This window comes from Macaca fascicularis, chromosome 7, assembly GCF_037993035.2.
Source record: "Macaca fascicularis isolate 582-1 chromosome 7, T2T-MFA8v1.1".
Classification (NCBI taxonomy): Eukaryota; Metazoa; Chordata; class Mammalia; order Primates; family Cercopithecidae; genus Macaca; species Macaca fascicularis.
The window spans coordinates 55,916,808-56,060,075 of record NC_088381.1 but is presented as its reverse complement, the minus strand read 5'-3'; the positions used below and the strand labels follow the sequence as shown (position 1 = coordinate 56,060,075).

The 143,268-nt window shown below is 45.9% G+C and overlaps 3 protein-coding genes and 2 pseudogenes across 12 annotated transcripts; 4 read left to right on the top strand and 1 right to left on the bottom strand.

Annotated features, from left to right (window-relative positions):
* The first annotated feature begins 34,164 nt into the window (after positions 1-34,164).
* LOC102127671 (large ribosomal subunit protein eL18 pseudogene) lies at positions 34,165-34,769 on the top strand (annotated as a pseudogene).
* Positions 34,770-53,361: 18,592 nt separating this feature from the next.
* CHRNB4 (cholinergic receptor nicotinic beta 4 subunit) lies at positions 53,362-70,281 on the top strand. Its single transcript, XM_005560216.5, has 6 exons — positions 53,362-53,561; positions 58,778-58,926; positions 62,962-63,006; positions 63,109-63,218; positions 64,358-65,318; positions 69,029-70,281. Exons 1-6 carry the CDS (start codon positions 53,507-53,509, stop codon positions 69,185-69,187), a joined length of 1,479 nt encoding a protein of 492 aa, XP_005560273.2. The 5' UTR covers positions 53,362-53,506; the 3' UTR covers positions 69,188-70,281.
* On the top strand, positions 56,034-57,218 carry LOC141407347 (uncharacterized; annotated as a pseudogene).
* Positions 70,282-73,560: 3,279 nt separating the features above from the next.
* CHRNA3 (cholinergic receptor nicotinic alpha 3 subunit) lies at positions 73,561-101,130 on the top strand. 2 transcript variants are annotated; one of them, XM_005560213.4, is made up of 6 exons: positions 73,561-73,796; positions 75,622-75,761; positions 75,876-75,920; positions 77,387-77,496; positions 86,597-87,608; positions 99,699-101,130. In XM_005560213.4, exons 1-6 carry the CDS (start codon positions 73,739-73,741, stop codon positions 99,825-99,827), a joined length of 1,494 nt encoding a protein of 497 aa, XP_005560270.2. In that variant the 5' UTR covers positions 73,561-73,738; the 3' UTR covers positions 99,828-101,130. The 2 variants fall into 2 exon arrangements, with proteins under 2 accessions (XP_005560270.2, XP_073852594.1); XM_073996493.1 differs by having other exon boundaries at positions 77,238-77,496.
* A 35-nt stretch (positions 101,131-101,165) lies between these two features.
* Positions 101,166-130,699, bottom strand: CHRNA5 (cholinergic receptor nicotinic alpha 5 subunit). Of its 9 annotated transcripts, none has more exons than XM_073996494.1 (6): positions 130,271-130,576; positions 114,286-114,443; positions 110,196-110,240; positions 108,349-108,458; positions 106,127-106,958; positions 101,166-103,370 (listed from the first exon to the last, which is right to left on the bottom strand). In XM_073996494.1, the coding sequence occupies exons 1-6, from the start codon at positions 130,374-130,376 to the stop codon at positions 103,209-103,211; spliced, it is 1,413 nt and encodes a 470-aa protein (XP_073852595.1). In that variant the 5' UTR covers positions 130,377-130,576; the 3' UTR covers positions 101,166-103,208. The 9 variants fall into 9 exon arrangements, 7 of the variants coding, with proteins under 7 accessions (XP_073852595.1, XP_073852596.1, XP_045251816.2 ...); XM_073996495.1 differs by having other exon boundaries at positions 114,292-114,443; XM_045395881.3 differs by having other exon boundaries at positions 106,665-106,958; positions 114,292-114,443.
* Positions 130,700-143,268: the final 12,569 nt, after the last annotated feature.

The following is a 143,268-nucleotide window of genomic DNA, read 5'->3' as shown; positions in this document are numbered from 1 at the left end:
GGGCCTAAAAGTGGTACATCCCATCTGACTTTTTCCAAGGAGAGTTTGATTTCCTTCCCCAGCACTGAACTTGTTTCTGCTTGACATAGTGACAAAATTGTGTGTGTTTTACCTGGGGCTGGAGATCAGTCAGCATCAAGAGCAGCAATTTAAGAAGAAAAGGCTGGCAAAGGGAATGTAGCCCTGAACTATCCAAAGGCCAAGATACTTTTTTGTGGCCTTCAAGGCCCCTGGTGTCTGGCTAAAAGGGAGAGCACAAAGATGCGTGGCTGAAGGTCCGGGCTCCCATCCCATCTCTGCTATCAAGCTACTACGTGCAAACACTCACCCTCTCTGAACCTCAGTTTCCTCATCTGTAAATTGTGGAGAATATCACCACCCTCCCTAGGCTTATGGGAGGTTCAAATCAAGTTCAGCTCTGCATAGATATTTGACACAGATTTGCAGTCTTCCTCAACTGCCCCCTGCAAGCTCTCAGTTCCTTATCTGCTGGGGCTGGAGGTAAAAGGACCAACCAGGAGGCAGCTGAGGCTTTCCACAGAAGTGCCCCTGGGTAGCAGAATCAGAGTCTAACCAAAAAAGGATCCTCAGTGATAAAGGAGAATGACAGAAAGGAGGGGAGACAAAGGAAGGGAGGTGGGCTTGGGGGTGGGGTGCAAAAGCTGTTCATTCATCTTATTTGAACCTACCATGTGGCAAGCACCATGCTGGGTCCTGGGAACTCAGATGAACAAGACTCTCATTCATTCATTCAGTCATTCATTCATTGAACATACAGTTATTAAGGGACTTGTATGAAGCTGCCAGGTTCTGGCACAGAGAGAGGGTCAGGAAATGAGCAATTGAAATGCAGGCTGGTAAGTAGCCTAAGAGAGGATGTAGAGATCGGGGCAAAGGGCATTGCAGACGGAGGGAGGCCTCCTATTCTGTGGCTGCAAGGAATTTCCCAAGGCTGGAAGGGACAGTATGTGTTGTGGTTAGAGGGGAGGCTGGAAAGGCCAAGAAAGACCCTGAATGCTACCAAGAGTTTGGACCACATGTACATAGAAAGCCACTGAGCACCTTCCCAAAGGGAAATGCCAGACTCAGATTTTAATTTGGCTACAGTGTGGCCTAGTGGAATGAAACTGGGGGATGAAGCAACGAGGAGGGGAAGAAGGAAGAGATGAGACTCTGGAGATGGTTAAGAGGACTGGGTGACTGGCCTTTAGAGGGTAGGGAGAGGGGACAGGCAGCCATGCAGCCTGTATTCACTGAATGGGAGCAGAGCAGAGTGTTGGGGAACTTGCTAACCACACAGGTTCCTAAGCCCACCCGAGGTGCACTGAATCAGAATCTCTGGAGAGGGACCCAGCAATGTACATACTGTAGCTCAGTGTTCCTGGTCTTGGCGGTTGTGTAGAGAATCCCTAAGACCAGCCATGGGCTCAATGATATGTTATAAGGACTCAAAGGACTTAGAAAAGCTATTATACCCTTCGTCATGGTTCATTACAGGGAAAAGATACAGATTAGAATCAGCAAAGGGAAAAGGGACAAAGTCTAGGAGAAACCAGGCACCAGTTTCCAGTTATCCTTTCCAGTGGAGTTGCACAGACAGTGGTTAATTCTCCCAGCAATGATGTGTGACAGCACATGCTAAGTGTTGTCTACCAGGGAAACCCACCCAGGCAAGGCTTAGAGTTCAGGGTTTTTCTTGGGGGTCAGTCACGCAGGCATGCAGCTCCTGGGTGATGGACCCCAGCTACTCAGGCTTCGGTCCCTAGAGAAGTCATATTGACACACCAAGGCTCAAAGTCTCAGGCATACAAAAACATTATTAGAAGGCAGGATATTCAGCCAGGCGCAGTGGCTCACGCCTGTAATCCCAACACTTTGGGAGGCCGAGGCGGGCGGATCAACTGAGGTCAGGAGTTTGAGACTAGCCTGGGCAACATGGCAAAACCCCATCTCTACTAAAAATAAAAAAAAATTAGCCAGGCCTGGTGGCGGGTGCCTGTAATCCCAGCTACTCGGGAGCCTGAGACAGGAGAATTGCTTGAACCCAGGAGGTGGAGGTTGCAGTGAGCCGAGATGGCGCCATTGCACTCCAGCCTGGGCAACAGAGTGGGACTCTGCCTCAAAAAACAAAAAAAAAGGCAGAATATTCTAAGGTTATCTCCCCAGAGTGGTCAAGGGCCAGTCCTTTTTTTGGAATGTGCAGGGTTGGAGTGACCCAAGGCTGCTGAGCAAACTAACCCTTTACTGTCCAGTGGTCTATATTAGAATGGCCTGGGGAGCTTGCTTTCAGAATGCTCTATGGCCAGGCTGCACCCAGACCAATCACTCAGAGTCTCTGGAGGGTCTATCCAAGGTCAAGACCCACTGCCATAGATAGTAATTGGTACCAAAGGAGGGAGTGAGCTCATTCCACAGGGAATAAGGAGAGAGTGGTCACAGGTAGAAAAGATGGCCAAGAGCAGTGGACTAAGGATCAGCAAAGGTTGCAGACTGTGGGAAGGATGGCACACAGAGAAGGAGTGGCCAGAGAAAGGGCAGGGAACCAGGGTCCCCAGAGTCTGGACAGCAAAGAGAGAGAAGAGAGTAGGCCTTCAAGTCACATAGTGACCTGGTGCCTTAGTCAGCTCGGGCTACTATAACAAATTACTAGGTGGCTTAGACAGTCATTTATTTTTCATAGTTCTAGAGGCCGGGAAGTCGGAGATCAGGCTGCCAGCATGGTTTGGGTTCGGTGAGGACTCTTTCCTTGGTTTCTCCTATGGAACCTCCTTGCTATATCCTCACATGGCAAAGAGAGGGAGAGAAGACCTGCTTGCTCATGTTTCTTCCTATAAGGGCATTAATTTCATCATGCAGGATACAAACATTCAGTGCATAGCACCTGGGAAGGCTCAGTTAGGTCCAAGGTGGGGACAGGGTGCCAGGAGGAGCAAAAATTTCTGTGAATCTGGCACTCTCTTCCCCCTCCCACTCCCCTTCCTCCTCATCCTCCTCCTCCTTCTGATTCCCTCCCTCTTTCTCCTCTGCAGCTCTCCACTCCCTTCCTAGACTTTCTTCATAGAGCCAGAAGGGGGTGTCTGAATTGGCCTGGACTGCTCAGCCTGTATGGTTCTGGGAGTGGGGTGGGGTGGATGGAGTGACCTCAACAGGCACCCCCAGCTCTGCTTTCCTGTGGTTGTGACTGGATCTCCAGGAGGGACTTCGACTTTTCCAGGTCTTAGCACTGAACATGCTTTGGTGCTTCTCCACAGGGGAGAAAATTCAAAATAAAGACAAAACCATAAACCATACAACACAACTTTTATATGGATGTTAAAATAAAATGGTTTTTTTTTTTTTTTTCTTAAAGTTTCCAACGGCAAAAGTCTGAGTATTTGGAAGCTGAACCTCCTTTGCCCTCTTTTGGAGGATGTACTGGTTTTGTAGTCATCCGAAACCTGCCTTTGTTTACTTATGTACTGGGTCACCCAGCCCTGTGGACCTTTGAGTCTCAAGCCCACGCACACCAGGGCAAAGGCCTTTGGAGCCCTAGTATTCTTCCTGGGGTGGGGAACACACTGACTCCTCTGCATTATCCCCCTCACCCCTACCCTAATGGTTCTGCAGGGGAGAAGGGCTTTAATGCATTATTTAGGGATCTTCAGGGCCAGCTCTCTGCTGATTCCCAACATGTGACTCACCATGAGCTGAGCTCAGCTGAGCTCTGGGGAGACCCAGGTAAATAGAAGCCATCCCCGGCCTGGACTGGGAGCAGGGGGAGGGGGCAGGACTGTGATCAGCATCAGTCTTGCCAGGCAGAGGCCCAGAAGCTTGGGGGGAATTCTAGGGATGCCTTGCCCTGAGGCTCTAGGATCATCCAAGATGGGTGTCCAGGAAGAGGGGAACGTGAGCTACTGAAGCCATAGCAGAGACCTAGGCCATGGCACATGATAATATGTGGGATTCCTGGGGCAGGGCCTGTGCCTGGCTTGTGGCAAGAGCTCAAAAACTAATGGTGGGATCAAATTCCCACGAGCAGAGCCCATCCAGGGTCACCAAAGAGCCTCCTGCCACCCTGGCCTGTCTCACTGGGGTTCTGTCTTGCTGAGTAGCCCTCTCCCAGCCTGGTCCTTCCTGGCCTCAGGCCACATACCACTTCCAGGAAGCCCTGGTTTTCCACTGCAGTGTGGCCTCCTCTGCTCTGAGTGTGGATCTGGTATGAGCTTGGTATTGGAAGTCACTTGGCTGGATTCAGACCTAGGTCCCAGTACAGCAAAGCCACTCATTAACCATGTGGTCTCAGGCAAGTGACTTAACCCCTCTGAGCCTTAATTTCCTCATCCATAAATGAAAACTAATACTAGTCTCTATTATCAGAGCTCGCAGAGTGAAGTGCAGAGCACAGTGTCTGGCATATGAGAAGCACTAAGCATGTGTTAACGGGATGAACAAATGAGGAAATGAAGGAAGTGGGGCCTGCCCAGGGATTGACCTAGGGAAGCATCTTCTGGCTTCCTCCCCATAAGGATCTCGTCAAACCCTCCCCATCACTCAGAAGGCCTCAGGGGCCAGCAGGTGACGAGGGGAGGAGAGAGTGACAGTGGGGAACACCTCCAGACCTGGGAGGGTCCTGTGGGGGCCCTTCCTGTCACCAGGAGATGAGGGAGAAAAGGATTAAAGGTAGGAGCTTTCCCAGGACTAATCAAGTCATTACAGGATTGGATTGCAGGCGCTCAGTTTACATGATAAATCTCCTTTTGGAAGGGGTGAAAATAATATTGGTTTTGAGAAACGATTTAGCTTCCATGACATGACTGCAAAGGGCAGAAATAAATGTGAATGCCTAATCCAAATTCAGTCCTCTCCAAAAAGTATCCAACTCTCTGAAAGTTGGTCTTGAAGGAAGCTTTTCCCCCACTCCCACCCAGACCCTTCCCCTAAAAGGTGAGGCATCCAATCATCTGGCAGGGGAAACAGCTTCAATTCTGCCCAGCCCTGGTTGTTCTTAATTAAAAAACAATCTGTTTTTGTTTTTAACTCTTTGTTCTGTGATCTTTGTTACCTCATCTCTTTTCAAAGCTGATTTTGTTTTGTTTTGTTTTGTTGAGACACTCTGTCTCCCAGGCTGGAGTGCAGTGGTGTGATCTCAGCTCACCGCAACTTCTGCCTCCCAGGATCAAGCAATCCTTCCACCTCAGCCTCATGCCACGCCATCATGCCTGGCTAATTTTTGTATTTTTTATTGTAGAGATGGGGTCTCGCCATGTTGCCCAGGTTGGTCCAAAACTCCTGGGCTCAAGCAATCCTCCTGCCTCGGCCTCCCAAAGTACTGGGATTACAGGCATGAGCCACCTTGGCTGGCAAAAGCTGTGATCTTAATGCATCAGAGAGGAACATCAAGAAAGCAGAAGCTTGCTTGGCTTGCTAGATCTTGGGAGGTTTTATTCCCATGCTAGGTCTTGGGCCTCTCTCACCTGGAGCTACAGCAGACATTTCAGCCACTTCTCACAATACTGATTTCAGCTCTCCTCTCTCCCACGACATGAAAACCAGGAGCTTTATTAGAAAGCCTTAGCCTGACATTGTGACCTTTACATTGAGGTAAATAACTAGATAGAAAAAAGGTCTATCTAGTCCAAAATGTCAGAGAGGCTGGGTGCGGTGGCTCATGCCTGTAATCCCAGCACTTTGGGAGGCTGAGGCAGGCAGATCACCTGAGGTCAAGAGTTTGAGACCAGCCTGGCCAACATGATAAAACCCTGTCTCTACTAAAAATACAAAAATTAGCCAAGTGTGGTGGCAGGTGCCTGTAGTCCCAGCTACTTAGGAAGCTGAGGCACAAGAATCACTTGACTCCGAGAGCTGGAGATTGCAGTGAGCTGAGATTGCACCACTGCACTCCAGCCTGGGTGACACAGCAAGAGTTAAGTCTCAAAAAAGAAAAGAAAAGAAAAGAAAAGAAAAGAAAAGAAAAGAAAAGAAAAAAGTCAAAGAGAAACCCTGGGTTACAGGAAGGGTTGTCCTCCAGTGAGTATGGCCTTAGGCTTTCAGCTCCTGTAAGAATGAGTTGTTCCTTGCTTTTTTTCTCCATCTCTCATTGGCCCAGATGTGGGGGAGGGAGGAGTTAGACCAGGGTAGGATCCAAGCACTCCTGAACCTCTGAGCCAAATATGGTTCTCCAGATAGCACAATTTCCCTAAAAAATGCAGTCCAACATGGAGTGCGTGAGAAACATGCTTCACCTTCTACTACATTGGCTTTAAAAACTCATCTTAAAAACATGACAAGAGGCCAGGCACAGTGGCTCACGGCTGTAATCCCAGCACTTTGGGAGGCCGAGGTGGGCAGATCACCTGCGGTCAGGAGTTCCAGACCAGCCTGGCCAACATGGTGAAACCCCATCTCTACTAAAGATAAAAAATTAGCTGGGAGTGGTGGCATGCACCTGTAGTCCCAGCTACTCAGGAGGCTGAGGCAGGAGAATCACTTGAACTCGGGAGGCGGAGGTTGCAGTGAGCTGAGATCGCGCCACTGCACCCCAGCCTGGGCGACAGAGTGAGACTCCGTCTCAAAAACAAACAACAAAAAAATGAAAAGAACATTCACTGTAGAACTGTTCATAACTGAAAAAGATTTAAAAAAAACCTAAATATCTATTTATAATGACCAGATAAATAAATCATGATACATTCATGCAGTGGGATTATATGCAGTTGTTGAAAGAGTGAGATAGCTCTAGATATAATGATATGAAACAATCTACAAGACATATTATTAAGAATACTTAATGTGTGAGCCACCAGGCACCTGCAATCGCAGCACTTTGGGAAGCTCAGACAGAAAGATGGCTTGAGCTCAGGAGTTTGAAACCAGCCTGGGCAACAGTGAGACCACATCTCTACAAAAACAAAAAAAATAGTCGGGTGTGATGGCATATGCTTGTGTTCTCAGCTACTTGGGAGGCTGAGGTGGGAGGACTGCTTGAGTAGGTGAGGTAGAGGCTGCAGTGAGATATTACCGTGTCACTACACTCCAGCCTTGGTGACAGAGCAAGACCCTGTCTCAAGAAAGAAAAAGGTTATCAGAAAGATGCAGGAACAATATGCCATGTGTAGTAATACTTGTGTGAAAATAAATTTAAAAATACTATTGAAACCTAGATGCTGAGTGTGCATAAAATCCTCTCAGAAAAGATACCCAAGAATGCAGTAACACTGGTTGTCTCTGGGGAGGGGAGCTGGGGCCTGCAGGGGGAAGGGACAGGAGAGAGATTCACTCTTCACTCTAGGTCCTTTGCATCTTTTGAATTTTGTACTCTATGCATGTACTATCTATTCAAAAACAAACACAGACGGTCCCCAGTTTATGATGTTGTATTTTTATTTTTTTATTATAATTTTTTGAGACGCAGTTTTGCTCTTGTTGCTCAGACTGGAGTAAATGGCACAATCTTGGCTCAAAGCAATCTCTGCCTCCCAGGTTCAAGTGATTCTCCTGTCTCAGCCTCCCAAGTAGCTGGGATTACAGGCATGTGCCACCACCCATGGCTAATTTTTTGTATTTAGTAGAGACGGGGTTTCGCCACATTGGTCAGGCTAGTCTTGAACTCCTGACCTCAGGTGACCCACCTGCCTTGGCCTCCCAAAGTGCTGGGATTACAGGCATGAGCCAACGTGCCTGGCCCCACAATGGTTTGAATTCATATTTTTTGACTTTACAATGGTGCAAAAGTGATACACATTCAACAGGAACTGTACTTCAAGTACCCATATAACCATTCTGATTTTCACTTTCAGTATTCAATAAATTACATGACATAGTCAACATTTGATTATAAAATAGGCTTTGTGTTAGATGATATTGCCCAGCTGTAGGCTAATGTAAGTGTTCTGAGCATGTTTAACATGGGCTGGGCTAAGCCATGATGTTCAGTAAGTTGGGTGTATTAATTGCATTTGTGACTTACAATATTTTTCATTTACAGTGGGTTTATTGGATGTAACTCCATTGTAAATGGAGGAACATCTGAGAGTACACACAATGGGACATTATTCTGCCTTAAAAAGGAATAAAATTCTGATACATCTTACAACATGGATGAACCTGGAAAACATGCTAAATGGAATAAGAGACAAAAAGACAAATCTGTATGATTTCACTTATATGCGGTACCTAAAATAGGCAAATTCATAGAGACAAAAAGTAGAATAGTGACTATTAGGGCCTGGGAGAGAGGGAATGGGGAGTTACTGTTGAATGGGTACAGTGTTTCTGTCTGGGATGATGAAAAAGTTCTGGAAATGGATAATGGTGATGGTTGTACAGCATTGTGAATGCACTTAATGGCAATGAACTGTACATTTAAAAGTGGTTAAATGGTATGTTTTACATTACAGATATTTTACCTCAATAAAAACCAAATATATAATATAGTCTATTTTAAAATAAATGTTTTACAATTTCAGTGTCTAACAACCACTTAATGAAAATCCACCACCTCCAGTGGGAGTGTGTGACGTCTAAGAGCCTGAGCTTTGGAATCAAACTGAACTGAGTTGGACTCATGCCTCCACCATAACTAGTTTTGTCACCTTCTAAATTAACCTTCTAGAGTAGAGGTCAGTAAACTCTTCTTAAAAAGGGTTAGACACTGAATATTTTAGGTTATGCAGGCCATATATGGTTTCTGCTGCAAGCAACTACTCAGTGTAAAAGCAGCAACCATAGACAACACATGAATGAATGAACGAGGCTGTGTTCCAGTAACAACGGGCAGTGGCTGGATTTGGCCCACAGGCTACGGTTAGTCAATCTCTGCTCTCAGTTCCCACATTTGTAAGATAGGGACAATAATATAACTACCTCATAGGGCTCTTGTGGGAATAAATGGGGCAATGTGTCAAATTCTTTGCTAAATGCTTTATGTGTAAAAAGTAAGCCAATAAATGTTTATTTTTGTTGATGTGGTTGTTGAGGTAGATGCAGAGAATGCAGAAGAAGGAAGCCACATTTATGGAGCACCTACTGTAAACACAGTAGGGCCAACTCAATGTGACAGGATTTCATTTGTTATTTTTATTAGTTACTTAATCAAAACATCTCATGTTGGCAAGGAGCTTTGTGCTTTGGGTCCATTAGCTCGTTTCATCTTCCTGATTACTCTCTGGGGTAAATGTTCTGAATCAGGAAGCCAGACCTCCGAGGTCACCCTGCTAGGGAAAGCAGAGACAAGGTTTGAAACCTCAGCCATCTTATTCCAAAGACTGGGTTCTCAACCAAGGGTGGTACTGCCCACTTCTACTCCACCCTGTTCCCTCCATCCTGGGAGATTTGGAAATGTCTGGGGCTCTTTTTTTTTTTTTTTTTTTTTTTTTGTGGGGAGGAGGGTTTTATAAGAATGAGGAGGCACTGCTGGAGTTTAGCGGCCAGGGTCCAGGAACGCTAAATGCAGACTCGTTGAAATGTCTGTAAAGCAAAAAATTATCCAGTCCCAAATGGACTCCCAAATATCAGTGGTGCTCCACATCATGCTGCCCAGATGTGACTCCATTACCACCCTGCTTTGACCAGCTCACAGTCCTATGGGGAGACAGTGCACTGGAGCACAGATTCTTCCTGTTCCCTTTAAACCTGCATGAAAGGCAGTGCAGTGTAATAGGAAGGGCACTGAATTGTCAGAGACTAAAACCACCGACTTGACCATTGAACAGCTGGGCAAAGTAGGGCAACTGGCTTGACCTCTCTGGGCTTCAGTATCCTTAGAGTGAAAAGAGGATCCTGACACATGCCTGTCCCCTAGGGATGTAACTAGGTTCAGATGGAGCAGCAGAGTGAAGGTGCATACCTCTGTACAAAGACCTGGAGTGTTATTAAGTAAATTGTAAAGCAATTGTCAACACAGGAAAGCTCTTCCCCTTTAAATCTCGAGTATGGCTTCCAAAGGCTGCGTGGAGGTTTTATCTAACAGCCCAGGTGCAGACGACTGCCACCAGCTGCCCCTCCTGCCCCCAAAATTGAGATTTAGCTTTGATTGCTTCTCCAGCAAAAGGAGCCCGGGTGAAAAATGAGCTCAGGAGAGAGCGAATGTGCTTCCTGTTGGCCATGCCTCCTCAGGGTCATAAAGAAGCCATCCATTTCCAGCCAGAGACTAAGCCGGAAAAAGGCCGGAACAGCCTGATGGGGCCACTTATGGGTCAGGCCCCACAAGCCGTTTTTCCCCCAGGACAGGAGGGAAAGGGTTAATAGCTCCTTTGGTCAAAATGCTAAGTTGGAATCAATCTACATAAATGTCAAGCCTGTTCTGTACGCAAAAAATAAGGTGCATCATAGCAGGAAGTCTGTCTGCAGAACAAGGTACAAATATCTTTTCTATAAGGCTCTGATTTCTCTTTTTCTACTCAGAGTCCAGATGACAGTTGGGTCCCCTGCCTCTTCAGATCTAGCTAATTGTGGTCCTGCCTCTGCAATTCCACACCTCCTGAAGGCTTCCCCAAACTCTCTGCAAGGGCCTGGGGACTGGCATCATGCCTCACATGGACTGTGCCCCTGCATGCCCTTGTCAACCCAGCAATGAAACTTGATCCATTCTCTAGTTTCAAAAATAAAAACAGGAAAAACAATCCCAGGAGGATTGAGAAGAGAGACAGAGAGAGAGAGAGAGAATCTGATGAAGTTTCCCATGCCAACACAGTAAGCAACTTTGTATTGCAGCAAACAGGTGTCGGAGTCGAACTTCTAGAACCCAAATCCTTTACTTATGTAATGGGGCGACCTCAGAAAGTCACTTCACCACCGGGTTTGATATTTTCATTTGTAAAATGAGGTTGTCAATCTCTACATTAAAAAGCTGTTGTGAGGACTCAGTTAAATTTGTCATGTAAATGGCAGGCACATAATACATGCCCATTTCAGTTAGAGCTCTTGGCTACAGATTGATTTATTTAAATCACTTCCTTTTATTTAAAAGGAACATGTAGGCTGGCCAAACTGTAGAGTCTGGCAACCTGCCATGTGTAGGCAGAATTGGATCAGGACTCTTCTCTCTTCTAATTGTTTCCTTTTCTGTCCTCCAGGCTTCCTCATCGTCATAAAATGACTGCAGCTGTGCCAGGTATCACCTCTACCTTCTGCAGCATCTAGAAGAAGAAAGCTGTTTTTCCTTTGCCATGGGACAAAAGTCCTGGATTTTTCTCTGATCAGAACACTTAAGGTCAAGTTCCCACTTTGGAAGCCATCATTGAGGCTGGGGGCATACCATTCCATGATTGGCTTGGCATAGGTGATAAAGGGGTGGGATTACACTCTGTACCCTGAGGTACCCCAAAGGCCAGGCTCCTCCATGTACAATCCTGTCTTCACATCTGTGTCCCCAAAGCCTGACACAACATTTGACACACAAGAAGACGCTCAGTAAGAGCTTATCGGATGAATGATGCTCATCGAATGAGGATTATAAAAATCTAAGGAGAGAATAAGTGTGTGTGTGGTTAGAACATCTCATCATTCTCTCAATCAGTTGCTTAGTTAGTGGTAATTTCCCAGATATTCTTTTCAATGAAATCCCAGGTTGCAAATGTTGACCTTTGCCCTTTCTCAGACAGCAGCTTGCTTCTCCTGGTAACACCCAGGAAAGCCTAAATACATCCCCTTGCCAGGCCTCGTGAGCTGTCTGAAAGCTGCTGCTGCTGCCCCTGCTGCCTCTGCACAGCTCACTCAAGCCAGGAAGCATAAGTCAAAAATCCAATTCCATTTTTAATTACTGAGTCCAATAAGGGAGATTAAATTTATCTTTTTTTTTTTTTGAGATGGAGTTTCGCTCTTGTCACCCAGGCTGGAGTGCAATTGCTCAATCTCAGCTCACTGCAACCTCCACCTTCCAGGTTCAAGTGATTCTCCTGCCTCAGCCTCTCGAGTAGCTGGGATTACAGGTGCCTGCCACTACGCCTGGCTAATTTTTTGTATTTTTAGTAGAGACGGGGTTTCACCGTGTTGACCAGGCTGGCCTCAAACTCCTGAGCTCAGGTGATCCACCTGCCTCGGCCTCCCAAAGTGCTGGGATTACAGGTGTGAGCCACCGTGCTGGGCCTTTTTTTTTTTTTTTAATCAGAGTATGTGGGGAGGCAATCCCCAGGTAGCCATCCTGAGGGATGTTCTCTGCAGCTGACCTGGAGATCTCGACAAGGTGAAGCTACAAAATCTGGGGTAGTTGGCCAGGTGCAGTGGCTCCTGCCTGTAATCCTAGCACTTTGGGAGGCCAGGGCAGGCAGATCACTTGAGGCCAGGAGTTTGAGACTAGCCTGGCCAACATGGCAAAACCCTGTCTCTACTAAAAATACAAAACTTAGCTGGATGTGGTGGCACATGCCTGCAATTCCAGCCACTTGGGAGGTAGAGGCACGGGAATCCCTTGAACCTGGAAGGCGGAGGTCGCAGAGAGCCGAGATCCCACCACTGCACTCCAGCCTGGGCAACAGTGAGACTGTCTCCAAAAAAACCCGAAGTCTAGGGGGAGCAGAGCCATGGTGCCCATGAAGAGGGACACAGACCCCTGGGGTGTGGCAGAGGAGGTGGAACAGCTGAGCCCCACACTTCAGAGAACCCCTGTCCTGGGCCCACTGGAGCACACAGCATGGGAGGTGAGGGAGGCAATGAAGCCGGGTCACACAGCATTCAGCCGGGTCTGCCCAGAACCTCCACGGCCAACACCCAGGTATGGGATGCCCACTCAACAGTGCTGCAATCTTGGGGAGGATAGGGAACTGCAAGCAAATAACTCTAACAGATCCCTGGGATTCAGTCCCACACAGTTGCTGGTAATGGCCTGGATGGCCTCCTCCAATTCACCACATCCAAACACAAACTCATCACCCGGCTCACGCCTGCTGCTCCCCTAATCCTGACTCCAATCTCTGTAACAGCCCCTTCAGCCCCCAAGACTTCCTATCAAGCTGCTGCGCATCGTCCTAGACCCCCCACCCCCACCTGCATGGCCATTACTTATCAAGACCTGTTGAATCCATCATCACAACACCCATGGCCTCTCTTGACTCCCAGCCCTTCCCATACCCTCTCGCCTGAATTGGCCTTTCTGGCTCCAGTCTTGCCCCTCCAGTCTGTGCTTCCAATACACAGGTCATATCCTGCTATTCACTTCCTCAAAAATTTTCAGGGCTCCCCATGGCCTACAAAATAAAGCCTATGTTTTCATGGAACACCCAAGACCCACCACTTGTCATTCTATTGTCATTTCCAATGCATAAGGAGCCTTGTCCTCAGAACCAGGGGATGCTTTCCTGTCTCAGAGCCTTTGCTTGTGCCCCTCTGGACACGGGGCCTGCCTTCTCCCTTTCTCTTCCTTCTGAAGTCTTTCTTATTTTCCACACTCCTGTTTCAATGCCTCCTCCTGCAGGCACCTCCCTGGGTGTGTGGGGTCAGGGGTGAGTGACTGTTTTCTCCTTCCTGCCACTGCCCCTACGCTGGGGTCTCTATTTCAGCATGCTTTTCATTTGGCCCAGGGCAGTGAGGACAGTGGCCTGCTAGCTGTATTCAGCATTTATATTGTATCAAGCATGGCCAGGTTAATTTCCACCCATGATCTCATTGAATCCACACTTTTAGGAGAGGTGGTTTATCCTGTTTCACAGACAGGAATCTAAGGCTCAGAAAGCAGAAGTGATTTGCCCAAGCAAGTGACAGAGCAGGTTCCACTCTGCATATTCTCTATGGAGTCTGGGGAAGTTCCTCCTCCACCTCCCTGAACAAGGCAGCCCCGGGGTGGGAGAACCCTCGGGAAACCCATCTGTACTCTGCTTTATTTAAATGGCTCTTGAGTTCCAAAGGGGGCTGGCGGAACACACTCCTGTGATCACTAATTCACATTTGTGCTCCCTCCCCGGCCCCTGACTTCCCAAGGCCTATGATGAATCAGGGCCCCAGGCCCAGGACTGAGCAGGTCTGCATAATTTCCTGAATGTCACCAAACCCATCTGTCACTCCCTGAGCTTCCCAAATGCCATCCCAGGTGCACCCAGGGAGGCCCTGAGCCATATGGCCAGGGAGCCCCTCTGTGAAATCCCATTAGTGCTCTCAGCTAATTGGCTTTAAAGCATGCAAAGTAATTAGGAAGGAGACCATACATGTGTTCTTATGAAGGAATGGGAAGTACACCATCAGACAGCCTCTGAGAGCTCCCTCATCTTTCGCTCCCCTCTGTGAACTCATCTGTTCCTAAATGTCTTCCCTCTCTCCCGTGGCCTCGCTGCTGTGGTGGGGCAGGAGGATGGCTCAAAGAAACATTTATATTCAGACATATAGGTCACTAGGATGGAAGCAAGTTTTGAGATATTAACAGGTTTTCTCCTCCCTGCCTTCCCCCTCATTCTAGCCAGCGGCAGCTCTAAACTTCACTGCTGCGGGGGAGGATGTGGTAGAATGGAGAGAGGAAGGGAGGGAGGCAGGAGGCAGGGGGACCCCTGACCCTCTTGCATAGCATTTCCTGCTACCCCCAGCAATAGTGTGGTGTGTCTGGGGTGATCCTGGGCCTGCCACAGAACAGAAACGATGGAGAGAAAAATGGACGTCTCAGTGGCAACCAAGGTGGAAGGATGACAGAGGACAGGTATCTCTCTCCACACCAAGCCCCCTGACCTCACATAGGACCAGAGCGCTAAGGCATACCTGACTGCCCAGGAAAGGGAGCTTGACTTCAGAAACACAAGTGTTGCATTTAAGATCAAGAAATTTAAGATCAAATTTCTTGTGCACTGCATTCTGGACTGGGATTCAAGGTGCCATTGAGGGCGCACCTCCCAGTGCTGGGGTTTTATGTTCAGCACTTTGCATCCATTCTCTTTGACCTCCCAGCAGCGCACTGAAGAAGACACTACTGCCCTCATTTCACAGATGGGTCAGAGGCCACAGGAAGGCCATGAGGAAGGAGGAGCAGGTCTGAGCTTGATACCCACTTCCTCTCACTCTGAGGGTGATGTTGAGCAGCGCCCCAAGAGGCAGGGGCCAGAGCTGGAGGCGTAGACACAGTCACAGACCCTCCCGGGGCTGCTGTGCCATTGTTGGAACCTCCTCTTTGGAGGAACTTTGTGTACCAACTACTTCTACCCTGTAGCACTTTCCCTGGCTGGAATCCTGCAATTGTCACAGTGGTCCAAGATCCAGGAAGACAGGGCAGGAGCATCATGCCCGCTTTCCAGCAGGTGCAAGGGGAGGCTGGGGGCTGATGCACAAGTCCAGCCAGCAGAGAGCCCATGGGAGGGTGAGGGGCGGGAGGAGTGCGTGGAGAACCTCTGTTGACTGCTCACTGCCTTAGCTGGCAGGTCAGGACCCAATTGCAATTCCAGGTTACAATTAGAGAAGTATTTTGGATTTTAGATTTTTTTTTTTTTTTCAGATTTTGAAATTCGAAAATCTGAAATCCAAAATGCTCCAATGAGCATTTCCTTTGAACCTGGCCTTTGAGCATCATGTCGGCACTCAAACAGTTTGGGATTTTGAACCATTTCCAATTTTGGATTTTCAGATTAGGGATGCTGCATTATCTTCTGAACGAGGCCACTCATTCAAGAAACCCCAGAGCTTGGGGAGATGGAGCTGCAGGCCAAAGAGGTGATTTCTGAGGTGCCTCCCACTGTGGAAGGGCCTCCAAAGTGGTTTCAGGCAACCCACAATATAGGAAACCCAATATTTAGCTCATGGAACATGAATAAAACCTGCTGAAGATGTCCGATTCAAATGGAGCCAAGCCAATGCATTATTTAAAAAAAAAAAAAAAGAGAGAGAGACCAATCTCTCTGCAAAAGCACCGAACTGTACCATAAATCGTCAGTGGTAGTTTTCTGGGGATATAAAGAAGGGGTTTTCACAATACATCGCACGATACACTATCTCCCAAATCTCCAAACATTTCTCTCCACAAGCCCTGTCCTTTAGTTATCTAAATCCCTCCCTCTCTTCTCTTGCTGTCTCCAAAACTCAGAACTGTGCTCTGACTTTCTGCATCCTGCCCTCCCTTCTTGGCCCCTCTGGAAAGCCCCCCACTTCCCCAGGGCATCCCCTCCTCCCCTCCTGGGGTTCCCCCATCTTTCCTCAAGTGGACCAGTTTGGCCCCTCTTAGTTTCTTTAACTCTGCATCTCAACCTTTCTCCCTTCACTATGCAATAATGTCCAGGAGGCCAAGAGTCTACAAACAAGGGATCCTCCCTTTTCAGAAGGGAGAAGAGAGGTGACTACAAATATTTGGTTATAATTTTTTTCCCTGCCACACCTGTTTCCATGGGCAGTGCCGAGCCCCTGTCCTGGCAGATCTCAGAATCCAGGCTCTCATGAGCCGGGGAAAGTAGGGCCCAGGGAGCCTCTGGGTTGAGGACCTTGCATCCCACTCTGCAGCCACCCTGCCTTGACCTCTGACCTCTGCCCCTTCCCGGTCCCCCAGGCCTGCCCTGCCCTGTCCTGCCTCAGCCTGCCCAGGAAGGCCACTGCTTGAGGCCTCCAGGAGGCTCACCCCAGAGCAGGCATTATGACGGGGACTGGCACATCCCACCTGCAGACTCTGCCTGCGGCTTTGGACCAGCCAGGAAGCTAATGTGGACAGGGCTGCCCCGAGCCCAGTGGTGGGTAAGGCAGGCCAAGTCTGAGCCCTCACCAGTGTTCCCCCTATCCCCAGGCCTGGCTTCCTCCTGGCACCCAGTCACCCAGGTCCCACCCACCCTGTGCTCTGCCAGGTCAATGGACTTCTGCTATGGCACTGGAGGGTCAAAGGTACAGAGGGCCCTGGAATTTATTAGCCGAGTCCACCTCCCATGCCTCAGGATGGGGATTGTTAAGGCCTAAAGACAATCAGGGACCCTCATCCATAAGAGATCACATAACTTTGGACAGAATGAGCTAGAACCCTGGTCTCTGAACCTCTAGGCTAGTGTTTTCCCCATAGTATATAGGGATTACATCATTCCTAGCTGGGCTTATTGGTTCATGCCTGTAATCCAAACACTTTCAGAGGCTGAGGTGGGAGGATTGCTTGAGACCAGGAGCTTGAGACCAGCCTGGTAGCAATTTCAGACCCTGTCTCTATAAAAAATAAAAAAAATAGCCAGGCATGGTGATGTGCATCTGTAGTCCCAGCTACTTGGGAGGCTGAGGCAGGAGGATTGTTTGAGCCCAGGACTTCAAGGCTGCAGTAAGCTGTGATTGAGCCACTGCACTCCAGCCTGGGTGACAGAGCAAGACCCTGTCTCTAAAACAATAATTTCTAAACTATGGAGGTGGGTGGAGGGTGGGTATTGTTGAAATTAATGAAATTGAAAGTGTAGATTATGGGTTCTCCTATGGTTATTTGCATTGTAAGTGGAACACAAATATCCAAACATCTCCTTGACACAGAGGCAAATCCACAGAGACAGAAAGCAGATTAGTGGCAACCAGCGCCTAGGGGAAGGGGCAGAATTGGAAGTGACTGCTTCATGGGTACGGGATTCCTTCTAGAGTGATGAAAAGGTTCTGCAGTGATTAGTGATGATAGTTACACAGCACTGTGAGTGTACTTAATGCCGCCGAATCATACACTTGAAAATGGTTGAAGCGGTGTTTTGTTTCATGTATTTCCCCACAATTAAAAGAGAAATCTCCTTGACTCAAATCCATAAGACCTGTATTGAGGAAAGGTCTCACCACTGGGAGTTTGTTTTGCTTCTTCCCTTCTCTCTTCTGTCCCTCTCTCAGCAGACCCTCGCTGAGAGCATTCCCAGTCTAAGAGGGGAGCGACACACAGTGGAGAGAGTGACTGAGACTCCACTCAAGGACACCATACTGAGAAACAAGACAGAACCAAACGATAAAAGGAGTTGTTCCTGCCAACACATCTAGGAATGGGGGGAGGTAGCAAAGATCAAGCCACAGGGGAAGGGATCTGTGACAGACACATGACTCCACTGGACACCACCGAATGCTTGGGTGGTTCCTGAGTGCACATTTTAAAATTAATTTTATATTTTTTTTAGATGGAGTCTGTGGACCAGGCTGGAGTGCAATGGCACAATCTCCGCTCACTGCAACCTGTACCTCCTGGTTCAAGCGATTCTCCTTTCTTAGCCTCCAGAGTAGCTGGGATTACAGGTGCCCACCACCACACCCGGCTAATTTTTGTATTTTTCATAGAGATGGGGTTTGCCCATGTTGGCCAGGCTGGTCTCAAACTCCTGACCTTGGGTGATCTGCCCACTTCGGTCTCCCAAAGTGCTGGGATTACAGGCCACTGGGCCAGACCCTAAATCCACTTATTTTTAGATTCCACATGTGAGTGAGATCAAGTGCTATTTGCCTGTCTGTGCCTGGCTTTTTCCACTTAACATGGTATCCTCCAGGTTCATCCGTGTTGTTCCAAATGACAGGATTTTATTCTTCTTATGGCTGAATAGTACTCCATTGCATATAAGAAATGATACATGCATGAGGGGATGGTTGTGCTACCTCTCTGAGTTGATCATTATGGCACATATCTGTACTGACACATCAAATTGTACCCATAAATATGTACAATTACAATGTGCCCATTTCTAAAAAGCTGGCTCACTGTGGAGACCAAAAAAGCCTTTCTCAGCTCCAAGGGAGATCACAGACTGTGAAGCAGGCTGGGGGCTCCAGGGCCTGGGCCTCTTGCACTCACCACTGTACCTCCCAGCCACAACCCTCCCTGTCTTTAATGTCAGGCATTGCCCCTCCCCTCCCTGAAAGCCCTACTTCAAGCCTGCCTCCTCCTTCCTCACCCAAACCACTCGCTATATTTTCACACCTTATTAGAAAATTACTTAGGCCGTGAAGATCTGCATACATTTACCTGCTTTCTGTAAAGGTTTTCCTATCAGGCAGTTTCCCACAGGGTTGGAATCTCAACACATTGAAATAGTAAGTTATTTCTTCCTTAATCCTCTCACTGAACTCCCACAGGGCCTAGCACCGTGTTCTGCACACAGTGAGTCCATCGTCCGGCAGACGCTGGTTCTTCTCCTGGTGTTGCACTCGGAGCACTTGCCCCACAGTGCCGAGCTGGCAGCGCTCACTGGGGTGGGAGGGAGTTGATGCCCACTCTCCTTGGAGTGCTCTTGCAAGTGTGTGTTAGATCTGTGGTCTGAGACATGTCAGGAGCCCAGAATGGTTTCCCAAGGGGAAGAAATAAAAGTCCCCACAAGAGAACAGAGCTTGCCCATCCACTGAGGAACAGTGCTCCGGGGTCCTTTTCTGACCCTGCTCAGTTGCAAACTTCTCCTTGCCCATCCCTCCTGTTTCTCTTCCTCCACCTCCTCCTTCCATAAGGGCCTGAGCACTGTGCTGGGCCCCTGCCTCTTGTGTTTGACTTTCCCCCTTGCATGGAGTGCTCAAGGAAGCCATCAAGTTGAACATCTTCCCACAGGGCGCAATCTAAATGGGCACCTAGGGCTGTCAGCCACAGACTGCTGCATGAATGTGCCCACCCCAACCCTTCAACTCACACATAGAGCAGCCTTATCCCAAGCATGTGCTTTGTAAACACACACTTCTCAGGGGCAGACAGGGAATCTGGGCTCCCACATCAGCTTAGCTGCTGATCAAGGTATGACCTTAGTCTCTCCCCTCTCTGGGCCTCGGTATTCCCAGCTGTATGATGAGACCACTGGACTCCAATGCACTTGGCTTTCCTTTTAGTGTCAGTGTTCACCAAGTTGTCCTTGGTGTCCCTCAAGCAGCTGCTCCTTCCTCCCCCAGCCCCACCCATACACACACCTCATGGTTAGAGTGGGAATGAGGAGGTGTGGGTGGGTAGCCCCCTCAGAAACTGCTGGCCCTGCTGGTGTCACCACCGAGAGCCCCTGGACACAAAGCCCTGCAAGGACCCCCTTAGCCTTGCCTGGTGACACACAGGGGCCTGTTGCCCAGACACATGCTTCCTCATGGTGCCCCTCGGCTGACCACAGGGAAGCTTTGGAACTATCCCACAGAAAAGACTTCATTAGAGCTCACTCTCCTCAAGTCCATTTGGGGAGAGGGGGCCGTAGAGTGAGAGGGCTCATTTTCTGGTTGCATTAGCCATTAGCTCTGGAGGTCTGGGCCCTGAAGTCCTGGGCAGCACAGGGAGAGGCAGGTGGGCATCTACTTCACCCCAGAGGCTGCTCCTGGCCTTGCCAGGCCTGACCTCAGAGGAGTTGATCACATGGGGGTGTTTTCTCCCCGAGACTCACGGAGACACGCCAAACGCCAGGAAGGGGGGTAGGTGAGGCCTACAGAGGGGAAGGAACTTGCTGAGGCCTCCACTGTGAAGGGGGCACCTCCAGTGCTTGCATCAGAAGGTCCTCAGGCCTGAGCCCCCTGTAGCACCAACACAGGGCAGTGTTGAACCACTACCCCCCTATCCCACCTCCATAAGGTGGGGCTAATGGGTCAACCGGCCTGGTCCAGGGATGCTTCTAGCCAGCAACATTTCGCTCTGAAGGTGGCTTTCCTGCAGCTGCTGTAACAAATTAAAACAAAATGGTTGGCTTAAAATCCCAGAAATTTGCTCACAGTTCTAGAGGCCAGAAGTCTGACATCAAGGTGCTGGCAGGGCCACGTTCCCTTGGAATGTGCTATGGCAGAGTCCCTCCTTGCCTCTTCCAGCTCCTGGAGGACCCAGACATTCTTTAACTCATGGCTGCATCACTCCAGCCTCTGCCTCTGTCTTCCCATGGTCTTTTTTGTGCCTTTCCTTTTCTGTCTCCTACAAGGACACTTACTGGATTTAGGCCCTGCTCAGATGGTCTCATCTTGAAATCCTTTATTCTACCTACAAAGACCCTGTTGCCCAATAACGCCACATTCACAGGGTATGGGGGTTAAGAAATGGACATATCTTTTTGGGAGGCCACTGTTCAACTCATAACATATACCATTGGATTGCCCCGCTCCCCCAAATTGCCAGCCAGACTCTGCCGTTTGTTCATGCTTTGTGGTAACAATAACAGCAACAACAATACTAACAGATAACATATATGTAGTGCTTACTAAGTGCCAGGCACCATGATAAGCCCTTAACATATTAACTCATTTAATTGTCACCGCAACCCTGTGAAGTGGTGACTGTTCTCCCTAAACTACAGTCGAGGAGACGAGGGTCATAGAGGAACGTATTGTTGGTAATAGATGAATACAGAACTCGACTCTTGGGATCCCAGAGTTCAGAGTGGACAGAGACCAAAGTAAGATACAGAGCTCTTGTCACTGGAGTTGAAGAGGGTGAGGAGCTGAGGAAGGTGATGGAGGAACTCTGGCCAGCACCACTCTGCCCCTTCCAGCTGTGTTACCCTAAGCCAGGGTCTGGCTGTCTCTGAGCCTCTGTCAGGTGAGGTCTGGGGTGGACTCTTCTTGGCGCAGGCCTGCGTTGATGACACTGGTTCTTAACTCTGGATGCATATCAGGATCCCCTGGCAGCTTTTCAAAATCCCAATGTCCAGGCCACTCCCCAGGCCAACTACAGCAGAGTCTCTCGGGGGTGGAATCCTGGCACATGGGTGGCTTTGACAGCTCCCAGGTGACTCCAATGTGTGGTCCAAGCCAAGAACCGCTGCTCAAGTCTGTCCATTCTCTCCCTGGCTCACCATGTCCAGTAGGGAAGCTGAGGCTCTGACTCCCAGTAGTTACTGGATAGCCAAGAGATGGGCCTGACTTGGCGCAGATGAGGGACACCTGGGGCTGCAGCACAGGTTGGGGTGGGACAGAAAATGGGAAACAAGTCCCTGGTGGGAGTGGGAGTGGCTGGCCAGCCTGCCAGAGCCCCCTGATGTGAGTTCAGTCTCTGGCAGGCCCAGTCCAAGAGAGAAAAGGCCTGAAGGAATGACGCATGGTGAGTTTTGGGTGTCAGAAAATGGGACACAGCAGGACACAGAAACTCCCACGGTGTGACTTCTGGGAAGAAGGACTGGACAGGAAATGATGGAGGATTCATGCCAATCAGAACGCAGGGACGCTGTGCTGGCCTGGCCCTGACCTTTCCATCGCAGCTCTGACAGCTGGGGTGGTCTAAGGCCCAGAAAGGGGCTAGTGTGAGGACTCTGTGAGGTTTGGGAAGATTTTTGGTGCAGACTTGGCTGGGGCCAACTGACCAGATAGCTCAGGCTGCTGGGGCTGCCCCAAATCTGGGATTCTGTGCCCTGGTTGGAGAAAGCAACCAGGAGAAGCAGAGAGAAAAACCCTCCTTCTCCTCTTTTCCAAGAATGAGAATGCGGCCTTCTCTGACCATTTGGGAACTGGGATTTTAAGACCAGGTTAGGAACTATTCTGGATTAAGGAAAAAAAAAAAAAAAAAAAAAAAAAAGCCCTGCCACCCCCACTTAGAACATTCATTTTGTAGTGAAACTTTGGCTTCAGTCTCTCTCTTCCTTTTTTTCTCTGCTCTCTAAGCCAACTGTATCTCTCTCTGTCTTGCTCTGTCTAGATGTGTCTCCCTCTCCCTGTTGTATCTTTTTCTGCCTCTCTCTGTGTATGTGACTCACTCTGCCTCTCTCTATCTCATGCTATCTTTATCTCCTACGATCTCTGTCAGATCCTGGGGTCCGGGTCCAGCCCATGCTGAAGTCCAAGGGGAGTGGGTGGATGAGCAGAAAGAACACTTTGGGGGCCACAGGCAGGTGACTATGGTTTATTCAGCAGCAGCTCTCTTACACAGCTTATTTAAATTGGTTTTCTCATCAACAGCTTACTCACACACTGGTCACCCTGTCTCGGCTGCTTGAGCTGGCTGCCCCCATGCACAGCTGCGCAGCCAGCTCTCCCTTGCCTTCAGAGTCAGCAACTTAACTCTTTCTCTCTCTGGGCACAAGCAAGCCAAGTTGTGTCCTGGCTCCTCCTGTCTATCTGCAAGACGGACAGCTTTGACTCTCTCTCTTTGGGTAACTGCACACCTGCCATGTCCAGCCATGTTGAGCCAAGCTGAGCCCCCAAAAGCCAAGCCCCATGCACAACATCAGCAAGACAGTTACACCTTTTACAGACAATAGTAACTTAGAGCCAAGTATGAACTTATGCAAACGGGTTATATAACACTTGTGCACCAAACTCACTGAGTCATGCCGGCCTGGATATCCACCTTGGCCTATTCCTAGACCAAAGCCCATCCATGTATCTTACAATCCCTTTCTTTGTTTCAGCCTTTCTCTCTCCCATTCTGAGTTTTCTGACTCCTTCTTCTTTTTTTTCTTTTTTCTTTTTAAGACTATGGCAGCCCATAGAAGTAAGAATGTTAGTCCTGGAGAGAGAATGAGACTTACCTAAATTCATTCCTAGAGCAAGCTGATACCTGTGTGAGGCCCACAGCCCTGGCCCCCAATCCCCAGGCTGGGCTTTTTCCCTAGCACTAAACTGCCACCTATCACTGGTTATCAGGATTGTTAGTGCACAGCTGGCCGAGGCCAGGTGCCGGGCACAGGACTCCCTGAGATGAGCCACAGGGTGGGCCCAGTGCCACATAAGATCTTGCCCTCCCAGCTGGAGTCACAGCTCTCCAGGCCCATAGCTCTGGCCTTCCAAGTCTTGTTTCTGGGAAACCAGATTGAATTAGCTGCTGGGCCCATCTGGTCAGCCCTTGGCCTAATACCGTCTGGCAGCTCATGCCTCAATGCCAACCCCAGCCCCATGGCCTCACGGCCAGAAATCCAATTTACCGAAGCTTAATTGAGCCCCGGACTCCCTGGAGCATTGGCCCTCAGGCCCTCCTGCTCAGCTAGCAGCAGATTTCCCGGTGATTAGGAAAGGAGGAAAAAACGGCAGGAGCCAAGTTAATTTCAATTACCCTCATTTTCTCCCTGGAGCAGCACACACCCCTTGCTAAGTGCGTCTTTATGTCAGCTGCAGTGGAAGCTGATGAGTATTAAATATTAGAGCTCTGGGTGCCCCAGACACCTTGCATTTTATCTGCTGACTCCAGAGAGCAGACTGTACCCCCCAACTGCTGGTCCTCAGCATTTAGTCCTATTTTACGGAGCCCAGAGAAGCAAGCTCAGATATAGTAAATGCCCATGTGGGAAAAGGGAGGAATATTTTAACAGTCTTTTCAGAAAATTGTGGATAATTTTCTTAAATACTACACCAAAACTCAACAAGTGGTACTTCTTAAAGGTTAATTGCAATGTGGATTTGGAAACCATATCAATGAAATTTCAGTACTTTGTGACTCTAAAATCCATTGATCTATCTTGCACTTCAGATGAATTTTTTACCTATGCATGATTTTATAACATCATGCATTGGTCATTTGGAAAATATTGGTTTTCTGAGTTACTCAGATCTTTCAGATGTTGATGCATTTTACCATATAGTATTTTTAAAAATCATATTATTATTACCACAATCTCATTAGAAAAGTCTGTAAGTGGCCGGGCACGGTGGCTCACGCCTGTAATCCCAGCACTTTGGGAGGCTGAGGCAGGCGGATCACAAGGTCAGGAGTTCGAGATCAGCCTGACCAACATGGTGAAACCCCATCTCTAGTAAAGATACAAAAATTAGACAAGCATGGTGGCAGGTGCTACTCGGGAGGCTGAGGCAGGAGAATCACTTGAACCCAAAAGACAGAGGTTGCAGTGAGCTGAGATTGTGCCACTGCACTCCAGCCTGGGCAACAAGAGCAAAACTCTGTCTCAAAAAAAAAAAAAAAGAAAGAAAGAAAGAAAGAAAAGAAAAGTCTGTAAGTATTGGGAAGATGTTAAGCTTGTGGTAACAAATACAAGTTTTCCAAAATTCTCATCTTCACTTGAAAGCTCAAATGTTATCATTGCCTATAAGTACTGTCAGTTTTCCTTGAAGTGGCAAGCTTACTTTGTTCATTTTCTAGACAACATCCATCTCTGAATAACTGGTTTGTCCACCATCCATTCAAGCAAAAATGGTGTTTCATGAAAAATGCAACTAGTTCAACTTGCAACTCAAAGACTGCACAAATGTTTTTCATCTAGACATTTATATTTTGCTATAAAACAGAAGTGCTTTATGTCTACCTCTCATTTGTTCACACAAATGATTTAAAAGATGTGAACCCAGAGGTTGAGATTTAACAAAATTAATACATATATATTTGCTTTATCCAGGGCAGTCAGGAATGAAATGCCAAGTTCCACTTGCTGTAAGTGTGTGATGGTGAAGAAAACTATGACCACCAGAATAGTTTGGTGCCACTGCCTTGATGTGGGTTACGGCACTGGCAGTTTTACTCCCCATTGCTTTTGCATGATCAATGCAAAAGGCTAACATCATAATCTATTACGAAAATAACTTTGACCTTGTAGATCCTCTAAAAAGACTTTGGGGACCTCCAGAATTTCACGGGCCACACTTTGAAAACCACTGCCCTAAAGCAGGGATCATCCAACCCCAGGATACATAAAAGTCACCTGGAAGGCTGATTAATATGCCGATTCTTAGGCCCTAGCCCCAGAATTCTGAATCTGTAGTTCTGGGATGGGATCTATGATTCTGCATTTCTAACAAGCTTGCAGGTGATGCTGATGGTGCAGGCCCAGCAAACAAATTTTTTGTTTTGCATTTACATTTTTTATTTTTTGTAGAGAGGGGGTTTCACCATGTTGCCTAGGCTGGTCTTGAACTCCTGGGCTCAAGTGATCCATCCACCTCAATCTCTCAAAGTGCCAGGATTATAGGCCTGAGCCTCTGTGCCTGGCTGGGAACCAAATTTTGAGTAGAAAGATCCTAAAGTACACAACATTTCTTAAAATATTTTCATAGAATGTTAGCAAATTTAAAAACATTTGGGAAGAACTGGATTATCAAAATTATACAAGCTGATTTACTGTGGGACTTCTCAGAGCCTTTAATATGCCAGTGTAAAATGGGACTCCCCAGGAGAGGCATTGGGTGCTCTGGGTTCCCAAACCTATTTGGTTTAGAATGCTTTTTCAGGGCTGGTAGCAGGGACTTATAAGTTAATGTTCCTCAGAGCATGCTTTCTGAGCCACTTCTGTAACAGTTTATGAATCAACTACCTAAGGGAACAGAGCAGACTATCCCCATCTCCTCCTCCTCCCCTCTCCCTCCCAGGCCAGCTCTGCTCCCCTTCATACCTCATCTACATCTCTGGGGAGGGGGAAGTGGGGACCACCCAATTTAACTGTAGGACTGCATTGTACCACACTTGGCACACTGAGTTTTGTTTCACTTTAAATTTATCAGTCTGTGGTAGACTTATTTCAAACATGGATCACCAAAATCAGGGGCACGCTGTTCAATATGCCTCTTGGTATCTTTTTCTTTTTTTTTAAGAGATGGAGTCTCACTCTGTTGCCCAGGCTGGAGTGCAGTGGCACAATCTCGGCTTACTGCAAGCTCCGCCTCTCGGGTTCACGCCATTCTCCTGGCTCAGCCTCCCAAGTAGCTGGGACTACAGGCGCCCGCCACCACGCCCAGCTAATTTTTTTATTTTTAGTAGAGATGGGGTTTCACCGTTAGCCAGGATGGTCTCAATCTCCTGACCTCATGATCCACCCGCCTGGGCCTCCCAAAGTGCTGGGATTACAGGCATGAGCCACCGCGCCTGGCCGCCTCTTGATATATTTTTTAGGTCCTTTTCTTCTTTTTTTTTTTTTTTTTTTTGAGATGGAGTCTTGCTCTGTCACCCAGACTACAGTGCAGGGGCACAATCTCGGCTCACTGCAACCTCCACTTCCTGGGTTCAGGTGATTCTCCTGCCTCAGCCTCGCAAATAGCTGGGACTACAGGCACCCACTGCCATGCCTGGCTAATTTTTGTATTTTTAGTAGAGATGGGGTTTCACCATGTTGGCCAGGCTGGTCTCGAACTCCTGTGATCCACCCATCTTGGCCTCCCAGAGTGCCGGGATTACAGGCATGAGCCACCATGCCCAGCCCGGTTCTTTTCTTCTTAAGCTTCTATACAAATGAGTTGTGTGCACCTTTCTATCAGGCATGTGTACACCTCCAGAGCTCACAGACAAGGTCACAAAAACCATTCTCTAAAAAAGACATGTAGTTGGAGGGTGAACTCAAAAGGAGCTTCAGGACTCATATTGCACAATTCACTTGGCTTCTAGGGCAGGGTCAGTTATGGGGAATCAGGGAGCCCCCTCTCATGGTGATATGACTCAATAGGCATCTGGATTGGGGACAAAAGCTAACCTGAGAGGGAGGCTGCTATGAAGGAATCCTGGTAACCAAAACAAGTAGAGGAGGGAGGGAGTAAGCCAAGAGGATGCAGAACTTAGCTCCTGCCTGGTGACAGGCACTGCTGCCTCCATGCTGAATAGCATGGGAGCAGCTTGTCCAGAGGGGCTTAGATTCCTGGTGTGCCCAGAAACGTGGATGTGGACTATGCAGACAGGAGCCACCAAACATGAGCTTGTTCTGCTCTGCCTCTCTTCAGGCCCTGGCCATTATTAGTGTGATAAGTGTGTCGGAGACTCTAAAGGATAGAAGAGGAACCTACACCAGACTGGACAATCACACAGGGCTGCCTGGAGGAGGCAATACTGGAGCTCCTGCAGGGAGGTGGGTGGTATGGAAATGGGAGTCCAGGAGAGTTACCCTGATGATTTCCCTCTACAGAGAAGGAAAAAACAAGAGTGGGGGCATAAGTAATCCTTCCCCCAGCAGATGGATTCAAGCCATCTAAGAACAGAAGGGGGAAAGAAGTGTTCCAGGCCAGGAGCCAGCATGAGCTAACACCAGGAAGCATCTAAGAGCACAGCTCACTGAGAAACTACAAAGAGGTGAGGCTAGAGATACAGGCAGAATCCAGCTCACAAAAGGCCTTGAATGTCATGGCAGATTTGATCCTGCTGACTCTAAAGGTCAACTGAGGAGTTCAAACAGGGATCTATGCTCAGATTCCTGCTTTTGGAAGGTCACCCTGGCTGTGGCAGCATGTGCTGGGGATGAAGGGGCTGAAGGTGGCACAGCCACAATGATCCCAGGCAGGAAAATGAGGCTGAGTTAGGGCAGCAGCTGTGGGAATGAATGGGATTCAAGATGGTGACTGAGAAGGCACATTTATATCCCCTCCTTCCCTTCAACTGATGGACCAGTGTTTTACACAGGCTAAGCCACGACAAACATGACAGGTTGAATGCGGTGGCTCACACCTGTAATCCCAGCACTTTGGGAGGCCTAGGTGAGCAAATCACCTGAGGTCAGGAGTTTGAGACCAGCCTGACCAACATGGCGAAACTCCATCTCTACTAAAAATACAAGAATTAGCTGGGCATGGTGGTGTGCACCTGTAATCCCATCTACTCTGGAGGCTGAGATAGGAGAATTGCTTGAACCTGGGAGGCAGAGGTTACAGTGAGCAGAGATTGCACCACTGCACTCCAGCCTGGGTGACACAGCGAGACTCTGCCTCAAAAAAAAAAAAAAGAAAGAAAGAAAGAAACAAAGAGGATGGAAGGATGTCGTTAGTCATTAGCAGACAAGTGATTTCATCTGGAAGATGAAAAGAAGTTAGAGACCTGTGGGGTAAATTAGAGGGGCTGGAGCACAGCAGGGCTGAGCTATCTGCCTGTGAGAACCTGAGGGAGCCTCTAGGCTCCAGTGCAGGTATCACAGAGAGCAAAGTAAAAATGGGGCTAGAACAGGCAGAATAAATGAAGATCCAGGTGTGGACAGTTAATGCCCCTTCCCCCAAGTCATGAGTTCAACCAAGCACTTACCACAAGGTAAAAAATCAGACTCAGCTGGACGCGTCAGCTCACGCCTGTAATCCCAGCACTTTGGGAGGCCGAGGTGGGTGGATCACAAGGTCAGGAGATCGAGACCATCCTGGCTAACATGGTGAAACCCCGTTGCTACTAAAAACACAAAAAATTAGCCCGGCGCGGTGGCGGGCACCTGTAGTCCCAGCTACTCAGGAGGCTGAGGCAGGAGAATGGCGTAAGTAAACCCAGGAGGCAGAGCTTGCAGTGAGCTGAGATCACGCCACTGCACTCCAGCCTGGGTGACACAGCGAGATTTCCTCTCAAAAAATAAATAAATAAATAAATAAATAAGAACTGTGTACACTGCCTGGTGAGATAGGTGCTGCTAGTATAGGGGTCGGCACCCTTGAGGAAGCCCTCCTTACTATGGCATTTAGGGGTCCATAAGTGTAATGACTGGTTCCCACTCTAAGCTCTGCCCACATGCACATAATCCCCTTTGGCCTGTGCACAAAATTCCTTTAGATATGGAAGGACACCAGGTAGCCCCATATATTTTAGAAAAGCTTCCAAAGTGAAGGAAAAAGAGCCAAAGAAGTCCTTAGAGAACCTTCAGAGAATAAAATATTAAAAAGAAATAAAGAAAATGTGTATTCTCAGGGAAGCTCAAGGAAATACAACTTAAAAAACACACACACAGGATGTTAAGAAAAAAAGGAACAATTAGAGAAACAATTATCTTTTCAAAGATTGTGGCAAATACATAATATAAAATTCACCATTTTAACGATTTTTAAATGTACAATTCAGTGGCTGTATTAGTCTGTTTTCACACTGCTATAAAGATACTACCCGAGACTAGGTAATTTGCAAAGGAAAGAGGTTTAATTGACTTACAGTTCCACATGGCTGGGGAGGCCTCAAGAAACTTACAATCGTGGCAGAAGGCGAAGGGGAAGCCAGAACCTTCTTCACATGACGGCAGGAGACAGTATGCATCAGTGCAGGAAAAACTACCAGTTATAAAACCATCAGATCAGGTGAGAAGTCATTCACTATTACGAGAACAGTATGGGGAAAACTGCCCCCATACTCCAATCACTTCCCACCAGGTCTTTTCCTAAACACCTGGGTATTACAATTCAAGATAAGATTAGGTGGGGACACAAAGTCTAACCACATCAGTGGCATTAAGGATATTCACACTGTTCTAAAATTGTCATCAACAACCATCTCCACTCTTTTTATCTTGCAAAACTGAAACTCTGTGCCCATGAAGCAATAACTCCCCATCCTCAGCTGGCCCTGATCCTAGCAACCACCATTCTACTTTCTGTCTCCATGAATTTGACTGCTCTAAGTGTCTCATATAAGTGAAATCACACAATAATTGTCCTTTGTTACTGGCTTGCTTCACATGCATAATGTCTTCAAGTTTCACTAACGTAGCATGTGTCAGAATTACCTTCCTTTTTAAAGCTGAATAATAGTTCATTTGGTATGGATATACCAAATTTTGTTTATCCATTCATCTGTCTGTGGACACTTGAGTTGTTTCCACCTTTTGGCTATTGTGAATAATACTGCTGTGAACATGTGTGTGCAAACATAAAAGAAGTAATTTTTTGGCCGGCCACAGTGGCTCACACCTGTAATCCCAGCACTTTGGGAGACCGAGGCAAGCAGATCACCTGAGGTCAGGAGTTCGAGATCAGCCTGGCCAACATGGTGAAACTCTGTCTCTGCTAAAAATGCAAAAATTAGCCAGATGCAGTGGCGCATGCCTATAATCCCAGCTACATGGGAGGCTGAGGCACAAGAATCGCTTGGACCTGGGAGGTGGAGGTTGCAGTGAGCCAAGATCACGCCACTGCACTCCAGCCTGGGCAACAGAGTGAGACTCCATCTCAAAAAAGAAGTAACTTTTTACAATTGAAAATATGGTTAACAAAATAAAACTTGCTAGATGGCTTGGAAAATAAAATTGATGGAATGTCTGGAATGCAGACAAAACATCAAAAAGACAAAAAAATACAAGACGAGAAATAAAATACGTCAAGGACTTATTCAAGTTCAACATTCAACCAGTTGACACTCCAGAAAGAGAACAGAGACAACAAAGGGCAAGGGGTTACCGAAGAAATAATAAAAGAAAATTTCCTAGAGCCATGAGTTAACCGTGTTGAAGCCCAGCCATGTGTCATGCACCTTGTGGATACTGGAGCTACATACAACTGCCACACGTTCCTGCCACATGGTACTGAGAATCTTGGGAGAGAGAGACAGAAACCAAACAGTTGCATAAATTAATGTAAAATTGCAGCTAGAATGCCGAGTGCAAAGGAACCTATAAAAACTTAGGCCAAGGCAGAGTCCCCTAAGACAGGGACGTTCAAGCTCAGAAGCAACCAGGCAGGAGAGAATGGGAGGAGTTTTTGGCAAAGGGAACAGCATGTGTAAAGACTGTGTGGCCAGAGAGGGCATGATGAGTTCGAAGAGTTGAAAGAACAACTCCATGGCTGGAACTAAGAAGAGGCTTCCTAGGTGGTGAGCGGTGGAGGACGTGAGGGGTAGATCCAACCATGTCAGACTTTGAGGGCCCAAGAGTGATAAGAAGCCAAGTTTTAGAGACAAAAACAGGTCCCTAGGGAGATAGAAAATGCTTTCTATTCCTTCTGGACACCAAGAAGCAAAGCACAAGTTAAATCCTCAGCAGGTACTTACTTCTCTAGTGCTGGATGGGACTTCCTACTCCACTGCGAAGAGCTCAGTCTGGCCCTGTCCCGTGCAGCACAAGGGGGGCAAAGCTCCTGAGGCTAAATTATGGTGCTTTGGTTTTTAAAACTTGACTGAAGGACTTGGGTGACTGACGGGTGAGCAAGGGGAAAGTTGTCTGATTCATGGGTATACATTTAAACAGTTTCAATATTCCATGTTTGAGTGCGACTGTGATGCATATTGATGCATTCATTTTGCACATCTGATTATTTCTTTAGGATCTATTTCTAGAAATAAAATTTCTGGTACAAACAGATGGGGCATTTTTAGGGCTTTGGCCCTACAGAGCAGTTGTTCCAGTTTACAGCCCCAGCAGTGGATGAGTGTCTATTTACTCAAACTCTCCCCTGTCCAGCTGTCATTATTACTATATCTTTCTAATCTCTGCCAATTCAGCAGGAAAAAAGAGGTATCTTGTGGTTTTAGTCCTCCTTCTCCTCTTCCTCCTCTTCTTCCTCTTCCTCCTCCTCCTCCCTTTGTAAGACAGGGTCTCATTTGGTCACCCAGGCTGGAATGCAGTGTCTCAATCATAGCTCACTGAAGCCTGGACTCAGGCAATCTTTCTGCCTCAGTCTCTGGAGTAGCTGGAACTACAGGTGTGCACCACCATGACCAGCTAATTAAAAAAAAAAAAAAAAACTTACAGAGGGCTGGTTGTGGTGGTGGCTCATGCCTGTAATCCAAGCCCTTTGAAAGGCTGAGGCAGACAGCCTGCTTAAGTCCAGAACTTTAAGACCAGCATGAACAACATAGTGAATACACAAAACACAAAAATCAGCTGGTTGTGTGGTGGTGTGCACCTGTAGTCCCTGCTACTTGGGAGGCTGAGGCAGGAGGATCGTTTGAGCCTGGGAGGCAGAGGCTTCAGTGAGCCATGATCACAGCACTGGACTCCAGCCTGGGTGACAGAGTGAAACTGTCTCATTTTGTGGGTATGGGGTTTCACTTTGCCGCCCAAGCTGGTGTTGGACTGCTAGCTTCAAGCAATCCTCATACCTCGGTCTCCCAAAGTGCTGGGATTATAGGCGTGAGTCACTGCATTTGGCCACATTTCTTTTATTATTCTCATGGTTACAGTTGTTTCATATATTTACGGGTCATTTCTACTTTTTTGTTTTTTGAGATGGAGTATTGCTCTGTCACCCAGGCTGGAGTGCAGTGGCGTGATCTCAGCTCACTGCAACCTCCGCCTCCCAGGTTCAAGAGATTGTCCTGTGTCAGCCTCCCGAGTAGCTGGGACTACAGATGCCTGCCACCATGCCTAGCTAATTTTTGTATTTTTAGTAGAGATAGGTTTTCACCATGTTGGCCAGGCTGGCCTTGAACTCCTGACCTCAGGTGATCCACCCACTTCAGCCTCCCAAAGTGCTGGGATTACAGGCATGAACCACTGCGCTCAGCCATATCTACTTATTTTTAAACTATATATCCATGCCCTGTGCCCATTCCTATTGGGAATGTCTTTTTCCTATTGATTTGTACCGATATTAACTCCCTGTGTGATATACATTTAATTATCCCAATTTATCATTTGCTTATTAATTTTATGATATTTTTGTATCATAAACAAATCTTTTTGCAGTCACGTTTCCAATCTTTCCTTTATGGTTTCTGTTTCCATGTTAAACTTAGGATGGCCTCCCTCACATTGACATTACATAAATGTTTTCCTCTATTTCATTCTATTATTTGTTTGGTATCCTTGTTTACATTTAACTCTATCCCATTTGGAATTTATGTTAGCATGTGGTTTGAAGAAAGATCAAATCCTTAATTTTTTCAGCCATATTTATTTCCTCTCCATTTCGAAATGCCAAATGTGTCATTTTCTAAATATTTAAAGTATACTTGGGACTTCTGGGCTTTCTACTACATGACATTGGTGTATCTTTTATAACTGTTATAGCCCCCTACATTCTTTTTTTCTTTATTTACTTGATTTTTCTCTCCCATTTACCAGTGATTTTAAAATGAATTTATCAAGTTCACTACCACCCTCCCTCCAAACAATTCCTTTAGGACCTTGACTGGAATTTATAAATTAACTTTAAGATAACTTCCCTTGCAATGATAATTGTCCCATCTCTTGGCTTCAATGCCCCACATTAGAGCATGTTTACAATGAGCCAAGGTCAAATCGGTGCATCCAGCAGGTTCCTGTCCCTGCTGGGAAGCACAAGTTCCTCCCTGTCCCCTGCCCACCCTGCTGGCTCTGGCAGGCCTTGAAAGGCCCATTAGGAAGAGGCCACTCCTCCATCTTCATTAACACCTGTGCCCTGGGGACCAGACCAGAAGTTCTAGGAAGAGGAAAGTCCTCTCCTCACATACCATGCACTTCCCCCAACAATGCGGGGAGCAGCTGCAGATTCACCATGCCCTGCCCCCACCCCAACATAAGCACTTAAGAGTTGGAGTCACTGAGGCTTAAGGGAGAAGGAGCGACTTGCCTGCCACATCCTGGGGTCCTGACTGGGTGGGCTTCCCTGGGAGACCAAGAACACAGATGTTCTGATGTTCTTTATCATATTGATGGGGAAGGAGGGTGGGTGTTGAGGTTTACTAATGACAATTTACAGGAGTCAATTACAAGTGAGGATGAGCACAGCTGTCCCAACTGCAGCCTCCTGTTTCCCTCCTCTGCCTACCCCACCCCACTCCCACCTCCACGGCCCTCTATAAACTGTGGCAGATGGACCTTGGTAACAACACCACCCGGGGCTTGTTAGAAATTAGAAATGTGGCTTTCCGGACCTGGCCGAGCAGGAGGCGCCATCACGGGAGTTGACATCCGCCCCAACAAGGACCAACAAGGTTCCGTGCAAGGAGCCCAGGAGCCAGGATATCTACCTAAGGCTGTTGGTCAAGCTGTACAGGTTTCTGGCCAGACGAATCAACTCCATATTCAACCAGGCTGTACTGAAGAGGTTGTTTATGAGTCACACCAACCGGTCACTCTGTTGCCCAGATGATCCGGAAGATGAAGCTTCCTGGCCGGGAAAACAAAACGGCTGTGGTCGTGGGGGCCATAATGCATGATGCGCGGGTTCAGGAGGTAGTCAGACTGAAGGTGTGTGCGCTGCGCCTGACCAGCCGGGCCGCCGCTGCATCCTCACGGCAGGGCAGGGGGCAAGATCCTCACTTTTGACCAGCTGGCCCTGGACTCCCCCAAGGGCAGCGGCACCATCCTGCTCTCTGGTTCTCTCAAGAGCCAAGAGGTGTACCGGCATTTCGGTGGGGTTCCGGGAACCCCGCACAGCCACCCCAAACCTTACGTCCGCTCCAGGGCCGGAAGTTCGAGCGCACCAGAGGCCAACGGGCCAGCCGAGACCACAAAAACTAACCCTGGAGCCTACCCTCTTATTAAAAAGATTTTGGATGAAGAGAGAAAGAGAAAAGGAAAGAAAGAAAAGGAGGAAAGAAATGTGGACCCCACCCTTGTCCTGCTGAGTCAGAAACTGCGTTTCAATCAAATCCCCAGGCAATTGTGTGCGCGTGAAAGTTTCAGAAGCTAGGATCCCGAGATTCACCTGAGCTGGATGGAGCTCACAGCAACCGCTGAGATAATCACCCACCCTGGCCCGGCCTCTCTTGGGACAAGCCTGACCTCAGGAGTAGGGCCTGGGCAAAGCTGAAAAGTGAAAGAACCAAAGCTTCTCTCAGACACCAGGTGCATCAGAAACCAGCCTGTTTCCTGCATTGAGGGCTGTGTGGAGTGATGATCAAGCATGAGGTCAGTGTGACACACACTTGGGTTCCAGTTGTCGCACTGACCCTTACAGGGGTTGTGACATGGGGCCCTCTATGAGCCTCAGCCGACTTACCTGTCAAGTGGCAAGAACTATACCGCCTCACAGACCTGATGGGAAAACAGAGGTAAGTTTATCAAATGTCCAGGAGAGTGCCACATCGTAGTGGGTGTTTACTACAAAGGATAATATTGATGCAGGGCAGGTGAACCCCAGAATTGGGACTTAGCCCGGAGGGTTTTTGGCTTCTCTCAGGAAGGAATTTAAGGGTGAGCCAGTGGTGTTAGACAGCTGCAGTGTACTGCAACAGCAGAGTGACTGCTCCTTGTGGGACAGGGCTACCCCACAGGCAGTGTGCCAAGAATAGCAGTTCACAGGCAGTTTTGTAGTCATATTTATATCCACTTTTTTTTTTTTTGAGATGGAGTCTTGCTCTGTTGCCCAGGCTGAAGTGCAGCCTGGACTCACTGCAGCTTCTGCCTCCCAGGTTCAAGCAATTTTCTGCCTTAGCCTCCTGAGTAGCTGGGATTGCAGGTGCATGCCACCACGCCTGGCTAATTTTTTTATTTTTAGTGGAGACGGGGTTTCACCATGTTGGCCAGGCTGGTCTTGAACTCCTGGCCTCAAGTAATCCACCTGCCTCAGCCTCCCAAAGTGCTGAGATTACAGGCATGAGCCACCGCACCCACCATCATCTCTAGCTTGGACTCCTGTGAGCCTCCTCACTGGTTCCCTGCTCTCACATTGAACCCCTAGGCTCTTGTCTTCATCCAGCAGCTAAAACAAGCCAATTAAAGCAATCATGTCACATCACTCCCTGCTTAAAACTCTCCAGAAGAAACTCTAAACCCATTTCCTAATTTGAAGACCTTAAATGATGATTCCTACCTCACTACCTCTGTCTAACCATATTTTAGGCTGGTCTTCTCCTTGTTCACACTATATTAGCCTCACATGCTGAGCCCGTCCCTCTGTAACTTTGCCATCTCCTACTCTGTTTGCCTATAATCTCCCAGAGTAGGGTTGGTTCCTTCTGGTAATTCAGGTCTCAACTCAAATGTCACCTCCTCAGAGAGCTAGGGTACCCCTTCTCTGTCACCCTGCATCACATCACTCTGTTGTGTTTTCTCTAGAGTCCTCACCACCACAAGCAGTGGTTATCCTGTATGTTTATTTCTTTTTCTTTCTTTTTGAGACAGGGTCTTGCTCTGTTGCCCAGGCCGGAGTGCAGTGGCGTGACCTCAGCTCACCTCTGTCTCCCAGGCTCAAGTGATCCTCCCACCTCAGCCTTCTGAGTAGCTGGGACTACAGGCATGAACCATCATACCCGGCTAACTTTTGTTTGTTTGTTTGTTTTAGTAGAGATGGGGTTTAACCATGTTGCCCAGGCTGGTCTCAAACTCCTGGGCTGAAATGACCCACCTGCCTCAGGCTCCCAAAGTGCCGGGACTCCAGGCATGAGCCACCCGCACCTGGCCCTATTTCTTTACTTGGTCATTGTCTCCGCATCTCACACCCCCACCATCCATAGAATGAGGGATAATAAGGATTTTGTTTTGTCCACTACTGTATATCTAGGACTTAGAATGGTGACTGGGACATATTATGTGCTCAGTTAGCGTATGTGAATAAAGTAATAAAGATGCTTACTCTTCACCCTCCTTTCTGCTACCTTCCTGCTGAACTGTGTGCGGTGGCTGGCTATATACCACATCAGCCCAGGGCAGTGTTTATAATGGCGGTTTTCAGGCATCTCCTCTCCTTCAGATGCATGAATTAGAATTTCTGGGGGAGTGTCCTGGGAATTTTTATTTGGAGGCCACTGCTTTAGATAACCAAGAATTGGTTCAGGTCAGGGCCTAGCAGACAGCCTTTTTTTTCCTCCTCTTCAAAATATTGTGGCTGACTGTGCTTTCAAGAGGACATTGATAGCTTCATCCTGGTATGCAGGAAGCACTTAAGAACTATTAGTTGGAAAGAAGATGAAATGAAATCTGTACTTAGTTATTACAACTTTCTTTTTTCTCTTTTTCCCAAGATACCAAGGGCAAGTAATTACAACTTTCTTGATGCAGTAGAGGAATCACTGATCTGGGAACCGAGAGGACTGGGTTTGTCCCCCAGTTGTTGCTGCTTCCTAGGGAGGGCAGTCTCTGAGCCCCAAATTTCTTATCTGTAAAAAGGGACAAGTAGTACTTAGACAATGGAGTTGTTTCATTCGTTCATTTATTCATTCATTTATTCATTCAAACATTTAATATCTCTGCATACTAGGACTGAGCCAAGGCCCAGGTGATATAAAAATAAGAGGCTAGGCATGGTGGCTCACACCTGTAATCCCATCACTTGGGGAGGCCGAGGTGAGTGGATCACCTGAGGTCAGGAGTTCAAGACCAGCCTGGCCAACATGGTGAAACCCCATCTCTACTAAAAATACAAAAATTAGCCGGGCATGGTAGCAGGCACCTGTAATCTCAACTACTTGGGAGGCTGAGGCAGGAAAATCTCTTGAACCCAGGAGGCGGAGATTGCAGTGAGCCGAGATCACACCACTGCACCCAGTCTGGGCAACAGTGAGACTCCATCTCAAAAAAAAAAAAAAAAAAAAAAAAACAGTCATTGTGAGGAATGATGATATATGTGTCCCCAGAATCAAAAGTGCCCCACCCTCTCCCTGCCTGTAGCTGTGGTCTCAGTAAGGCCCCAGAGCAACACAGGAGAAAGGACCTGCTCTGATACAGAGTCCGATGGAACTTTATTTAAATCATGATGCCTCTAGCATTATGGGAACAGGCATGAGACATCCCAAGCCAGCTCAAAGGAGTTAACTTTCTTCAAAACTTATATAGAATAAATTCACTTTCTGTGCTACCAATCTTCATTCACTCATCCATACAACAAATATTTACTGGATATTCACTACCGTTCCTATTGGATGTTGTGCAGCTTGTGGAGGAGGTTGCCATTTGCAGTAAAGGAAACACTGGCTAAGAAACAGGTTTGAGGCTGGCCGCGGTGGCTCACACCTGTAATTCCAGCACTTTGGGAGGCCAAATCACTTGAAGTCAGGACTTTGAGACCAGCCTGACCAACATGGTCTCCACTAAAAATACAAAAATTAGCCAGTTGTGGGGGCATGTGCCTGTAATCCCAGCTACTCAGGAGGCTGAGGCAGGAGAATCACTTGAACCTGGGAGGTGTAGGTTACAGTGAGCCAAGGTCGTACCACTGCCTGGGTGACAGAAACTGTCTCAAAAAAAAAAAAGAAAAAAAAAATTGAGACAATATTGTGAGTTTCATTCTAGAGAAGCTGAGTTTAAGGGCCTATGAGAGATACATGCCTAGAACTTAGGGAAGATGCCTGGCCTCCAATGTACAGAAGATATTGTAAACTATGCATGCAGGTGTGCTAGGGAGAGAATGTAGAGTAACAGGGCCCAGGACCTTCGATCTTTTTCCACTGCAGGATCCCCCCAACTCTCACCACAGAACAACCCACACCCCATAATGGAAAGTGAGAGGTATAATTAAGGGAATCAGAAGAAGGGAGGTTGTTATGCCCTTCTCTGGAGTCTTATTAGTCATTTTGCTCTTCTACTTTCAGCCTTTTGATATCTTCTGCAGCATTTGCCAATGAGTGCTGCAGGAATTCTTCGTATATCTGGGTGCTCCCAACATCCCTGTTGTGAAAGGAAGGAGAGTCCATCATAAAAGTTTTTAGCAGCAAATTTTTTTTTCTTAGTGTTACTTTATTCTACAAGTGATTTTTATTTTTATTTGCACACATTTATGGGGCATGTGTGAAATTTTGTTACATGTATATAATGCATGGTGATTAAGTCGGTATTTAGGCTGTCCATCTCACGAGTGCAGTACATTTTTGTTTAACCCTAGTCACCCTACTATGCTATCAATCACTGAGTTTATTCCTTCTTTTTTTGTTTGCTTTTTTGTTTTGTTTTGAGACAGGCTTACTCTCTTGCCCAGGCTGGAGTGCAGTGGTGTGATCTCAGCTCACTGCAACCTCAGCTCACTGCAACCTCCACCTCCCAGGTTCAAGCAATTCTCCTGCCTCAGCCTCCCAAGTAGCTGGGACTACAGGTACCTGCCACCATGCCCAGATAATTTTGTATTTTTAGTAGAGATGGGGTTTCACCATGTTGGCCAGGCTGGTCTCGAACTGCTGACCTCAGGTGATCCGCCTGCCTCAGCCTCCCAAAGTGCTGGGATTACAGGTGTGAGTTATCACACCCAGCCTTGAATTTATTTCTTCTAATTGTATGTCGGAGCAAACAATTTGAAGGTGAAATTTTGAAAATCTCATTTAGAGTGGTACCAAAAATTTTATAAAATACCTAAAAATCTATCAAACCTCTACACTGAACACCATAAAACATTGTGAAATTGAAGAGGAACTAAATTAATGGAGAGATATGCCATGTTTTGGATTGGGAGATACAAAATTCCCCAATATAATTCTTTCCCAATTTATATACTCAATGTAATTCCAATCAAAATTTTCAGCAGGCATTGTCATTTTGTTTTTCTCAGAATTTGAACAGTTGGTTTTAAAATGCATATGGAAATGTAGAGGACCTAGAGTAACTAAAACAATTTTTTTAACAGGGTCTCACTCTGTTGCTCAAGCTGGAGTGCAGTAGCACCATCATGGCTCACTACAGCCTTGAAGTCCCCTGGATCAAGCGATCCTCCTACCTCAGCCTCCCAAGTAGCTGGGACCAACAGGTATGTGCCACCACACCCAGCTAATTTTTTTCTATTTTATATACATATATAATTATATGTGAGATATATGTAAATATATATATAGATATGTAATGTATATATACACTAAATTAGCCAGGTGTGGTGGTGTGCAGCTGCAGTCCCAGCTACTAGGATAGGCAGGCTGAGGTGGGAGGATCGCTTGAGCCTGGGGGATTGAGGCTGCTGTGAGCCATGATCACGCCACTGCACTCCAGTCTAGGTGACAGAGCAAGTCTCATTCTCAAAAAATATAAATGTATGTACTGTATAATTTTGTTCATACAAAATTCTAGAAACTGCAAACTAATCTATAGAGACAGCAGATCAGCAGTTGTCTGGGACAGGATTAGAGGGAGCGACGGATGACAAAGGGGCATGAGAAAACTTTGGGGGATTATGGAAATGTTTGCTGTCTGAATTTTGGCTTCATGAGTGAACACAAACATCAACACTAATCAAGTCGTACATCTTAAACATGTGCAGTTTATTGTACTGCAGTTATCCATCCATAAAGTTGGGGTAGGGGGAACTCTGAAAACCAGGTGAAATGAATCTATACCATTAGAAATTAGAATAGTGGCTCCGTTTGGGAGGGTGGGGACCTGGAGGAAGTACACGGGGTCTTTTGGGGTGCTTGTAATGTGTCTTGAGCTGGATGCTGGTTACACAGGTGTGTTCAGTTTGTGAAAATTCATTGAGTCGAACGTTTATTTGTGAACTTTTCTATACATATATTATATCTCAATTAAAAGTTTCTTTAGAAAAGCTCTTTCACCAGGCCTTAGATGAGTGCTGTAGTTACAGATAGTATCGGGATGATCTGGACTCCGGAATCTGCCTGTCTGGATTTCACATTGCCTATTTTTCACCATACGCGTAAGGAAGATGCTCTTAATCTCCCTGTTTAACAGATGAAAAACATGAGGCGTTAAAGAGTTTGCCCAGGGTTACACAACTAGGAAGCTGCAGATTGCAAGCCCAGGACACGTGATGCTATGACTCACCTCTGCAGTCTCTCCTAATCCAGGCTTTACCTGATACACTTAGCACAGTGCCCAGCAGATGGGAAAGCACTGAATGCATGTTCTTTGCTGTCATTGTTATTGTTTAAGGTGTCTCCACTGAAAATGCTTCCAACAAAGGAAACAGAAGGAAATCAGGCTCCATCAGGACAGACTTAAAAATCATCATCTGCCCTTAAGTGGAGCACCCAGCAATGTTACCTCAATTCCCTTTGAGTATTAGGCTTTCCCAGCAATGTGCCAAAACCCTGGTACAGAGCATTAGGCTTCTTGTCTCTGCTATAAGTTCATCGAGAGCAGGGATCCTGGCTTCATCCATCCCTGAAGCACATGGCCTGGCACAGATCTGGGTCTTTATGCTATGTGAACAAGTGAAAGGGGGAATTGGAATGGACAGGTTCTCAGGTCCCTTTTTGGCCCCTGAGGGTCTGGAGTCCTTGAAGCCATTGAGCTTCCTCTGCACAGCCTTTCATCCTAGAGCCCGTTGCAGCCCATGCCTTCTATGGGGCTGGAGATGGTAAGTGCTCTGGACAGCAGATGCTGAGATGTAGTAAAGAATGAAAGAGCATTCAGTAGGGACCAGTAATTACTGTGAAAGATAGGGGGAGGTAGCTGGATTGGGCAGGGGAGGACTTCAGACTGCCATGCAGATCTAACAAAGTTTCAGCCCCTGCAACAGGAGGACTTGGAGTTTGAGTTGAGCAAAAATGGCAGGCCCTAGGGCTCTCACTGTGCTCAGTAGTTTGTTTGGAGGCTACCCAGGAAAAGTGTGACCTTTACTCAAAAGCTGAGGTGGAGCCTGAAGATGCTAGCCACTGGAGGCAGGCAGCTAACTGCATTCTTGCAGCTGGGAGATTTGAACATCTCTGCAGTGGTCACAGTCACAAAAGGGAAGGAAAGCACCCAGCAGGTTTTCCGCCAGCACCGCCAACCTTTGCCTGGCTGTTAACAGACAGCTGGGGAGCCAGGTGAGGCAAGCTATGGAGAATCAAATATGGAGTAAGGAGGTCCTTCAATGAGGAGACCATAAAGATTGGAAGGAATCAGGGCCGGCTTTTCCAAGAGGAGTCCTGAAAGCCCAGATGCTTCTGATCAGCAGGAAGGAGGGAGGAGGTGATTCAGGACAAGGTAGAGTGAACCCTTTAGATTTAAAGCCAGCATTTGAAACAGCTTAATGTCCTGCATCCCTTAGAACTTTCAGATGGAAGTACACATCATTAGTTATGACTGATTGAGGAAGCAACAGGCAGGGTTACACTGTAAAAGGATCGTGCAACTATTAAGCACCTACTGAATTCCCATCTGTTATAAAGGAGACAGGAGGAAGGAGAAGGAAGGGGTGGTGTGCTATCTGCTGAGGCTTTCATGTTCATCATCCCATTTAAGCCTCAGACCAACCCTATGAGCAGGGTGACAATTATGACCCTCTTTTTACAGATGGAAAAACCAAGCCCCAAAATGTGAGATACCTTGCCCACCACAGCTGCTAAGTGACCAAATGGATTTGAAGCCAAGTCAATCCAACCATAAGTTTTTGTAATTTCTCCCCTTCCACCACTATCCCTAGTGCTGCCATCGTTTCTGAGCACTTGTTGAGTACCAAATCACTGTGCGACATGCTCTACCCACATTACCTTGTTGAAACATCAGGACAACCCTTATAGATGAGGAAAAGGAGAAAGTAGCTGGTCCAGGGTCATGGAGCTCCAAAATGGCAGAACCAGAATGGGTACCTTTGTCTGTTGACCTCACTACCTTCATTACCATCTACAAATGGAAAGTCATAGAGTCACCAGGCTGGAAGGGCCGTGGAGGAAACTCATTCCAATCTGCTGCATGATGAGAGGCTTCTCTGAGACTGAGCAAGGTTTCAGGCCAGCAGCAGGCACTGAGATACCACCAGCCCAGATGATGAGGCCTCAGATGGTGCTGGCCAGAGGGGTGGGAACCAGCTGTTCCTTGTCTCAAGGCCTTCAGGTTGAGTGACTACACTCCACAAGGCCTCACATCTGAGTCAGCCCTGACCCATATCTTCAGGCCGCACTGGCAGAGCCACCAATGCTAATGGCTCTGTGGCCTCAGCTGCTGTGTGCCCCAGACACAGAGGCACACAGGTGGAAAAGGAGAAGAGCAGAGAGCAGCCAGGCCTGGGAGACTATGGCCTCATGACCCAGCAGAAGCCAGCTACAGTCAGGAATCACTGCTCTACCTCCTGCTGCAGCTGTGGGCAAGTTACAAGTGAAGGACCTGTGGGCTTTGCTGCTTGGTAATCGTAGGTTCAAACTCCAGCTTCACCAGACTCCTTCCCTATCAGCTTTCTCACTGGAATATGGGGCAGTAGCTTCTTGTGAGGATAAAATGATGAAGTATCCAGCACCAAGTAGCTACCAGGCATATTGTGGCTTCCTCATCACCTGTCCTAAGAGATGAGGATCCAAGACCCTGCCCTGTCCCTGCAGCCCTTTTGGGCTAGTGTGGGGCAGATGTGACCCTTTTCAAAAACAAGTTCTGTTAAGGGCCTGAAGGAAGCAGGCCTCCCTCTGGAGCTACCAAAGAAAGGATGACGACCCAGGGTGGGGGCGTCCTGCTTCACTTGTGTTCCCAGTGCTCAGAGAGCGCTTGCTGCTTAAACCCTCCTTGATGGAAGTGTCAGGATTCAGTCAGGGAAGAAGCAGAACCATGTGAGTTATGGGCTAAGAGATTTATTGCACAATTAGACCTTACATGATTGTGGAGGGGCTGGGAAGTAGAGGTGTGGGGAGGGATCTGGAGAGTCAGAGAAGGGGTCCACCAAATGGTCAATCTGAGAAGCTGAAACATGTCCAGCTTCTGGTAGAACCACCAAGGGCAAGGCCCTGGAGAGGTCTCTGGGCAGCTGTGCCTTGCAGAGCTCCCACATCTGTGGGTCTGCACAAAGTGCCTGTGGTGGGCTTAGGGTCAGTGCAGGTCATATGGTCAGAATCAGGGAGAAGAGGTGGACTCAGGGCAGAGTGAGGATAAGCTGGTACCTGCCAGCACCACTACATCCATCACTACTGAAACCGAGGGGTAAATTTGATCAGGTCTGCCTGCCGTCCTGCTTGCTTTTGGCCGCTTGCTTTTTGTTTTGTTTTTGTTTTTTCCATGAACCCTGAGGCCATGGTCCACTGAAGGCTGCACCTCAACCTTCACTGGCTGCTTTATAGATCACAGTCATAGGTTGCCATGGTCATGGTTGCTTCAGCTGTTTTTCAGGAATTTGGGTCAGCTCTTGTCCAGTTCAAACCAGTTGAGACCAATGACCCTTCAACTGGACCTGTGCTAATGCCCAAGAAAAGGTCCATTTTGATGTCAGAGGGCCAAATACTCCACCTTCAGATCATGCTAATGCCATCATTTTCTGCACTTACGTCCTGTGAAATGCCGCAAAGCCTGACTACACTTGCACGAAATGAACCTATGACTTCATTTTTCCCCGCTGCCAATCACCTCTCTTCACATCTTAGACCATCACACTTCCCCAGCCCATAAGCAACCCTAAGCCTTATCTGCGGAGGTGGATTTGAGAGCTGTTCTCCCCCTTCTTGCTTGGTGGCCTTGTGCATAAATCAAGACCTGTGTCACAGTGATTGATTTGCTGTGCACAGGCAGAATGGACCTAGACCTGGCCAGTGACACCACTTACGGCCACCTTCAGACAGCAATGGCTGCCTCTTTCCTTCTGCCTTACAAATCACACAAAAATGCCCCTTTTGGCCAACTCTTCCTCTGGAAGGCTCCTCCTCAAGGGGCACCAGCACTGATGGGGAAGCCAGAGAAAGGCAGTTCAGGTTGGGGAGTGAAAAGCCAGGAATGTGAAGACCAACTTCTGCTTGGCCCTTACTCCCTTAATTAGAGAGGCTGGAGCCCAGGGCATCAGCCACAGGTCTCAGGACAAACCCTGGGCCCAGGAAAACAGAGCTGGACGAATCCTTGGACGCTATGAGATCTACCATCTCACTCCACAGATGGGGAAGTTGGGCTTTGACTCCTGCTGTCATTTGTGGCAGGTCCCAGGCTGCTAACTCTGTCTTCTCTGGCCAGCACCACTGCAGCCTGGGCCTCAGCTGGTGGAGCCAACTAGGCTCACTCACTGCCAAGGCAACTGTAAGAAGGGCATGCAACAGTCATGGGCAGAGCCCCGGGCCAGAACGTCAGTCTCTCTGGCCTGTGGACAATTGCTCAGCCTGCAGCTGGGGCCTGGCTAGACCAGACAAGGGGCCAGGTATACAGCAGGAAGGGCGCCTGCCCATGTCCACAGCCATCCTCCTCCTGGGCACACTCACCAAAAGGCATTCCTTTAAAAAAACAAAATTTATTAAATATTTCAAACATACATAAATCTATAGGAACCCATATAACAAACACTGGGAACCATTATCTGGGGTTGTTAGAATATACTCATATATAGTCATATTTGCTTCAGACCTTCTTTTCTCATTTTATGAACTAAAGCAAATTTATTTATGAAATAAAACCCCCAGAACCTCCCCCCACACTTATTTTTCTTCCCTTCCCAGAGGTAACCACTTTTCTGAACTTAGAGTTTATCACTCGTGTGAAATTTTATAGTTCTGCTACTTACGTGGGTATCTTTAAATATGTTTTTAAATGTTAGCTAATGTGTATATGTCCACGTATGTTATGTGTGATTTGTACATATTCAAAACTTTAACATTTTTTAAAGATTTATTTTTGTTAATACATGTGACTCTAGATCAAGGGTCAGCAAACTTTTTGTGTAAAATGCCAGATAGTAACGTATTTTAGGCTTTGCAGGCAACATATGTCTCCGTTGCAGTCTTTGCTTTGCATTCATTGTTGTGTTGTGTTGTTTTGTTTTTATAACGCTTTAATATTATAAAAACCATTCTTCTTAGCTCCAGATTTGGCAGATGGGCAGTAGTTTGCTGGCCCCTGCTCCAGATCGTATTGTATTGTGTGAGTATCCCGCTGTTCATTCCTCCATGTTCTTGTTGATGGACATCTAAGGGGTTTCCAATTTTCACTACACAAGGGTGACTATGAAAATTATCATATAAATGTGTGAGTCTCTCTGGTGTGCACACCAAGAAGTGGAAGGGCTAGGCATTGGACACAAGCATCTTTGACTTTACAATACATTATCAATTTCTCTCCAAACTGGCAGACCCAGTTTACATCACCAGCAGCAGTTGACAAGTGCTCCTGCTGTTCCACATCCTTAATGGCGCTTGCTGTTATAGGGCTTTCAAAATAATATGAACTGCCAGGAGTAGTGGCTCACACTTGTAATCCCAGCACTTTGGGAAGCTGAGGCAGGAGGACTACTTGAGCCCTCCAGTTTGAGACCAACCTGGGCAACATAGTGGGACCCGATCTCTATTAAAAAAAAAAAAAAAAATTAGTCAGGTGTAGTGGCATGGCTGTGGTCCCAGCTACCGGGCAGGCTGAGGTGGGAGAATCACTTGATCCCAGGAGGTTGATGCTGCAGTCATGAGTGATCATGCCACTGTATTCCAACCTGGGCAACAGAGTGAGACCCTGTCTCAAAATAACAATAAGAATATATTCTTTTTTTTCTTTCTTTTTTTTTTTTTTTTTTTTTTTTTTTTTTGAGATGGAGTCTCACTCTGTTGCCCAGGCTGGAGTGTAGTGGCATGATCTCAGCTCACTGCAACCTCCGCCTCCTGGGTTCAAGCAATTCTCCTGCCTCAGCCTCCTGAGTAGCTTGGATTACAGGCATCCACCACAACGCCTGGCTAATTTTTGTATTTTTAGTAGAGATGGGGTTTCACCATGTTGGCCAGTCTGGCCTCAAACTCCTGACCTTGTGATCCACCCATCTCAGCCTCCCAAGTAGCTGGGACTACAGGTGCCTGCCACCACGCCTAGCTAATTTTTCTTTTTTCTTTTTCTTTTTCTTTCTTTCTTTTTTTTTTTTTTTGTATTTTTAGTAGAGATGGGGTTTTACTGTGCTAGCCAGGATGGTCTCGATCTCCTGACCTTATGATCCACCCACCTCGGCCTCCCAAAGTGCTGGGATTACAGGTGTGAGCCACTGCACCTGGCCAAATCTCTTTTTCTATACATTTTCTAACCTGTTATTATTGATATATAGGAATGCTAGTATGTCGTGGTCATCTCTGTGTCCATTCCCCTCATTTCTATCCATATTAAACCTCTTCCTATGTTTGCAGGTCATTCAAGTTTTCTTTTCTATGAATTACATGTTCATATTGTTTGTCCACTTTTCTTTTGGTTGGTTGACTTTTAAAAATATTGATATTTATAGGAATTCCTTAAATATTCTAGATATATATCCTTTGTTGATTATGTGAATTGCAAATATCTTGTAATCTACGGTTTCTCTTTAAACTTCGCTTGTGGTATGTTTGGTTGAATCGAAGTTTAAATACTTTAGTGAAGTCAAGTCTATTACCATTTTTCTTTTGAGCTTATGCTTTTAATATTTTTTTTCTCCTGAGACAGTCCCACTTTGTTGCCCAGGCAGGAGTGCAGTGGCTCAATCACAACTCACTGCAGCCTCAAACTCCTGGGTTCCAGTAATCCTCCCGCCTCAGTCTCCTAAGTAGCCAGGACTACAGGCACGTACCAGCACACTCAGCTAATTTTTTATACATAGAGAGGAGACGGGGTCTTGTTATGTCACCCAGGCTGGTCTGGAACTCCTGGGCTCAAGCAATCCTCCTGCTTCAGCCTCCCAAAATGCTGGTATTACAGGTATGAACCACCATACCCAGCCACTTTTAGTATTTTGTTTAGGAAATTACTTTCTTCTTGTTGTGGATTGAATGTTTGTGTCCCCTCTAAATTTATATGTTGAAATCCTGGTCTCCAATATAATGGTGTTAAGAGGTGGGGCCTTTAAAAAGTAATTAGGTCAGGAGGGTGGAGCTGTCACGATGGGATCAGCACCTTTAAAAGAAGAGATGCAGGAGAGTTGCTTCCTGTCTGCCTTGCTCTCTGCCATGTGAGGATACAAGAAGATGACCCTCTGTGAACCAGGAGGTGGGCCCTCACCAAGAGCCAACCATGCTGGCACCCTGATCTTGGACATCTAGCCTCCAGAACTGGGAGAAATCAATGTTTGTTGATTTCTCAAACCCAGTCTATGGCATTTTGTTAGAGCAGCCCACACTAAGACACTACTCCAGTCATAATGATATCCCCCTATATTTGCTTCTAAATGCTTTCAAAGTTCGTTTTTCAAACTAGATCTTTAATGAACCTGGATTTTATTTTCGGTATGGTGTGAACTAGGGATCTAGTTGTATTTACTTTCCATATGGATAATCAATTGTGCCAACATCATTTTTAGAATATTCCATTCTTTCCCCAGTGATCTACAAGGCAACTTCTGTCTTATTTCAAGTTTCTACGTGTCATGGATCTTTTGCTGGGTTCCTGTTCTCTTCCAGTGGTCAATTTGTACATCCCCCTCAACAGCATTTAACTGTCCTGATTCCTATGACATTATTATATGTACACAAATCTTAAACCTTCCATTACCCACTGACCTCTATGTCATTCCTTTTTTTTTTTTTTTTTTTTTGGAGACAGTCTCACTCTGTCACCCAGGCTGGAGTGCAGTGGCGTGATCTTAGCTCACTGCAATCGCTACCTCCCAGGTTCAAATTATTCTCCTGCCCCAGCCTCCCAAGTAGCTGGGACTACAGGTACGTGCCACCATGCCCAGCTAATTTGTTTGTATTTTTAGTAGAGAAAGGGTTTTACCATGTTGGCCAGCATGGTGTTGATCTCTTGACCTCATTATCCGCCTGCCCTGGCCTCCCAAAGTGCTGGGATTACAGGCGTGAGCCACCACTCCCAGCCTATGTCATTCTTATTCTTTAAAAATGTATTCATTTGGGTTCTGCTTGAAGGAGAGCCTGAGTCAAGGATTTAGGTGCCAGCATGTTTTTAGAAGATGATTCCAGGAAGCAAGGTAAGAGGGTGAGAAGTGACATAGGGAAGGGAAGAAAGCCAATAGATGGTGCATGAATGAGCAGGTTGCCACAAAAGGTAACTGGGGTTCAATCTCACTGGGCCCTTCAGTTATTCCAACTGAGGGGTGGGGAAGCTGTGGTATTTATCCACCAACTCCCTTTCCTCATGGCTGTTTTAAAATGCACTCAAGATTTTCATCAGACATGGCAAGACACACAAATATGGAAATGACTGTTTTGAAAGAAAGAGTTTTTTATATTCACAGGTCCCTAGAAACAAGAGACAGGGCACACCAGGCAGGGATACATGGGGAAGCACCAGGGTTGGTGAATAAGTAAAGGGAGCTGGGGGGAAACATGGGCAAGAGCTTTATTTGTGGCATTCAAGAGAAAGGCAAGTCAAGCCAGGGTAAGCAGGCACAAGATTAGCTATTAATAGTTTAAATAATTTCACTTGACTCTGGGGCATAGGGCTGTCCCTAGTTGTCTGGTTCATGGCCCTGGGATGATGAGGGCAGATGGACAGTGACCCAGTGTAAGAGTCTGATGAAGGAGGTGGTTGGGGGTATGGGCTATGGATTAGCTGGTTTGCATATGGAAGGTGCATTTGCAGGTGAGTCCCTTACTGTCTTGGGGAATTGGCTAGCCCTGGGAGGAGCAGTCTCTCCAGAATCAGCAAGGCCTCAGCTGTCAAAACATCAGGAAATACAGGAAATGAAAAGGTACGATGAATACACTGAGGGTACTCTTAAAAGCATCAGCTCCCTGGGATGTATGCGGTTGGCAATGCCAAGGGGTATGGAGAGGGTACCAGCAGTGTATGGACACTGTTCTTGGCCCCTCAATTACTATATGAATTTTAGAATCAGTCTGTCAAGTTCCACAAAAAAATCTATTGGGATTTGGGAATTGCTTGAATTTACAGATTAATTGGTGAGAAGTAATATGTTTATAGCATTGAGTTCTCCCATTCATAATATATATGGTCTATATTTTAATTTAGTTCTTCCTGAGTAATTTTTGTATTTGTATTTGTAGTACTATAACAAAATACCTGAGATTGGGTAATTTACAGACAGCAGAAGTTTATTTTCTCAGTTCTGGAGGTTGGGGAGTCCAAGATCAAGGCACCAGCAGGTACTGTGACTAGTGAGGGCCTGGTCTCTGCTTCCAAGACGGTGCCTTGAATGCTGGCTTCTCTGGAGGGACAAATGCTATGTTCTCATGCAGCAGAAGGAACAGATAAACCTCCCACACAAGCCCTTTTATAAGACACTAATCTCATCCATGAGGACTTGCCATTATGACTTAATCACTCCTTAAAGGCCCTACCTCTTAATATTATCTTGGCAATTAAGTTTTAACAAATATGTTTGGGAGACACATTCAGACCATAGCAATACTCTTCATGAAAGGCCTTACATATATTTTGCTAGATATATTCTCAGGTTTTTGTTGCTATTGTGAATGGAATCTCTTTTCTTTTTTTTTTTCTTTTTTTTGGAGGGGACAGAGTTTTGCTCTGTCACCCAGGCTGGAGTGCAGTGGCGCGATCTGCAAGCTCCATCTCCTGGGTTCACACCATTCTCCTGCCTCAGCCTCCAGAGTAGCTGGGACTACAGGCGCCTGCCACCACGCCTGGCTAATTTTTTTTTTAATTTTTTTTTTGTATTTTTAGTAGAGATGGGGTTTCACCATGTTAACCAGGATGGTCTCGACCTCCTGACCTCATGATCCACCTGCCTCGGCCTCCCAAAGTGCTGAGATTACAGGCGTGAGCCACCGCGCCCGGCCTAGAATCTCTTTTTCTATTACATTTTCTAATTTGTTATTACTGATGTCTAGGAATGCTAATGGGTTTTTTTAAAGATGATCTTGAATTCAACAACCTTGCTTAACTCTCTTACTAGTCTTAATAATTTATCTGTATATTCTTTTGGATTTTCTGCATAGACAATCATACCTGTCTGCAAATACAGGTAGTTCTTTTTCTTTCCAATTTTAAAACTTTATTTCCTTCATTTCTATTATAGGTTGAATCACATACATTTCTGATGTTGGGCATCTCATAATCTTTTAAAAAATGGCATTTTCATATGTATTAACCTAACACGTTGCCTAGGACCGCCAGTGCCATGTTCAATAGAAACAGTGATAGAACACACCCTTGTCTACATCCTAACTTTGATGGAAATTGCTTCTAAAGTTTTACCATTAAGTATGATAATTACTACACATTAAGAAAGATAGGGCCAGGCATGGTGTTGCATGCCTGTAATCCCAGCACTTTGGAAGGCTGAGATGGGAAGATCGCTTGGGCCTGGGAGGTGGAGGTTGCAGTGAGCCAAAATCCCACCACTCCACTCAGGCCCGGGCAACAGTGAAACCCTGTCTCAAAAACAAAGAAGCTAGCTTGCTAATAGTGAATTATCTGATGTTGACTCTGCCCTTGCGTTATTGTAATAAAACCTAATTCATCATGATGCATTGTTTGTGTGTGTGTACGTTGCTATATTCAACTTGGTATTATTTAAAATTTTGGAATCCATGTTCATAAAAGTTAATAGCAGCTAATATTTATTTGGTTTTCTCGGTTCTGGGTATTAAGTTACTTTCCATGAATTATTTCATTTTATCCTAGAAGGCTTATTGTGAAGGTTATTTTCCCCCTTTATATATGAGGAAGTTAAGGCACAGTGAAGGCAAATCATTTTCCCTAAGGTCACAGAGAAGATAAGTAGTGGCACCAGAATACAAATCCGGATGCCTGGCTCCAGAAGCGATGCACTGGTCACTGCTCTGTGCTGTCTCTCTGTGACAAAGACCCATAATTCAGATTGTTCTATGATGTACTTTCCTTGTACATCCTTGTTCTAGTTTTGTACCAAGATTATATTATTCTCAATAGATAATTAGACAGCTGCTCTTTTTATTTAAAGAAAACACACGTCAAACTTCTATAAAAACCTGTTTCATCCTATCCCCTTTGCTAGCCTAACTTTTACAGTTTTGCAATGGCCTCCAGGTTTTATGTCCTTTCCAAGCTCCTGTCCTGGGTATATTGGGGATGTACACATCCTATAAAGCCAGGGATCAGCAGCAGGTCCCCTGCTCCCAGCATCCTTTCAAGTCCTGGCATACACCCAAGCTCCCAGCTTCTAGCCAAGAGTCTTTTGGTCCCCATCTATCCCAAAGGACCTGCCACTGTCTTTGGTTTCCAAAGCCCAACAAGCTCCAGGCTCTTCAGCCTCCAACTGCTTTGCATTTCTTTTCTGGTTTTGGTTCATGGAGATGAGTATCTTATTTTCCAGCCTTGCCATGTCTTTATTTACTTTATATATCTCACTTATTACTGCTGCAGTTTGGAGAAGAGAGGATGCCCTCAAGCCTAACTTCTCCAAAGCATCCCAAAGGGGAAATCTGCTCTACTTCAACAGTGTTGTTTTTGAAGACTGTATGTCAACATGTCAGATTATAGCAACATGGTGTGGGGGGAGCAATATGAAAGCAAGACTGAGAGTCTTGGAGATAAGGTGGCAAAGCTGCCTTTTTACAGGTGTCACTCCCTCAGACCCTGCCCTTTCCTGCCTCGTTCCTCCAGTTGTCAGATTTGCCTGTTAGGGCCCACACAGGGGAGCAGGTAGGAGGACTGGACTGAGAGGGAGATGGAGATGCTGCCAGAGGCCCTTCTGGATCCAGAATTGAGGCAGCAGTTCCAGCCAGGTCCTGAGGTGGCAGCTGTCCCACCACCCGCAAGAGAATGGTACTGATTCCAAAAATGCGTCAAGGAGAGGGCTAGGAGAGGGATGTGCTTGTTCCCTTGAATCACCTGAGCTGCCTCTGTTCAGCCCAGATTGGAAGGCCCATTGGGGAGGATGAGGCCAGCCCACTCCAGCCCCATCCCCTCCCTTTTAACTCTGCTCCTTCCCCAGCCCCCAAGCTGGGTGAGGGGCCCTGAGCTATTCACCCTCCCAGATTCCACTCACTCTTCCTAAACGCCCTCCCTGCGAAGTCTGCAAAGAGCAGCGCTCCCTCGTGTCGGCTCACCCCGCAGTGTCGTTTCTTTCAGCAAACCCCATGCGAATGAACTTGAGATGACTTATTTGCCTAAAAGCCTCTTTGAGGTGAGGGAAGGCAAAGGCCAAGGACCTCCCGGCTCAAGCACATGCTCCTTCCCCAACAGTAGAGGGATCCTGCGCTAGCGTCTGCCGCCCTCGAGGGCTCACTCTCCCCAGCTGTACCAAGGGTGCCCGCACTGTCCTGCCTGCCTTCCTTGGGGGAAGGTTGCGAGGCCCGAGGAGATCGGGAAGCCAGGTGGCAGGTGGGGTCCAGACCACCCACGGCGTCGAAGCGGAGCAGCGGGCCGAGTTCATCCCCAGAGTGGGCGGGACTCCCAGCTGCTGCCCACGCGGGGCTTGGCCGGGTTCAGCGGGGCTCTCCGCGGGGTCCTAGTGAGCGCCGCTGCGACTGCAAACCTCCGGGGCCAGGACCGGCGCTCACTCGACCGCGCGGCTCACGGGTGCCCTGTGACCCCACAGCGGAGCTCGCAGCGGCTGCCACCCGGCCCTGCCAGCCATGAGGCATGCGCCTTCCCTGGTCCTTTTCCTCCTGGTCGCCCTTTGCGGGCGTGGTGAGTTCTTTTCGGGGAAGGAGGGAGGGGTGCCTGGGTTGGGCTGAATGGGGCTGGACTGGCCACAGGTGGGAGGGAAGGAAGGGTGCCCTGCGCCCGGGTGAGTGGCCCGAGGTTGTCCCGGCCAGATGGGGGCGTGGGCAGGGCTGAGCCCACTCGCCGAAGCAGCGGGGGCGGGCCTGCGTGGGTGGGTCTGCCAGGTTTGGAGTGGAGGCCGCCTCTTCTCGGAGCCCTTGCGAGGGCCAGGGCCACCCTCCCGAGCGAGTGTCTGTGGGCTGGGCAGCGGGGCTGGATGACACCGGCTTTGCAGGCACCGCGAGTCATCCCCAGTAGTCTGGGAGGCTGCAAGTGCACCGACTCCCACTCCCAACAGGGCCGAGGCTCCTTCCTTGCCTAAGAGGTGACTTTCTTGAAGCGTGGGCTCAGAGGAGCCGGCCACCTGGGTGGTGTAGGCACTTGGGAGTGAATCTGCTGCTCAGCCTTAGAGAGAAGTCTCCTCCAACACAGCTGTGGTAGAGATGGGGAAACTGGGCCAAGAGGGAAGGGGGCTTGCCCAAATCACCAGCCCTGGAATGTTTTGTGCTTTGCGGGTAGATCTCCTAGGAAACACATTTTATGGCACCACTGCCTCTGGTCACCCACCCAAGGTGTGCCGGGCCTGGACAGCCAGCTTGACTGAGTGCCAGGCTGGTGAAGTCGGGCCTGACACTCAGGAAGGAGACCCTAGCCCTTCTCCAGGTAGAGTGCAAATATGAGGACTGCCTTCTCAGGGTCTCAGTTTCCCCACCTGAATTCCAAGGGCCCTCCTAGCTCCTACACTCACCCAGGCTCTTCCTCCAAGCCCCAGTCAGCCTAGAGGACCAGGGCTACCTCTTCCTTGGATAGAGACCCCCCATAGTGGTGGAAGGAGGTAGGAGTCAGGGAATATATAAGGGGCTAATAGTCTGAGAGGAAGCCATAGCTGGAATTCTAAACTGTGTGAGTGTGTGTCCAGTTTGGGAAAGCATATCCAATCTAAAAATTCATATTGAAAAATATGGAAAGATATCCCCATCATTTTGGAATAAACTACAGAAAGTAAGTTTGTACTACTCCTATAAAGAAGAGGAGCTCTCACCAAAGATGGTGTCTGCAGGCAGTCGTGTATCATGGCTCTGCTACTACTTGCTGGGTGACCCTGTGCCGTTTCTTTCACCATCCTGGACCTCAGTTTCTCCATCTGTTCTATGGAGATAATATGCCCTGCCTACATATTTGGAGACTTGGATGTGTGTGAGGGCCAGCTGCAGTGTTTCCTAGGTGTGCTCCTGGGGTGGTCTGTATCACCCTGTACAGATTTCTGGGCCCCACCCTAGGCTCACAGGATCAGAATCTCTGGGAATAAAGCCTAGGAATCCAGGTGATTAATACACATGATTGAAGAAACACTAATAATATGTTATAAGCTCTTTATAAAAGATAAATTCTCTACTTAAAAAAAAATCATAGCTGCCTTTTAATAAATATAAATATCATGTTCCCTTCGTCAGTTAAGGACATACACCCCAGTTGAAAAATCACTCTGTCTTTCCAGATGCAGAATCTAATCTTTCCAATAAGATTCTGTTAACTGTTACTTTCTGTAGCTTGTATTCCAAAACAATGGGTGTATCTTTCCATTTTTTCAATATAAATTTTTAGGTTGGATATACCTTTCCAAACTGGACACACACTCACACAGTTTAGAAGTCCAGCTATGGCTTCCTCTCAGATTATTAGCCCCCTTCTGGGAGGGAACAATTTTTCCCAAGAAGGCCTGGAAGACAAAACCCTGGGCAGAGGCTGGAGGGGGGCCCACTCCTCATCAGAATCATTGAATCGTGACTGACGCCTAGTGGTGGCTTCTCTGTTTAACTGTCAGCCCATGGGCTGGGATGTGACCCCTAACCGTGCTGCAGAAGCTTCCACCCATCCGGGGCCACCCCTGCCATCTGGGGGCAAAAGGCCTGTTGCTTGTCTTTTGAGCCCAGCAAGCCTCACAGGCATTCAGTACATTGGAAAATTTAAGCATGTGCTGGGCTCGGCTCCCCCGCCCCCTTTTGGGGAGGCAAGTGGGGTGCATTCCAGCCCCCAGTATCCCTGCTGTTTATTCCCACCCTTCACCGACCCTCCCGCCCCCCACCATACACTCACAAGTACAAACACAGGCGCAGTCATGGGCACACACTGCCCGGGACAGCACCATTTCCAGCCCCTGCAGGGCAGTCTCCTTACAGGGAAGCTAATCAGGCACTGAAGAAGGCTCAGGGGTCAGGGAATACCTCTGTCGGAAAGAGGCACCTAGACCTGGCTCCTCCTCTGACTTGCTGGGGGCACTCGAGAAAGTTTCTTCCCCTCTTTGGTCTCAGTTTCCCCAGCTGAGAAACAGGGGGTTGGGCCAGATGGTCTAAGGTTCCGGGAACCTCTAACTCGAGCCCACAGCTGTTGGTCAAGATGGGGAGTCCCTCTGGGTCAGCTGAATGTCTGAGAGGCAGGGCAGGCCCAAAGGTGAGCCACCTGAGCACATCAGGTGGGCTGGGAGCTGGAGCATGAGTCCCACAGCCTACAGAGCAGCCCTGGACTTGGGAGCTCAGTCGGACCAGCCCAGTGGGACTTCAGAGATGTGGGCTCCAGCCTCCCCTAGTATTGCAGGGCTGGGGCATGGGAGCTGCAGATTCTGACCCCAGAGCTCCCTCAGACATGCCAGATGGGCTTGGGCTAGATACACCCCTCTTTATGAAATAAGTCGGTCCAAACAGACATGCTAAAGAAGGGCTGTGGGAGGGACCCAGCTCTGGCCTGGGGCTACAGACTGGCTTCCAGGGTACTCAAGCAGCTGGCCTCTGGGAAAGGGGTCCTGAGTATAAGAGGCAGGGCTCAGAATCTAGGCCAAGCATCCATAGGACCCCCATCTGGAGAGCCCAGGGCAGCCTGGGGGAGGGGCAGCAGGCAGCAGGTGCACTAGGAGCATCTTTCACAAGGCACTAAATATTGCATCTGCTCCAGATAGGCAGCGAGTTGGAAAGTGGATGGAGTAGGCAGGGTGGCGGTTCTCCCCACAACCAGGAGTCCAGCCCAGCACCCACCCCTGAGTCCACCTCAGGCCTGCCTAATTGGGTTGGTCTGTGCTCTGGGCCCTCTGGCCCTACCCACAGAGGGAGGGGTTTGGTGCAACTAGGTGAACTGGCCCTTGCGGGAAGATGTAATTGACTCCTGAGCCTGGCGAGCCAGGCAGCCCCTCGCCAGCATCCCCACCCCCACCTCTCCAGCCCGCCTTATTCCCTGATCCTCCCACCTGCTTCCCTGCCCCAGCACTGTTTCCTCTGCTCACTCTCATCTCTTTTCCTGCTCCCAGGCTTGCCTCCTCAGATGTCCTTGATTCTCCTGAGTCTCCCTTTTTCCAAGCCACCTCCTCTCTGTTTTACACATTCTCCCTGAAGCCACCAGAGTACACAAGCTCAAGTCCCTGAACCTCACCTTTACTCCCAGACATGTGAGGGAGATGACATAAAGACCCAAACACCACTTTGCAAGAGATTGGGGGTGTGCAGAGGGGCAGATCTGAGGCTATGGAAGCTCAGGGGGGCTCCCTGCAGGAGGCGGCATTTAGGCTGGGTCTTGAATGTGGCTCTGAGCTAAGACCTCTCCTGGAAACTCCAGACGAGGAGCCAGCTGCCAGTTGGACCCCTCCGTTTGGTGTCTCAGAGGGACCTTACACTCTGTAGGTCTAAGTCTGAACCTGGAAAATCCCCCCTGCCCCGTCTCAGCTCTGTTTCTTCTTAGGGAAAGCACCACCTCGTACCCATTTCTGCACCCAAACTCACATGTGAGTAATGGGGCTGTTCCCCTGCACTGTAAGTGCTCTGGTGGCAGGAACCATTTCTGGCTTTTGCTTGCTATTATCCTCAAAATGTAGTAAAGTACCTGGCACAAGACAGACCCTCAGATAATTCATAACTGGTGGGCTGGGGGCAATCCTGGCAGAAGAAAGAGTGTGTTCAAAGAAGTGAGACAAGCTGGGTGTGGTGGTGCACACCTATAGTCCCAGCTACTAAGGAGGCTGAGGTGGGAGGATCCTTTGAATCCAGGAGGAATCGCATGAAACCAGCCTGGGCAACATAGCAAGACCCTGTCTCTAAAAGAAAGAAAAAAAAAAGGAAGTGAGACAGTGAAGGTCACAGGGGGAAAGGCAAACAGTAGGCTACGGCCAGAAGAGAGAGTATCTGAGTATCTGGGGTAGAGGTAGAGAGGTGGGAGAAAATCAGATTGAGAAAGATAAGCCAGTGTCAGCAGGGAAAGGGCCTTGAAAGCCGAGCCAAAACATTTGATTTTTAAATCCACCTATAGCTCTGAGAGTTGTGGGTAGGGAAGTGCCCTAGACCAGTTTGCTGTAGAAAGACCACTTTGGCAATGTATCGTACATGGATAACAGGGGCAGACTGGGGGTGGAGAGACCAGAAGGAGGGCAGGGGTGGGGAGGTGGGGACATGGCTGTAGCATTAGAGATAAGGAGGACAGACTGGGGGACTTGGAAGGTAAAAGATAGGACTAGGGTTGGGCATGGCGGCTCACACCTGTAATCTCAGCACTTTGAGAGGCCAGTGTGGGCGGATCACCTGAAGCCAGGAGTTCTAGAGCAGCCTGACCAACATGGTGAAACCCCGTCTCTACTAAAATACAAAACTTAGCCGGATGTGGTGGCATAGGCCTATAATCCCAGCTACTCTGGAGGCTGAGACAGGAGAATTGCTTGAACTCAGGCGGCAGAGGTTGCAGTGAGGCAAGATCACATCACTGCACTCCAGCCTGAGCGACAGAGTGAGACTCTGTCTCAAAAAAAAAAAAAAAGAAAAAGAAAAAAAAAAAGGCAGGACTAAATGGCCACTTCGATGAACCAAGGGAGAGGTCAAGAAGAGACACCCAGTTTTTGTGCCAGATATGTAGAGTGTGGGATGCCATTCATTGCTAGAAGGAAGAGGAGGAGGAAGAGGTATGGCATGGGAGGAGACAGTGGAGCTCTGTGTTGAGTGTATTTAATTTGAAGTCCTCAAGGAGAGACAGGCCTGCCAGCACCTTCGCTGCTTCAGCCAGCCCTAAGGGCACCTGTGTTCCCTCTCAGCTCTCCCCTTCGCTGCCATGGGCTGCAGTGGGGGTCAGGTGCACAAGGGCCCAGCAGGTCTGACTGTGTGTTTTCCCAGGGGACTGCCGCGTGGCCAATGCAGAGGAAAAGCTGATGGACGACCTTCTGAACAAAACCCGTTACAATAACCTGATCCGCCCAGCCACCAGCTCCTCACAGCTCATCTCCATCAAGCTGCAGCTCTCCCTGGCCCAGCTTATCAGCGTGGTAGGTGCAGAGGGCAGCTGTGGCTCAGGCTCAGGCCGAGAGGCTGCTCATGCCCAAGCCCCAGGCAATCATTGGCCAGAGGAATGAAACTACTATAGTTGACTTAGACTTACCAGTACACGTCAGGGAGGCTGCAGAGGGGTCCATGAAGTTCATAGGTGTCCAATATTTAGTGAAGGCATGGTTTTGTTATAACAAAGAAGAAATGAGAGTAAGATCGGGGTGACATTGGGTAGGCAGCCAATGGGCCTGCCATAGACTCTGCTCAGCTGGGTCTCCAGCGTGACCATAAGCTTCTGTTCCTTGTCCTCACAGCCTAACCCTATTCTCTCCCCTAGCCTGCTCAGATAACTTTATATGCTTCCTACTTGTTGGGAGAAATAAGAACCAGACTGGGGGAACTGATGGATACAGAGGCCCAGGTGTAGGGGCAGGACCAGAGGCAGTGCAGTACCTATAGAGCCAGGCGGGTGAGGGTCTGGACGGTGGGCGTGGCTGCTGCAGGCATGGAAAGGAGGAGTGGTACTGTTGTCAGGTTCTCCATATGTGGATGTGGGGCAGAGGCAGGGGTGCTGAGAGAGGAGGTGCCTGGGAATTTCTCTTCTCTCTGCTGCCTCTGAGTTGAAGATGTCAGAGGGAACCATGGCCTATTGTAAACCTTCCCATGTCCCCATCCACAGGGTTAGAACCCCGTCCCTGGAAGCAGCTCTGGGGGATCATTCACAAGGGGAGAGTGCAGGGCGCTATATCCAGCCAGGGGAAAGAGATACTAAGGGGGCTGACCCTCCTCTGGCCAGGTGGCTGCCTTCTGAAATGCTAGACTCTCTCTCTAACACGGTTGGCCCACACATACCCAGCCTGTCAAACCTACAGCCCTCAGGAAGCTTTTGGCCAAATTAATGACTGGCTCCATCTCCTGGGAGAACACACAGCCCCAGGATGGGGAGGGCTGTAGAGCTGTATACTCTCTGCCCCTCTCCCTCCATAGTCAGACAGGAAAGAAGGAGGGCTTTCAGCCAGGCTTGCTCAGGCTGGTGTCTGAGTGTTATTGTCCAGTCCAGTGTTTCTTGCTTAATGAGGTGAGCCCAGCTGCTGCTGTGCAGCTGCCACCCTAGTGAGGGTGAACAAGCGGGAGGCTCTGCCGCACTTCCAGACTCAGGCTGCCTGGTCAGATCTGCTCTGCAGGCCCTATAGGGTGATAGAGGCTACCAGAAGGAGGAGGGGATGCAACCACCAGCCCCCAGGCATGCAAGTTGTATTTCTGAAAGCTTATGTATACAGTAAATATTAGGTTGTGGGTTGCCAGGCCAGGAGAGGGTATTTTCCTCCTATTTTTCAGGGTTTATTTATTTGAGGAGGGAGGGTTATAGGTACAACCAGTTTAAAGATGGAAATCTTCAGAGAGCATGTAGGGATTTAGTGCTGGGTAAGGCAAACAGGCTTGTCAAAGCACCTGTTTTGTAATTGACTTCTGAGTCTGGCGAGCCAGGCACTCCCTCACCAGCATCCCCACCCTCACCTCTCCAGCCCTCCTTACTCCCTGACCCTTCCACCTGCTCCCCTGCCCCAGCACTGTTTCCTCTGCTCACTCTCATCTCTTTTCCTGCTCCTTGGCTTGCCTGTTTTGAGGTCCTTGACTCTCCTCTGAGTCTCCCTCTTTCCAAGCCATTTCCCCGTACTTGACACTTTCTCCTAGAAAACACCAGCATACACAAGCTCAAGTCCCTGAACCTCACCTTTACTCCCAGACATGTGAGGGAAATGACATAAAGACCCAAATGCCACTTGGCAAGAGATCAGGGGTATACAGGGGGCAGATCTGAGGCTATGCAAGCTCAGGGGGTAAGTTTAAACCCAAATATATCAGTAACTACATTAAATGTAAATGGCCTAAATATTCTAATCAAAATGAGACAATTGCCATGCATTCTTCTTCTCCCTTCTCCTTCCCCACCAACAGCTTGGAATGTGGAATTTATAGTTGGAGCTCCAACAGTTATTTTGGTCCATTCTTACAAGGGCCACACTCTAGGTATGGTGGAGAAGAAAGTAGGAAAGAATCTGGGTACCTATCAGAACTTTGTAGAGCAGAACTGCCATATATGTCTAAAGTGTTAACATGAGAGGGACATGAATTGCTACTTTATTTAAGCCTGTGTTACTCTGGATCACTGTTACTGGCAGCCAAACCCTATCTTACTGGTAATCTTATATAGTTGTAGGTTCTTTGGGGAAATGTCTCCCAAAATGAGATCAGTATGCTGGAAGTTATCTTGATGAAGGAGAGGCAGCAAAAATAGTACAGACTGAGAACACAAGACTTATCCAACGTACTAAAGAAGGCCAGGGGGATGGAGTACAGAACAGAGGGACATAAAGAGGTGAAGTGTGGCTGGGAAACCTGGCAAGGCCCTGTAGACCCTGTGAAGGAGCAAGATTTTTATTCTGTAAGTGAAGGAAGCCAAAGAAGTAATCTAAATAGGGATAAAATTGAGGGAGGAAATGACAGGAACTTTGGAAGGTTTATTTTGGCTGCATAGGAAGAAGAGATGTGTGTGTGTGTGTGTGTGTGTGTGTGTGTGTGTGTATGGTGGTGGTGTACAGAATGAACATAGACCAGTTAGGAGGGTCTTACATGGTCCAGGTGAGACGTGGATGATGGTGGCCTGGCTTATTATGGTAGGATTCATGTATTTACTCAGAAAAGATTTATGGAGTATCCAACATGTCACATACTCTTCTAGCTGCCTTATTTCCTCATAGCCACTAGATTCTAGTGGGAGGTGGCAGATAATACACAGATAGATAGATAGATAGATGGTGTTTAGGTATGAGAAATGCTATGGAAAAAAAATAAGAAGACTGGTGATGTGGCTTGCACCTGTAATGCCAGTACTTTGGGAGGCTGAGATGCGTGGATCACTTTAGCTCAGGAATTTGAGACCAGCCTGGGCATCATGATGAATCCCCATCTCCACAAAAAATTTTTTAAAATTTAGCCAGGTATGGTGGCCTGTGCCTGTGGTCTGAGCTACTCAGGAGCCTGAGGTGGGAGGATCACTTGAGCCTGGGAGGTGGAGGTTGCAGTGAGCAAAGATCACGCCACTGCCCTCCAGCCTGGGTGACAGAGTGAGACCCTGTCTCAAGAAAAAAAACCACACACACACACAAGAAAGAAAAATAAGGCAGGGCAGGGACAGAGATGCTATTTTATGTAGGTCAGGGAAGACTTCTCGGATAGGATGACATTTCTGAGAACAGAAGAAAGTGTGGAAGCATCCCGGTGGGTTTCCAGGAAAAGGGAACATTGTGTGGGAGCAAAGAGGCAGTGCAGTGGAAATGGAATGAGCAAATGGCAGAGTGTTGAGATAAGAGGTCATAGAACTAATGAGATGAGGGGTGGTGGGGAGGCAGATCATTAGCACCTTGTAGACTCTAAGCAGAACTTTGGTTTTTACTTTGAATGAGATGCAGCAGCAGAGCAATTAGTCGAAGGGATTGAGATTGTAAAGGGATCACCCTGGTTACCATGTAGAGAATAGACTAAAGGCAGGCCAGGGCAGAGCAGGAAGCCCAGTTAGGGGACTACTGCAGAGTCTAAGTGACAGATGATGGTGGCGGTGGAGAGAAGCAGACAAATATGAGATGCTTTAGGAGATATAACTTACAAGACTTAAGTTTTTGTCTTAAGTGATGGATGGATCAGAGAGCAAAGTGTCAGAGACAATGTCCACACTTCTGGCTTGTGGAACTGAATGGCTAGGGGTGCCATTCACTGAGACAATTAAGCCAAAGGAGGATCAGGTTTTGGGGAAGATCATGAGCTTTGTGTCAAACATGCTGAGTGTGACATACCTTTGGGCCATCCAAGAGATGTTGGTGCTGAGTGTGACATACCTTTAGGCCATCCAAGAGATGTTGGGGTGGCAGTTGGTCACATGGGCCTGGAGCTCACAGCCTTTTGCACAATAAAGTGAAATCCATTTGTGAGGCTCCTCCTTCCTGGTTAACTGATAGCCCTGTTTCCCTCCCCAGAATGAGCGAGAGCAGATCATGACCACCAATGTCTGGCTGAAACAGGTAAGTGCCCTGAAGGGCCCCTAGCCCAAGAGATCTTTTCTTGAGGGCTGCCCTTTGGTGGCAGTGGACCTACAAGTGACAGGGCCTTGCCTGTCTGTCTAGGAATGGACTGATTACCGCCTGACCTGGAACAGCTCCCGCTACGAGGGTGTGAACATCCTGAGGATCCCCACCAAGCGCATCTGGTTGCCTGACATCGTGCTTTACAACAAGTGAGTGGCAGGGTTGGTGGAGGCCTGGTGACAGCCAGGCCAGGGCAGCAGGCCCAGCCCTAAGAGTCATCCAGGCCTGAGTCCAACCCTGAGCCCCATCTCTGCTTTACCCAGCCTTCCAGGCCATCAAGCTAGAAGAGAAACAGAGGTGAGCAGAGCCAGAGCCCTCAGTTACAGATGAGGAGTTCGAGGCTGAGGGAGGGGAGGGGCCTTATCTGATTCACTGAAGCACAGCTGGGACCAGAGCAGTGTCCTGACCTCAAGCCCAGTGCCCTTTCTGTGCTCCATACTATTCTTTCGAGCCTCTGTTGCTTTGCCAGTGTTGGTGTTGGTACCACTGACTTACTATGCATAGATATCTTAGGCAGGTGGAGGAAGCCCAAGAGACTCTCCCTGAGTCATGATTATACCAGCAGTAGCATGTAATGGCTAAGAGTGTGTGGTCTGGGGTCAGACAGACCTGAGTTCAAATCTCAGCTGTCCTGCTTACAACTTTTCTGACCTTGAAGAAGTCACTTAACCTCTCTGGGCCTTGGCTTTCCCATCTGTAGAATGGGGATAATAATAAAACCTGCCTCACTGGACTACTGAGAGGCTTAAATGAGCTATTCCATGGGAAGCCTTAAGAGTGCTTGACCGACCGGGCATGGTGGCTCACGCCTGTAATCCCAGGACTTTGGGAGGCTGAAGCGGGTGGATCACCTGAGATCAGGAGTTCGAGACCAGCCTGATCCACATGGAGAAACCCTATCTCTACCAAAAATACAAAATTAGCCGGGCATGGTGGTGCATGCCTGTAATCCCAGCTACTCGGGAGGCTGAGACAGGAGAATCGCTTGAACCTGGGAGGTGGAGGTTGCGGTGAGCCAATGTCACACTATTGCACTCCAGCCCGGGCAACAGAGTAAGAGTCCGTCTCAAAAAAAAAAAAGAATGCTTTGGTGCTTTGATGGTAGGGCTCTCTCCATGACATAGTTGCCAACAAAAGCAGGCCCCTTTCAGTGAGGGCCTGGGGGACTGGAAGGGTGGGAGGATGACTAGTGGGAAATAATCCCAAAGAGCTCTTCAGTGAGTTCTGAGAACAGGCCAGGCCTTGTGTATGGGTTTCACGATGTTCTTCATGCCCTGACCCTGCCCAGCGCTGACGGGACCTATGAGGTGTCTGTCTACACCAACTTGGTAGTCCGGTCCAATGGCAGCGTTATGTGGCTGCCCCCTGCCATCTACAAGAGCACCTGCAAGATTGAGGTGAAGTACTTTCCCTTCGACCAGCAGAACTGCACCCTCAAGTTCCGCTCCTGGACCTATGACCACACGGAGATAGACATGGTCCTCATGACACCCACAGCCAGCAGGGATGACTTTACTCCCAGTGGTGAGTGGGACATAGTGGCCCTCCCAGGGAGAAGGACAGTGAACCCACAGGACCCCAGCTATGTGGACGTGACTTACGACTTCATCATCAAGCGCAAGCCTCTGTTCTACACCATCAACCTCATCATCCCCTGCGTGCTCATCACCTCGCTGGCCATCCTCGTCTTCTACCTGCCGTCCGACTGCGGCGAGAAGATGACGCTGTGCATCTCTGTGCTGCTGGCGCTTACAGTCTTCCTGCTGCTCATCTCCAAGATCGTGCCGCCCACCTCCCTCGATGTGCCTCTCATTGGCAAGTACCTCATGTTCACCATGGTGCTGGTCACCTTCTCCATCGTCACCAGCGTCTGCGTGCTCAATGTGCACCACCGCTCACCCAGCACCCACACCATGGCACCCTGGGTCAAGCGCTGCTTCCTGCACAAGCTGCCTACCTTCCTCTTCATGAAGCGCCCTGGCCCTGACAGCAGTCTGGCCAGAGCCTTCCTGCCCAGCAAGTCACACGTGACCAAGCCCAAGGCCACCACCACCTCCACCAGCCCCTCCAAACTCTATGGGAACTCCATGTACTTTGTGAACCCTGCCTCTGCAGCTCCCAAGTCTCCAGCCGGCTCCAGGGATTTCTGGCTGCGGTCCTCTGGGAGGTTCCGACAGGACGTGCAGGAGGCATTAGAAGGTGTCAGCTTCATCGCCCAGCACATGAAGAATGACGATGAAGACCAGAGTGTAAGTTGCTAGCCAGCCCCTGCCCACCTGCCCAACAGAAAGGGCTCAGATAGTAGCACCAGCTTCCCACTTCCTGCAGTTAATTCACAGGAGACAAGAACTCTCAAACTCTGAATAAGGAATCCAAAATTGAAATGAGTTTGTGTTAAATATTATAGCTTCATGCATCCGGGGAGAGGAAGGAAGTGCCAGTGATTTTGTTTGTTTGTTTTAGGTGTCCCAGAAGCAAACCCTAAGATGGGGACTTGGGTGCAGGTGGTTTACTTGGGATGTGATCCCGGGAAGCACAGTGAGGAAGGAGGGAAAGTGAGACAGGGAAAGGAGAATGAATGAGCAGGATACTGCCATGGGTGCCCGGGACTCAGTACCCTTGCAGACCCTCTGAGGACCCGTGGGAACAAGCCTCAGGATCACCCCCACTGGAAGGAGGCTGAGGTATTTACCCAGCAGCCCCCATGCCCTAAAGGATGAGGGTAGCCCCAGGACATTAACTCCCCTACGCTTCCAGGTAATGCCAGCCTGCCAGAGAAAGCGCCCTTGGTGCTGGAGAAAGCCCTGAGGCAGAGGAGAAAGGAAATGCAGGCACCAGAAACGGAAGGCTGGGAAGTGACTCTGCAGGCTTTAGGGAACACAGGTGGGCTGGGGTACCAACCGCATCTGCCCCATCCTCTTCAGACTTGCAAAGAAGCCATTCAAGCACTTATAGCTTTCAGGGCTTTAGGAACATCAGTAAATATACTATGATTACCACGGTAATGAATTAATCAATTGTGCTAACTAGAATTACAGATTTTTTATTTTATTTATTTTTTTTTTATTTGAGACGGAGTTTTGCTCTTGTTGCCCAGGCTGGAGTGCAGTGGCACAATCTCGGCTCACTACAACCTCTGCCTCCCAGGTTCAAGTGCTTCTCCTGCCTCAGCCTCCCAAGTAGCTGGAATTACAGGTGCTGGCCATCACACCTGGTTAATTTTTGTATTTTTAATAGAGACAGGGTTTCACCATATTGGCCAGGCTGGTCTTGAACTCCTGACTTCAGGTGATCCGCCCACCTCAGCCTCCCAAAGTGCTGGGATTAGAGGCGTGAGCCACCGAACCTGACCTAGAATTACAGATTTTTTAAAAAGAGGCTTAATTTACTTTCACAGGATAAAGCAATGAGTGCTGGAGTCTGGGTATTTCACATGACTCCTTTGAATAAATAACACTTCTAAGGACAATGTCATAGTAACAACACAGAATGTAGTGGTGGCAGAAATTTTCACACCCATTTCCATACCAGGAGGGAGAACAAGTTTCATGCTCTTGTGAATGTTCTCATATCAGCACCTTCAGATCAGATTTTTTGGGCAGGTTTTTACTATACAACATGGTGTCTACCCCTATGCAGCTGCATGGACAAAAATGGACGTCTCCTCATTCTTATCTTGTCAAGATTGCTTTCCACTCACTGCATTCTCAAGGAGAAGCACCGGCATTCCATTAGTTAGCCCACAGAGAAAAGAGCAGGAACAGCTCCAGAATCACACTGTGCCAAGAAAAGAAGAGAAATGCAAACAAATGGAATATAGGACCTGAGATATTCTTCTGGTGTAGTTCTTGGACCAGCAGCACTGGCATCACCTGAGAGGTTATCAGAAATGCAGAGTCTCAGGCCCCAGTCCAAACCTGCTGGCTCCAAACCTGCATTTTAACCAGGTCCCCAGGAGATTCCCAGGCCCATTGCAGTTTGAGAAGCACAGCTTTATAGGATTCTCAGATTTCACTTTCTAAAACGTTAATTTGATCATGCTATTACTTAGGTTAAACCATTCTGTAGGTCAGCATCACCTAATTCATTGGTTCCCAAACATTAATATGCAGCCTGGGGCCCTGCTGGCTAAGTGAGAACCACGTGGGCTATGCTGTAGGACCACCCTTTCTTGACTGAACCAGGATCTCTCAGGGAGGCATATTGGAGCCTGCATTTTTAACCAATTCCTAGTGGTTCATGTGCACATTCTAGATTGAGAAGTACTGGTCTCCTGCGTCCCTGGCTGAGCCGGCACCCACCTTGAACTCTCTTCTAAAGACCTCACCACCCCCTTGGCACTCACGTACCTTCTGCTCTTTCTAGCTCAATTAATTACAAGCCTCTTAAGGGAAGGAGCCAGGCAGGACCCCTGTTATTATAATCACCAGTGTTCATTAAGCTCCAACCACACATCAGGTGCTCTGCCAGGAACTGACATACATTACTGCTAACCCTCCCTGGAATCCTGTGAAGTGGCTTTTAGTAGAACCCCCATTTTACAATAAGGAAGCTTTCAAAGCAAAGCTCAGAGAGGTTCACTGACTTGACCAGTGGCACACAGCTGGCCCAGGGCAGTGCCAGGCTCTGTACCCAGATCTACCTGACATCCTTAAACTCTCTTGCCCTTCCTAGTTTCTTGCCCTGCACTGAGCACATGGCCGGCTTATTGGTTGATTGACTTTCTCATGGATAGTTGGAGAAAAGAGGCTTTCTTCCCTTCCAGAGCATGCCTGCCCCTAAACCAGCCCATGCTGCTTCTCATCTTTAGTACTTTCACCCACCCTGGTGATTAACTGGTCACTATAAATAGCACAAAAATATTAAAAGGGGGAAAAGCATGTGCGCGCACACACATACGCACACGCACACCGCTTGAAATTAGGGCTGTTAAAAAGAAACCCAGGAAAGCCAAGGAGTGCTCTGTGGAGAGAGCTGTGCTGTGCCTGCTGAGTCTTGGGGACAGGTGCCAGTCATGCTTGGTTGCAGGTGTCGGGGTTGGCTTGACACAGGATTATCCTGCACATTAGATACACCGTTGACAGGGCCCTGACGAATTGGGTCACTGACGTCAGCATGCCCGTTGCTGCCCACATTTCCAACTCCAGAGCCTCTGCTGATTTCCCAAGCCTTCTGATCCAGCCCGTCTCTGCCAGGAATGAATGCAGTGTGAGCCAGCCAGCCCAGGGGTGTGAAAGCAGGCATAGGGGAGGGAGGCCAGGATCCTGGGCACACGGGCGTTTCTCTGGGCTCTCCCCCAGTGCAAAGGAGACAGGGCCCATCTGTGGTGGCCCCTCTGGAGGCCAGCCAGGTCTCTGCCAACCTTATACCCTGCAGCAGGGTCTAAGAAGACCACAGAGACCTGGATGATGCAGCAGGAGGAGGCTGGGTCTTAATTACAGGGAACAGACGCTGCTGTGAACAGACTTGAACAAATTAAACAGTAGGATTTCCAGGTGTTCTGTAAGCCCCCGTTTCCCTGCTCTCACTGAACTAGGTGAGAGCCACCTAGTTCTTTCTTTAGCTAGAACCAGCTCAGGCAGTGAGTTTGGGGTAAAAGTGAGAAGATGGGGCTTCAAGATCCTCAGGCCCTATCTCCTATTTATAACCAGATTTTGTTTTCAAATCACAGTATGTGGTATTAACAAGCCCTCACGTTCCTAACTTTCCTGTACAGCCCAAGTTCCCAGTGGCCCTAAAGTGCTGTGGGGGACAGGCAGGGGTGGAGGTGGAGAACAGCCAGAGAGGCTCAGAGCTGCCCAGCTGATAGGCCAGTCTGGGACTCAGAACTTGCCCCACTAGTATGCAGTTCCACACCTGTGGCCTGTGGAGTCCCTGGCCAGATAGTAAGGGCCTGACTTGGGGAAAGGAGGGACCCCAGTACTTGGCACCTGTGACCAGCCCTTCTCTCTGCCTGCAGGTCGTTGAAGACTGGAAGTACGTGGCTATGGTGGTAGACCGGCTGTTCCTGTGGGTGTTCGTGTTTGTGTGCGTACTGGGCACTGTTGGGCTCTTCCTACCGCCCCTCTTCCAGACCCACATGACTTCGGAAGGGCCCTACGCTGCCCAGCGTGACTGAGGGCCCCCGGGTTGTGGGGTGAGAGGATGTGAGTGGCCGGGTGAGCAGTTTGCTGCTTCCTTCTGGGTTGTGGCTGATGAGGCCCTAAATAAATTTGACCACTGGCCATCAACCCCATCAAACCAATCAACCCCATCAAACCAGCCACAGCCATGGAAGAGGCAAGGATGGGGGCCTGGACTGTCCTCTCTGAATGCCTTGGAGGGATCCCAGGAAGCCCCAGCAGGAGGGAGCTTCAGACAGTTCAATTCTGGCCCGTCTTCCTTCCCTGCACCGGGCAATGGGGATAAAGATGATATCATAGCAGCACCTACTATGCGTCAGCCATGGTGCCGGCCTGCCTCTCCATCGCCATCTCTCTCCACTTCCCCTTGTCCAGTCCCTCACACACTTCTAGTTTCTTCCCAGCTCAGAGGCTTGGCATTTGCCATATCATCTTTTTTTTTTTTTTTTTTTTTTTTTTTTTAATGGAGTCGTGCTCTATCGCCTAGGCTGGAGTGCAATGGCACAATCTCGGCTCACTGCAACCTCCACCTCCCAGGTTCAAGTGATTCTCCTGCCTCAGCCTCCCAAGTAGCTGGGATTACAGGAAGCTACCACCACGCCCAGCTAATTTTTGTATTTTTGTTGGCCAGGCTGGTTTCGAACTCCTGACCTCAAATGATCCACCTGCCTCGGCCTCCCAAAGTGCTAGGATTACAAGTGTGAGCCACTATGCCTGGCCTTCCCTATCTTCTACTTGAACCTTCTTCCTCTTCCCCCAGGCTTCCCAAGCTCTTTCCACAGCCACATCAGTCAGGGCATGGCTCCAATCTATTCTTTGCTTCATTGTCACCTCCTCTGAGAGGCCTTCCCTAACCACCCAATCATTCTAAAGCAGCCTCCCTATGATCACATTACCCTGCCTCCTTCCTCAAGCACTCCTTGGTACCTGCCACTTTTATCTGGTGGCATATATGTCATCCACAACTCACCCACTGGAGTGTGAGCTCCATGAGAACGGGGACCTGCTCCTTCACATTCATGGTGGTATCCCCAGGGCCTAGGACGAGCTTGGCACACAGTAGGTGCTCAATAAATGTTTGCTGCATGAATGAATGGCTCCTACCCCTCCTTCAGATCCAAATGCCCCTCCTCTGAGCAGCCATCCCGAGTTTCCCCATCTGAAAGGCATGGCTTGCTCCTCCATGACTCTACGGCGCTGGTCATTTTGCAGTTCTCTATCATGGCTGGGTTCAGGTCTGTCTCCCACACCGATGCTGATTCACTCCTCACACATATTACCTTTTGCACAGTGTCTGGCATGTAGTAGGCACTCAAAATATTGGTGGAATGGAGGAGGACGTTCTAAACAATTCTATTTTAAAAATTACTATACAATAAAATTGACGTTTAAATATATAGTTCTAGGAATTGTAACACATGTACAGATAACCACCATCACAATCAGGACACAGGAAAGATCTGTCATCCAGAACAACTCCCTGCTGCTATTCCTTTAGACTCCTGACTCCCTGCACTCCTAGCCCCTGGCAACCACATATCTTTTCTCCATCACTACAGTTGGGTCTTTTCAAGAATGCCATTTAAATGGAAACATACAGTAGTGACCTTTGGAGACTGGCTTCTTTCATTCAGCATAGTGACTTCAAGATTCAATCAAGCTGGGGTTTTTTGTATTGCTGAGGAGTGTTCAGTTGTATGATGTTGACGCATGTTTAGGCTGTTTCCAGTTTTTGGCAATTATGAATACAGCTGATATAAAGATTCACATATAGGATTGTGTATGAATAAAAGTTTTCATTTATTTAAACACTCAGGAGGGTAATTGCTAGGTTATATGGTAAGTGTATATTTAACTTTATATGAAACTGTTGAGGCCAGGCATGGTGGCTCACTCCTGTAATCCCAACACTTTGGGAGGCTGAGGCTGCGAATCACCTAAGGTCAGGAGTTCAAGACCAGGTTGGCCAACATGGTAAAACCTTGTCTCTACTAAAAATACAAAAATCAGCCAGGCATGGTGGTGTGTGTCTGTAATCCCAGCTACTCGGGAGGCTGAGGCAGGAGAATCGCTTGAACCTGGGAGGCAGAGGCTGCAGTGAGTCAAGATTGTGCCACTGTACTCCAGCCTGGGTGACAGAGGGAGACTCTGTCAAAAAAATAATAATAATAATAATAACATGAATGAAAAAAAGAGAAAGAAACTGTCAAAGTGTTTTCTGGAGTGGCTGTACCATTTTGCAATCCCACCAAAGTATGAGAGATCCAGTTTTTCAGCAACTGGATTCCACCCTGGTTTTAATTTGCATGTCCCTGATGGCTAGTGATTTGAACATCTTCCATGTGCTTTTTTTTTTTTTTTTTGTCTTCTGTATACCTCTTTGGTGAAGAGTCTGTTTACCTCTTGCTCATTTAAAAAATTAATTGTTTGTTTCCTTACCATTGAGACTTTTTTTTTAGAAAACTTTATTGAGGTATAATTTACATACCATAAAATCCACCCATTTTAAGTGTACAATTCAATGAATTTTCATACATTTATCACCAGAATCCAGTTTTAGAACATCTGCATCACCCCAATAAGATCCTTCATATGCATCTATACTTACCGTTGAGTTTTGAGAGTTCCTTATACATTCTGGATACAAGACCTTTGTTGGATATATGACTTACAGTATTGTCCCAATGGGGGACATTTGCCAAGAGATGAGAATGCTATAATTGGGGGCCTGAGAGGTGGGTCCCAATTCTTACAAACATCTTCCATTCCACAAACTGTCTCCTTTTGTTTGGTTTTAATATGGGTAAGCAGCACATTCTGGAAACAATAAAGGCAACTCACCATCTGAACGCCAGGAGGAGAGTTTATGACAGAACTTCCTCCTGCGATAAAGGGATGTCAAAGAAGCCAACATCAAGTCACCACCCCTATCCCTGGTGGGTGGTCAGAGAGGGCAGGAGGCTCCAGGGCACACTGCTTAGCCAATCAGTGCACATTCTTGGGGTTGCAGATGGTGGTGGGGAAGGGGACAGAGGGGTTCTGTGGGGGACTAGGATGGGAACCCCAATGCCCTCTCAGATTGCTCCATCAGAAGAGCAAATGAGGCCAGACACAGTGGCTCATGCCTGTAATCCCAGCACTTTGGGAGGCCAAGGCAGGAGAAGCGCTGAGCCCAGGAGTTCCAGACCAGTCTGGGCAACCACAGGGAGAAGCCCCTCTCCACAAAAATAAAAAATTAACCAGACGCGGTGGTGCCTGCCTGTGGTCCCAGCTGCTTCAGAGGTTGAGGTGGGAGGGTCGCTTGAGTCGGGGATGTGGGGACTACAATGAGCCAAGATGGAGCCACCGCACTGCAGCCTTGGTGACAGGGTGAGACCTTGTCTCAGAAGAAGAAGAAGAACAAATGAAGCCTCATTTTAAATTCTGTCTTATCTTTCTTTAGTTTTGTTGGGAGAAAAGCTGTGCTGGGAGAGAAGCTGAGGCAGGGCTTGGAACATGTCCTGGGTCCAGGGTAAAATCTCTCATGGCCTTTGAAACGTGTCTAGACTTGCCAGCTCCTTGCTTCTAGCACTCCCATTATCTTAAATAGCCATGTTTCAAAGAAAAATGCTAAACCGTCACAGTTGTAGTTCATTCGCTTCATACATCACTTCCTTTCAACCCCCACATCCTCACCACCTGTTTCTTTGATCATCAATAAATAGCATGGGCTCCCAGCGCTCAGGGCCTTCCCAGCCTCCATACTAGGGTTGGACCCCTGGTCCCACTTTCTCTCTTGCCTTTTCTCATTCCTTTGACTCCGCTGGACTTCGTTGCCCCCACGGCCTGGTGTTGGGTCCGATCACCCCAACAAATTTTCATTAAGGAACAAGCCAAACATAATCTAAAGTTAAGAGCAGTATAACCTCCAGGTACCATCACCCTGCCTAGACAATTATCAACTCATGGCCAATATTGTTTTAACTAATTTCTACCCACCCCTAAACTATAAAGACTTAAAAAAAAAATACCAGTGTTATATCTAAAACACTTAACAATTACTTAATAGCATTAAATACATGAAGCCCCTTTCTGAGTGTGTTGGCGCCTCTCCTACAGCGCCCACCTAGCCCGGTTGTCCCAACCCCCTGCGGGAGCTACACACGCTCCGGAAGCCAGGGACAGAGATTGGGTCCCTCTCCTTCCTGGCGATGGTGACAGCACCTGTTCGGATCTGGTTGTGTGCTGCCGTCCAGAGCGCCCAGCCCGGTGCAGAAGCAGCCCGCCCAGCGCTGGGGACTCCGACGCGGAGCCCCTTCCCCTACTGCACGTACGCCCAGCCCCGCCCCACGCACGCCCTCGCTTGGCGCAGCTGCACTCCTGTCCTCCCGCAGGTCCGAGGGCGCCGGAAACCCAGCGGCGGCGAAGCAGAGAGGAGCCCCGTGCGTCTCCGCCCGTAGGGCTCCGGGTCTGGGGTCTGCGCTGGAGCCGCGCGGGCAGAGGCCGTCGCTGCGCCCGCCGCGCCCTCTCCCGACCGTCCGGGTCCGCGGCCAGCCCGGCCACCAGCCATGGGCTGTCGCCCGCTGTCGCCGCCGCGGCTGCTGCTGCTGCTGTCTCTGCTGCCAGGTACGCTCACGGGCGTTAGGGCTCCGGAGGAACGGGCGCCCGAGAGGAAGCGCGGGATCCGGAGGGGTTGCCGGTGAGAGCACCGCGCGGGCGAGGGGAGAAGGCTGGCGCGGTAGCCGTGGACTCGGAACCCGCGCAAACTCGCTCCAGCCCGGCGGCGACTTGGGTGGGGTGGCTTTTTCCCTTTCGGCTCGCCCCCTACCCCTAGCCACCACCAAACCTGGGAGTCACCGTGCGGACGCTGGTAGGCGCGGGGTAATGGGGAGGTCGAGACTGGGTCCTTCGTCTTGGGCGCAGGAGTTGGGGATTCGCGTCCCAGCGCTGCCCGTCGCCCTGCCCCGCGCACTGGCTCCCAAACTGGCACGCCCAAGCCACCCGCTCCACCGTCTGCACCCCGCCCACCTCCTCATTTGACGGATAGATAGGGTAACTGTATCCAGAGGTGGCTAAAGACTCGGCCAAGGCCACCTGGGGGAAAGGAGAGTCGCTTCGGGACTGGGGCTGGAGCCGGCGCGCCAGCCTCTCCTCCGGTCCTAGCCCCTAGCGCTCCTGGCCGCCTCGCTGTGGGACCTTCCACCGGGAGAGTGCCTCCCGTCTTCCTCCCGCTCTCCAGAGGAGCCTGCTGGGGGAAGCCGGCCCTGGCCCGCCGCTGGGAGGCTCTTGGGTGCCTGGGAGGGCTGGTGGATAGCGAGGGTCGGGACCCGGCAGGGCTGCAGGGAATTCCCGGCGGGCCCGGGCGGGCGGTCTGTTGTGCGATTGTGCGCTCAGAGAGCTTTCTGCCCTCGGTGCCGAGGCCTCTACTATTCAGAACGGCCATACACTCTCAACCGACCTCCTGCCTGGGACCCTCCTTTCATTCTGGGGAAGGGGAGGGGGGAGCTGGAAAAATCCCATTTCAAGACCTGACGAAGTTGGATTCAACTTCCCAGAGGATTCCCCTCCCGCCTCCCCAAGCTGCCCCCGGATCTGTACGTGGGAATCAGAAGACAGCTGACCCCCGTATGCCTCACCTGTACTGGGGTGTGGCTTAGGAACAAAGAGGGGTGCCTAAGGGTTGCAGAGAGGTCAGAGTCTTTGATCAGGATGTGAAGACGGCATCAACAAGAGCTGGGGGTCACACGAGATCACGGGAGCCACATAGTGCCCTGGCTTCTAAGAGGGTCGGTGGCCAAACCCCTACAGGGTGCAATGCAGGAGAGGCCCAGACCTGGGTTGCGTTCTCCCAGAGGCTGGGAGGCAGAAGACCTGGGCCTGGGTGACCGTGGGTGGCCCTGCCCCTGGGGGTGGACTGGCCATCTTTCCATAGTGGAAGCAGCAAGTGGCTGTATCTAGGCAGACAGCATTTGCACCACACCCCTGCCTTGCAGTAACAACCCAGGAAAGGATTGTGAATAGTTCTTGAGCTCTTAGCACAGCACCAAGCTGTGCACTTCCTTCACAACAACCCTTTGAGGTGGATACGTTTATAATCCTCATTTTGACTGGTAAAGACCCTGAGGTTCAGAGAGGTTAAGCCACTTGCCTAAGCTCACACAGCTCACAAGTGATTTGTCAGGATTTGCACCAGATCTGTCCAACTCCAGAACCCAGGCTTGCAACCACTGTGCTTCTCACTGAATGTGTGTGGCCTGGTAGAATCCTGCTCCTCTTGGGCCTCAGTTTCCCATTCTGTAACCCACTGGATAAGACTAGCCTGAAAGTCTAGGGTTCCACAGAATCCCTCCACAGGTGGAGGGGACGCTGTAGATGGGTGATGTTTCTGGTGGGCTGGGTGGGGGAGGTTAAGTAATGATTTCCTGGGGACTGACAGGGCTGCTTCCCCCAGTGGCCAGGGCCTCAGAGGCGGAGCACCGTCTATTTGAGCGGCTGTTTGAAGATTACAATGAGATCATCCGGCCTGTGGCCAATGTGTCCGACCCAGTCATCATCCATTTCGAGGTGTCCATGTCTCAGCTGGTGAAGGTGGTGAGTGCTGAAGCCACGAGCCGTGGCTATGGGGACCCGAGCTTCTGAAGGAGCCTTTCCCAGAGTGAGCCTTGTTTATGTAATTCTCCTGTCTACTTTAATCCCTCTTTCTAGGATGAAGTAAACCAGATCATGGAGACCAACCTGTGGCTCAAGCAAGTAAGTGACCAGACCCTAGGCACTGCTGCCCCCTGGTGGTGACTTCTTTATTTGCTTCAGGTGAACCAAGAAGGGCCCAACGACCAGGCTTTATTTACTTCTGTAGAACCCAGACTGGACTGACTGGCAGATCTATCTCTTCTAAGGCTTGAGGTCACATGCACTGCCCAACAGTCCTCCTGGAAGGACTGTAGGGCCCAACCCCTCAAGTCCCAGTTGGACAGGTTTCAGCCTGGTGAAAGACATTCTCCATGTTCAAACAACAGAACAGTATGAACCTGAGATTGAAGCCCTGCCCCCAAACCCTAGGGTGGTGCCTGAGACACCTCCTTCTCTCCTTGCTAAAAACTCAATTTTTTTTTTCCAGACAGGATCTCGCTGTGTCACCCGGGCTGGAGTGCTGTGGTGCAATCTCAGCTCACTGCAGTCTCCACCAGCAGGGTTCAAGCAATTCTCCTGCCTCAGCCTCCCAAGTAGCTGGGACCACAGGCATGCACCACCACGTCCGGCTAATTTTTGTATTTTTTATAGAGACAGGGTTTCACCATGTTGCCCAGGCTGGTCTCAAATGCCTGAGCTCAAGCAATCCACCCACCTCGGCCTCCCAAAGTGCTGGGGTTACAGGCATGAGCCACTGCACCTAGCCCAGAAACTCATTCTTAAGTCAGAATCAGATGCTGCTGTTGTTGGTAGCATGGGAGTAGATTTTTCTGTTCACATTGAGGCCAAGAAATTGGCTTCCACATGTCCTCCCCAGGGAGGCTTTGTCCAGACTTGCCAGGAGACATAATGGCCCATTGGCCTGCTGGTGACCCTTCTGCCAGCCTTGCCAGCTGAGCACTCAGCACATAGAGCCGTCATCCCCAGGAGGCTGGAAAGCCAGATGGGCACAGTGCCCCACCCAGTACTTGATGCACACGTTCCCTCTGTGGCCGCAGCCTCACCCCTCTCTCCTCTGGTGCTCAGGACTCAGACCTCCCAGACACTTCCTGGGCCCTGCGGGGGTCATGGCTTCTTCCCCCAGAACCTTTCAGAGGCCAGCCTTGCTTAACCTTGGGATGAAAGAGAGTCTGTATTGGAAAACACCCCTGGAGAACCATTCAGGGGCTGTAAACAGCAGGCACATGGACCTGGACATGGTGCAAGAAGTCCAGGAGGCTCCGCCTGGCACTAGAAGTGACCAGAGAAAGCACCAGTAGACCCTGTTTGGTTGATGAGGGGCTGGGCTTGCTCACGGTCATGTGGGCAGTGGCTTCCCTAGTGCCAGGAGGCGGCCTGCAGATCCAGCCCTGTGCTCTCTCCCCACTGCACCCACAGGAGAAGTTGGACTATGTGATCATGGCATGGATGTGGCTCCGTCACATGCAGCAGGGGTGAGGACTCACCAAGATGGGTGGTGCCAAGAGAAGTAAAACCAGGCTGATTCTTTTACTGTCTCCTTCTCCCTCTCTGCTTCCTTCCCCGAGATCTGGAATGACTACAAGCTGAAGTGGAACCCCTCTGACTATGGTGGGACAGAGTTCATGCGTGTCCCTGCACAGAAGATCTGGAAGCCAGACATTGTGCTGTATAACAAGTAAGGTGCTGGGGGGCCCATGCCCTCTCAGGGCTGTCAGCCTGGGCTCTGGGTTTTTGGCCCACTGTGCTTAAAACTTGGCCTTTTCCAAGAGGGCTTCATTCATTTGTTTATTCCACAGGTACATATTCAGCAACCGCTGAATCATCCATGGATGATTGGATCCAAATCATCCAACTCATTTTCTCTCTCTTCTCCTAGTTAGAATTTCAGTTGCTCAGGATTGACCCTCTGTTAAGGATTTCTCTTCATTTTTTAACACAGTAGGAACATGTGTTTTCATATACCAAAATTTCTCCTATGATATTTTGTTTTCTAAAGTTCATTCCCTGATAGTATACCAGGGACCAGAGATGTTGGAAAGCCATGGATAGCAACAGTTTGCTGAATGGCTTCAAAACAGGCATGGGTGGGTGGAGGAAAGCTTCGGGGAAGAATTGGCATTTGAATTGAGTCCTGAAGATTGTGCAGGATCTCAGGACATGGAGCAGATGAGGGCCTGGGGAGGCAGGAGAGTATGTCATGGGCAGCCAAGGTGACCTCATTGGCTGGACTGTGGGACATAAGGATGGAAAGATCCATGGGCCAAGGACAAACCTGTGTGTGGAGGGGGAAGCTCAGATGCCGGGGGCGCCTGGAATGTAGCATCTGTTCGCAGCTCTGTGCAAACAGACAGGAATGGAGTAAATGGTCCCTCCTCACTTTTTCTTTGAGAGAGAATGAGAGTGTTAGAGATCATAGCTGGGTGGGCCCCGCCTGGCTAATTTTTGTATTTTTTAGTAGAGATGGATTTTTGCCATGTTGGCCAGGCTGGTGTCTTAAACTCCTGACCTCAAGCAATCTGTCTGCCTTGGCCTCCCAAAGTGCCAGGATTACAGGCATGAGCCACCGTACCCAGCCCCGATGAGCTTTTTAAAAATACAGGTCTTGGCCAGCCATGGTGGCTCATGCCTATAATCCCAGCACTTTAGGGGGCTGAGGCAGGCAGATCATTGGAGGCCAGGAGTTCGAGACCAGCCTGGCCAACATATCAAAACCTCATCTCTACTAAAAATACAAAAAAAAAAAAAAAAATTAGCCAGGCATGGTGGCGTGTGCCTGTAATCCCAGTTATTCCAGAGGCTGAAGCAGGAGAATCACTTGAACCTGGGAGGTGGAGGCTGCAGTGAGCTAAGATCGCACCACTACACTCCAGCCTGGGTGACAGTGAGACTCCATCTCAAAACAAACAAACAAAAAATACAGGTGCCTGCATTCAAAATATTTTCTTCTTTGTTCTTCACTGTCTTTTCTAAAGTTAATATGTATTACGTTATCAAAAAAATCTCTATACCTGTCCCCAGGTCCTGCGCCACAGAAACACTGAGTCAGTGGCTCTGGGTAGGCCTAGGAATGGGTGTTTTCACAAAGCTGTTCCAGGGACTCGTGTGACCAGCTTGTTTTGGGGATCCCTGATCTGGCCCATCCCTGACATTTCACAGATAAGGACTGAGGCCCAGAGTGGATGTGTGGCACAGCCGGGCCTGGGGTGGCCTCAGCCATCCACTGTAGCTTTCGGGCCGCTGTGGGCAGTGGATGCAGGCGGCCGATGCTGTGATCGGGGGCTGAGCTGGACACCCCAGCCTGTCTCTGCCTGTGTCCCCAAACCTCTACTCTACTCTCTCAGCAGCAAACCTGCCGTCAGACAGCTACCCTGCTACACTGTGTACCCTTCAGAACTCCTCCCACTGGGAAAAGGTCTGGGCCTTGGAGAAAGGATTGATGCTTCCCCAAGTATGTGAAGTGAGGTTCCCATGTACAGAGTAGCATGAGCTTTCTGGGCCCCGTGCTCCCAGCCCGTCTGGGTGGCTACATCCAGATCATAGTTGAGAAGGGTGAGTCTAGGACTAAAAAGACTTCCCTGGCTCCTGCCTTCCAAAGAAGCTGCTCTTGAGCCGGTCCTTCACAATGGGCTACTTCCAGTCTCCTCTGGATCCAGAATGCACATCTTCCCGCCAATTTTGGGAGGCCTCTCCTCTTTCTCTCTTGTAAAGGTTCTTCCTCTGCCAGACTGGTCCTGCTCATCATGGCACCTCCAAAACCCCTCTCTTTTCTCTAAGTCCACTCAAAACTAATACTTTTCACATTTAAGCTCTTTCATTTGACTGACATAAATTTTAGTTGGTATTTTACAGTATGCTCGTTAGTTCTGTAGGTATTGAAGAATGTCATTTTTGTACCTGTGCTTTGGAGTTAAAATGTTTTAACATTTAAACATTTTACATTTACATTTAAACAATTTTCAGCAAAACACTTGATATAGAATTAGTCTATTCTGATTTTAACGCTAAAAATATGTCTAGGTTTTTATGCCGTATTAGTACAAAATAATGTTTTCTTAGTAGTAGTGTTGATTTTACAGTTAGTGTCAGAACTAGAGAAGCTAGGTTTTATACCGAATCACACTTTCTGGACTCTGGCAAAAACAAAAGGGGGTCTTGACTCACTCCGAAGACAGTCCATGTTTTATTTACTATTTTCCCAAGGAAACATAGCACTTATAAATGTTTCTTCTATGTAATTTGTTTTTTTGGTTTTTTTTTTTTTTTTTTTTTTTGAGACAGAGTCTTGCTCTGTCGCCCAGGCTGGGGTGCAGTGGCCGGATCTCAGCTCACTGCAAGCTCCGCCTCCCAGGTTTAGACCATTCTCCTGCCTCAGCCTCCCGAGTAGCTGGGACTACACGCGCCCGCCACCTCGCCCGGCTAGTTTTTTGTATTTTTTAGTAGAGACGGGGTTTCACCATGTTAGCCAGGATGGTCTCGATCTCCTGACCTCGTGATCCGCCCGTCTCGGCCTCCCAAAGTGCTGGGATTACAGGCTTGAGCCACCGCGCCCGGCCTCTTCTATGTAATTTGTATTTGTAAACTGGTCATCAAAGAACTGGGACATAGTATAAACTTAACAGGCTTGCAGGTTTTTTTTGTTGTTCACTGTGAGTTGTCATAGGAATCACATAGTTCAAATGCTCTTAAGGGAACTGGGCAGGGTGTAGAGAATTTTTGCTAAGCTAGAATTCAGAAAATGAGCAGAAAGTTTAATCTTTATGTTTTGGGTTTTATAACCATTTTCTTGCTGGCAATCTTGAGTGAACAGCTGGAGTACTATAGGATGTATGATTTTAGCAATAATGAGAAGCGTAGCAAAATGTTTCAAATTGGATGTGGAGAGGAGCAAATATCATAAGGAATTTCCTTGAAATCTGAAGCTGAAAATAACATTTAGAAAAAATCACCCAACTCATTTTCTCTCTCTTCTCCTAGTTAGAATTTCAATTGCTCAGGATTGACCCTCTGTTAAGGATTTCTCTTCATTTTTTAACACAGTAGGAACATGTGTTTTCATATACCAAAATTTCTCCTATGATATTTTGTTTTCTAAAGTTCATTCCCTGATAGAATCCTCCAGGTGTTCATGGACACTGTAACTCTGTGTTCTGGCAAGTTCATAATTCATTGTAACCTTTTTAGAGAATACTTTTAGGTAACTTGGCTGGGTGTAAAATCATTGACTCCTTTTTACCTTCCATGAAAATCTTTTTTTTTTTTTTTTTTTTTTGAGACAGAGTCTTGCTGTGTTGGCCAGGCTGGAGTGCCTCGGCTCACTGTAATCTCTGCCTCCTGGGTTCCAGCTATTCTCCTGCCTCAGCCTCCTGAGTAGCTGGGATTACAGGTGTGTGCCACCATGCCCAGCTAATATTTTATATTTTTAGTAGAGACAGGGTTTCACCATGTTGGCCAGGCTGGTCTCAAACTCCTGACTTCAAGTAATCTGCCCACCTCAGCCTCCCAGAGTGCTAGGGTTACAGGTGTGAGCCACCATGCCTGGCCTGCTTGTTCTTATGTTTCATCTGGTTTTACTTATTTATTTTTTTTGAGACAGAGTCGAGCTCTGTCACCCAGGCTGGAGTGCAGTGGCACGATCTCGGCTCACTGCAAGCTCCACCTCCCAGGTTCACACCATTCCCCTGTGTCAGCCTCCCAAGTAGCTGGGACTAGAGGCGCCTGCCACCACATCCGGCTAATTCGTGTGTGTGTGTGTGTGTATATGTGTGTATGTGTATATATTTGTATTTATATATATATACACACACACACAAAATTAAGTGAAATTTAAATACACACACACACACACACACACACACACATATATATATATATATATATATATATATATATATATTTTTTTTTTTCCTTGAGATCGAGTCTCACTCTGTCGCCCAGACTGGAGTGCAGTGGCACAATCTCAGCTCACTGCAAGCTCTGCCTCCCAGGTTCACGCCGTTCTCCTGCCTCAGCCTCTCAAGTAGCTGGGACTACAGGCACCCACCACCACGCCTGGCTAATGTTTTTTATATTTTTAATAGAGATGGGGTTTCACCATGTTAGCCAGGTTGATCTCAATCTCTTGACCTCGTGATCCGCACGCCTCAGTCTCCCAAAGTGCTGGGATTACAGGCATGAGCCACTGCGCCCGGCCTCTTCTGGTTTTATTTCTAGAATGATTTTTTTCTTTTTCCTAATTCTTTCCTAAATTATCTACTAATTCTTTATACATTCTGTTTAACCAAATTATCCCTTGTCTTTTCTGATTTCTGTTGTTGTTTCACAGTTTCTAAAAATTTCTTAGTTTCTTTTCACTTAATTTGTAATATCAGATTATCATCAGCTTCATCTGGTTGGTGACTCTGTTTTTGTAGTTGCCGTTAATCTGCATGTGTGTTAATTCAGTTACTTGTTTTTGTATTTTCCTTTCTTTCTTTCTTTTTTTTTTCTTTTTTTGAGACATCGTTTTTTTGCTCTTGTCACCTAGGCCAGAGTGTAATGGCATGATCTTGGCTCACTGCAAATTCTGCCTCCCGGATTCAAGCAATTCTTCTGCCTCAGCCTCCCAAGTAGCTGGGACTACAGGCGCCTGCCACCACGCCCAGCTAAAATTTTTTTTTTGTATTTTCGGTAGAGACGGGGTTTCACCATGTTGGCCAGGCTGGTCTCAAACTGCTGACCTCAGGTGATCCGCCTGCCTCATCCTCCCAAAGTGCTGGGATTATAGGCATGAGCTGCTGCACCCAGTTTGTGTTTTTCTTACAGTATGTTTTCATAAGGCTCTGTTGCTCTTGTTTAAATAGATGTCCTTGGCTGGGCGCGGTGGCTCAAGCCTGTAATCCCAGCACTTTGGGAGGCCGAGACGGGCGGATCACGAGGTCAGGAGATCGAGACCATCCTGGCTAACACGGTGAAACCCCGTCTCTACTAAAAAATACAAAAAACTAGCCGGGCGAGGTGGCAGGCGCCTGTAGTCCCAGCTACTCGGGAGGCTGAGGCAGGAGAATGGCGTGAACCCGGGAGGCGGAGCTTGCAGTGAGCTGAGATCCAGCCACTACACTCCAGCCTGGGCGACAGAGCGAGACTCCGTCTCAAAAAAAAATAAAATAAAATAAAAATAAATAGATGTCCTTGCTGTACTTTTAGGGCAAGTTGCTGGAGGGAATAGGAGAAGACAGGTAGTTACCTTGAGGTAACACTTGTCTCTCTGCATGGACACCTCCACAGTCTCCACAGTCATGACACCACAGCCATGACATGTCATGACACCACACCACATGCCACAGTCATGGCACCTCCATGAGCTGCTGTCTCTGGATGCTGACTTCAGTTTCTGAACCTTCTTTCTCTTCTCAACCCCACTTTTTACCCCATTGAGTTTGGATCCTACCATAAGCTGCTTTTTCTCTGAGTGGTTCTCTGTCCTTCTGGCAGGGAGGTTTGGGGAGGCATTTCTGACATCCTCGGGAGCCCACGCCAGCCGACTGACCTCTGCAGACCCCAAGTGGGTTCCCGTGGGGTTTTTGTTGTTGTTCTTACCCACAAATCGGAACCTGTGGAGCCCTCTCTGCCCCATTGTTCCTCTTGCCGAGGATTCAGCGCAGAGTGGCGTCCTCGTCTTTTGAGGGGCAGCCACTTCTTGGAGATTTCTGTGTCTGGCACTTTTAGGATCTTAGGACATGAGAACCCATCTTTCTTTTCCCCTGGCTGCCTCTACCCAGCAGCTAATCGCATGGGGGTCCCACAGGTCCTGCTGGTGGTGGTGGTCTGACCCCACACTCTCATATCCTGAGGTGCTGCGTAACCTAACTTTGTTGACGATGTGATCAGAAGGTTTGTTATTTTTCTGTCATCCTAGTTGCCCTATTTTTCTGAAGAAATTTAGAGAGATTTTAAAAACCCATGCCATCATGATCGTTCTCATAGCCCTCACCACCCCACCCCACTTCTGTTCTAAAATATCTGTATGATAGTGCTACCTTGGCTGATCATTTGCACCCATACTACCTTTTCTTTTTTAATTGCCTCACATGGTTTGGCAGTACGTTGCTCAGACCCCTCCCACCTCTGCTGTCCCTTGCTGCCAGCCATCTCTGGGTGTGATGTTTATTGATTGATTGATTGATTGAGACAGAATCTCACTCTGTCATCCAGGCTGGAGTGCAGTGGTGCCATCTCAGCTCACTGCAACTTCCACCTCCTGGGTTCAAGCAATTCTCCTACCTCAGCCTCTCTAGTAGCTGGAATTACAGGTGTGCGCCACCACACCCAGCTAATTTTCGTATTTTCAGTAAAGACGGGGTTTCATCATGTTGACCAGGCTGGTCTCAAAACTCCTGACCTCAGGTGATCCGCCCACCTCAGCCTCCCAAAGTATTGGGATCACAGGCGTGAGCCACCGCGCCCAGCTTTCCTTTATTTTTTGGTCATTCGTTAGGTGAACAAATATTTACTGAGTGCCCTTTATGAGGCTGGTGCTGTGCCAGACCCCAGTCTCCAGCTGGGTCTGCATGTTGTGTCTCCTCCTAGCAGAGATATAACTGTTGACGCTGCCCCAGGCAGCACACAGTCCTTCTGATCTGGGCAGATACACCCCAGGGGTGCCGTGGGCAGCAGCAGCAGTGACCAGGATCCCCAGAAATGAGCCATCAGCCCAGCTCAGCTAACCTCTACCATAAACTCTCTGGGGTCTCCGGCAAATCATTCCTGTCCTTTGACCCTCAGTTTTCTCGTCAGCAAAATGAAGCCTTTGGACTAGAGCAGGGGCTAGCGAATGTTTTCTCTAAAGGGCCAGAGAATAAATATTTTAGGCGTTGTGGGTCGTACGTACAGTCACGGTCACAGCTATTCATCTCTGCCCTTGGAACTCAAAAGTAGCCACAGATAATAGACCACAAAAGGCAGTGGCACTATTCCCCCCAGATTTTATTTACAGAAATAGGACCGCAGCTTGCCAACCCCTGGTCCAGACCTTGGGCTCTGAAGCTCCCTTGCTGCTCTGACATTTTGTTGCTCCAGGATTCTGCGAGGAATTGGTTCAGGAGGCCTCTCCTTCCCAAGGGTCTTTTCAACCTTCTGCTTAGCCCAGCCCTCTCCAGGGCCCCTCAGTGCTGAACATGGGCTGAGTCCGCTTGGAGACTGTGTGGATATTCACCTCCACCCCCACCCTCCTACCTCTCCCTTTTTGCTGCAGCCAGAGGCAGGAATACTCTTGTAGGGAATTAAGGGCATGGTGGGAGTGAAGTGGGGCAAAGAATGTATAAACTCAGCAGGGCACCTTTGGGGGCAAACCAGCCAACCAGAGGAAAGACAGGTAGTGGCTTTGGCATTTAACCTTCATGGGTAATGATTATCCTCCTCAGCCAAGACCCAGGAGAAACTAGCAAGGAAGAAGGACACGCACCAGAACATTCCCCTTCTGTTTTCACAGGTTCTCATCCAGTTACAGCAGCACAAAGATATCGCTAGATGTTTAGGTTTTTCAGCTCTTTGTTTACAAGGCAAAGGAGTGTGGCGGTTGCTCCCTTTGAAGGATGTAAATGCCTTCACAAGGCTAAGAAACTTAACAGGGCGGATCTGAGGAATTTTTAAGAACCTTCCTGGGCAGGGCCATTGTGGAAGCAACCGGCCTTGCTCTCAGATGGACCATCTGGCCTTCATGGACGGAATGCCCAATGCAAGACTCAACAGGGATCATCAGCTGATTTTCTGTCAAACAAACCAACAAGACTATTCCTAGAAAAATGTACGTTTCTAAGGCCAGGCAGTGGCTGAAGCCTGTATTCTCAGCACTTTGGGAGGCCGAGGTGGGTGGATCCCTTGAGGTCAGGAGTTTGAGACCAGCCCAGCCAACATGGCAAAACTCCATCCCTACTAAAAATACAAAAAGTAGCCAGGTGTTGTGGCACATGCCTGTAATTCCAGCTACTCAGGAGGCTGGGGCAGGAGACTCACTTGAACCCTGGGAGACAGAGATTGTAGTGAGCTACTGCATGCTAGCCTGCTCAAAAACAAAAGAAAAGAAAACCATATTTCTGTGTGAAAATGAAGTCAGGATGTACATAGTGAAAAGGAAGGGAGAAGAAACATGGGGAGAAAATGGGGACAGACAGAGACACAGAAAGTGAAGAAATCTGTTATGCTGAATTCAAAAGACAAGGAAGCAAAAACATGATTATTATACAACAGTACTGGGAAGAATGGGGGTGAGGAGGGTACAGGGAATGGTCGAATCAGGATCCAGAGATCGGGTTTGGAAATAAACCCATCTGATGAGGTTCTGTTTAATGGGGGTAGACTGCCCTGTGTGGTCCCTGCGGCCCCTTCCAGCTCCCAGTGCAGACTGAGAGGGCCAAGCCTCAGGGACCCTGGGTGGCAAATAATCCCAAAGGCTGCTTCAGCACCTGGCTCCAGGAGGATGACCTTCCTCCCATTTCTTTAATTAAAGGGGGAACAATCTAGGCATTTGGGAGTCTATCAGTTTGGGACCTGTGTTGTGGGATGAACTGGTGGCATGCCCTGAGGGGTGTTCAACATCTCAGATTGTTGTTGGGGAGGGATCTTGGGCCTCAGTATCCCCGTTGGTAAATGGGGCTGGGAATCGGGTGACTTTATGGCACTTTCAGCTCTCATCTTCCGCTGCCTTCCAAATCATTACTGTGAGAAGCTGGTCGAGATGACCACTATATGACCCAGTGTTAATGACCATGTGTTACTGTGCCCCCCATCTGTCTTTGCAGTGCTGTTGGGGATTTCCAGGTGGATGACAAGACCAAAGCCTTACTCAAGTACACTGGGGAGGTGACTTGGATGCCTCCTGCCATCTTTAAGAGCTCCTGCAAAATTGACGTTACCTACTTCCCGTTTGATTACCAAAACTGCACCATGAAGTTCGGTTCCTGGTCCTACGACAAGGCGAAAATCGATCTGGTTCTGATCGGCTCCTCCATGAACCTCAAGGACTACTGGGAGAGCGGCGAGTGGGCCATCATCAAAGCCCCGGGCTACAAACATGACATCAAGTACAACTGCTGCGAGGAGATCTACCCCGACATCACATACTCGCTGTACATCCGGCGCCTGCCCTTGTTCTACACCATCAACCTCATCATCCCCTGCCTGCTCATCTCCTTCCTCACTGTGCTCGTCTTCTACCTGCCCTCCGACTGCGGTGAGAAGGTGACCCTGTGCATTTCCGTCCTCCTTTCCCTGACAGTGTTTCTCCTGGTGATCACTGAGACCATCCCTTCCACCTCGCTAGTCATCCCCCTGATTGGAGAGTACCTCCTGTTCACCATGATTTTCGTAACCCTGTCCATCGTCATCACTGTCTTCGTGCTCAACGTGCACTACAGAACCCCGACTACACACACAATGCCCTCATGGGTGAAGACCGTATTCTTGAACCTGCTCCCCAGGGTCATGTTCATGACCAGGCCAACAAGCAACGAGGACAACGCTCAGAAGCCAAGGCCCCTCTCTGGTGCCGAGCTCTCAAATCTGAATTGCTTCAGCCGTGCAGAGTCCAAAGGCTGCAAGGAGGGCTACCCCTGCCAGGACAGGATGTGTGGTTACTGCCACCACCGCAGGATAAAAATCTCCAATTTCAGTGCTAACCTCACAAGAAGCTCTAGTTCTGAATCTGTTGATGCTGTGCTCTCCCTCTCTGCTTTGTCACCAGAAATCAAAGAAGCCATCCAAAGTGTCAAGTATATTGCTGAAAATATGAAAGCACAAAATGAAGCCAAAGAGGTAAGGATATGGCTCTTATTATATTGATCATTCATTCATTCAACAAACATTTACGGATTCCTCGTGGGGCAAGGCATAGGGTAGGGGTTAAGAAATTACACTCTGGAGTCAGTGGCCTGTGTTAAGACCAGTTATATGTCCTAGGGTATGTTACCTCACCTCTTGGAGCATGTTTTCTCGTCTGTAAAATGGGATGATCAAGCATGTAGTATGTGGTACCCAGAAGCTAGCCACCAGGCTGCCAGCAGGCTGGACCATGAAAACACTTGATGCCAATAGAGTAGATTAGGATGTAGGCTGGAAAAGGGCATGGGGCCAGATGATCTCCAGTTGGTATTGGTTAACTGAGGTTGTATTTTTATTTTTACTTTATTTTTAATTATTTTTTTGAGACAGGGTCCTGCTCTGTCACCCAGGCTGGAGTACAGTGGCTCAATCTGGGCTCACTGCAACTTCTGCCTCCTGGCTCACGCGATTCTCCCATCTCAGTTTCCTGAGTAGCTTGAACTGCAGGTGCCCTGCCATCATGCCCTACTTTTTTACTTTTTTTTTTTTTTTTGAGACGGAGTCTCGCTCTGTCACCTGGGCTGGAGTTCGGTGGTGCAATCTCGGCTCACTGCAAGCTCTGCCTCCCAGGTTCATGCCATTCTTCTGCCTCAGCCTCCCCAGCAGCTGGGACTATAGGTGCCTGCCACCACACCTGGCTAATTTTTTGTATTTTTAGTAGAGATGGGGTTTCACCGTGTTAGCCAGGATGGTCCCGATCTCCTGACCTTGTGATCCGCCCGCCTCAGCCTCCCAAAGTGCTGGGATTACAGGTGTGAGCCACTGCGCCAGGCAATTTTTGACATTTTTTTGTAGCAATGGAGTTTTGTCATGTTGTCCAGGCTGGTTTCAGACTCCTCGACTCAAACTATCTGCTCACCTCAGTCTCCCAAAATGCTGGGACTACAGGTGTGAGCCACTGCACCTGGCCTTTATTTTTACTTTCTAATTATATATGTGTTCTCATTGAGGAAGAATTTATGTAGAGTAAAGTGCACACCTCTTCAATGTACATGTCAATGAATGTTTACATCATGTATAGAACCATGTAACCAAGATCCAGGTAAAGATATAGAACACTCCCAGTGCCCCAAAAATTCCCCAATGCCTTTGCCAGTCAGTGTCTCCTTCCCTGCTTGATACCCACCATCCTGGCTTAGGCGCAGTGGCTCTCACCTGTAATCCTAGCACTTTAGGCAGCTGAGGCAGGTGGATGGCTTGAGATCAGGAGTTTGAGACCAGCCTGGGAAACATAGCGAAACCCTGTCTCTAACAGAAATACAAAAATTAGCCAGGCATGGTGGCATGTGCCTGTTGTCCTAGCTACTCAGGAGGCTGAGGTGAGAGGATCACTGGAGCCCAGGACGTCTAGGCTGCAATGAGCCATGATCATGCCACTGCACTCCAGCCTGGGTGACAGAGTGAAGTCCTTTCTTAAATTAATTAATTAATTTTTTAAAAATAACCATTATACTGATTTATTTGATAATTGATTCATTTTACCTTTTTTTTTTTTGTTTTTTTTGTTTTTTTTGAGATGGAGTCTTGCTCTGTCACCCAGGCTAAAGTGCAGTGGTACAATCTCTGCTCACTGCAAGCAACCTCTGCTTCCCAGGTTCAAGTGATTCACATGCCTCAGCCTCCAGAGTGGCTGGGACTACAGGTGCCTGCCTGCCTGCTACCATGCCTGGCTAATTTTTTGTATTTTAGTAGAGACGGGATTTCGCCATGTTGGCCAGACTTGTCTCGAACTCCCGACCTCAGGTGATCCACCTGCCTTGGCCTCCCAAAGTGCTGGGATTACAGGTGTTAGCCACCATGCCCGGCCAGTTTTACCTATTCTTGAGTTTCATATAAATGGAATCACATAGTATAAACTCTCCCATATCTGACTCCTTTCATTCAACATAATGTCTTTGAGGTTTATCTTTGTTGCTGTTTCTTTCTTATTAGTGTGTAATATTCCATAATATGACTATAATACTGCCTTCTGTTTGTTTTACATTTGTTGGACATTTGGTTATTTCCAATTTGAGGCTACTATGAATAAAACTGCTACAAATATTTATGTCTTTTGGTGAACGTATGCACTTATTTCTCCTGGATGTATACCTAGCGGTGGAATTGCTGGATCATTGGAGAGATGTCTTGAACTTCAGTGCATACTGTAAGGTTTCCAGAGTGATGGAATCATTTGACACTTCCCTAGCGATGTTTCAGCGTTCCATTTGCTTCACACCCTCACTAACGTGTGTGATGTGGCATTTTACTGCGGATTTAATTAGCATTTTCTCATTGAGTAATTATTAGGGCTCTTTGTCATATACTTATTGGTCATTTGGATATCTTCTTTAGTGAAGTATCTATTCACATTCTTTTGCCCATTTTTTTGAGATGGGGCGTTGCTATGTTGCCCTAGCTGGTCTCAAAACTCCCAGGCTCAAACGATTCTCCTGCATCAGCCTCCCAAGTTGCATGCTGGGACTACAGGTGCTACCACACCCAGTTCTTGCCCATTTTTTAATTTGTATTATGATTATTATTATTATTATTATTATTTTAGATGGAGTTTCACTCTTGTTGCCCAGGCTGGAATGCAATGGTGTGATCTCAGTTCACTGCAACCTCTGCCTCCTTGGTTCAAGTGATTCGCCTGCCTCAGCCTCCCAAGTAGCTGGGGTTACAGGCATATGCCACCACACCTAGCCAATTTCGTATTTTTAGCAGAGGCGGGGTTTCACTATGTTGGTCAGGCTGGTCTCAAACTCGTTACCTCAGATGATCCACTCACCTCGGCCTCCCAAAGTGCTGGGGTTATTACAGACATGAGCCACCATGCCCAGCCCATTTTTTTAATTGAGTGAACTTAGTTCTGTTTTCTCCAAAAATCTAATGCTTGAACTTAAGAACTGAGAACTTATGTCAAGTAATAAGAATAGGAAAGACTTAGTGTAAATAAATGTCATGTGCCTGGTCATTCCATGACTGTATACCACCAAGGTTACCAGGACCACACTTAATGACTTTATGAGAAGTTCTGCTTTAAAATTAAGTGGATCTGCCTTAAGTTGTTTATCAGCAAAGAGGTAATTACCAGATAACTTCATCTCTTGACCCACTGTAGGCAATTAATATTGATAAGGTATGTCTGGAGCCTCTTTTATTCAGCTGTGAGTGGCATACCAAAGTGGATGGGACAGGAGGGAGACAGCCACAGCTGCCCTCATCCCCTCACCCCCACCCATCTGAGCAACTATGAGTATGTCTTCTGACCATAATGGTGCAAAACCTTCAGCTGATCCCAGTAATTTAGCGGAAGAGTCAGGCACTCCTTTAAATTCAATTGAAGCAGTTGTTGGACACCATGAGTAATTAGAAGTGAACAAATGAACAGGGCCGGGTGCAGTGGCTCACGCCTGTAATCCCAGCACTTTGGGAGGCCGAGGCGGGTGGATCACCTGAGGTCGGGAGTTGGAGACCAGCCTGACCAACACGGAGAAACCCCCATCTTTACTAAAAATACAAAATTAGCTGGGCATAGTGGCGCATGCCTATAATCCCAGCTACTTGGGAGGCTGAGGCAGGAGAATCACTTGAACCCAGGAGGCAGAGGTTGCAGTGAGCCAAGATTGAGCGCCATTGCACTCCAGTCTGGGCAACAAGAGCAAAACTCCATATCAAAAAAAAAAAAAAAAGTCCGGGCGCGGTGGCTCAAGCCTGTAATCCCAGCACTTTGGGAGGCCGAGACGGGCAGATCACGAGGTCAGGAGATCGAGACCATCCTGGCTAACACGGTGAAACCCCGTCTCTACTAAAAAAATACAAAAAACTAGCCGGGCGAGGTGGCGGGCACCTGTAGTCCCAGTGACTCGGGAGGCTGAGGCAGGAGAATGGTGTAAACCCGGGAGGCGGAGCTTGCAGTGAGCTGAGATCCGGCCACTGCACTCCAGCCTGGGCGACAGAGCGAGACTCCATCTCAAAAAAAAAAAAAAAGTAAATGATCAGTGAAAATCTATTTGTCTGATACTGATAACTTTTGCAGACATCTTCTTTACCCACTTTAAAAATAATTATTTCTTTACTAAAGGTCGAGATCTAAGTACCTATACTCTAGCTTTTGTCAGGCTATTAGAAATTACTTTTATTCTAAAACTTATTTATTAGATACCATACAAGGTGTTAGAGTTTTAGAAGGGCCTAAGGCATGGAGACAGACATATAAAAAACTTGTAATTAAAAGGGAGGTCACAAACTTAAATACAAGGCAGGTAGATTGGTGAAATGGCCTGAATGCAACAATAGGGAGTGGTGGGGTCTGTGGCAAACTAGTGACACATGGTCCGTCTTAAGAGGCAGCCACTGCTCACCTCTGGTCATGTCTCCACATGGGCTTGTGAGCCCATTATTGCTAGATCTTCCTGTTTTTTTCAGAGAAGGCAGAAATCTGGCCAGCAGGCCACCAGATTGTCTATGAGAAAGTAGCGAGTGTTAGAGTAAAGGTGCCAACTCAGTGCTCGGAGGAGAAAGTCGAGCTGTCTGAAGGATTCCTTCTTTCCCTGAGTGACTGACACTCTGCTATTTACACAGAATTTTTCAGAGATATTTTAATTTCCTACATCTCTGGCTCCAGCTTGGCTGGTTTTAACTGTCCTTGGTTCTAAGGAGCCTAGACTGAAGCCTAGGCTGTTTTCCCAGAGCCGTCTCCTGAGGGTGCTGTGAGCCTGTGAATGCTGATCCCTGGACACATTCACAGGCTCCTAAGGTAGGGGAAGTGTCCAGCCTTCCCTGGCTGTTCTTTTTTAAAAAATTGTTCACACCAAGAAGCAGCTTCTCTGCTCCTTCTTGAATCTCCGCCTGGTTCAGCCTGCCTGCCTCCACCATGTCCATCAGGGTGACCCAGACGTCCTACAAGGTGTCCACCTCTGCCCCCCAGGCCTTCAGCAGCCGCTCCTACACAAGTGGGCCCAGTGCCCACATCAGCTCTTCGAGTTTTTCCCGTGGGCAGCAGCAGTTTCTGGGGTGGCCTGGGCGGAGGCTGTGGCGGGACCAGCGGTATGGGAGGCATCAGTGCTGTCACGGTCAACTTCTTCTTGTGAAGAAGATCAAGACCATGGGAAGCTGGTGTCCAAGTCCTCTGACACCCTGCGAAGTGAACAGCCACAGCAGCCCCTCCCAGCCTGCCCTTCCTGTGGCTGCCCCAGAGCCTGGGAGGGAGGCCCATGTGCAGGGGGGCACAGGGAACGGAAGACCCACCTGAGGCTTCCCCCAGCCCTCAGCCCACCCTCAGGGGAGTTCACTGCCTAGGCACCCCTCTTGCCCATGCCTCCAGCTACAAAACAATTCAATTGCTTTTTTTTTCCCCAAAAAAAATAAAACCTCAGCTACCTCTGAAAAAAAAAAAAAAAAAAAAGTTCACATTGGTCATCCCCATAGGCTCGTACTTGGTCTTATTAGTAAGGAATTTAATTAGCAATAATACTCTAATTTTAGAGTTAGGACTAGGATTGGATTATCAAATTAGAAAACTAGTTAGGGAGCTGGTTTGTGGTAGCATGGAAGCACTCTTTGTTGACAGTTGTTTTGATGGCTGATCCCTCAGTGATTGGCATACTGTAGGAGTTGCTTTCTAGATCTTAGAGGGGCCACCGATCCCAGCCAGGATTCTGTTTTTTTTGAGACAGAGTCTCACTCTGTCCCCCAGGCCAGGTTGCAGTGGCATGATCTCTATTCACTGCTATCTCCACCTCCTGGGCTTAAGCGATTCTCCTGCCTCAGCCTCCTGAGTAGCTGGGACCACAGACACAAGCCACCATGCCTGGATACTTTTTGTATTTGTAGTAGAGACAGGGTTTCACCATGTTGGCCAGGCTGGTCTCAAACTCCTGACCTCAAGTGATCGCCCTCCTCGGCCTACCAAAGTGTTGGGATTATGGACGTGAGCAACCCAGCTATGATATTTTGAGCTGATAATTCTGAGACTTTTTTTTTCTATTTGGTAGAGAAAGATATAGGTATAGATATAATTTCATTCATTCCAGTTGGAGCCTGGCCTTTGATCAATTGTTTATTAATTTGCATGTGTTGTAATTACTGCTTTATCAGGATTACATTTGTTATGTCATATTTTCTATTTACTCTTTTTTTGATATCGAACAGGTAATGTGCCACGTGTTTTTTTTTTTTTTTTTTTTGAGACGGAGTCTCGCTCTGTCGCCCAGGCTGGAGTGCAGTGGAGTGATCTCGGCTCACTGCAAGCTCCGCCTCCCGGGTTCACGCCATTCTCCTGCCTCAGCCTCCCAGTAGCTGGGATTACAGGCGCCGCCACCACGCCCGGCTAATTTTTTGTATTTTTAGTAGAGAAGGGGTTTCACCATGTTAGCCAGGATGGTCTCAATCTCCCGACCTCGTGATCCGCCCGCCTCGGCCTCCCAAAGTGCTGGGATTACAGGCGTGAGCCACCGCGCCCGGCCCACGTGTGTTTTATATTTATTCTCCTGTAGCTATTCCTAACTGATTTAAACCCATCCCCCAGTTCCCTTTCCATCTCGATCAGTCTCTTATATGTCTCAATATCTGTATCTTACACCCATCCACTCTCCTTCCCCTCTTACCTTCCCATAGAATAAAGGGAACTGCCTTTAGCCACCCCAGTTATTCCTAGTTCTGGATTTTTATGAATGTACATTTTCATTTTTGCCATTCCTTTTTTTAGTCTACAATGAACTTTGCCAAGTTTACTTATCCTTCACATACATTGCATGGTGTCCCCCTGGATTTATTTCTCTTCTTTAAAAAAAAAAAAATTCTTTGAAACGGTGTCTTGCTCTGTCTCCCACATTGGAGTACAGTGGCACGATCACGGCTCACTACAGCCTCAACCTCCTGGGTTCAAGTGATCCTCCCACCTCAGCCTTCCACGTGGCTGGGACTACAGGTGGATGCCACCATGTCTGGCTAATTTTTTAATTTTTTGTAGAGATGGGATCTCACTATATTGCTCAGGCTGGTCTTGAACTCCTGTGATCAAGTGATCCTCCTGCCTCAGACTTCCAAAGTGCTGAGATTACAGGTGTGAGCCACCATGCCCAGCCAATTCCTTCTCTTACAGGCATGCCTTCTCAAGAGTGTTTAAGGGTAAACCTTCTGGGGCCTGGCAGGCTAAAAAATTTATTATAGCCTCACTTTAAAGAGGGAGTTTAGCTGGCTACAAAACTCTTCAGCTAAGGTTGGATACTTCAGCTAGGGTTGAAATTCTCTTCCATAATACTTAAATATTGCTCCACGGTCTTTTTCACCTGTGTCACTTTTGAAAAGTTTTAAGTGGATCGGGCGCGGTGGCTCATGCCTGTAATCCCAGCACTTTGGGAGGCCAATCACCTAAGATCAGGAGTTCGAGACCTGCCTGGCCAACATGGTGAAACCTCATCTCAACTAAAAATAAAAAATTTAGCTGGGCATGATGGCGGGCACCTATAATCCCAGCTACTCGGGAGGCTGAGGCAGGAGAATCACTTGAATCCAGGAGGTGGAGGTTGCAGCGAGCCAAGATTGTGCCATTGCACTCCCAAGTGACAAGACCAAGACTCTGTCTCAAAAAAAAAAGTTTTAAGTGAGTCTGAGTGTTGGTCCTTTGTGAATACTGGATTCTGCCTAGGAGCTATTAGAATTTGTAGAGAATGTGTCTGGGTAGGGTCTCTCCTACTCTGCTTGGCACTGGTTATGAGCCAGTTCATTCTGAAGTTGCTGTCTTTAATTCTGAGAGATTCCAGCTTCTGATTTCTGTAAAGACTCCTTCCCACCCCTTCCTTTTCTCTTTTCCTGAGCTCCTGTTGCAGCGACATGTCGGCGTCCAGCCTCCCCATCTCTTATGCTGTACGCTTCCCATCTCGTCATTACTTCTGGCTGCTCCCAGGAGCTTTCCACAGTCTCTCCTCCCACCTCTCTGCTTCTTTCCTGAGTGGCATCTATCCTGCCAGTTACCCCATCCCCTGAGTTCTTGATTTGTAACTTTTCTGTTTCTCACACCTGTTATTTCCACTTGGTTCTTCTGTAAAACTGCAGGTTCCTTAGTTTCCAATGGTCCCTTATCTCATGTTTATTTGAAATCTATGAATTTTCTTTCAAATAATTGAGTTGGTATATTTGGGGCCTGTAAACTCACTTTTCCTGGGGGTGTCAGTCATCCTTTCTGAATTGTGTTTGGGAAGGGGCTGAAATCCAGGCTTTCAGAATGTTGAGGGTCCACACAGCCACAAACTCTGCTAGATCACCTTTCAAGGTCATCCCCTCCAGATGACCTTGTCCCTCAAAGAATGTCTTATTATCTGCCTGACCCTGATCTCCTCCAAGTACCTCCTGCTGGACTGAAGCTGTTTGGTCCTTGATGTGTGGAACTTCAGTCTTAGCTGAAGAGTTTTGTATCCAGCTACTCTCTCTGAAGTGAGGCAATGGCCAGGCACAGTGGCTCACACCTGTAATCCCAGCACTTTGCAAGGCCAAAGCAGGAAGATTGCTTGAGGCCAGGAGCTAGAGACCAGCCTGGGCAATATAATGAGACCTCATGTCTTAAAAGATAATAAATAATAAAATAAAAGAGGATGGGCACCGTGGCTCATGCCTGTAATCCTAGCACTTTGGGAGGCTGAGATGGGTAGATCACTTGAGCCCAGGAGTTCAAGACCAGCCTGAGCAACATGGGGAAAACCTATCTCTACCAAAATAAATAAATAAATAAAAGTGAGGCTGCAATAAAATTTTTAGCCTTCTTGTTTTTTTGTTTTTGTTTTTGTTTTTGTTTTGAGGTCTTGCTCTGTCATCCACTTTGGAGTGTAGTGGAGCTATCGTAGCTCACTGTAGCCTCTAAATCTTAAGCTCAAGCAATCTTCTAACCTCAGCCTCCCAAATGCTAATTTTTTTTTTAAATTTGAAGAGGCAGGGGTCTCACTGTGTTGCCCAGGCTGGTCTTGAGCTCCTGGACTAAAGCATTTCTCCTGCCTTGGCCTCCCAAAGTGCTAGGATTAAAGGTGTGATCCACCACACCTGGCCTTTTGAGCCCTTAGAACAACATTTATCCATAAACATTCTTGAGAAGGCAGGCCAATAAGAAGAGAAACAAATCCGGGGGCTACAAGGGGAAGGAGGAAAGCCTCGGGTTCTACCAGTCAATGGGCAGCTCAGTTCTCTGCACTTCCCTTCAGCCAGGCTCTGCTGGACTTGCGAAGGGACCCCCTGAACCTGCATCTCTGGGCTGGGAGTGGCAGGCTAAAGAGGCAAAGAGGCGAGAGAACAAAGAACTCTCCCTAGCCCTCCCCTCCACCAAGCCCCTCCGCCTGCCCAGGGCTGCCATCCCCAGTCCCCGGCCACACCTTCCCAGTTTCTGGGCCTTTAAAGTAGTCTTCTCTTGCTTCTGGGCCAGCTGTCAGTTTGGGCTAGTTCACCATTTTGCCTAACACTCATCTATCTGTGACTCATCAGAAAATAGCCAATATCAAGTGCTTTAAAGACTTTAGGAGTTAGATATAAGTCCAGCACAGTGACTCATGCCTGTAATCCAACACTTTGGGAGGCTAAGGAAGGAGGATCACTTGAGCCCAGGAGTTCAAAACCATCCTGGGCCACGCAGGGAAACTCTGTCTCTACAAAAAAATTAAAAATCAGGCCAGGTGCAGTGACTCACACCTGTAATCCCAGCACTTTGGGAGGCCGAGGCGGGTAGATCACCTGAGGTTGGGAGTTCAAGACCAGCCTGGCTAACATGGTGAAACTCCATCTCTACTAAAAATACAGTAAATTAGCCTGGGGGTGGTGGCATGAGCCTGTAATCTCAGCTACTCGTCGGAGGCTGAGGCACGAGACTTGCTTGAACCTAGGAAGCAGAGGTTGCAGTGAGCCACGATCGTGCCACTGCACTGCAGCCTAGGTGACAGGGTGAGACTCCATCTCAAAAAAAAAAAAAAATTGCAGGTGGCTCACACCTGCAATCCCAGCACTTTGGGAGGCCGGGGCAGGTGGATCACCTGAAGTTGGGAGTTTGAGACCAGCCTGGCCAACATGAAACCCCATCTCTACTAAAAGTACAAAAATTAGCTGGGCATGGTGGTGGGCACCTGTAATCCCAGCTACTCAGGAGGCTGAGGCAGGAGAGTCACTTGAACCTGGGAGGCAGAGGTTGTAGTGAGCCGAGGTCATGCCATTGCACTCCAGCCTGGGCGACAAAAGCCTGGGCGTCTCAAAAAACAAAAAAGTCACCTGTGTGTAGTGACACACACCTGTAGTTCCAGCTACTTGGGAAGCTGAGTGCAGATTACTTGAGCCCAGGAAGTCGAGGCTGCAGTGAGCCATCATCGTACCCCTGCACTCCAGCCTGGGCAACAAAGCAAGACCCCATCTCAAAAAAAAAAAAGATAAAAAATTTCTGTCCAGCCAGCTCTTTTTGCACCACTGTTTATATTCATGTGTAAGACCCAAGTGTCATCTTTCTTCATGAGGCTTAAGTAAGAGTCATTTTATAAATCAACATTAGTATCACTAGGCTCTATTCATTAAGGACTCTTCTGAAACAACCTTCTGAGGGAGGTACTGTTCTTATCCCCATTTTACAGATGAGGAAAATGAGGCTAAGAGCGGTCATGGAATTTACCCAGATTCTCACAGCTCGAAAGGAGCAGAGCTGGGATTCTAATCAGTTTGTCTCCAAGTCTCTGCTTTTCCACCCCTCTGGCCTCCTAGAGCCTTAGGACGTGGCTGGTAGGGGGTGGGTAGGAATCTCACATCTCAAGGTGTATCTGAAGCACACACAAACCAGTCTTAGGAATTCAAATAAAGTACCTTATGGCAAATATGGCATCATAATTCTAATTTTACCTATGACAGTAGTGTCACCAAGAGGACACATTTACTCAAGCTCACAATGGTGATGTAAAATCTTCGTCTCCCAGTGCCATTTCAGTATACTTAAATTAATAAATTACATGCTGCCTCTTTATTTTGATTATTGCTTTAAAATCAGCTGATTCATGGGTTCTCTCTCTCAATTCAATTATGGCTTCTTTGCTTTCTGAATTGTCTAGGAGTATAATTACCCTACAATTTTCCTTCCTATTTCAAGCCCAAATTGAAGCTGTATGATATACACTTGGTCTTGCTTTTTCTCCCATCTTTTACTTTATTGTCAGCAATTATTTCTGATGTTCAACCTGCTCTCCAACTGCACAGTATTCCATGATACTTTGGCCTTACACTAAAAATGACTTTTGATCAGCTGGGCATCGTGGAGAGGGCAGTGGGGAGGGAAAGGGTGATGAGGATGGACTTGCCCTGATGTGTGTTCTCATTTTTGGAACAGATGTTAAAAGGAAATTTATTTTGTTTTTGAGACAGGGTCTCGCTCTGTTACCCAGGCTGGAGTGCAGTGGTGCAATCTTGGCTCACTACAACCTCCGCCTCCTGGGTTCAAGAAATTCTCATGCCTCTGCCTCCCAAGTAGCTGGGATTACAGGCATGCACCACCAATCCTGGCCATTTTTTTTATTTTTTTGTAGAGACGGGGTTTCACCATGATCTCAAGTGGTCTCAGCCTCCCAAAGTGCTGGGATTACAGGTGTGAGCCACTGCACCCAGCCAGAAATTTATATCTAAAACTGGATAAGGAGTACTTTGAAGCACTTGTAGATGATGTTGGACTATATTAGGCATTCTAACCAAGGCCCAGAATCCTTCCGTGGAAGTCCAAACTGGTTTCACTAACTTTATAAAATTGGAATTCAATTTAGAAAAACTAGGTTATGCATATATTAGGAAACTTCTGATTTGAAACAGATCTAACATGACAAGTCTTTTACACCTGTTTCTCTCCTGCATCAAGAGAAACTTGAGAATGGTAGATTTCCTCAGACTACATCAATTAGGGGGAAAAAAGGGCTTCTTGCATATTAGAGACAAAATGGCTTCTACTGCAATGTATTTATTAAATCTTCAGTATTGAAAATGTATTAATTTTGCCTTTCCCTCCATGTTTTTTTCCTCTTTTATCATTTTGTTTTGCAGATTCAAGATGATTGGAAGTATGTTGCCATGGTGATTGATCGTATTTTTCTGTGGGTTTTCACCCTGGTGTGCATTCTAGGGACGGCAGGATTGTTTCTGCAACCCCTGATGGCCAGGGAAGATGCATAAGCACCAAGCTGTGTGCCTGCCTGGGAGACTTCCTTGTGTCAGGGCAGGAGGAGGCTGCTGCTTAGTAGGAACGTACTTTCTGTTATCAAGCTACCAGCTTTGTGTTTGGCATTTCGAGGTTTGCTTATTTTCCAGTTATCTTGGTTTTTGTCAAAAAAAGAATCATGCGAAAAAAAGTAGAATATTTATTATGGATAAATGAACATTTAACTAGCCTTTTTGGCATGGTAAAGAGATGTCAAAATGTGATTCTTCTATGTGATAAGTAGTGTGCTGTGCTATGGAATATACGTGTAAAAATGTTTCAAGACAAAACTGGATAGAAAAATGCTGTTGAGAAATATGAAAAGTCATTCAGTTCAGTATCACTGCAGATCTCCCAGTGGTTTTTCTTATTTAGCCCATAATCTCTTTGCAGGTTTATACTAATTCAGCAATCTCCTACTGTTACCCATTTCTCACCATGCATTTCTCATTCTTTATTGGGTCTAAAGGGCTGTGCCTCCATTTCAGAGAGCTTCAACTAATTCTCTTGCATAATTCTAAATTATACCATGAGAAATCATGCCTAGTTATTCATTGTTAATAAACTGTTTTAGTACACCATAAACTGGGTGGATTATAAACAACAGAAATTTATTTCTCAGTTTTGAAGGAGGTCCAAGGTCAAGGCACCAGCAAATCTGGTGTCTGGTGAGGGTCCTCTTCCTCAAACGGTGCCTTCTAGCTGTTTCCTCACATGACTGAAGGGACTAGCTACCTCTGTGGGGTCTATTTTATAAGGGCACTGACCCCATTCATGAGAGCAGAGCCCCCATGGCCTAATCACCTCTCCAAGGCCCCCTCCTTCTAAGACAATCACACTGGGATTAGGTTTCAACATATGAATTTGGGGAGGACACATTCCGACCATAGCATGAACCTTTAGAACAGGGTTTCTCAGCCTTAGCACTATGGACATTTTGGGCTGGATAAGTATGTGTTGGGACAGAGTGGGGGTATCCTATGCATTGTAGGATCTTTAGCAGTACCCTGGGCTCAACTTACTAGATACCAATGACATACCCTGCTTCTTCACCAGTTACAATAACCAAGAATGTCTCCATTGTTAAATGTCCCCTTAGGAGCAAAACTGCCCCTGGTTGAGAAACATTGCTTCAGACAAATTGTTAAGAAAGAGTATCATGTACTACACTTCTGAATCTTAACATGATCATCATCACTGACGGATGATTCAGAGACTGTTTGAATCTTGTCTCACTAGCTGTTTTTCCTATGCAAAAATAAAACGGACAGAATTGCAGCCTGCTGTGACTCATGTTTCAATAAGTCAAAAGAAAGATGTCAACAAAATTTATTTATATATAAAAATCGTAAGTAACAGTAATGGCAGTTTAAGAGAGATCAGGGATGTATACAACAAGCTAAGGTAGCTAACAGGCAGTTTAAATTCATCACACCAGGCTTTCACTCATTAAATGGCATTAAACACCTGCCTACAATTAAATGCAAATTAGACAGGGTCTGCTCTGTCTTCCAAAGAGCATTAGCTTGAACTTAGATAGGTTACTTATTATAAATAAATGAGGTGTTTGTGATCTCAACAGCTAAGAGTCCTAAATTGAACGCAGGGTTTTTGTCAGTGTTTGCTACCTGGTCACACCTGAAGTGGTGACCTTTAGAGATGAAATGTAACTGTTTTATCCTTGATACATTATACTGTACTAAATCATTTATGCTGTACTAATAGACTAAGATTGATTACATCTAAAGGCCCTTGCAACTCTAAGATTCTATTATTGTAATTACAATGAAGAGAGAAAGTTGAAATATTACAAGTATATAACAGTGTGCTTATACCAAATTAGAATACTATTTTTAATATTAGAAGACTTTTCTCACAGAATGAGTTAGACCTAAATGTGTTTTTTATTATTTATTTTTTGAGACAGAGTTTCGCTCTTGTTGCCCAGGCTGGAGTGCAATGGTGCAGTCTCGGCTCACTGCAACCTCCACCTCCCAGGTTCAAGCGATTCTCCTGCCTCAGCCTCTTGAGTAGCTGGGACTACTGACACCTACTACCATGCCCAACTAATCTTTTGTATTTTTTGTAGAGACGGGGCTTCACCATGTTGGCCAGGCTAGTCTCAAACTCCTAACCTCAAGTGATCCACCCGCCTCGGCCTCCCAAAGTGCTTGGATTACAGATGTGAGCCACTGCCCCCGGCCCTAAATATGTTTTTTAAATGGGGTTCATGTGATTGTAGTGGACTGACTATTCTAAGATCGAGGATAAAGAGATACTACCACAATTTACATAGAAGATGGTTCTATTAATTGTGGGAAATGTGGACAACAGGATTGAAATTAATGTTAAGGCTATGCTACTGCGTGTCCACAGGAGTTGTCTACTCTATGACTTTACAGTGGAAGGTAAGCTACAGAAATAGTTAACACAATAATTATTAAGTTTAAGCATCTAAAGAATAAAGTAAGCCTTAAAAGAGTTCCCAATTTATTTTTCATTTATTTTAAAAACGTTGGTTATGAAAAAGTAGCATCACATTAAGTTGTTGTTGTTGTTGTTGTTTTCATTATTTGAGACAGAGTTTCGCTCTTGTTGCCCAGGCTGGAGTGCAATGGCGTGATCTCAGCTCACCGCAACCACCACCCGGGTTCAAGCGATTCCCCTGCCTCAGCCTCCCAAATAGCTGGGATTACAGGTATGCACCACCACCCAGGCTAATTTTGTATTTTTAATAGAGACGGGGTTTCTCCATGTTGGTCAGGCTGGTCTTGAACTCCCGACCTCAGGTGATCTGCCTGCCTTGGCCTCCCAAACTGCTGGGATTACAGGTGTGAGCCACCGTGCCCGGCCACATTAAGTAATTATTATATCAAGCATCACATTAAGTAATTATATCAAGTAGTCAGCTTTTTAAATATAGCAGTATATATATTAAAGATTAGCTGTTACTCAGTGAGTACAGGAAAGTTTATATACCTTTACCAGATGCAGAAAAGTTTTAAAATCAGTCTTCAAATACAACTGGAATTCTCTAGCACAAAGGATGAACTTTACTGTGGATTATAAATTAGTATTATTTGCCAGGATACAAATACTAGATTTTTCACTAGTACAGTTCAGATAATATTTTGCTGCTATTTTTAGAGGATCAAATGTTATCTCATCAGTTACTACTTCAGTCATACAGCCAACTGTTCAAATGGATCATCTGTTAACATAAGTTGAGGTTAGCAACTGTTAGTCTGTTAAAGCTTGCACCAAATTTAACACATAACTTACATTTTCATAATTTTTTAAGTGCCATAAGATGTATGTGTGTTAACTAAAGGTATACTTCGGTCCCTTGGGAGGCTTCACTTATTTGCATTCCCAATATGAACTGGTATCAATATATTTGCCCATTTATAAATAACAGGAACAAAAAGCCCAAGAGATCCAACAATTGAAACGAAAAGAAAAGTCCACAGAAACATCCGATCAAGAACCTGGGCTATGAATTTCCAATCTTCAACAACCTGTGATGAAAAAAATAAAAATGCATTAAATAATTGTAAATTGTGTACATATTTTAACATATAACAAACACACTGAGTTAGAAGCCAAATCAATTTCTGCCTCCCGTTGCTGCCTGTAAACAGTAACTGACCCTATACTCAGCTCAGGGACAGACACTAGCCTGATGGTCTGTTATAGATATAAGCTTTAAAAGACACTACAAAATATGTTCATTTACACATCAACTTATATTACAAGTGGTTTACTTTGATAGATTAAAATAGACTACTTGGATATTTTACAATAAACTAAAAGTTATTCTTACTATGTAGTTATTCTTGCTATTTATTCTTGCCCAGCAGTGTTTACTTATTTTAATATTTTGAGAGACTCTAGCCTGAGATTAATTTCATGCCAAATTAAAAGTTGGTTCAGAATAATACATGTTAGAAAGCTGTTCATCTTCCCCACATACACACTTTATTTATTTTTGGATTTCCTAGGGACCACTTCAGTCTAATTTCATGAGCACAGAACGGCCCTCCCTGGAGCCAGCTTTAGTAGGGAGCTGGCTGAACAGCTCAGAGCCACCACAAGGAAAGAGAAGGATGAGCCCAGCCACTGAGCAGCCCTTTCTACCAGGCCGTTTCCTTGACCAGGGGCTTCCCTGGCCCTGAGCCTCTATGAAGGATGGTGTCTATGTAGTTCCTCTGTAGGAACTATGCCTCCAAGGTGTAGGATAATTTAGAATTTAGGGCATTGTAAACACTCTGTTACTTCTCTGCTTCTTTTATTTTGAGACAGAGTCTCACTCCGTCCCCCAGGCTGGAGTGCAGTGGCACAATCTCAGCTCACTGCAACCTCTGCCTCCCAAGTTTAAGTGATTCTCCTGCCTCAGCCTCCCAAGTGGCTGGGACTACAGGCGCACACCACCACACCCAGCTAATTTTTCTATTTTTAGTAGAGACAGGGTTTCCCCATATTGGCAGGCTGGTCTCAAACTTCTGACCTCATGATCCACCTGCCTTGGCCTCCCAAAGTGCTGGGATTACAGGGCATGAGCCACCGCACCTGGCCACCTCTGCTTCTAAGTTTTCCTCTGAAAATAAAGCCAACCTCCCCGATCCTAGTAGTATGAGCCATGGCCCTTTTGCACAATACTTTGCAGACATTTATTAAATTCCATCTCAGTCTAAACCATTATCTAATAAATATAATGTACTTTTGAAAACTCCATTGATAGCTCCAAACCTTACAAACTAATTTAATTATGCTACCACCAAACAGATACTTTACAAACCCACAAGCATTAAAAAGTTTTTATGTTGGTTGCCCAAAGTCTCAGAAATCAGCATGAAAGAACTTATGCATGTGACCAAACACATGCTCCCCAAAAACCTATTGAAATTAATAAATAAGGAAGGAAAGTCTTATTAAAATTAAATCATTCAAATATGAAAAAATGTTTTAAAAAAATATACATCAAATGTCCCTTTTGGGGTAAAGGCTATTATTTTGCCAGATTTATTCTGTCTCCTCATACCTGATGGAAGATTTTCCATTTAAAATAGCTCTACAAATTATAATTCACATAATTTTAACATGCATTCAATTATGAAAATATTACTATAGTCATAGATTTAAAATTATACACAATAGAAGAAATAACTGTGACAAAACTGAAATCTTACACATTTTGAAAGAAAATGCAGGCCAATGTGATCACATTAATAAAATTAAAATGTATTCATGTTCAATTCTTGAATTTTAAATATTAACCTTAAGGAGACAGAGCAATTTTTCTATAAAAAAAGTTTTAAGCAAATTTTTGATTTTAGGCAAATTAAGCACAGTAAACACTAAGTTTCAATGAATCCTCTGATATATAACAACATAAAAGAACACCTTACTTCTCTTAATTTCCCTAACATTCTCTTATAAATGAACAAAAAGATTTGTTTTAGAAAAATATATTGGCTATATTTATAAATTCCACATTAGGCTCATTCTTTATAATAACTTTTTTTTTTTTTTTTTTTGAGATGGAGTCTTGCTCTGTTGCCCAGGCTGGAGTGCAATGGTGTGATCTCGGCTCACTGCAACCTCCGCCTCCCAGGTTCAAGCGATTCTCCTGCCTCAGCCTCCTGAGTAGCTGGGACTACAGGCATGTGCCACCATACCCGGCTAATTTTTGTATTTTTAGTAGAGACGGGGTTTCACCATGTTGGCCAGGCTGATCTCGAACTCCTGACCTCAAATAATCCACCTGCCTCAGCTTCCCAAAGTGCTGGGATTACAGGCGTGAAGACGCTGCGCCCAGCCTAAAATAACTTTTGATAACTCCATTAACTGTTATAATCGAGTTCTGCCTTCAGATTGTCACAATTTAGAAAAGTTACTAAAGACAAAATTAAAACAGTTCACCCTCTGCCCTCACCCCAAGAAATTAAAAAAATTCATCATGTCAGAGCCAAGAAATATGGCAGGATTATTATTCCTTAGAATATATAACACTAAATTTTCTTTCGAGTTATCCAAGATGCTGATGGCGGAAGTGGAGAAGTGTGATTTGTGTAGATGCCCCATTTTGCAGGTGTTTTAACTGAAACAAGCCTTAGTAAAGATCTTTTATAGAAAATTATGTCAACCATTCTGGCCCTCAATCTATGCTTAGTCTTACTTAAGGGTCATGCTGTTTACTCTGCCAAAATTAATGAAAGTAACTTCTGAACTTAGAATGGAAGCAGATCTGCGTTTGTAAATACACATCACAGACCTCACGGACATCATTTTCCTTCATGATGTGTCTTGTAATGTAGCGAATAGAATCGAGCGCAGTTTCCAATGTGTTTCTAGAAGATTCTGGTCCACTACCACTCTCAGTTTCCTCCTTCTGAGTGAAGTACCTATCTACATGACTTCTCATGCAAAGCAGTTTGGGAAGTTTGTGAAGAAATATCTTGCGGACCCAAGGCGCCATGGCATTATGTGTTGAGGAAGAACGATGATGAATGTTGATAGCGAAGACGGTTACCATAATTGACAGTGTCACAAAAATCATAGTAAATACCAGATACTCTCCAATCAGAGGTATGACTTTTGAAGACGAGGGTATGATCTCTTCAATAACCAGAAGGAAGACAGTCAAAGACACAAGTACTGAAGTGCAGAGACAAATCTTTTCACCTTCATTTGAAGGAAGATAGAAGACAAGTACAGTTAAAAATGATAGCCCAATACAGGGTATTATAAGGAACAAGGTATAAAAGAGAGGCAGGCGCTTGATTACAAATGAGTAAGTGACATATGGATACCAGCAACAGCTGTCGGTTCTGTTTCCTTTGCTCCCCGTTGCACTCACAATTTCCCATTCTCCATTATCAAAAAAATCTCTCTTGTCTACATCTTGGTCCTCTAGAATTATATCAACCTGTGATCCATCGTAAGTCCAAGAACCAAATTTCATGGAACAGTTCTGCAGGTCAAATGGGAAAAACGTGACATCTATGGTACAGGAACTTTTGTAGTTTGCTGGTGGAGTCCAGGTGACAGTGCCATTGTACCTGACGACTGTTTTCGTACTGGTCCCTTCAAAACGTCCATCTGCACTAAAATACACACATAGACAATAACAATGCAGAAATTAAACAATGCACATGAATTGTATTAATATAAGCCTAATATAAATGCAGGCCTATCACTGATTGCATGAAATAATTTTTAAATTACTATACTTCAGATAAGATATACCTGCTACACAGAATATCTGCTACACAGATACTCCTGTTCCAGGAATATATTCCTTAAATATCTAACTCTATGAGAACTGAACCCCTTCTTCTGCATCTACTCCAGAACTGACAAATCTCTATTTCACAGAAGCCTGAGATTCTAATGATTGAAAAGACCTCACCTTACACACAAAACAGACTCAGGCTGTTTACACAATGGGCACGCATACAGCCAGAACCTGAATCCACATTCCTGGACTCCCTGCACAGTGCTCTTCTTCCTTCATCACAAATACTGGCCATTTTTTACTTGATGGGGAAAGACCATCAACACCAAGCTGGGCATGACCCTGAAAAGCGGCTGTGCCTCTCAAGCTCTCCCACCAAGTGAATTCATATACTAGAAAAGCCTAGCAGGAAAGCACACCACCAACGTAAGATTTCTTTAAAATGTTGCTCTTTGTCTTCAAATTAATGTGGCTTTTGCACACTGTTCTGTAATATATCCATGTTTAATATAAAAATGTTTCCAATTACTGAAAATAAAATGATGCTCCAGGAAGCTGCATCATGTGTCCTTACAAGCTTTGTTCACTTCTTAAGAAGCATGGAGGTAAAAGGTGTCAAAAGATTAAAGAGATTTTTGCATAGCAGTTGCCCTGTCCTCATGCCAAATGGCCTTCTTTCAAATTAGATAAAGTGCTTTAATATAAGCACAAATTCCCAGATTTGCCCAGGAGTGGTCTTAGAAAAAAATAAAACTGGTAGCCAGAATTATCCTCTCCCCTAAGTTTAAAAAAAAAAAAAAAAAAAAAAAATCCTCAAAACACACCTAGGTAGGATGCCTCTAAAGATGAATTAATAATTAACCCAGCATTCTTCATTGTGGGAAAATGACAATACAGTATTTAAACGCAATTAGAAGATGCACAATTCAACATAAAATATGACCTCAACGATGTAAAAAACATATTTTAAAAATCTGGAAGTCCGCCAAATATATAGTCTAGTAAATCAAAGGGTAAATGGAAGTATCAGTCCCCCTGGTGTGACCCCCCTACCCTGCCACGTGATAGCTCTGTGAACCACCACCCTAAGCCTCTGTTTCCTCATCTATAAAACATGTAATCACACCCAATACATACAGTCACGTCATTTGATTTTTAGACCTAAACAATTTTCAAAAGGGAGAAAAATTATTAGTGCCTAATAGAAACACAAATGTTTTCTTTTGGAAATATGAAACTATACTTAGAATACAACTTACTTATCAAACAAAACGATATCTGGTGTCCAGACAGAGTCTGAAGGAACACGTATAACTTTTATTCCACCATAGTCATCAGGGTTCCATCTTAATTTTACATCTATCCATTCCTTTAAAACAAAGAAATCTGCCTCAATTTCAATAAAACTAATAGTCAAAAACAGTGAATACTATACTTTTTCATCACACCAGAAATTTTAGACATGAGATCACCTCTACCCCGAATAGAGAACACCTCCCTTATTATGGGCACCAGATAACCCTGTCCCCTTGTGTGGTGGTTCTCACCATGGTCCCTGTGAGACACAGGTGAGAACCAGAGCTAGATGTGTTCATGGCTCTGCTCAGCAGCTCTTCTCCCATCAACTGAATGACTACATCCAGTACTTGAAGCCACACGCACTTAATACCCAGGTTCAAGGGAAACATTCTTTTTTCCAGATGTATTGTCACCCAATTTGGCTGTTCTGGTCCATGCAAAAGGGAGTTGGATTTATTGTACATTCTGCATATTTCAACACCTTGCCCTACCCTCCATGCAGTTACAATTCTGTGATCAAGTTAGGAGCTGCAGCCTGAGAAAAGCATATATGCCTTTCAGGAGTTTGGGGTTAGGAAACAAATAGTAGGTATAAAAATTAGGGATAAAGGAAAACAAAAGGAAGCATTCAACAGCAGTTAGGATATATGCATGGTGGCCCAGAAAAAAACAAAAGTCCTTTATATAAAAGGGACTATTTACAAAAAAAAAAAAATTCATTTCATTCTTGCCCATTTCCACCTCAGAGAGTCAGAATCCTTGCAGTGGACTACAAGCAGTTGCTACTCCACCAGCCTCTTCTTGCTTATCTGACCCCATCTCCTACACCCCCTCTCCCCAATGGTTCTCTCACCACTAGCCACACCAGCCTCTTTGCAACTGCTTAAACACACTAGGCACACACCAGCCTCAGAAACCTTTGCACTTGCAGGTCCTGCTGCCTGGAACACTCCTCCCCGGATATACACATGGCTTGGTTCCTCTCCGCCAAGACTTTGTTCAGACATTGTCTTCTCAATGCTGTTTTCTCTGACCACCATTTTTATAAGTACACCCCCCCCCCAATATTCCCTATCTTCTTTTCCAGTGTGTTTTTCCCCAAGCTTATCAGTTTCTAAGGTACTATACAACTTACTTGTTATTTTTCCCCCACTAGAATGAAGTTCCATGAGGGCAGGTGATGTAGTTTGGCTGTGTCCCCACCCAAATCTCATCTTGAATTGTAGCTCCCATAATCCCCACATGTTGTAGGAGGGACCCAGTGAAAGGTAACTGAATCAAGGGAGATGGTTTTTCCTGTGGTGTTCTTGTGACAGTGAATAAGTCTCATGAGATCTGATGGTTTTATAAAGGGCAGTTCCCCTGCACATGCTCTCTTGCCGGCTGCCATGTAAGACATGCCTTTGCTCCTCCTTCGCCTTCCACCATCATTGTGAAGCCTCCCCAGCCATGCTGAACTATGAATCCATTAAACCTCTTCCCTTTATAAATTACCCAGCCTTGGGTATGTCCTTATAGCAGGGTGAAGACAGACTAATACCACAGGGTTTTTTGTCTGTTTTGTTCACTGCTGTTTCCACATAACACTGTCTGGCACATAATAGGCACTCCAAAAATACTAGCTGAATAAATACAAGAACTCCATCTACCCTCATCTTTCTGTATCCTGCCAATACACCAAGGCCATATATTCACGTATTCATTCATATTCACAAATATACATCCTCTTGTATTTCTGCTACAAGACATATAATAAAAACAGGTGTCTCAGTCACTAATTGGGTGCCTGTTTGAATTTTATACATACCTGTTTCAACCAGACGTTCGTTGTCATTAACTGATTTTTCTCATCCTTTAAAAAGCAAAAATTTAAATAAGGTTGATTTCAATTACAGAAACAATAATTCTTTAAACAATAAATTTCACATTGTTATATAAACACTCTTCTGCACATAGTACCCACATTTCATTCATCAGTCTGGTTCTCTAGAAAGCTAGGATCTTTCTTCCAGCCTAATTTCCCATTATTCCTTTCAACATACTCTCTATTTCAGATAAACTACACTAAAAGATACCTTTGGCATTTTTGCATTTAACATTAATCATCTCAACTACTATATTTCCTCAAATTTAAGATGCAGTCTAAGATATAAGCACAGTATTATTTTATGTGCTTAGCACTAAGAGGAGGAAAAAAAGCTATCAATGAATTTCAAGCTGCCATGAATTATAAGACACATCATGATTTCAGAGGTGTTAAAATGCGGACAGACAAATGTAGGATGATCCCCAGGAGGAAACCACTAATAAATGGAAAAATGTTAACTACAAGTGTAAGCATAGCAGAAGAGTTTCAGGGGTAATCATACTTATAAAAAGATTGTATCTTTAAAATCAAAACAAGCCAAAAATGAGATTTAAAAAAAAAAAAAGACAGAATATGTGGGAAATAAGGTAGGAATCCACCAAATATGATTCCAGGGAGCTTAGCGATAAAAGGAACCTAAAATAGCTCAGACACAATTCAGTGAATTTTCCATTCTCCATCTCCAGGGCCCTCACCCTTCATCTCCCCTGACTCCAGTCCTCTTCCATGTTCGTAGTCACTGACATTTCATTTTCTGGGCTCTTCTCTCAAGAAGCAACCCTTCTCCAACTTCTCTGCTTGATTAGCCCTTCCTTCTACCACTTTCTACAAATGTTCCTCAAGGATCAGGTTCCTGCTCTTCCCACTAACTTTAAAAACTCATCAAAGTGGGAGGTGAGAGGCAAGGGCAAAAACAAAAACAAAAAAACTCATCAAAGTTTTCAACAGTCACCTCCAAGCCAGCAATTCCAGATGGACATCCTTGTTCTCATCTGTCATCTCAGAGCCAGTCTTGACTTCCCAAAAGCTAGTGAACATTTTCTTTGGGATTAACACCTCAAACCACAATCAAACTCATCATCTTCTCTGCCCTACTCCCATAACAATGAAGATTCTTTTTCTTTTTTTTTTTTTTTTTTTTTTTTTTGAGATGGAGTCTCACTCTGTCACCCAGGCTAGAGTGCAGTGGCATGATCTCAGCTCACTGCAAGCTCCACCTCCCGGGTTCACGCCATTCTCCTGCCTCAGCCTCCCGAGTAGCTGGGACTACAGGCACCTGCCACCATGCCTGGATAATTTTTTTGTATTTTTTAGTAGAGACAGGGTTTCACCATGTTAGCCAGGATGGTCTCGATCTCCTGACCTCGTGATCTGCCCACCTCAGCCTCCCAAAGTGCTGGGATTACAGGCGTGAGCCACCACGCCCGGCCAACAGTATTTTTCAAATGTGTTACTCTTCCACTCTAATCACCTAGGCTTCAAAATGTGATGCCTCCCTCCATATTCAGTGGTCAAGTCCTGCTCCTTCTGTGTGGTCTTCTAACTTGCCTCTCATCTTCTAGTCTCTCTTTCACTCCTCAAAATCATGTACATTACTGTTTTACTGATCTTCTGAAAGTACTGCTTTGATCATGTCTGTTGCCTATCAGGTCTCTCACTCATTCAGCATTTACTATGTACCAGATACGGTACTAGGCTCTAGGACAGATACAAGGAATAAAGCTCACCCAGTTTTGAAGATGAAATGCCAGAGCACATGAGTACCAGTGAGTGTAATGGGCACCATATTAAAGTGCAAAAAAAAAAGTTTGAACACAGGAGAGGCCGTCTTATGCAGTCTGGAAAGATTTCACAAAGGGTCTGACAAATGAATTTGGTCTTGAATAATAAATGGCTAGTGCCGGTTGGAAAGCTCTCCCAAGAAGTAAACATGGCAGGAGCAAAGACAAAGTGGCATGCAGGGATCCTCCTCATCTTCTCCACCATCCAGTCAGACCACTCCTGTATGCCAGGGCTCCTAACATTCATCTTTTGATCTAAACAGCTGTACAGCAAGGCTCAGTTATCATACGTACGATTATATTGTTCCTTTGTACTTAAATACTTTTCCTCTCTACCATGTCAAACCCTACACTTCCTACAAAGCCAGCTCAGGTGCCACCTCATCTACCCTACCTTCTTTGATAAGGTCATTCATCAAGATCTGAATTCCCAGCTCTTTCTGGTATCATGAGTTAGTGCTACAGTTTTCTACACCAGTTGTGTGCCAATGACCTCAACCAGAAAGATCTTTGAGAGCAAGCCCCACCCACCTTACTTTTATTTTCCTGGGTTTTTTTTTTTTTTGAGACAGAGTCGTGCTCTGTTGCGCAGGTTGGAGTGCAGTGGCACAATCTCAGCTCACTGCAACCTCTGCCTCCCAGGGTTTAAACGATTCTCCTGTCTTGGCCTCCTGAATAGCTGGGATTACAGGCACAGACCACCGCCCAGCTAATTTTTGTATTTTTGGTAGAAATCTGGTTTTGTTATATTGGCCAGGCTGGTCTCAAACTCCCAACCTCAAGTGATCCACCCGCCTTGGCTTCTAAAAGTGCTGGGATTACAGGCGTGAGCCACGGTGCCTGGCCACCACCTTACTTTTCCACTTTCCTATTTTCATTTAAAATCTCCCCATATTGACTAGCCAAAGGTTGAGTGCACAGTCCATATATATTCATTAACCTTTCTGTAAGCAGTTAGATGACATAGATATAGACTTTGAAAAAGGTATATCCTTTGGTTCACTAACTGCCTTTCTTAAGGAAAGGAGATGTTCAGGCATTTGTATACAAATATATTCATCGTTGTTAATTATAATAAGAAAAATTGGAAACAAGTTTCTGTTCAAAATGGGAGAATGCTTAAATAAATAATAGATGAAATATGTAACCATTAAAAATTACATTTGAAGAGCATGTAATAACATAGGAAAATGTTCATTATGTCATAGTAGAGAAAAAGCAGTAATCAAATTATTTCTAAAATATTATTACAATTTTGTAACATACACACAAAGAAAGTCTGGCAAGAAACACAACTAATTATTAAAATTAGTCATCTCCGGGTAGTACGATTACAGTCAATTTTTAACTTCTCATTTGTAATTTTTTGCCCTTTCCAAATTCTCTACAAAAATCACCCATTGCTTCTGTAATCAGAACACAAAGCACATCTATAAATGTTATTTTAAAACATACATATATATATGTATACATATACTTGGTTATTCTGGGAACACAACAGGGAAATAATTATTGATTTACACGTTCAGAACAAGAAGAAACTAGTTTAAAAATTAGCACGAATGTTTTAGTTTAAATAGATAGAATCCCTTGGCAATAAGAACAATTTATCAAGGGAACTTATTCTACTGATGAATGTCACATGGAAAAATTTCTGAAATGTTTTAAGTGTGAGCCCAAGATAATGATCTCTTGTGATACTTTTAGGTCCTAAGAATCTACCACTCGGCCGGGCGCGGTGGCTCAAGCCTGTAATCCCAGCACTTTGGGAGGCCGAGACGGGCGGATCACGAGGTCAGGAGATCGAGACCATCCTGGCTAACACGGTGAAACTCCGTCTCTACTAAAAAAATACAAAAAACTAGCCGGGCGAGGTGGCGGGCGCCTGTAGTCCCAGCTACACAGGAGGCTGAGGCAGGAGAATGGCGTAAACCCGGGAGGCGGAGCTTGCAGTGAGCTGAGATCCCGCCACTGCGCTCCAGCCCCGGCGACAGAGCGAGACTCCGTCTCAAAAAAAAAAAAAAAAAAAGAATCTACCACTCTATTTTTGGACTTTTTAACACATTTAAGGAATATACAATGTTTTAGATCTTTGAATTTGTTAAAGATAGACTTATAATTACCAAATTGAGATAAACAGTTTCTAAACTATAAAATATAGTTTTATAGTTTGGTGCCTAGCACAGTGCCTGGCCACACATCAGGCTCTCACTAAATCTGTGAGAAATTGAGTATAGAAGGATACGCACACCTACCACATCCACCAATTGAGATATTGCAAGTCCAAACTTTATTTTTATTTTGTCATTCAGGTGTTCCACAGGACGAACCCATCTTTCGTAGTCTTGAAATAAATCCTTAAGCAAACTATCTTCATGTTTTGCAATAGAAGAAGGTTCAGATAATCCTGTATAACAAATTTCTAAAAGTTAATGTACTGGCTTCTCTCCCACCAGATCCCTATACTTTCAAACAAAAGTTCAAACCCAGGAGGCAAAGGTTGCCATGAGCCAAGATCGGGCCACTGCACTCCAACCTGGGCCACAGAGAGAGACTGTCTCAAAAAAAAAAAAAAAAAAAAGGAAAAAAAAAGTTCAGCATTATTAATAATGAACCAAACTACAACTTAGGCTATTATTAATGCAGCTTTTAAAATGAAGTATTAATATAAGTATTTCTGATCGAATAAGGGACTCTCTGGCTCAGATATGTCTTAAATTATACTGACTATGGAATATGCTGAGTTTCTTAAGAAACATTCAGTACTCAATACAGAATAATTTCAAATCTAAATAATAAAAGCTTTTAAATTGCCAGGGCGGCAGGACTTATCTTGAAATTCTAAACCTAGAAAACAGATACATTAAAGCAAAGTTCATTTATCAATTATAAATGTTAAAATTGCTTTAATTTGCATAACCTTTTTTTTTTGAGACGGCGTCCCACCTGGTCTCCCAGGCTGGAGTGCAGTGGTGCAATCTTGGCTCATCACCACCTCTGCCACTGGGATTCAGGCAATTCTCCCACCTTAGTCTCCCGAGTTGCTGGGACTACAGGTATCCAACACCACGCCGGGCTAACTTTTGTATTTTCAGTAGAGACGAGGTTCCACCATGTTGGCCAGGCTGGTCTTGAACTCCCGACCTTCGGTGATCTGCCCACCTCAGCCTCCCACAGTGCTGGGATCACAGATGTGAGCCACTGTGCCTGACCTTATTGGCATAATCTTAATATGAAATATATAAATATTGAGTGACTTATTCAGCTTTGACATACTTTGCTACTATATTTGTATAATATATTGTTATATTTGTATAAAACATTTGTATAAAACTGCTTTTTAGGGAATAAGGAAGGAAGAACTCAAAGATAGCAGACAGCATGCTGTCCTAGAAGCTAAATGAAGAAAATGTAGCAAGAAGGGTTGAGCCTCCCAATCTGTTGATGCTACTCATGAGCCATGGAGAGGCAGCTGAGAACTGAGTGCTGGATTAGCAACAGTGAGGTAGACGGTGAATCTAACAAACGCCATCTACGGGAAGAGAAGAGAGATGACTTGGAGTATGTTTAAGACAGAGTGCAAACACAGGAATGACCTCTTTCAAAAGTTACGCTGATATAGGGATACTGAGGATAAAGAGTCAAGAAAGGTTTATTTCAAGATCAGTAAGAAAATAAATAGGCGGTGGCTCATGTCTGTAATCCCAGCACTTTGGGAAGCCGAGGCAAACAGATTACCTGAGGTAAGGAGTTTGAGACCAATCTGGCCAACATGGTGAAACTCTGTCTCTACTAAAAACACAAAAATTAGTCAGGCATGGCAGCACACGCCTGTAATCTCAGCTACTCAGGGGGCTGAGGCAGGAGAATAGGTTGAGTCCGGGAGACAGAGGTTGCAGTGAGCCTACAGTATGCCACTGCACTCTGCGTGGCCAACAGAGCGAGACTCTGTCTCAAAAAACAAATAAACAAATGTATGTACGTATGTATGCTTGTGTGTGAATGTGAACATGGTTGGCTAAATAATTCACAAGGCCCAATGTAAAATGAAGAGGAGGAATTCCTGTTCAAAAATCAGGAAACATGTGCCATTAAATATACTAAAATAAACTTTTTTCTTCCAAAAAAATATATTTTAGGACCTAAGTTGTTAAAAAAAAAAAAAAGTCAAAATATAAAATGTTTTAGATACCATGGCCAAAGACTGGTTAGATTTGGGGATCACAGTTATGTTTATACTCCTACAGAGCTCGAATAAGCCTCTCTGAAGAAATGAGTTTTCAGTGTTGTCTGGCCTGGGATCACTTAAGGAAATGTGAAATGTATAAAATGCAAGCATGACATTTACTTAAGACTAATGATATTATGAAAAAAAACACTTTTACTTGAAACAAAAATGTCACTGGCTTATTAATCAGCAAATATACGCACAAGGATTACAGTAGCTAGTGATGGTTCTTCTCCAACCTAAAAGAAATGGTTGCAGAGAAATTAACACTTTCACAAAATCTTCTCTTTATGATGACAGACCATGTTTTCCACGCAGAGATATGAACGAATACCCGGGTACTCTAGCTCAAGGAAACCTATTTCCCAGTTCTCCTTTGCTGTCTAGTTCTTCATAAATAACCTACTCCTCAAGAGTTTGTGTCCTGCTTCCTTGAATAACTAGTTTAATTTTTAAAAAATATTTATTTTATTTTTTATTTATTTATCTTGAGATGGAATCTCGCTCTGTTGCCCAGGCTGGAGTGCAGTGGTGTGATCTCGGCTCACTGCAACCTCCACCTCCCGGGTTCAAGTGATTCTCTGTCTCAGCCTCCCGAGTAGCGGCGACCACAGGTGCACTCCACCATGCCTGGCTAATTTTTGTATTTTTAGTAGAGATGGGTTTCACCATACTGGTCAGGCTGGTCTTGAACTCCTGACCTTAGGTGTTCCACCCGCCTCAGCCTCCCAAAGTGCTGGGATTACAGGCGTGAGCCACTGCGCCGGGCAGTAACTAGTTTAAGATACTTAGTTTAATCTTCAAATACTATGGAGTTTGTGTGGTGACACCTGTAAATCTCCTTATGCTGAAATGCACAGCATTGAAGATATTTAGACTCATTTAGAAAATTATACACTAGAGTCATTCTTATTGTTTAAAAGCCATTAATTTTAGAGCTTCAAGTTAAAATAGCATTATTGAACCATTTCTTCTCTTCTAATCCTAATTATAGTTCCTGAAATACCAAAAATTTAAGGGTTAAAAGATAAAAGTATTAATAAATAAAATCTTTTTTTTTTTTTCTTTTTTTAGGAGACAGGGTCTCTGTCACTCAGGCTAGAGTGCAATGGTGCCATCTTGGCTCACTGCAGCCCTCGACCTCCTGGGCTCAAGCGATCCTTCCACCTCAGCCTCCTGAGTAACTGGGACCACAGGCATGCACCACAACTGGCTAATTTTTCATATTTTTGGTAGAGATGGGTTTCACCATGTTGCCCAGACTGGTCTTAAACTCCTGAGCTCAAGCGATCTGCCTGCCTCTGCCTCCCAAAGTGCTGGGATTACAGGTGTGAGCCACTGCACCCAGCCTAAAATGTCTTTCAATAGCATCTAAGGAACTTTTGCCTGAGTGGGGAAAAAAACTAGCTTGAATTGCTATCTCAAATCTTGTTTGAAAGAAAGTAGCCAGGGTATAAATAAAATACTAAATTAATCTCAACATTCTACCTAATGAGAATCTTCAAGATACTGCTTTGTGAATATCTTCACAATACATCCCATACTAGAAATACCATTTTCTTATGACACTTTATAGCAGTGTCTGGTGCAAATGTCAAAGGTATTTTAGCATAAAACCTTGATAGTGCACTTAAATTCTTAGTGGTCATGCTTTTTTATCTGGCTCTAAATGTTTTAAGTTTACACTGTTCACAAACCTCAGCATGTTAAAAAGGAGACAATCCAATGCATCCCCTCATTTTACAAATCAGGATATATGTATGACCAGAAGGGTTGCTGCTACAGAGCTCATTAACTGCAGAGCTCTGAGGGGCACCCTTGGCTTCATGCTCTTGTCACAATAACACCTTCCATCTTGTGACAACTTTCTAGATTAACTTAATGAATGCCACACCCCCAATAGCTCTAGCCCACTTTGATGTTTACTTATTCATTAATTTAACAAACATTTATCAGACAGGCACTGGGAACATACTGGTAAACAAAACAGACAACATCGACATTTACAGTCCAGCAGGAAAGACTGACACTATATGTGAGCTAAATTCTAAATAAACTGAATTAAATGGAAAAGTTCTTTTTAGAAGTTGTTTTAAATAGTTAACATTTGCTCATCCTATTCAAAATGAACATTTTTCTGGCATCGCTATAGCACTACATATACGCTGATGACAGTAATGGCTTTTTTTTTTTTTTTTTTTTTTGAGACTGGGTCTCGCCCTGTCACCCAGACTGGAGTGCAGTGGCGCCATCATGGCTCACTGCAGCCTGGAACTCCTGGACTCAAGCAATCGTCCCACCTCAGCCTCCCTCCTATCTCAAGCTCCCACACAGCTGGAACTACAGGCATGTTCCACCACACCCAGCTAATTTCTTTATTTTTTGTAGAGACAGGGTCTCTTTTTGTAGCTCAGGTTAGGCTGGTCTTGAACTCTCGGGTTCAAGCGATCCTCCTGCCTTAATCTCCCAAAGTGCTATAAGATTCACCACGCCCGGCCTTATTACATTATTACATTTTAGTTTTCTTCCCCTTTCTTGTCTTAAAAATTGTTGACTAGGGGCGGGCGCGGTGGCTCACACCTGTAATCCTAGCACTTTGGGAGGCCGAGGCGGGCGGATCACGAGATCAGGAGATCCAGACCATCCTGGCTAACACGGTGAAACCCCGTCTCTACTAAAAATACAAAAAATTAGCCGGGCTGGTGGTGGGCGCCTGTAGTCCCAGTTACTCAGGAGGCTGAGGCAGGAGAATCGCTTGAACCTGGGAGGCGGAGCTTGCAGTGAGCCAAGATTGCGACACCACACTCCAGCCTGGATGACACAGCGAGACTCCATCTCAAAAAAAAAAAAAAGTTGACTTGGGCCAGGCGCAGTGACTCACGCATGTAATCCCAGCACTTTGGGAGGCCGAGGAAAATGGATCACTGGAGGCCAGGAGTTCGAGACCAGCCCGGCCAACATGGCGAAACCCTGTCTCTACCAAAAACACAAAAATGAGCTGGGCGTGTAGTGCGCACCTGTGGTCCCGGCTACTAGGGAGGCTGAGGTATGAGGATCTATTGAACCCGGAGGCAGAGGTTGCAGTGAGTCAAGATTGTGCCACTGCACTCCAGCCAGTGAGACAGAGAGAGACCCTATCTCAAAAACAACAACAAAAAAAAAACAAAACAAAAAACTTGATTTAAAAAGATCCGTTACATCAAAAGGATATACAACCCAGAGAAAATATCTGCAAATCATATATCTGATAGGGGACTTGTATCTAAAATATATAAAGAACTATTATAAAAATCAATAATAAAAAGATTCAATAATCCAATTTCTAAAAGGGCAAGAAATCTAAATTAACTTAGACATTTCTCCAATGAAAGGCCAGTAAGTATATGAAAAGATGCTTAACACCTTTAGCCATCAGGAAAACACAAATCAATACCACAATGAAATAGCACTTCACACCTAACAGGATTGGCTATAACCAAAAAGACAAATAAGTTACTCAACTTTGCAGATGACTTTTCTTCATCTGTAACATAGCTATAAAAAAAGTACCTCCCTTATAAGGTTATTGTAAGGATTAGCTAAAAGTGTAGATATAAGTGCCAGCACAGGGTCGTTCTTATTCTTCCATAAATGATTGCTAAAGTAACGGTAACCGACAGACCAACAAAGATTGTCTCCAGACAGTCCTAGCCAATGGAACTTTGCAAAAATACAAAGGAAGAATGTGCTTGTGGCATTGGGTACTCTTAACACAGTGCAATGATGGGTCACTATAAAGCTTTCCTCAAGTCTCTATTCTTGAAACCAAATAATAGTAATTATAATACAACCTGCTAATAGCATATAAACCACATATCTCAGAAAAACAAAGGAAACCAAGCAGTGAAGCACATGAAAAATAGGATAAGAACAAAAAAAAAATGTAATGGGATAATTCTTCTAAAGTAGTTAAAAGTACAGCTGCTAAGAGAAAAACTAAGCTGAATACCTAACAAAGGTATAAATGTGTAGAGAGTAATATCACTAACACTTTTATATATTTATATTTTGGTTTTACAAATTCAATTTTAACTCTATCATTCATTGCCTAAAGTTTGAGGAACTGGGAGAATGACATTTAAAAAAAAAAATCACAGTCAAATCGTTTGGTGAAACCACATTTATTTTCAAAGAAATGTAACCTTGCTTCTTAGTTTTAGTATGGTGGAAAGGAAAGGACACAGAACTGCAAAGCTGAAAACCTTAATTTGAATACTTGGCACCATTAATTAGCTGTTAACCTCCATAACCCACATTTTTTATTCTTTTCCCTTTTTTTTTTTTTTTTTTTTTTTTTTTTAGACAGGGTCTCACTCTGTCATCCAAGCTGGAGTACAGCGCACGATCTTGGCTCACTGTAGCCTCGATCTCCTGGGCTCAAGCAATCCTCCTGCCACCACCATGCCCAGCTAAGGTTTTTGTATTTTTCTGTAGAGACGTTGCTCAGGCTGGTCTTGAACTCCTGAGCTCAACAAATCCACCTGCCTCGGCCTCCCAAAGTGCTAGGATTACAAGTGTGAGCCACCGCGTCTGGCCCATAATTTTCTAGCCTATATAAAATAAGGATATCTGTTAGCAATATGTCAATAATTGTTAAATGGGTATGGCAACGACTTTTTAATTCATTACATTGGACCATTCTTGTGAACATTTTTATTTTTCCATTATAAAACATTAATACAAAGGAGAACCTCTGCTTATCTGCTTCACTCTCATCTGGATCAAATGAAATAAAGTACATTATCTTACTATGTTGGGTAGTGTCTAAGTAGTTTAAGTTTTTTAAAAAAAAATCTTCTTCACTAAATATAGTATGTAGCCAAAAAGATACCTGAGGATTTTTTTTTTTTTTTTTTTTGCGACGGCGTTTCGCTCCTGTTGGCCAGTCTGGAGCGCATTGGTGCAATCTCAGCTCACCGCAACCTCCGCCTCCCAGGTTCAAGCAATTCTCCTGCCTCAGTATACTGAGTAGCTGGGACTACAGGCATGAGTCACCATACTCGGCTAATTTTGTATTTTTAGTAGAGACGGGGTTTTTCCATGTTGGTCAGGCTGGTCTCGAACTCCCAACCTCAGGTGATCCGCCTGCCTTGGCCTCCCACTGAGGATTTAAAAAACCAATTCTAGGCCGCGCGCGGTGGCTCAACACCTGTAATCCCAGCACTTTGGGGGCCGAGGTGAGCGGATCATGAGGTTAGGAGTTTGAGACCATCCTGGTCAACATGGTGAAACCCTGTCTCTACTAAAAACACAAGCAAAAAAATTAGCCAGGCGTGGTGGCACACACCTGTAGTCCCAGCTACTCAGGAGGCTGAGGCAGAAGAATCGCTTGAACCTGGGAGGTGGAGGTTGCAGTGAGCCGAGACTGTAACACTGCACTCCAGCCTGGGTGACAGAGTGAAACTCTGTCAAAAAAAAAAAAAAAAAAAAAAAAAAAAAAATTCTAGGAATATTTGATAGTGCTTTGCTCTGGCATTTTTCCATGAAGAATCATGATTTTCTTATCAAAAGGTAATGATTTGGAAAAAAAGTCAACCAACATGGTCAGCAGCCAAATGTGGATATTAGCAGTCTTTAGCTAACCTGCAGATAAAAACAGACATTAACTATAATTTTAAGTTTTTGCCATAAATTATTCTTAAATATTTAGCATCTGCTACAACTTAGCCACACTAGAGCCTAATGTGACATCTCGTTCAATTCATTCATTAATTCAACAAATGTCAACTAGCTGCTTACTGTGCCAACCTCTGTGCCAGATGCCGGAGGGAGAGCAGAAAACAAAGACCTGGTGCTGTCTTCCTGGGGTACAAACTTGCACATTTATTTACCTTATTATATCATACTTATAATTCTATGGCTATGCAAACTACACCCCACGGTGAGAATGGCGCCCCTGCCACTGCACAGTGCATCATCTGCATATTCCAACACCACTGCAGTCTAACACAGGATTTCTCAACTTGGCACTAATGACATTTTGGGCTGGACAATTATTTGTTTTGGAGGGCTGTCTTGTGCCCTGTATGTTTAGCAGCATCCCTGGCTTCTACCCACTAGACATATCACCGCCCCACGTGACAACCAATCGTGTCTCCAGACATTGCCAAATGTTGGTGAGCGGGGAGCAAAACTGACCCTTTTTGCAAACCACTGTCGTAACACCAGTAGCTAATAAGCAGCAGAAGTAGACCTCAGACCCAGATTTATTTTGGTTTTTCTCAAAATAATGCTATAATTGCAAAAGTAATGTGTGATCACTGTCAAAATTCAAATCCAGAAGCTCATAAAGAGTAAGAATTCTGGCCGGGCGCGGTGGTTCACGCCTGTAATCCCAGCACTTTGGGTGACCGAGGTGGGCGAATCATGAGGTCAGGAGATCGAGACTATCCTGGCTAACAAGGTGAAACCCCATCTCTACTAAAAACACAAAAATTAGCCGGGCGAGGTGGCGGGCGCCTGTAGTCCCAGCTACTGGGGAGGCTGAGGCAGGAGAATGGCATGAACCCGGGAGGCGGAGCTTGCAGTGAGTTGAGATCCCACCACTGCACTCCAGCCTGGGTGACAGAGCAAGACTCCATCTCAAAAAAAAAAAAAAAGAGTAAGAATTCTCCCTCTCCTCCTCTCCTTCCCCTTCCCTCCAAGGGTAACCATTGTTAATTTTGATGTGTAGATATTTTAAATTACATGCATGCTCACTCACACATGGAAACATGTTTTCCTCTAAGTTCTGCAACTTGTTTTTTTTCATTCAGTACTATATACCAGCCAGGTGTGGTGGTTCATGCCTGTACTCAATCCCAGCACTTTGGGAGGCTGAGGCAGGGGATCACCTGAGGTCGGGAGTTCGAGACCAGCGTGACCAATGTGGAGAAACCCTGTCTCCACTAAAAATACAAAATTAGCCAGACTGGTGATGCATGCCTGTAATCCCAGCTACTTGGGAGGCTGAGGCAGGAGAATCGCTTGAACCCGGGAGGCAGAGGTTGCGGTGAGCCGAGATCATGCCACTGCACTCCAGCCTGGAAAACAAGAGCGAAATTCCATCTCAAAACAAAACAAAACAAAACTGTATAAATTATATACCAGTAGATGTCCAACTATCTCCAGTCTTCCTTCATAAGCTGCAAAGTGATCTTCATTGCAGGTGCATCAGACTTTATTTAAGATTGCACCACTGATTGGCATTTATACTCTTCAGTTTTTAGTTATTTCTAATAATGCTACAATGGGAAAAATGCTATAATTAACAAATCTCTTTTTCCATACTGATGCAAAGATTTCTATAGCAATGATTCTCAGAAGTAAAACTGCTGAGTCAAGGGGATGCACATTTTAAATCTTGCTAGGTGCTGCCAATAGCTTCCTTTTCTTCTTCACAGGCTGCCATAAGAAGGAAATAAGATAACATATCTAAAAAAGATTTGAAGAGTGATGTATATTATACCTCCCCAATTAATAATCAAGGCATTCCTGGAGCAGTTAATCTACCCCTGAAGTCTCCTTGTATCTTTTTATAAGTTAGCAAAAAGTGACTTGAACTCTTTTGAAAAAAAAATCCTCTTTGCAGCAGTCCTAGGAGGGCTATTTTAAGCAACGGCAAGATAAAGCAGTGAACATAACCATTTGTAAACGAGGGGAAATGCGTACTATATTCAACATTTTCCATGTGACAAACAAGAATGCTTACCAATCATTATTTTAAGTATTACAGATAAAATATAGAGGGATTTTTTTTCACTCTAGGATTTTCATTATATTTTATATTGATTTTTATCACAGAATTATAGGATAAAGTTACACTGCAACTGCTATGCTTTAGTAAACTTAATATCTTACCCTGACTCTCAGAACACTTGCAGTAAGAAAATGAATGACCTTAGGTGGTATTAATTTAGGTGCAGTCAATAGTTCTCAAGGAGATGAGACAACTTGCACACTTAAAAAACAAACAAACAAAAAAAACGCTGAGCATCATCAGATCAAGTAAATGCAGAGTTCATTATCTTAACTTGGGGCTATAGATCTCTCAACAGGCAATAAATATGTATTACGAGCTAGTATATTTACAGTATTATGGAATAAAACACCTAATGGTGCATGAGGTTGCCTGTATGACCTTGAAAAGACGCTTGCCAATTTCCCCCTTAGAGATGTCCAATTATGAATGAATACTAAGCACTGGAAGAAAATATGGAAAAGTGAAGACAGCTGCTTTGTTAAGACAGCAGGATAATGCTTGTTTTCTTAGCTTCTATTAACCTTACATTGTTTGGGCTACAATTCACTGTAAATTCACTATTTTCATAATTACTGTCATCAGTTTCCCTTGAGAGTTTACCCAATGGTATGAATGTGGAATTTTCTACAACCTCGCTATTTAATTGTGATACACTGACTCAACAGTATTGACATCACCTGGGAGCTTGTTAGAAATGCAGAGTCTCAGGCCCTGCTTCTGACCTACTGGATCAGCATCTGCATTCTCAGGGAATTCCTGTGTACATCTAAGTTTCAGAAGCCCTGGTCAACAAGACCTAGAGAAGTGGCTCTCAAGGGGTAGCAAATGTGAAGCACAATTTTGCCCCCAGGGCACATCTGACAATGTCTGGAGACATTTTTCAGTGGGTGCTACTGGCATCTCATGGCTAGAAACCAGTATGCTGCTAAACATCCTACAAGGCACAGGACGCCCCCTCTCTGACAACAAAGAATTATCCAGTACAAAATTTCAGAGGTTGAGAAATCCTGACCTAGAGGAAAGAGTTTTGCCTAATTCCATATATATAGAGAGTTGACTGTAAAATAAAAATGAAAATAAAACCAGAGAAAAATAAAACCTAAAAGTTCATATCATCTTTTTTGTCAGAATTCAAATATTCATATTTAACTCCTATTTTTACTGGTAAAAGGCTATATTTTATAATCACACTTTGGAAGAGAAGAGCATGAAGTCACTGAATGAAACACAATAGGAGGGGCTGGACGTGGTGGCTCATGCCTGTAATCCTGGCACTTTGCGAGGCCAAGGTGGGTGGATCATTTGAGGCCAGGAGTTCAAGACCAGCCTGGCCAACATGGTGAAACCCTGTCTTTACTAAAATAAATAAATAAATAAATAAATAAGCTGGGTGTGGTGGTACACACCTGTAATCTCAGCTACTCGGGAGGCTGAGGCACAAGAATCGTTTGGACCCAGGAGCCAGAGGTTGCAGTGAGCCAAGATCACACCACTACACTCCAGCCTGGGTGACAGAACAAGACTCTGCCTCAGTAAAAATAATAAATAAATAAACATAGTAGGACAAACAACATCATGTTTCCTCAAAAGGAGAACAAAACATCTAAATTAACATTTTTCATCATAGAACAGAAAAGGATAATTTTAAATAATCCTTTCCATCATGTTGTCATTATAAAACTATACCCAGGCCAGGCACAGTGGCCCACGCCTGTAATCCCAACACTTTGGGAGGTCGACGCAGGCAGATCACCAGAGGTCAGGAGTTCGAGACCAACCTGGCCAAAATGGAGAAACCCCATCTCTACTAAAAATACAAAAATTAGATCCCAGCTACTTGGGAGGCTGAGGCAGGAGAATCACTTGAACCCAGAGGCAGAGACTGCAGTGAGACGAGATCATGCCACTGCACTCCAGCCTGGGTGACAGAGCGAGACTCTGTCTCCAAAAAAAAAAAAAAAAAAACACTATACCCATGCTGTTTTGTGGAACAGATGGCTAAAGAAACAAATTCCAAACTTCTTGCAAAAACAATTCCAGGCCGGGCGCAGTGGCTCACATCTGTAATCCCAGCACTTGGGAGCCCGAGGCAGGTGGGTCAGACTCTGTCTCAAAAAAAAAAAAAAAAAAAAAAAAAATTCCAGTATTTAACAACTCTAACAGTAGACATGCTTGTTTATGAGTGAACTTAAACTATCATCTGATAATTTAATTCCAATGCTTTGAGAAGAAAAATAATGCTATTAGAAAAAAATGTTCTGTACTGAAATTACTGAACTAAAACTTCAAGTCCTAATTATAAAAAATTACTTGCTAGATCTAATTTGTAGATTATAGGTTGAAAAAAATGCTATTTTTTATAAGCAAATTTTTATTTCAGAAACACTCTGAAGCCCAAGAATTAATGATCTGGGGCATTAATTCCTTTATATCAATGCTGATATTTTTCCTTTTTTATTTTTTTTTATTATTATACTTTAAGTTCTGCATAACAAACAACATGCAGGTTTGTTACATATGTATACATGTGCCATGTTGGTGTGCTGCACCTGTTAACCCATCATTTACATTAGGTATATCTCCTAATGCTATGCCTCCCCATCACTACCCCACAACAGGCCCCCATGTGTGATGTTCGCCACCCTGTGTCCAAGTGTTCTCATTGTTCAATTCCCACCTATGAGTGAGAACATGCAGTGTTTGGTTTTCTATCCTTGCGATAGTTTGCTCAGAATGATGGTTTCTAGCTTCATCCATGTTCCTACAAAGGACATGAACTCAACCTTTAAAAAAGCTATTCTTACAATTGACTGAAAACCTCAGAGTTCAGCCCATATGCTACATTAATAAATACAGGTACGGCCGGGCGCGGTGGTTCACGCCTGTAATCCCAACACTTTGGGAGGCCGAGGCGGGTGGATCACGAGGTCAGGAGATCAAGACCATCCTGGCTAACACAGTGAAACCCCGTCTCTACTAAAAAATACAAAAAATTAGCCGGGTGAGGTGGCGGGCGCCTGTAGTCCCAGCTGCTCGGGAGGCTGAGCCAGGAGAATGGCAGAGAATGGTGTGAACCCGGGAGGCGGCGCTTGCAGTGAGCCAAGATCATGCCACTGCACTCCAGTCTGGACCACAGAGCCAGACTCCGTCTCAAAAAATAAAATAAAATAAAATAAAAATAAATAAATAAATAAATACAGGTACATCTGCAATGTATCAGGAAATACACAGACAAATGAAATCCTGCCCTCCAGTTGCTCAGTCTAGTTCATACAGCATATTTAGTATTTCTTGGAAATCAAAATAATTTTAAATTGCAAATTAAATTGTGTATAAAGTTTATGTAAGGACATACATAACAAAAGTAAAACTGACAGTCACTATGTGTGTACTTCTGTTAGCTTCTGAAAATGTTAATGAAAATGACTAAAGCTGAGAGGAAAAAAATCTTTGATAGCTCTCATTTTCTACGAATTATTTTATTTTCCTATTTTATTTTCAGCCACTACATATACTAATTAAGTTTCAACCATTTAAAATGTCACATAGCGTGCAGTCACAAAAAAGAATGAGTTCATGTCCTTTGCAGGGACACGGATGAAGCTGGAAACCATCATTCTCAGCAAACTGAGACAGGAACAGAAAACCAAACACCGCATGTTCTCACTCATAAGTGGGAATTGAACAATGAGAATACATGGACACAGGGAGGGGAATATCATACACCGGGGTCTGCTGGGAGGTTGGGGGCAAGGGAAGGGAGAGCATTAGGACAAATACCTAATGGATGCAGGGCTTAAAACCTAGATGACAGGTTGACAGGTGCCGCAAGCCACCATGGTACATGTATACCTATGTAACAAACCCACACGTTCTGCACATGTATCCCAGAACTTAAAGTAAAATTTAAAAAAAAAATAAAAAAATTAAATGTCACACAGCTAAGAAATATGACCATCAGCTTTCAAATGTCACATAGCTAAGAAATATAATTAGATAGTTAATGATTATCTAACTTCCATAATCACTGTCCCAATCACAGGTCAGTTTAAAATGCTTGTATTATCTTAATGTACTAGTTCATTATACTTTATTATACTTTAATTGTCTCCTGAGCCACTCTCCACAGCTCTGTGACTGTTCATCAGTCAAATAATGGCTGCTGGCTGTCTAGATATTCTCTTTACCTGGGGACTGGCTCACAGAAAACCATAGAGAAAGGTTACTATTAAGAACCTAAGACGAATATGAAAACAATAAATTGTAAAAATAAAGGTAAATACTTGAACTTAAAAAACTTAAAGTTGACTTAAAAAACATCTACTACCACCCTTTCATTTTAAAGAGAGAGAAATAAAGAATTAGCAAGGTCAAGTAATACATCCAAGGAAACATAGACAGTGAGTGGCAGGTCTCCTATTTCCAGACAGTACTTTCAACCACCCACATGCAACGACAGCTGTACACAAATGCACATTAACAGTTAAGAGCAAGTGTGCAATTACATCATCCATTCAATATCACTTTGTTTTTCAAGATGATCACTTCTAAGAGCACACAGAATCTTACAATTTACGAGGTGGAAAGGGGAATCCTTTAATGGCCCCTCACCAAACAGATGGGGAAACTAATATCCAGAGAGGTAATACTGTTCCACTCCTTCCTTCTGCAAACCTTCACTGGGCTCCTACAGTAAGGTAGGTGTTGGGGATACAAAGATAAACAAGAATCACAGTTCTTAAGGAGCTCACGTGGAACAAGGAGGAAACATAAGTGCAATACAACCAGATGGTTATTATGAGAGAGATATTAACTAAGTGGGGCAGAAAGTAGGAACTAATCAATTTCACTTTGTTACTGAACACCATGCATGAAGGGAGATAGCTATTTACACTATTTAACGCTTGGCTACAGTGTTTTATATTAAAAGAAATGAAACAGATTTTTAAAGTTCAGTTTCATCAAAAGGGGTAGAGAACTACCATTTTCTCGAGTGTCAGACACTGTGCCTGGCATTTTATATGCATTATTTAATCCTCAAAATAACTCTGAGAGGTAAGCACGGTTACCCCCCATTTCTTAAAGAAGGAAAAGAGCTGAGAGAAGTTTGTACACGCAGGATGCACCAGAGCCATAATTTAAATGCCTGGCTCCAACATCACATTCCTTTCTTTCTGTTTAACTCTCTCTGCCCAGGATTCTCTTAATTTGTTTAAATCACCCTCCATCTTATTTCTCTTCGGTCTACACTAAGCAATACATCCTGCAATGACTTATTCTAGTCTTATTACTTCCTAAAATCAGGAGCCATAGATTAAAAACCTTAACAAAGAAAGGCAAGAAAAGGTTCTTGCAACATTTCCCCTATTTAAGAAACTCACTCATAAAACCTGAAATACAGACGTAGTGAACTTCTGCAATCATATCTTGCTTAACGGATGCTTAGCTTTTCTATGTTTAGATCACACCATAGCTGCTCCACAAACGTATTTTTCTTCAAGGTACTGAGAGAACTGACTCTAAAACTTTCCCAGGCACTTGAAACATGTAGGACTACGCGATTTCTTTTGTTGTTTCCATTCCTGTCCAAAACCTCTTGAAAAACATCAGGCTGAAAAAAGCTGTGCTCTAAGGAGCTAGTGAGGAACTTTGGATGCAAACGATTAGCCCAGAAGCCAGGGAAGTCGGCCGCCTAGCCCGCTACAACACACACTTTTCATCTCCAGCGAAAGGGAAGGTTTTCAAATGCTGCGGTGGGTGGTGGACAGGAATTGGGGAAGAGGCGGGCAGGAGGTGGAAGATAAGTCCCAACCCCTAGAATAAAACCCAGAGTCTCTATATCCCGTGAATAGGCAACAAAGTGGTAAGCCTGGCTGCCACCACGACAGGAAAGCCCTACTGGACAACAGCGGCATCTTTTACTGAAAAAGTTGTGTGGAAGTACACGCTAAGCCAGCCTCGTAGTCTCCAGCGATGCAGGTCGTGGAACAACAACGAAAACCCACCCAAGTGGCTTTTCTCTGCATTTAAATGAGCAAATCTGGGCATTTAAACTGAAACCTCACTCCAAGCCCCCAGGAGAAAAAAACCCACCTCGCCTCGCAACCAGGTTTTCCGGCGGCCGTGGCCTGGCGGCTTCCTGGGCACCGCGGTTGGGGGCCGGGCCAGTCCCCGCTCTGGCCCGCGGCCCCCCGCCCCGCCCCGCACCTCTGCCGCCCGGGCTTACCTCCCTGCGCGCCGCCCGCCGCGCCCGCCAGACCGCAGCACCCCGCGACCAGCTGGACCAAGAGCAGCAGGCGGAGCGCGCGGGGCCCAGACCCCCGTGCCGCCATCGCCCCGGGCCCGCGCGGGACCGCGGGCAGCCGCCTCTCGACCGCCGTGCGGGGAACGCGGACTCTTGGGGGATGGAGCACCGAGTGTGAGTCGTGAGAGAAAACGAGGGCAGACGCAGCAGAGGGGCCGCTCCGCTCCTCAGATCCCGCCGGGACAGCAGCTTCAGCCTAGCAGCTTCAGGCGGGCTCGGGACGCTTGTAGAAGCTTGCGGCGCCTGACCCCGCCCAGAACCACCCCGGCCCCGCCCCTGTTTTCTCTTGCCCCGCCCAATCCCCGCCTTGTTCCTTCTGGCCCTGTCCGGTCTACTCATAGCCCCGCCTCCGATCCCCACCAGGCCTTTCCCCCCCGGCCCCGCCTCTGGCCCAACCCTGTCTGCTCCTAGCTCCTCCTTTTCCAACCCTGGCCCCGCCCCATCGCCCTGGACCCCGCCTCCAGGCCTTCCTTCTGGCAGGTGCGACCTGGAGCAGAGTTACAGGAAGGCAAGGACTCTAGGCTGGCATCGCAGGCGCGTCCTACTCTAACCACCGGGTGTCCTTGGCCAAGTCACTGCACACCTTAAGATAACAGCTATTCATTTATGTCTGCTCTGTGCTCAGCACCAAAAGGGAAGCAGAGGGACAGAATGCTCCCAGCTGACAGAAAATGTAAATAAAGTAATTCCGAGTTGTATCAGAGCTGCGAAGGAAACAAGCGGGAAGCTGGGGCAGAATCACAGTGGTGGGGGACTTGCTCCGGGCTGCAGAGTTCTCCATGGGCCCCGCTGCCCACTCAAGTCTTTCTCACCAGGAAGTACCAGTCGCAGCTTGACTGCCTTCTGGGGCTGTCGTGCCAGCCAAGGGGTCCCCACCAGGAGACCTGTGTTGTGGCCCAGCGAGGCAACCCTGGGCAAGTCACCTTCCTCTCTGGGCCTGTTTCCTCGTCTGGAAACGAGGAACCGAGGCAGATAAACTAGAGGACTCGGGAAGGTACAGCTCTGACACTCAAGCCATCCCCGGAAATGATATGCAGTCGCCTCAAACGTGGGCATCACCCTCCGTGTTGCCATCAATTAACATTTGTAAATATTAGTGACGCTATCTGCTACAGACACTTAGCAGCTCCAGTGGAGATTGGTGCTGACTGCTGGAAACCCGTCTCAAATCCCTCCAGACCCTATATTTCATCCTCTCTGTCCATAATTGATTAGAGAGGTTCATTTGACTGAAGGGATTCAGGCGAATTATCTTTAAATTTCAGTGGCAGAGGGAGCCGCTGACTCTTCACAGTATGCTTTGTGGAGTTGACACCTCTAAGACTCACTGTGAGCAGAAATTTCACTCCAACCTCCAGACTAGTAAATCTGTGAAAAACTAAACCTGGTTGCAAAGAATCTAAACGGCAAAATTCAGTGAAGACGGTCCAACTTCTTAGGTCCAACTACAGCTAGAAAAATGGAAATTACATCCAATGGAGCCAATCTGTTTAAGCAGGACTTACAGAAAGGGGCCACAGAAAAGGAATGCACAAGACGTGGTTAACCCCAGTTAGGGTTAGTAATTAATTGTACTTCTGCACAGAAATGAAAGACAGTACCTATCATCTTTTCACTGCAAATTTATGTTTTACTCTGAAGAATTTATGGGACTTATAGGCACTTATGCAATTCATCCTAACAGTGTTTGGATGACTTTAAAGTGTTATTCTGCTTTTACAGCTAATTGATTTGAAACGGGAATTGAATAACTGCTGAAGGTCACAGTACCTGTCAGTGGCAAAACTGGAATGAAATGGTTGTTAGTGGAGCCACTGGAAGTATAATTGGAACTCCTAGATGTTATATCAATAATCATGAGAATGATGGTTATTTACATAATCTATGAAAAACACTATTAATTGTCGCTATTAAGTGAAAGGCAAAGCATGTCATTTGTAGGGCATTTTAAAATCCAAGCAAATAATCAGAATATAACGTCTACATCTTAGATGGTTTTTCCAGGGGGATATGCCAATTTCTCATGTTTGCTGGATGTGGTGCTACACCTGATTCTGGTAACAGACATCTTCACACTGCTAGGAGACATTAGCTGATCAAATGATAATGAAAATTGCTGCTGTTGCTGCAGCCACCGCCTACAAAGTTCCCCCAAAGTGGCCTCTATCTACCAACTTTCTGAGACTTAGCCAAAGGGACTATTACACAGTTCTTGCATCCCAGACACATTTTCCTCTGAAGATGGTGGAATTTTTATTACACTTTGCTGTCTTCACTTGTCCTTCCTTCTCCCCTTTTCTGAATATCTAAACCCACCCTTTCTTCAAGGCTCATTTCAAATGCCACTTGCCTTCTCTTTATCTATTTCTCTATAATTATGTTCTCTACTAGATAATGGGTTTCTCAGTCTAGCGGCTATGTTTTTGTTTTTGTTTTTGTTTTTTCCTAGTAGAGACAGGATTTTACTCTTGCCCAGGCTGGAGTGTGTAGCAGTGTGATGATAGCTCACTGCAGCCTCAACCTCCTGGGCTCAAACTCAAGCGATCCTTCCTCCCCAGCCTATCAAGTAGCTGGGATTACAGGTGTGCACCACTACAACCAGCTAATTTTTTTAGTTTTGATTTTTTTTGTTTGTTTCTTTGGTTTTCTTTGGTAGAGACAAGGTCTAACTATGTCGTCTGGGCTTGTCTCAAACTCCCAGGCTCAAGAGATCCTCCCACCTCAGCCTCCCAAAGTGCTGGGATTAGGAGTGTGAACCACCATACCCAGCGGGGCTATGTCTTATTCACCTTTACAATACCCACTGGCCAGTCAGTACCTTGTCATAGAAAGTAGAATTTAATAATTAAATTAACACTGCTAAGTAAGGGGACTGTAAGAAGTTAAACACTGTTTAATATGCTAGTTCATTTAATCTCAATATTATGGGAGTAGTACTTTTATTATCCTTGTTTTGGCCAACTCCTTCTCAGTTCTCTTGGCAGGTTCCTCCTCTTTGACCCAAGCTTTGCCTGTTGGAAATTCCAGAGGCTCACATCTGGGACCTATTCTCCTGTCTCTGTAAACTTCCTCCCTCAGTGATCTTATCCATTTCCCTGGCTGTAAATACCATCCATATATTGATGATGACCAGATTCATACACAGATAAGTGCTGATCTCGCCTCTGAGCTCCAGTGTATTTGACTATGTACTTTACATTATAGTCACTTAGATATGTCGCTTAAGATGTCCCCAAACCATGTTATCCTCTTAGCCTTCCCATCTCAATCAATGCTACCACCATCTGACTAATTACTCAAGCTAGAAAACTGGAAGTCATCTTTAGTTCCTCCCTCTACTTCACCCACCAATTCTAATTCAACCCTAAGTGCTATTTACCTGGAATGTATTTATTTATTTACTTATTTTATTTTTAAGAAGGTGTTTCACTCTTGTTGCCCAGACTGGAGTACAATGGTGCGATCTCAGCTCACTGCAACCTCTGCCTCCCGGGTTCAAGTGATTCTCCTGCCTCAGCCTCCCAAGTAGCTGAGATTACAGGCATGCGCCGTCAGGCCCAGCTAATTTTGTATTTTTAGTAGAGATGGTGTTTCACCATGTTGGTCAGGCTGGTCTGGAACTCCAGGTGATCCACCCGCCTCGACTCCCAAGGTGCTGCGATTACAGGCATGAGCCACCGCACCTGGCCAGCCTTTAATTTATTTTGAATCCATCTCCTGTATATCCTTTCCACTCCTACTTTATTCAAATGCATCTCTATCTTAGACTCCTGCCCCAGCCTCTCTCTGGGTCTCCTTCCCTGGATCCTCCAACACACTCTGCAGATGGCAGCCTGAGTGATTGTCTTCAAACAGAAACAAAATCCCAAGTCCTTGTCATGATTTTTAGAGGCCCCCCGCCCCCCGCTATGCTCACAAACTCCGCATCACACCCCTCCCCTTTGCAAACTAAATTCCAGCCACATGGGTCCCTTCAGGACAGGAACCACCAAGCCCAGTCCCGCTCTAGGGCCTTCACACATGCTGTTCCTCTGCCTGGACTAATCTCTCCCCACCCCTCCTCCTCCTCTGCTTTGCCTAACTCCTACTCCTCCTCCAGCACTGGGCTTATTGTCACTTCTTGTATGAAAGCAATCTCTCTAACTAAGTTGGGTCCTGTACTCCCTCTGCTCGTTGCTTTCACTGAATATATGAATCCTAACTGGTTTTCCCAAGATCCCAGAGCTAGCAAGCTAGAAAATAGTGGGCAGGGATTCAAATCCAGGTGACCTGACTTCAAACACTTAACCATTCACTAAACTAAAGTTAATCTCTTTAAGCCCCATTACTAATTTTTAAACAGTGCCATAAAACCTGCCTCACAGAATATAAAGTTAATAAAGTCCTTAGCACAGTGCTTGAGTATGCAATAGATGCTAGCTATTATTATTTATGTAGCAATTATTCTCTGATGTACTTTCATACTTACAAAACCCTTAAGTAAAGGGCAGTTGGTGCTTTGGAGTTAAAAAGAGAGTGCATGGAAAGGGAATTCGGAGGCCAAATAAATAGCGGAAATCAAAAATAAACATTGTCATCTGTTAGTGGTATGGCCTAATGAGTTGTCTTTTATATCAATGTTGTTCACTTTTCTTTTTTATAATGGGGTCAACTGAGCTAAATTCAGAGCTAGTCAGCTTCTCTGAATCTCCCATTCAGCACTTCTATTATGGCTTGGTGATAAATTCTGCTGTGAGCCTTTAAGATGAAAGCCAAACTGAAAAGTTAATTAAAGATAAAAATGGATGCTGTCAATTTTACCGCTGAAATTAAATTCATTTTCACAGATTAAATGAAAAAAGCAAGTATTGATGTGATATTAAAATTCAACCCTTCATAAGAAACAATATAAGAAGAAAAGCTCTCTTTAAAGGGCTATTTCAATGACCACAATCAAAACGTAAAAGTACAGACATATTTTAATGTGGAGAGCTTTAAAAAAGAAAATCAATTGGCCACATTTTTATTAGATTGTAATAACTAAATAGTAATGCATAAAATCAAATATCACAAAAATATAAGCCATATATAAAACTAAACCTTCTCAACAGAATTTAATAATAGCATATATATATAACACAATGTGACAGGTTCAATTACCTACGTTCAAGAAAAATGCATGTTAACAAGGAAATGGCAATTCAGCTACCAAACTTTTTTTCTTTTCTTTTTTTTTTTTGAGATGGAGTTTCAGTCTTGTTGCCTAGGCTGGAGTGCAATGGCGCGATCTCGGCTCACTGCAACCTCTACCCCCCAGGTTCAAGTGATTCTCCTTCCTCAGCCTCCCAAGTAGCTAGGATTACAAGCATGCCTCACCACATCTGGCTAATTTTGTTTGTTTAGTAGAGATGTTTCACCATGTTGGCCAAGCTGGTTTCGAATTCCTGACCTCAGGTGATCTGCCCCCTTGGCCTCCCAAAGTACTGGGATTACAGGCATGGGCCACCACACCTGGCCTACAAAACATTCTTGTTAAAAATGAAGATACTAGGCTGGGTGCAGTGGCTCATGCCTGTAATCCCAGCACTTTGGGAGGTTGAGGTGGGCGAATCACAAGGTCAGGAGTTCAAGAGCAGCCTGGACAATACGGTGAAACCCTGTCTCTACTGAAAATACAAAAAATTAGCTGGGTGTGATGCCAGGAGCCTGTAATCCCAGCTACTCAGGAGGCTGAGGCAGGAGAATCGCTTGAACCCAGGAGGCAGAGGTTGCAATGAACCGAGATCCCATCACTGCACTCCAGCCCTGGCAACAGAGTGAGACTCTGTCTCAAAAAAAAAAAATGAAGATACTGTTTTTCACTTTTAAGAAAGTACAATACAATATCCCATGTGCCCTAAATGTTGAAAGCTTTTAAATCTGGGAATGATGAATTACGTTATAAAATAATTTTTCTTTTTAAGACAAATATGAATTTCCATAAAGTCCTAGAGTAAAGTAATAATTTTTAATATGCAAAAGTTCAACATTTGTCTACTAAATAAAGACACCTTATTAGGAATATGTAAATGTGTGTAATATAAATACATATTGTCTGTTCTCCATAGATGGTATACTATTATAAATGTTAAAATGAAACTTATACTTTTAATTTGATATCTACAAGACACAATTACAAATATTCAATTCTGTGCAAAAGGTAGAATTGGAATATTTTTCTAATATCAAATATCTAGCCTCTGTCTCTCCCTCAGGCTTTCTATTCTGGACATGAAAGGTATTTATAGACACTGCTATGTATACCAGAAGTGAATCCGAAGTACAAATTATACTGCAGGTTTAGACCACAAATGTTCCAGATATTTGTGGCTATAGACCAGGAGAACTGTCATCTTAGAATTTAATGTATCGATTGCCAAATTATTTGTTCCCAGATTAACTCTCCTTCAGTCAAGAGATATTATGAAATTCTGATCCTCAAAAGCACAAAAAAAATCCAAAATTTAATATATTTCATTTCCATGTGTAATCTGTAAACTGCCATATATTGCTTTTAGGGAAGTGATGGTAAAATGAAAATAGAGCTGCTTCTCTGATACGGTTTAGAATCTCTGCTTTAATTATCGTCTCTTCTAATTTATTTAGCAAGGGTTCACTTTCTCATCTAGCTTCATTTACCGTGGAATACTAATTGACATCAAGGTTTCTGTATGGATAAAAAACAAGACCAGATGAGCAACCTCTCAGCAATACAAAAAGCTCCTTCTGAAGATTAGAGTTATGCATGGCATTGATTGTTCCAGGGAATTGATTATCTTTAATCTAATTCTAAGCCACCTGATCCAAATCTCTTAAAAGTGGAAATCATTTGGTAATTTCCAGTTCCACAGCTGTCTCACACAGAACACAATTTTTCCTTGCTCTTTTAGAACATGTCTGATTAATTTTAGGTGTTTTGAATTTTTTGAAAACTGAAGAATACTTGAAGTCACCTGTATGGAAAAGAATATTTTGATCCTTGATTATATCTGATCTTCTCAGTCATTGGTGAACCAGAATTGAAACTGCCTGTGTTCTTAACACACACATGATCTCTTCAATGCTCTATGGGATAACAGATTGGGAAATACAGAGAGCTTTTGGCATATTGGGCATCGCACAGCCTTTGATTTGATAAACATGAGTTTGAATCTTTGCTGTCACTCCCAGCTATTCATTCATTCATTCAACGAATATTTAAGAAACAACTAATGTATATGCCAAATTCTAGGAATGATTTAGTGAACATGATAGTTAATGTCCCTGCATTCTTGGAAAGTACTGCCTCGGGAAGGAACTCAAACAATAAACAAGTAAACAAAGCTGGGTGGAAAGGAACTCAAACAATAAACAAGTAAACAAAACTGGAGGTGGTGGCTCACGCCTATCATCCCAGCACTTTGGGAAGCTGAGGTGGGAGGATTGTTTAAGGCCAGGGGTTCCAGACCAGCCTGGGCAACATCAAGAACCCCCTTATCTCTATTAAATAAAATAAAACAAAATAAAATAAAATAGCCAGGTGTGGTGGTGTGCACCTGTGGTCCTAGCTACTTGTGAGGCTGAAGTGGGAGGGTCCCTTGAGCACAGGAGTTCACTGAGCTATGATCATGCCTGCTGCTGCACCCTAGCCTGGGCAACAGAGTGAGACCTTGTCTTTAAAAAAACAAACCTTGGTTGGGCGCAGTGGCTCATGCCTGTAATCCCAGCACTTTGGGAGGCTGGGGTGGGTGGATCACCTGAAGTCAGGAGTTCAAGACCAGCCTGGCTAACATGGTGAAACCCCATCTCTACTAAAAATATAAAAATTAGCTTGGTGTGATGGCACATGCCTGTAATCCCAACTACTTGGGAGGCTAAGGCAGGAGAATCGCTTGAACCCAGGAGGTGGAGATTATAGTGAGCAGAGAGTGTGCCATTGCACTCCAGCCCTGGTGACAAGAGCAAAACACCATCTCAAAAATAAAAATAAAAATAAGCTTTGTCTTTAAAAAGAAACAACATAAGACCTTGTCTTTAAAAAAAAATAACAAAAAACAAGCAAGATAATTTCAGAATTTGATAAGAACAATTGAGGAGTGCTTGGCGCAGTAGCTCATGCCTGTAATCCCAGCACTTTGGGAGGCCTAGGCAGGTAAATCACGAAGTCAGGAGATGGAGACCATCCTGGCCAACATGGTGAAACCCCGTCTCTACTAAAAATACAAAAAATAGCTGGGTGTGGTGGCGCACGCCTGTAATCCCAGCTACCCGGGAGGCTGAGATTGCAGTGAACCAAGATTGTGCCACTGCACTCCAGCTTGGCCTGGCAACCGAGTGTAACTCTGTCTCAAAAAAAAAAAAAAAAAAAAAAAAACAACTATTGAGGGATAAAATTGATGCAGTAGTGGGTAGGGACTTTTACTTTAGAACGAGTGGTCAGGAAATGCCTTCCTGACAAGGTAACCTGAGTTAGGACAGAAGATGGAGAAAGTGGCAGTCGTGCAGGATGGAGGGAAGAGCATTCCAGATAGGGGGGTGATCTAGCTAAAGACACTTAGGTAGAAAAGAGCTTGCTACGGCTAGGCATGGTAGCTCATGCCTGTAATCTCAGCACTTTGGGAGGCCAAGGCAGGAGGATCGCTTGAGCTCAGGAGTTCACCAGCCTGGGCAACATAGTGAGACCTCATCTCTACTAAAAATAAAAACTATCTGAGCGTGGTAGTGCACACCTGTGGTCCTAGCTACATGGGAGGCTGAGATGGGAGTATCACTTGAACCCAGGAGGTTGAGGCTGCAGTGAACTATGATGGCACCACAGCTGTGGTGACAGAGAGAGAACCTGTCTTAAAAAAAAAAAAAAAAAAGAACAAAGAAGTTTGTGTGAGGGAGGGGCAGAGAGGAATCAGGTACAGATTCTCAAGAAGATAGGGGGACAATGGAAAACAGGGGCTAATTCCAGTTTATATTGAATATTATATTATTTGGGCAGGTGGGAAGGAGTTCTGTTTAAGCAAAGAATATGACAATACAAGCCAGGTGTGTTGGCACGTGCCTGTAGTCCCAGCTACTGGGGAGGCTGAGGAGGGAGGATCACTTGAGCCCAGGAGTTCAAGTCAAGCCTCAGCCTGGGCAACATAGCAAAACCCCATCTCTACAAACAGAAAAAGAATAGGATAGTACAAATGTGAAATTGGGTGTGAAATTGGTTATTTACTTAGAGCAAAAAAAATTTCAACAAATTACATTATTTGTTGGACCACAACACGCAAAGCCAGAACAAATTTTTTAAAAGATGACAAACATCACAGTAACTAGAAAATGATAGTTTGACTATCAGTCTGACATCCTATAGTACTTTTCCCACTTCCTGTTTTGGTATTGATGAGAACTGAATCCTTAGCTTATAATTTTATACATCTGGAGACTGGAAGTGTTTATCATAGACTAGCTTCTGACTCCATATATTTCAAGCCTTGTTTCTCTCTCCAGTATTCATAAACTTCCAATGATGGGCACCATAGAAGACGTAGTTCACGTGGTGACACAACCTCTGCCCCTGTATCTTCTTGTCATGATGCCAGGTGAGTTGGCACAATGGTGGTAGGAAACATCCCGAAGCCATTTCTACACTGGAATGGTTAACAATAAGCTCACTATCCATGAAAGTGACTGTGAATTAACATATTCCATTACACCCATGACCACTCCAATGTCTTCCAAAAGGAGGAGAAATTTGTGCAGAAACAAACAGTAGTGCTTCTCAATTGTTGTTAAAAGATATTTTGCGGCCAGGCGCAGTAGCTCACTCCTGTAATTCTAGCACTTTGGGAGGCCAAGGCAGGCAGATTGCCTGACTTCATGAGTTCGAGACCAGCCTAGGCAACATGGTGAAACCCCGTCTCTACTAAAATACAAAAAAAATTAGCTTCGCATGGCGGCATGCGCCTATAATCCCAGCTACTCAGGAGGCTGAGGCAGGAGAATTGCTTGAACCCAGGAGGTGGAGATTGCAGTGAGCCAAGATCGTGCCACTGTACTCCAGCCTAGGTGACAGAGTGAGACTCTGTCTCTGAAAAGAAAAAAAAAAAAAAAGGTATTTTGCGTATGAGCATAAGAATACTTTATTAGGGTCCTTCCCAGAGCCTAGGAAGGAGCCATGCAAATGAAGACTTGAATCTTTTTTTTTTTTTTTTTTCTTTTTTTTTTTGAGACGGAGTCTCGCTCTGTCGCCCAGGCTGGAGTTCAGTGGCCGGATCTCAGCTCACTGCAAGCTCTGCCTCCCGGGTTCACGCCATTCTCCTGCCTCAGCCTCCCGAGTAGCTGGGACTACAGGCGCCTGCCACCTCGCCCGGCTAGTTTTTTGTATTTTTTAGTAGAGACGGGGTTTCACCGTGTTAGCCAGGATGGTCTCGATCTCCTGACCTCGTGATCCGCCCGTCTCGGCCTCCCAAAGTGCTGGGATTACAGGCTTGAGCCACCGCGCCCGGCCGAAGACTTGAATCTTAAGCTGCATTAGCTTCACAGTAAACTGGGGAAGTTCTCTGATGGGAAACCTATGTGAGGTTTAAGACATGTGTTCATGTGCTCCGACTGACATATTAAGAAGATCCCTCTAGCAGTGAAGGAGAGAATAGGTTGGAGGGGAACAAGCATGGGCAGCTATTATAGAAGTCCAGGCAAGGGAATGATAGTGATGGCTTGCATGGAATGATAGCACTGGAGTTGTGTGACTTGGCACAAATTACTCACCTTTTCTGATCTTTGGTTTCCTCAGCTACACGATAGAGAGATTGCCTCTAAATCACTGAGCACAGAGTAGGCCCTCAAGGGTTTACAAGGTTGTTGTGAGAATTAGCACTAACATTTATAATGTAGCTGACACTTACTGTTTATTCAACAAATGATAGCTTCTACTGTGCTGTAAAGAGAAACAGGGCTTTCTAAGGCTGCAAAATACTTGGGCGCGGTGGCTCTTGCCTGTAATTCCAGCACTTTGGGAGGCTGAGGTGGGTGGATCACTTGAGGTCAGAAGTTCGAGACCAGCCTGGCCAAAATGGTGAAACCCCCATCTCTACTAAACATACAAAATTAGCCAGGCGTGGTGGTGCACATCTGTAATCCCAGTTACTCAGGAGGCTGAGGCAGGAGAATGACTTGAACCTGGGAGGCGGAGGTTGCAGTGAGCCACGATGGTGCCACTGCACTCCAGCCTAGGCAAAAGAGTGAGACTTCATCTCAAAAAAAGGAAAAAGAAAAGAAAAGCAATTAGAAGGAAAAAGTATTTTTACATTTCTCCATTAAGAGTATTTTTAGGCTGGGCGTGGTGGTGGCTCGTGCCTGTAATCCCAGCACTTTGGGAGGCCGAAGCGGATGGATCACTTGAGGCCAGGAGTTTGAAACCAGCCTGGCCAACATGGAAAAACCCCCTGTCTGCTAAAAATAAAAAAAACAACAGCTGGGCATGGTGGCAGGTGCCTGTAATCCCAGATACTTTGGAGGCTGAAGCAGGAGAATTGCGTGAACCTGGGAGGTTGCAGTGAGCCGAGATTGTGCCACTGCACTCCAGCCTGGGTGACAGAGCAAGACTCCATCTCCAAAGAAAACAAAATAAAACAGTCTTTTAAAATAGTTTGCCTATAATTTGCTGAAGGTTACCGGTATACTCATTCAGTATCTAAACTGGGCCAATGAGATAAGTTAATAGTGGCTAACTCTGGGCAAGATATTATGGGTGATTTTTATTGTATTCACTGTGTGTTTTCCAAAGTGATCATGCATTGCTTTCCTAATCAGAGAAAGTAAGTTATTAGGTTGTTCAGGACTCAGAAGACAATTTACCCTGGATTCTCCCATTCCATGTGATTCCTAATTTTTCAGAGGTTATTACATAAAGCTCTTAGGTACAGAATCAAAGACTTGGCCTCTCTAGTGTTAAGTATAAAGAAACTTAGAGAAAACATTCTTCCTGCCAAGATGAAAGGAAGTGAAAATCCTCTCCAACTGTGAGACCTACTTCTATAACTAACAGATTCATATACATTTACTCAAATAGTCAACCCATTTCCCATTTCTATTGGGTTCTTATAGGAGAAAATAGGGCAAAGTAGATTTTTAAAAAAATCCATATCACTAATGTTAATGTACGGCATAAAGATGGATTTTAAAATAAACCAAAAATTCTACTTCAAGGTGTATACTCAGAATAAATGAAAACGTGTGTCCACACAAAAAACTTGTACATGGGTGTACATATCAGCATTACTCTTAAGAGTAGAAATAACTCATATTTTTGCCAATGAGTAGATAAACAAAATGTAGTATAACCATACAATGGAAAAAAAATACATCTCTGCTTTTTTTCTCTAATCTAGTAAACAAATTACTAATGCATACTACAACATAGATAAACCTTGAAAACATTACGCTAAGTGAAAGAAGCCAGACACAAAGGACCACATATTGTATGATTCCATTTACATGAAATGTCCATAATAGGCAAATCCGTAGACACAGTAAGAAGATGAGTGGTTGCCTAGGACTGGGCAGTGATTTGAGGGTGATGGCTAAGAAGTATGTGGAATTTTATATTTGGGGTGATGAAAATGTTCTAAATTGATTGTGGTGCTGGCTGCACAATTCTGGGAGTATACAAAAAACGACTGAAATGTATGCTTTAAATGGGCGAATTGTATGGTATGTGAACTGTATCTCAGTAAGGCTGTTACCAAAAAATAACAAAAATAAATGGAGAAAGGTAAATAACTATCATTTCATGTAATTCTGAATTCACTCAAGAATGGAAAATTCCCAAGTAGTCTGAACAATTGAATTAAAGTTTCATGATTAATTTAAATACTGCTTTTAAAAATAGATTAACAATTATATTTTGCAAATTGTGTATTATAAAGATGATTACACTACAA

Bases quoted from the DNA above. Each gene is read 5' to 3' on its own strand.
- CHRNA5 (XM_073996494.1), bottom strand. From the start codon at position 130,376: ATGGCGGCACGGGGGTCTGGGCCCCGCGCGCTCCGCCTGCTGCTCTTG. The intron at 114,444-130,270 runs GTAAGCCCGGGC...TTTGTTATACAG, and splicing joins GGCGGGCGGCGCGCAGGGAG to GATTATCTGAACCTTCTTCT. The intron at 110,241-114,285 runs GTGCGTATCCTT...TGCTTTTTAAAG, and splicing joins AATTGGTGGATGTGGTAGGT to GATGAGAAAAATCAGTTAAT.
- CHRNB4 (XM_005560216.5), top strand. From the start codon at position 53,507: ATGAGGCATGCGCCTTCCCTGGTCCTTTTCCTCCTGGTCGCCCTTTGC. The intron at 53,562-58,777 runs GTGAGTTCTTTT...GTGTTTTCCCAG, and splicing joins GGTCGCCCTTTGCGGGCGTG to GGGACTGCCGCGTGGCCAAT. The intron at 63,219-64,357 runs GTGAGTGGCAGG...GACCCTGCCCAG, and splicing joins GACATCGTGCTTTACAACAA to CGCTGACGGGACCTATGAGG.
- CHRNA3 (XM_005560213.4), top strand. From the start codon at position 73,739: ATGGGCTGTCGCCCGCTGTCGCCGCCGCGGCTGCTGCTGCTGCTGTCT. The intron at 75,762-75,875 runs GTGAGTGCTGAA...CCCTCTTTCTAG, and splicing joins TGTCTCAGCTGGTGAAGGTG to GATGAAGTAAACCAGATCAT. The intron at 75,921-77,386 runs GTAAGTGACCAG...TCCTTCCCCGAG, and splicing joins CCAACCTGTGGCTCAAGCAA to ATCTGGAATGACTACAAGCT.